We start from the raw sequence: 123,409 nt of genomic DNA, 5'->3' as shown, positions 1-123,409 counted from the left end.
CATTTTCAACATACCTTTGCTTTCGGTTAGTTTCCTTACGGATTTATCAGCGGCCTTCGACAAAATAAATCATCAAATCGCTGTATCGAACCTCCGGAGGCTTGAATTAAGCGGCAATATCCATAACTGGTTTTAATCATACCTTACCGGTAGAACTATGTCCCTCAACACTGGAAATACTATTTCTTTGCTCTTTTCTGTCACATCCGGCGTGCCACAAGGAAGTCATTTAGATCCATACATTTTCTTGCTGTACCTTAATGACATTCATCTTACCCTTAAGTCTAAATGCGTCAAATAATTGTATGCCGATGATTTTAAACTCTTCTCCAGAATTAAGAATATCTCGGACACCCAATTGTTACAATCGCAACTGAAGATTTTTGCTGATTGGTGCAACACCAACAGGATGGTGTTAAATGCTTCAAAATGCGATTATACGCAAGCGATCAGCCATATCATTTGTTTATATAATCTCGAAAATTGTCTTACGTGGAAAAATGTCGTAAAAAAAGGATTTCTATTAGATTCAAAATTGACAATTAAGAATCATATAACTTTTATCTGTTCTAAATCTTCTGAGAAACTTGGCTTCTTATTCAGAATCACTAAACAGTTTACGAGTATCCCATGTTTAAAAATTTTTTACTGTTACGGACAGACGTTACGCATAATGGACGTTAGAAGTAATGGACGACAGGCATAATGAAGAGGCGAACCAGCCGCAAGCTAAAAACATCTGTAATAAAGAATAAAAAACAGACATAATGGGCAATAGGCACAGTGGACGATAGGCATAATGGACGGTAGGTATAATGCGTGGTAGGCATAATGGAAGCTAGGTAATCTGCCATTAGTTTGCAAAAGGTCGACTGCAATCGACTCAGTTTAAAAAAGTATTGCCATAGGGTGAATCCGAATACCTACTAATGGCCGAAATACAAGTACCCGAATCACAAAAGGCCGAATCTTAATTGGATGAAATAACAAATGACCGAAACGCAAATTGCTGAATTTGTTCGGTCATTTGACTTTCGGCTGTTTGTTATTCGGTATCAGCCCGATAAGTCGATGCGTGGGCTAGAGAAAACTAACAAGAGTCGTTAGACCTAGCAACGCAAATAAACCTAGATCGAGGTGCTTACGCGGGAAAGGGTTGCTCCCGCAGTGGCTGGTACGCCCGCGCTGCCTTCTTGCCCTGAATCGTTTATAAAACGTCATAAAATATTACTTACAGAATTATGCCAAAAAGTCGTTATGCCGAGTGACTCCTTCTAGATGTTTCCTTATGTTTATGCCAGTGCTTTTATGGTAAACGACACTATGCTAAACCGCATTAAGCGATATAAATTTATGTTAAATGGGCGGCACAGGTTCTTATTGTATTTTGAAAGAGCAATGGTTGGCTGAAAAGCGTGTTCATAGAAAAGCGAAGTTTTGTAAATTATGCCTAACGTCCATTATGCCTATCGTGCATCATGCCTATCGTCCATCATGCCTGTCGTCCATTGTGCCTAATGCCGATTATGCTTAATGTCCGTATGCCTAAAGTCCGTATGTCTACCGTCCAATTTCTAACTTCCTAAATTTTGAATTTTGAACGTTTTTGACTTTCGCGTTTCTAATTTTTGACATTCTGACTTCTTGTCATCTTGATGTTTTGACTTCTCTGTCTCCTTGACATCTTGACTTCTTCATTTGTTGACTTCTTGGTTGACGTATTGACTTCGTGATTCAACGATTTTGCTGATTTATTAACTTTTTGATTTGTTACTGCTTGATTACTTGCTTGATTTTTTACTTTTACTTGATCTTTTGACGTTTTAACTTTTAAATTTTTTGCACTTTTAGAAATTTTAACATTTTAACTTGTTCGCCTTCTAGCTGTTTAGCCTTTAAACTTTCCGTTTATGGCTTTTTCGACTTTTTGGCGGGTGCGCGACGATAGGCATACGGACATTAGGCACAATGGACGTTAGGCATAATGCACGATAGGTATAATGGATGATAGGCATAATGGACGGTAGATATAGAGTAAGGAGAGGCAAAAGTGCAATGAGGGTAAAAGTGCGATTCAATAATTTATCAGTGCAGATTCCGAGTAAATTGACTACATTGGCATGGATGGATGAAAACTTTGACAGCTTGAATCTATCGTAAACATGTGTTGTTTACAAAGCATAGTTGCTGAGTTATGGGTACATGTTATTTCAGAACGGTTTTGATGTAATATTTCGTTATACGGCAAATACGATATCAACAGGAAGATATAACTTGTTGAAAAATTGTAACAGCGTTTTACATCACTCAGCCATGTCTTTTGAAATTGCGGTGTGAAGAATTTACAAAATATATTTCGCTTTTCCGTAATTTGATCAAACCGCGTCAAGTGCCTAGCGGGGCAAAAGTGCGATTCACGGACGGGGCAAAAGTGCGAAGTGGACCAAGAATCTAATTCGTTTTACTGACGAGACGGCGACACTATGCAGGCGCTTGCGACTTATAAGGTACTGCGCGTGACGCTGTTCGTCTGTCAGCGTGTTAGCCGCGATTCTCAACGTGGGTGTTCGGGGAAAGGCTCCCCCGGTTCTTATGGAATAGACCGTCGGTGGTTTCTACAGTAGATGGACGAAGAGGCACAATTTGTGTCTGCCAAGGTGAGAGGAGTGGGTTCAAATCCGGCTGTAATGCTCCGATTACAGCTTGGTTCGATTCATGGAATCCCCCAGCTTAGATAAATGATTACGGTAAACAACTTCTTAAGCATTGCTTCATATGACCCTCCCTTACCCTCTCATCTGCCGCTCTTTCCCCTCCACACTTGGTCTCAATCTGCGATTTTATCGACTCTTTGTTTCATTACTTTCTTCTAACGTTCCCTCCGTAAATTGTAAAATCTATGGTCATAAAAACTAAATTATGTACAGTTTTAGGTACTATATTACAAATACTAAAAATGGAAGATCAGCCGAAAACTGTGTGCTCTACAGTTGCTGGGCGAAGAAAAACAGTGTCGCTGGTGAAACAAAAAACGTTTCGTAAAGTTTCGATCTGAGGCTGCAGTACGCCAGCGAAAAACAGGAATGGTGCAAATTAAGAATATTCCTTACAAAAAACACATCGCAGATTCAAAATATTATGGTTTTGCTAGCTACTGTTGTGCTAATTCCATGGATTCAAACTTCGCACTTTTGCCCCGCGGTATTCGCGCTTTGCGATTCGGCACTTGATCAGAAACGTGGAGAATTTATGTTGCATAACACTATTACTCTAGATGATTTATAGTTTAATGTGAAGATATTGAGTTATTACATCAATATAAAATATTTTTTATTCCAATGCTTCATTATATCTCAAGAAAATTGATGACAACTTCAAACATCGCACTTATGCCCCGCTTTACTCTATTGGACGTTAGTCATAATTTACAAAATTTCGCTTTCCTTTGACTACGCGTTTGAGCGTAGTCACAATACAATGAAAACCGGGGAGTTCTTTTGGTATAATAGTGTTTGGTATAAGGTGGGTTGCTATAAAAACATTGGCATAAACATAAGCGACCATTTGTCAGAAAAACATGCACTCAAGTCTCTTTTTACACGGTTTATTTTTATGATACGCCGTAAAAATATTTTATGACATTACACAGATGATTCAGGGCTAGACGACAACAGCCCGCGAGTTTTGCCGGCGATCCGTTATCGGAAATGCCGGCCACTGCGGGGGGCTACCCGATTTGTCTAGGTTTATACGCTTTCCTATATCTATATCTATATCTGTATCTATATCTATATCTTTATCCCTATCCCTATCCCTATCCCTATCCCTATCCCTATCCCTATCCCTATCCCTATCCCTATCCCTATCCCTATCCCTATCCCTATCCCTATCCCTATCCCTATCCCTATCCCTATCCCTATCCCTATCCCTATCCCTATCCCTATCCCTATCCCTATCCCTATCCCTATCCCTATCCCTATCCCTATCCCTATCCCTATCCCTATCCCTATCCCTATCCCTATCCCTATCCCTATCCCTATCCCTATCCCTATCCCTATCCCTATCCCTATCCCTATCCCTATCCCTATCCCTATCCCTATCCCTATCCCTATCCCTATCCCTATCCCTATCCCTATCCCTATCCCTATCCCTATCCCTATCCCTATCCCTATCCCTATCCCTATCCCTATCTCTATCCCTATCCCTATCCGTATCCGATCCCTATCCCTATCCCTATCCCTATCTCTATCTCTATCCCTATCCCTAACCCTATCCCTATGCCTATGCCTATCCCTATCCCTATCCCTAATCTTAATCTAATCTAATCTTAATCTAATACTACAAACACCTTATTCCGTCTCTAACCAAAACCGGACCTCTGATATGTCATGTTTTCAAAGCAAGAACTGCATCTCGCTCCCTAAATACTTTACTGAAATAATACACGTGCAATTGAACTGCAGCTGGCACATGCACCTTGTGAACACTCGCTTATCCGGGGCAGGATTTGCTGTGGACGCAAAAAAAAATTAATATTACAAACGTGATAGAATGTTGTACAGGTTCAAACCTCAGCGCCATAGTTGACAGTGCCAATTCAGTACATAAATGTAACCGAAGACTCAAAAACATTATGCCAAATTGCAGTCAAGACAAGCACCAGTAACGTAGTTTCATTTCATAGGCACATGCTTTTTCCTTAGTTGAGTCCGACCGAGCGCAGCTAGTAACGACAGTATATATCCAACATTTGGGCAGGTCGATTCGGCCATTGTATTTTGGCCAAATTAGATCTACTATGACATTTGTTTCATTTATTTGAGTTTGTGATTCGGTCGCCCAGTTTGCTCCAGAGTTCGATGCTGGCCTAATAAGCCAGTCGTCGTATGTTAGAATCACGGCTGGGCGGTGCCACTAAAGAGTTAATAGGATCTTTGCACTAGCCCCGTAATTTTCCTGTACTCTAATAACCGGCTGCGAAGTCTGTTGATCAAGAAGGGTCAAGTTCTGAAGGACGCCAATACCCATGGCTTTTTTGATTCGGCCATTCGTGGGTAATCCGATGCCATGCCAAATAATACCTATCGTCCATTATGCCTAACGTCCGTTATGACTATCGTCTATTATGCCTAACGTCCATTATGCCTGACGTCCGTATGCCTAATATGGTACACTCCTTTTTGACTTAACGATATCTTGACTTGTTGGCTCTTTACCTTTTTTGATTTTTCAACGTTACCTACTTCCCTTTTACTTTTAATTTTGTTATAACTGTTTAACTAATAGACATTTTCACTTTTCACTAAACATTTGAGCTGTTAAAATTGGATGTACTAGACTATTTCGTATACTTACTTACTTAGTTGGCCTTACGTCTTATGACAAGGCCTACATAGCAGCACTTCTTGATCTAATTCGGTCCATAGCAGCTGGCCTCCAGTTGCGCGGACACCCAGTGCTCGCCAGATCTCGCTCCAGCTGATCTTGCCACCTCGCTCGCAGTACCCTTCTTCGTCTTATTTCTACGGGATTCGATACGAAAACCATTTTTGCAGGGTAGTTGTCCGGACGTATCCGTCCAGCTTTAAGTGGAGGGTCGTCAGAGTTTAGCTGCATTTTTTACAGATTTCAGTACTTTCACGACCCGCTGCCACTATCGTTTTGTTTATGCTAAGGTACAGAAAACAGAGTTGCTAGTAGTAGGTAATAATTAGTTATGAACAATTATGAAACGTAAAACGGTGTATCTGTTCTTGCTGTTGAACTAGATTCGACAGTAGCTCTATCACATAAGATGTTGATTACGGTGAATTTTATTATCAGTGAATTTTATAAGTATCGTTAATTCGACCGTTAATTTAATAGCGAAAATAATTGATCAATTTCATGCTCAAATCTTTACGTTGGCATCAGTCCATATATACGTTCGTTCCCTTGGTAACAGCAACGACGGTCGTGGATTCGGAATTGCAATTGAAACGAAGTGAAGTTTTTCCTATCAATTCAAGTAAACAGTTTGGGCAAAATCATTATAATATCTTACTAAATAACTGTTCGGGTGGTAAACTAAAGTTTTCTGTGCCTCAAGTTAAGTGTTGTGACGAATGTGACGTAAGTGATGTGACGAATGGAACAGCCGAAAAAAATTTATGAAAAATTGACGGCGGCGTAAAAGTGAAAATATAGTGATAAATTTTAATTGGGCAGAACTATCCATATTTAGTGTAATTTATGCCCCAAAAAGTAATAGAACTTATAGAATGCAATATTTAGTGCTTCGAGTTGCAAGATCTTATTGCGGCTAGCAGGTTAGTTGAACTAATTTTATTTTTTGTGATGGTTTCCTGAGTCTATGGGAGCATGTTGGTACACTGAGGCGTCAAAAACAATTGAATTGTTTGTTTGAAAACCCCCACATGTGCCATTCGGCACAATTGTAGAAAAACCTAAAAAAACTGATTGTCTCGAAATATTTCCAACCCCAATCAAAAGGGGGTTGTGGAACTTACTTTGAAATTTTGAGGATTCAAAACTGTTAGAAAGTCATGAAAATTTACTCATGTCAATGTCAAAATGGAGTTTCTCAAACCAACGATTCAATTAACTTTTTTTTTAAACCAAAATCATAAATATCTCAAGAACGGTTTAAGTAATTTGTTTTTTTTTCGACATTGCATTTTTTATATTTTTTAGAAAAGGTAAGTCAGTTCTTTAATGAAAAAACTGACTACTTTCTATGTTTGATTGTTCGCCATTTTGCTATGCATCCGAATTTTGCTAAAGAAAAGAGTTGAGTGAAACAATTTAGGTACAGTTGTATCAAAACAAAGAAGTCTCAAGCACTGATCTCATCATATCATATCATATCTGAGTCCATTAAAATATCACCAACCAGCCAACCCAACACCGAAAATAGCATCATAAAGGCAGCCAAATTTTTATCGTTAGCATAGAAACACCCGTCCAGAAACGAATCCAGCAGTATCTGCGCATCAGTCAAGGGGAGCGGAGCGACCATGGATGTGAACGTTGTTTATCTTGTGATAGTGCTAGCACTGTTTTGGCTCATCTATCGTTGGCTCACAAAAGATCACGGTTATTTTCACGACAAGCCAATACCGTCGCTGGCAGCGGTACCCATTTTTGGCAGCACCTGTGCTCTTACTTTGAGGAGAATATCTGCAAATGACTATGTTAAACAAATTTACGATAAATTTGCTGGTGTAAAGTACGTTGGACTGTTTATTATCCTCGAACCTGGATTAGAAACTTAAGCTGTGTGTTTTCATTATACTTGCAGAGTCTTTGGCATGTTTGATATCAACTGTCGCGTCTTTGTGATTCGCGATCCGGAACTCATCAAGCAAATTTCGGTGAAGGATTTTGAATTTTTCATCGATCGACGACCGATGTTTGGCAAAAACTATAACGACAATCCCAACATGTTATTTAATAAAGTTTTATTCTCGTTGAGGGGTCAAAAGTGGCGCGACATGCGATCTACACTGAGTCCGGCTTTTACGGGCAGTAAAATGCGTGCGATGTTTGAATTGATTACACAGTACAGCGGTGGAATGATTCCTGCTCTACGGTCGATAGCTGCTGATGCGGGATTTATAGATGGTGAAATAAAGGATTTATTTTCGCGAATTTCAACCGACGTTATAGCGAGTTGTGCCTTCGGATTGCAGGTGGACTCGATACAGAACACAAACAATGAGTTCTATACGATGGGTAGTTCTATCGTAAACGTTTTCCGAACTTCTCTTATACTTAGAGTTATCGGTTTTGCATTTTTCCCAAAACTGATGGAAAAACTTGGAATCGACGTCATCGATAGAAGCCAAATACACTTTTTTTCGAAGATTATCAAAGATACCATACAAACCAGAGAAGCCCACGGTATCGTTCGGCCGGATATGGTTCACCTGTTGATGATGGCAAAGAAAGGCATTTTGAAACACCAGCAAGAAAAACCAACTGAAAACGAAGGCTTCGCAACCGTTCAGGAATCAGACCTTGGCCCGTCTCACAGTAAATCTCTTACAGACCCGGAAATTGTAGCGCAGTGCCTGCTGTTCTTATTCGGAGGACTCGAGGGAGTATCCTCCGGATTGACGTTCATGGCGTACGAATTAGCGGTGAATCCTGACGTTCAAGAGAAACTCTTTGAGGAAATCACCGAAATCAACAACCAGTTAGAGGGCCAACCGCTAACGTACGATATTTTACAATCGATGAAGTACCTTGATATGGTTTTGTCTGAAAGCCTTAGAAAGTGGCCACAACCAATGGTTGATCGTTATTGCGTCAAGGACTACACGCTGGACACAGGAGATGGATTGAAATTCACCATTGACCAAGGTACCCTCGTCTGGTTCCCGATACACGCCATCCATTTCGATCCGAAATACTACGCCAACCCTAACAAATTCGATCCGGAACGGTTTAGCGAAGCTAATCGGGGCAACATCAACATGGCTGCGTACCTCCCGTTCGGAGTTGGTCCTAGAAACTGCATCGGTTCCCGCTTTGCCATGATGGAAATAAAGGCTATGATATACCAGCTGCTGCTTAATTTCAGCATCGAACCGACTGAACAAACGCAAATTCCGTTGAAGTTCGGTTATGGATTGTTACCGAATCTGAAGCAGCATCTAAGATTGAAGCTGAGAAATTGACGATAAGAGTTTTATGAATAGGCATAGGCATTATATTTTGAATTTTGCTGTATACGTTTTGTTCAAATATACAATACTCCACAATTAGTTTTGATTAATTAGCTCCAAAATTAGTTTTGGTAAATAAAGGAAAACAATAAATAAAAGTCAGTATTTTTTCGGAAAAGTTTACTTAAATTTGCTAATTTCCCAGAACCGTACAAAAATATAACACATTTCTTACTACCAGTAGAAGTATTCAACTTGAAAATTATCTATCAGTAATGAAAATTACTGTAACAAAACAACAAAACAAATTAAACATATGTGTTAATGCCCCGTCTCAAACAGCAAATTTACGACAGTTGCCACCGAACCAGACTTCTCCGACATATTGCTGTGCTCGCTTTGTTTTTTTTCTGACTAACCAATCTGTTTTCTGACAATCATTCGAGTCAGCCATGTCCGTGATCACTCAGAAGCAATTTGGCAGTTGAAATATTAATCAAGCTGCTGCCTTCATACGTGGATCTCAAAATTGAACCGTTTAACCTTCGGATCACGTTTTATTTCCCTGTGCTGTGCAGGCCGCGTTGGTTTAACTTTTATGTCATTTTCGTTGAATTTTCGCCTGCTTTTTTGATTCAATTTGTGAGACTGGAATATGTGAATATGAAAATGGGAAGTCAATTGGTATGTTAACTTTGCACACCCTGATAATGTGACTTCTGACCTAGGTCGCTAGACATGACGCGATCGCTAGAATTCCCCGCTAATATTTTTAGTGTGTCCACTTATTTCAGTTAAATTTGATTCAAATTGGAATTCCTGCTAATCAAATCAGTCGAATTGGATGTTTCTAAATTGCTACGAAAAGCATTTCGTCATTTGTATATAAATTACTAAATCAATTTTTTTTTTATTTTCAGGTAATGTGATCTAGAATCAATCTAGAAAAGAATGCGATAAAATGAATACACTTTATTTAATCCACTAGTAAGTACCAACCCAAAAAGCAATACCAATTGGAGCCAATATTCATAACCAATATTCATGTTAAACCTACAAAACGTCCTGGATTATGCAGGACACTACCGGGTTTAAATACTTATTCCCGAAGGACCAAGTGTCCCAGAAAGTGTCCCGGATTGACTGCTTATAGCGAAAAAATACTATCGCTCTGTTGGAAGATGGTAATATCACTGCAACGAAGTTTAATTTAAAAGATTTAAAGACATAAAAAAAATAGAGGGGTTGTGCACAAGACACGACTGCATAGGTGACGTAGGACTACGTAAGTCTCTTTGTAGTAATGTCAAAAGCACAAATACTTTCCACTCTTTTTTTCACGTAAAACTCTGAAGAATATCAGCAACGCTCGTCAATAGACTTTAAATTGGTCTAGGTTCAATCGTCGCAGACGTTTTCGACCTATTGCGACGGGGAGGTTATCACTTTTTTTTCTAAAAACACGTTCAAACTATGATGGCCTCTTTTACAACCAATCACGAAGCGAGGATTCCTAGTTGGACAATGCTTCATTATTTCCAATTTCTCAATAGTGCGCACTTAAAAATCAACAGTTTTCTTCATTGATGTGGATGCGTAGAAGATTTTCCTATCGATTGACGCAAAAATATTTAAAATCGATCGGGAAACCGCTAAGCTATTAGCGCTCAACATCTTTCATTTTATTCGTGACGCTCGCCTTTTTTGATTTTTTGGAACGACCCCCTTTCTCAAACCTTGCCGTAAGGCGTAGTCCAACGTCATAAAAAGATTTGATGAAAATTATTTAAAAGAATTAAAAAATTGAAAATAGAAAACAAAAATGGCCTTCGCTTCTATCTGTGAACTGTGCTTTAATTATTGCTGTTTTGCGCTTGGTAAAATGGCAGATATTCGCTTAAATTCACGTGACAATTTTACTAGCTGACTGCCGAAAACAGAGTACAACTATTGTTTATTGTCTCATAAAAGTCCGGAATAATGTCGAATACAGTAATATTTGATTTCATCAATCCCTTCATGAGTTTTGAGATAATGAATTGAAAGAACTTAGTAACTAACTTGACTTTGTATGAAATTATTTTTTATTTTTTATAAGCAAACCAAAGGAACTACCATGAGAAATCCTCTTTCAGCATTTGTATCTGAAATTTTTATGACAAACACAGAAACTAAATTAAAATATAAAAGTTTCTTCTCCTAATTCGCTGATAAAAACAAGAAGACGACACATTTTGTGTCAAAATTTCGCTAATTAACTCGGCTGTGGGTTCCCGCCTTCCAATTCTATGGACATCGTGTACCCACGAGTGTACCCCATTAGGCATAATGGACAATAGGCATAATAGACGATAGGCATAATTGACGAGAGATATAATGGACGATAGGTATAACCCATTTGGACGAATGGTAATAACATAGCAACAAATTGCATAGTAGAGCTAATGAAATCACGAATGGTCGAATGTGATAGAAAATATTCACGGTCTTCAACCTGCTCAAATGTTGAGCATATACTATCCTTACTCGCTGCCGTATGTATAACGTCGCGCACCCGTACCCTCTCCCAGATCTCATTACATCTCTGGTCGTCTTGTTCCTACCGGGTTTGGAGCACCAGTCACCAGTGATCCAAGACAGACAAATTCATCCTCTACTTCGAACTCATCGCCGTTGATCGTTACGCTACTGCCAAGCGGCGTCGCTCGGCCTCGGTTGCGCCGACCAGCATGTACCGTGTACGCAGGTAACGCCGATCTACTCCTAATTTCGATCACTCAACTGAAGTAGTCGATTTTTAGAAAACTCCGCCTTGTTTTGGACGTATTTACCTTTAGTCCAACCTTCTCTGTTTATCGCTATCGTATAGCAATGAGGTCTAACCGTGCACCAATCGAACTGTCAAATTGCGTACCTATCGAACAAAATGGCTGCCACGATATTTTGTCTCGAAAACTTATTAGATTTTATTGAAATATGCATATATTTTTGCAACGTTTGAGATGGATTTTAACTTTTCAATGCTCAACTTTAGGCCACAGTTTAGGTCTTAAAATAAAAACAAAACTTGTAATCAATAAGTCTTGCCTAAATTTACGGGCTGCTGGTTTAGTTATTGAGTGGCAGTGTTGCTGAAGCTGTGGAATTTTTCATTGCTATTGATGCTATTGATTCATTGCTAAGCTTTATTTTAGTCTGATGTACTGTTCAGCCATTGTCACAGATGTTCTGTCGGCAATGTCCACATCGTCGGCAAAGTAGACGAATTGACTAAATTTGTTGAAGATCATGCATCGCGTGTTGATATCCGCCCGGTTCATAACATCTTTCAGGGCTTTGTTAAGCAGCAAGCATGAGGGTCCATCACCAAACCATTCTCGTCCATGATTTTCCATAGTGCTCTTTTCGGCAGATAGTATCATACGCAGCTTTCAAGTCAACGAGAAAATAATGCGTGCAAACTCTGTATTCACGGCCTGCCACAGTGCAAATATTTGATCCGTCGTTGATCGTACTTCAACCAAACCGGCTTGATAAATTCCTACAAATCTGTTTGCATTTCGTGATAGTTGACGGAAAAAAGACTTAAGAAAGCACTTTTTATGCATACTATTACTTCTCCGGTAGCCGTTTAGTATCCTAAATTGTCACAGTCAGCCGGTACAGACAAGTGGCTAGCTTTTCCAGTTCCATATTAATAAGCTCTACTCCAATCTCCAATACCAATTTATCGTCTATCGTTGGGCACCTCCTCTCCTATTTGTCATACCGAAATTGCTTTCCCTGCCACCATGTCACATCGTGTCACATTTCGGCTCGCGGCACAAGAACGATGCAGCAGTTCCAGCTCCGCATACTCCTGCTCATCCAAGCAGCGCATTTTTCTCAGAAGATGTCAGTTCGCCACATTTTCTTCTTCAAAAATGTTGAAGTTGTGAAAAAAATTATGAAATTTGATTTCAAATTTAAAAAATCAAACACGAATACGGAAGCCGGTAATTCTTAGGCACTTCTGGATGCTCCTGGGAACCACAGAGGCACCCCTACTGAGCCGATCAGCGTGAAAATTTGCATGTAGGGGGCTTTGGGGCCAGGGAAGGTTCTTATAATGGCTAGAGACCCCTCCCCCTACTGAGAGGGGGGGGGGGCTCGCATACAAATCTAGACCTATAAAAATAGATTTCTGTCTGCCTGCCCGTATATTCCTTATAGAATCGAAAACTACTAAGCCGATCGGCGTAAAAATTTGCATGCAGAGGGTTTTGGGACCGAGGAAGGTTTCTATGATGGTTAAAGACCCCTCCCCCCACTAAGAAGGGAGGGAACGGGCTGCCATACAAATATAACGCAAATTTCAGTCTGTCTGTCCGTAAGCTCTTTATAGAATCGAAAACTACTGAACCGATCGGCATGAAAATTTGCATATGGGGGTTTTGGGGGCCGAGGAAGGTTCTTATGATGGTCAGAGACCCCTCACCCCACTAAGAGGGGTGGCTGCCATACAAATGAAACACAAATTTCTGTCTGTCTGTCCGTAAACTCCTTACAGAATCGAAAACTACAGAACCGATTAGCGTGAAAATTTGCATGTAGGAATTTTTGGGGCCAGGGAAGGTTCTTATAATGGCTAGAGACTCCCCCCCTACTAAGAAAGGGGAACTCCCATACAAATCTAAACATATAAAAATGGATTTCTGTCTGTCTGCCCGTATGTTTCTTATAGAATCGAAAACTACTGAACCGATCGGCGTGAAAATTTGCATGTAGGAGTTTTTGGGGCCAGGGAAGGTTCTTGATATGGTTCCCCACTAAGAGGGAGGGCTGCCATACAAATGAACCACAAAATTCTGCATAACTAGAGAACTAATCGAGCAAATGGAGTTAGATTTGGCATGTGGGTGTTTTTAGAGGCTGGATTTTTTTCTATAGTGAATTGAGACCCTTAACCTCTTTAGGAAGGGAATTATGACCACTCCCCTTTTAATAGGGGGGGCTTCCATACAAATGAAATACAAATTTCCTCATAACTCGAGAACTAATCAATCAAATGGAACCAAATTTGGCTTGCAGGTGTTTTTGGAGGCAAGAATTTTTTCTATGATGAATTAGGACCCCTCCTCTTTTTAGAAGAGTTCATTTTGACAGTTTCATTTTTGGCAATAAGAAGTTTGCCGGGTCAGCTAGTATCCTTATAAAATTCACTGATAACTCATCTGATAATTCACAACCGTATTCAACATTTTATGTTATAAAATTACTGTCGGATCTCGTTCAACAGCAAAAATAGATACGCGATTCATAATTCATAATTCAACAGATTATTACTTACTACTAGCAACTCTGTTCAACATGAAAGTGCTGAAATCAGTAAAAAATGCAGCGAGGCTCTGACGATCTTCAACTTAAATCAATTCAGGGTACTCCAAAATCGTGGATTTGAAACATTTCAACAGTTTAGCCGAGTCCGATATTGTTACTGTAAGCGTACCGGATCGATTCGCACTGCGCTTGTGATGAACAAATGCTATCAGTAAATGTAAACTGTAATTGTCCCAATTTTTTAAATTAATTTATTAATTTATTAAAATATTTAAAAAAAAATAAATTTTGAACGATTGTGACTAGACCACATAGTTGATGTGGGTCCACATTGAGCAGTTTTAAAACTTTGAATATTAACTCCTCTTATTACCTGTTTTGGTTGCCTGAAAAGGGCCGTTTGGCCTGAACGTGGTCATATTTCGGGTTGACTATTGTACACGTGTGAAAAATATACACCTTGTCACGACAAGGTTTCAATTTTTCTTCTACCGTAGCTTCTCTCGATAATTTTTGAATCATATTGACCCCAAACCCCATATTTCCCTGAGTCAGAGTGGACTCTGAGAAAAAAATACTTGAGTGGATGGGCCCACTTTAAAATGTTCACAAATTCTGGTAATGATCATCCACACAAAATCCCTTAGAAAAGGGCCCAATTTAAATGTGATCTGATTTTATAGAAACGTGGTGAGTTTGTTCTTTTTTGAAAAATCTTTAGTCAGTCAAATATCTTTTCTTAAAAGCTCATTATAATACCTTTCGTTTAGAACCAAAACTACTTAATCGGTTCAGTGTCTCAAGAGTAACGAATTTTTGAAGTAAGAAAGGTCATGCCGATTTTTCACCCTTACCCAGAAAAAGGTCACCGTAAGCGTTAGTTAAAAAAACACGAGTCGTAAATTTTTGGAAAAAGAATAAATTTCCCGAATTTCAATTCTTAACCGATATGCGATCTGTTTTTTGAGGTTAGGTTGGTAAACCTTGTCTTCCTAAGTGTCATTTTTTTAATTTTGGACAAAATGACGGCCAGAAAACGCTCAAATGCCGAATTCGACAAAGGGTCCAAACTCTTCTTCCGGGGTCAATACGCATCAAAAGATCATGATAAAAACCAGGACAAAAAATTGCATTTCATTTCATTTTTGAAATCATAACTTTTACCCAATTCCAAAATTTTGGTATGAAATGACCTGAATTAAAGAATAGCACTTTCTGTAATTGCAAATAAATTCAAAGTTTAAATTGATGTATTTTGTTTTTTTTTTAATAAATTTTTACTCGTTTTATTGTATAAACATGTATTAAAATTAGTATATTGTTATGTTTTTGTTCTCAAAGGTTAATCACAATTCACTCAAAACGACACCACAAAGGTTCCCGAGAATTCAGACTATTCTCTGAATACAATAATTTTTTAACAATAAATGTTAATATGCATATAAGTAATTCTATACTGAGTGTCAACGCGAATATAAGCAAGAAATTCATCAAACAATCTCCTTCACTTTCTAGGTTTCAGCTCAAGCCACACCCCATCCTTCGCCTTCACTACTACGATACTCTCCACCAATCGGAGAGGAATCACAGTCTTTTCGGTGCGCTCAAACGTAAAATTTTTCAACAAATTATAAACGACAGCCTTCAACTCCATCAGGGCGAACCGCGATCCGATGCAGTTCCGCGGACCAACCCCGAACGGCATGTAGGCTGCCGGATTAATGTTGGCTCTGTTCTCCTCGCTGAAACGTTCCGGATCGAACTTGTACGGGTTCGGGAAGTACTTCGGATCGTGGTGGAAGGCCGTTATCGGAAACCACAGCGTTTGCCCTTTATCGATCTTCACCGGGGTGCCCTCGCCATCATCGTACACGTAGCTCTTAACGCAATACCGGTCGATAACCGGCGCCGCGGGCCACATTCGGAGCGTTTCCGACACGACCATATCCATGTATTGCATCTTCTGCAGGGCTTCGAAAGTTAGCGGTTTTCCCGAGAGTTGCTTATCTGTTTCCATGATTTCTTCGTACAGCTTCTGCTGTACGTCCGGATTCGCTAGCAGTTCGTAGCATACGAATGTTAGACTGGTGGATATGCTTTCGAATCCGGCCAGGAAAAATAGGAAACACTGGGCTATCAGTTCGTTTTCGGTCCATACGCGGTTGTTTGACAATTTTTTCGGACTAGCCTCGTCGACAGCTGCAAAGCCAACGTTCTTCGTTTCGGGTTCCTCATTCTGATGCTGCAGAACACCCTTACGAACCTGCATCAGCATCTGGATAATATCATTTCGCACAATTCCGTGCGCTTCACGCTGTTGCATGTTGTCGATAATCATTTGTTTAAAATAAGCAAGCAGCTCCGGGCTCGAAATGTCAATCTTCAGCCACCTGGCCACCGAAGGGGCCATCCGAAACAAAACCACCTTCACCATCGTCATTGGTGTCGTGAAGTTCAACAGTTCTTTTCCTTTGACGTAGAAATCGTTCTCCCGCTCCCGTAGCGAGTCGACTTTAATACCGAATGCCACGGAAGCAATCACATCGTTACCAAAGCGCGTGAAGACATCCTTCATTTCGAACTCCAACCGCTTTCCGGCCTTGGCTTCCGCGAGGAAAAACTCCGCCGCCGACTCGGCACACGTGGACACCAGCTCGAACATTTGCCGTATCTTTGCACCGGTAAAGGCAGGGCTGAGCGTCGTCCGCATGTCCCGCCACTTTTGGCCTCGCATCGCAAACAGAGAATTACCGAACAGACTGTCGCCGCCGATGTCCTCAACATCGCCGCCGGTAAACAACGGCGTATGATCGGGGAAATGGTCGAAATCTTTCACCCCAACCTGTTTGATCGCATCCGGGTCGCGGATCATCATCACCGGCTTGAGGAAATCGAACATTCCGATGATTCTAGATGGATGATAAAAATTCGGTTAAAGTTTATTCAAAATAGGTTCAAATCACTTACTTGGATTCCGGGTACTCATCGTACATGTACTGAAGGTGTTGCATAAGATTGATTCGCTTGAATATCACTGGGCCCACATTGCCAAGCAGAAACGTTGGTTTTATGTATGGTATTTTACGGTCCTCGAAGAATCGGTAATTTCCGGCGAGGTACAGGTAGATAAGCACGACTATGCCCACTAGGGCCAACACTATGATGGGATCCATTTGACTTTGAAGGAAAAAAAATGCGAAAATGTGTCGTGTTGGTACAAATGCTCGATTGTCACTAATTAACACTAATCTGTGTTTGACTGGAAATAAAAGAAACGAGTAAATAAATCGATGATAAGCGACAGCTCTCTCACTTGAGTCAAGGGTTAACGAAGACGACACTAGGTATGGGGGCCTATTTCGGACTGAATTTCATTGAAACGATAACGATACGATAAGATAGCAAACAAATTATCTATTATCTTCTATTTATATAAGAGGCTTGTCTGTAGCCAAAACCAGGTCTCTGACAGGACGTCATAAAAGGCTTATCGGTAATTAAAAACAGGCCCCGGACAGGATGTCATGTTTTCGTAGCAATGAGTTCTTTTCTCAGTCACCTCCCTGGTCGACTGCTAGAACTGGTAGAGTAGACTGCTGGACTGGACTGCTCAACTATAATAATAATTCCCTTTCTAAAGAGGGGAGGGGTCTCCATGAACCATAGAAAAAATGCTTGTCTCCAGAAACACCCACATGCCAAATTTTGTTCCATTTGCTTGATTAGTTCTCGAGTTATGCAGTAAATTGGTATTTCGTTTGTATGGAGCCCCCACTCTTAGTGGGGGGAGGGGTCTCTAACCATCATAAGAACCTTTCCTGGCCCCAAAAACCCCTACATACAAATTTTCACGCCGATCGGTTCAGTAGTTTTATAGTTCTATTTTATTTCGATTCTACAAGGAACATACATACAGACAGGTAGACAGACAGAAATCCATTTTTGTAGGTATAGATTCTTTTCCGTGTCACCCTTACTGGTGGATCAAATATAATAATTTAGATGGGTGGCATCTTAAATAAATTGAAAAATAAAATTTTCAGTTGTTATAACTTTGAATAATTCATCACTTGTGGACAGCAACAATTTCATTATTCTTTTTTTATCGTCAACTTTAGTTCATTTTCGTTCCCAGTTTAAGCGTTTTTCTGGTTTCAGGTGGGTTGTTTGTCATGAACGTCGAGAGGTGATCAAGTTCTCTGGGTACATCATCTGGCTGTTTGTTGTCCTTAGTAGTATTACTGTAAAGTCGTACTCCTCTAAATCTCAACGTATTTTAGTCAATTTTGAAGTGGAATATTTCAGATACACTAACGGTCTGTGGTCTATTCTTACTATAAATTTTCTTCCATATAAGTATGGTTTAAAGCAATTAGCAAATAGCTACAAAAGGCTAGAAACCGTCTGACTTCGTCTGCGTTCGTAGGTCCTGGGTAATTCACAATTGCGCTACACTTGGAATCATTAGGCAACATACCTTGATCCTTAATTTTATGACCAAGATAAGTTATTACTGATGTACAGAAAAATTTTCATTTTTGAGCCTTTGAATTTCAAATTATAGTGTCTCAAACGAGTCCCAAGATCTGCTTTAAATTTGAAAGGCGGTGATTGACTGAACGTCCCATTACTACGCTGCCGTAAATGTAAATAAAAGCTAACTCTGAGGTTACACCTGCCATTGCAGTGGCCATCATTCTCTGAAAACTGTTTAGGCTAATATTTAAACCAAACGGTAATCTAGTAAATTGGTAATTGGTCATTTTTGGCGGAAAATGCGGTTAATTTTCTGGATTCCACATCCAGAGGAATTAAATGAAAGTCAAACATCAAATCTAAAGTTGTAAAAATTTTGCCCTGTCTAGTTGGTCTAAAATGTCGTCAATTCTAGGTAGCGGGAATTTGTCTGCAACAATTTTTTTGTTTAGCTGTCTAAAGTGTAGAGCTAATGAGCGTGTAGGGCACTTTTTCTCTACATATTTGTGTTGGTAAGAGGATGCTTATCAACTTCCCAAGTAGCACTTGTAACTAATCAATAAAATAAAAAAATACAAAAAGGTTGCACAGCAGTTACATTTAGGATACTTGTAACGAGTTAGGTTACATAAAATTAAAAATAGTTACTTTTTAGTTTTCTAGTGACAAAAATCTCAAAATGTTACCAGGTAGTTACCAAATGACCAAATTGAAACCTTTTTTTCGAACTGTCAACAACTTGGTCGTCGCAAAACAGTCACCTTTCAGTTACGAGTTACCAAATAGTTATCAAGTGACACAAATGAAACCTTTTTCCAAACTGTCATCAACTTGCTGGTCGCAAAACAGTTAATTTTCCGTTACGAGCAGTTACGAAGTCAAAAAAAGTCGGCTAGTAACATTTTCGCAACAATTTGTTCACTGTTCCTTGTAAACACAACGGATTAAGGAAAAACTAGACCTGAAGAATATTGCTAATGGTAAAGATAAAGAATTGGTACACGGGTTGTGAAATGCTCTTGTAAATGCGTTTATTTACTTAATTGATGGTACTTGGAATCTTCTCCGCCCAGACATTGATATTAAGTAAACAAATGATGATTATTCTCAAACGTCAAAACGATCAAGTTACATCGAAGCGAAACCGGCAATGAAAATAGGTTACAGTGTAACTTAGAAATGACGACATAAGAAATAAGTGACTACAACAGATTTAATATTGGTTACCGTATAACCGATACCGTAACCAGGTCGAAGGCTAAGGTTACGTACAACTAGAATGTAACTGAAATGTAACCTTCTATGATTAACACTGGTGGTAACTGTTTTATTCAAACTGAAACTATTCTTTGATATTAAATTAACACTTTCTTTTCACAACAATCACTAAAAAATACCTTTTCCCGATATCAACAATGTGAACAATGAACAATGGCTGCTTAAAATCATTTCATGCCATATGCCGAAAACGATACAAAACTTCAAGGACGATGGTGTAGTAGTTAGAACCAAAGGCAAAATGGCTATGAATTTTACTGTGATAGAAGTGATAGCGAAAACAACTTGATTTTTAATGGTTTCTAGGTGAATGCTCCACTAATTCATTATTGCTAAGAATAAATTTAAAAAATCAAAAAATTAATATTTAAATTTTTATATTTGATTTACAAAACATCAATTTTTCAAAGAAGTAAGTAACGAAAAGCTATATTAAATAAGAGCGCGTGAATTTTTCAAAGCTAGAATCATGCATTTCACCATAAATTTGAAACTGCATTAAAATTTGTGTTGAAATAATAATTTATACACTCTTCTATATTCAACAGTTAAATTTACTGCTTGACGTTGACAGCCATAGATTGAAATAATAAACCTGCTACATTTTCGCTATGCAATAAAAGTTACAAGATAACTAATTTGCCACCAATTGAAAGTCAATTTACAGTTTATGTGTAACTTCAATAGTAACCATTTTGTAACTATACATGTTACATATTGGTTATTGAGTAACTGTTAATGCAACCAGATTTAGTTACATAAGTTGCGCTATTTCGGTTACACAACTGTTATATTTTTGGTTACTGTAACCGAAGTTTTACATTTAAATTTGTCGCATATCAGCCGCTGCGACTCAATTGTTACAACGTGTGCTACTTGGGTTATGGGCTAGATGCTTCAAGCAATGCTTTATTGGTTTCACTATTTCCGGTTTTTGCTGTCAGGTATTATGAGACAACTAGCAATGTGTAATTATCTAGGTCTTCATAAAAACCGCCAAGAATTTGAAATTGTTTCGCAATGCTCAATGTTCTTCATTTAGTTGTAAAAACTTTGGCCACAAAATTTTTTCGATGCCGTGACAATTACGCGGATTTAAATTCGTGTCAACAGTTTAGAAAAGTGGTTTGTATTGTAATTTACAATAATATTTGACTCAGGCGAAGAGCAGAATATAGGAGTCCCTGGAGGTGGTGGCCGGACGCCCAGATACGTTAGTTGCATGATTTTTATTGTGACGGTAAAACGGTTACATACCCATTTCCCATTTTTGGGCTGTAAAACCCACAGACAATTACGTTTATACAAAAAGTTTGACTTGGGGTAATGTCGTTAGCGTCGGGCCACCATGATTTTTTCAGTTTTAGTAATTCGTGGTATCTAATACCAAGCATTGTAAAACTTTTTACTGTGACAGCTAACTTTTCACAGTATTGTGAGTTTCAATCGTGTATTCAAAATACGCGTACCGAATTCAGTGATTGAATCGTACAAAAAAAGTTTTCCAAGCACAATAAACTATTCTTCAAGAAATGATTCATGAAATGCAATTATCGAGATAAATATTGAAAATGTATGAAGTATGTTGTGCTCCATACGAAGGCTATTGAAAAATCCCCTCCAGTAAGATGTTTGCAGAGGTGGGCACAATTCCGCTAATCCGCTAACAGCTAATTAGCTCAGCTAACATTTTGGTTAGCGGTTAGCGTTTTCGCTAATTTTTATAACCGTTAGCGTTTTTGTTAGCTTCCGCTAAATTTGTGTACCGCTAAATAAACCGCTAACTTTTTTTGGCAGAAGGAAAATTTGTGAGAAATATCGCACAGGCTTCGGTCGAAGGATTCCAAATTCTAAACTTTTGTACGTACTTTACCAGCCAAGAGCCGGTGTGGCTCTTACCGTATCAAGAATTCCTCTCCATTGTACTTCTAGGTCCTAGGCTACTCGTTTACAATTTGTACAATTTACAATTTGTCGCGTCTCGGCACATGCAAGTCGGCTTCAACCTGGTCAAACCATCTAACTCGTTTGGCCCCTCTATTCTTGTTGCCGGTGGGGCTCTTGAAGAGAACGGATTTTACTGAACAGTCGTTCAGTATCCTTGCGATGTGGCCGGCCCACCGCCACCGTAGTCTCCCAACTTTTTCCAAATAGTGTCTACAACTCATGGCTCATACGCCTATGCCACTCTCCGCTGTCGGTTTGTACTCCGCCAAAAATAGTCCGCAACATCTTTCGTTCAAATACGGCAAGTGCACTTCCATAAACAAAGTTGCTGTCTCAAGTCCGTAGAGGACTACTTTTGTACGCGGACTCAAATAAATCGATATTTAAAAACTTCGAGGCCTCTTACATTCACTGAAAACATCAAGGGAGATTTTTCGATTTTCTCGGACATCACTAGTTTTATAAATTCATGAGTGTTGGGCCAAATTTCAACGCAATAAAGTTTTCACAACAACCAAGTAAAATTATTATCTACAAAATATTTTTTTACAAATTTTCTACCTTCTGATTCTTATTCCTTTTATTCTGATTTCATTGTATTTTTACTAAAAACTTGAAATTTTATTACTAGATACGCCTCTACTGGTACGCTTACCGGTAATGCTCAAGTGTAAACCAACAAAATGTAAGTAACTTTCTATAAAACAATCCAGAGAAAATATTATTTGGAAAGCATTTACATAAATTTTCACAGCGATGGAAAACTCCAATAAAAAATCGAGAAATCTATGTCATGGAACATGGAAATGTTTTGTACCCTTTTAATGTGATAATATGCTAAGCGATAATGTTCTTTAAACATTTTTCATGAATGCCTGCAATTCTTTGCACGGAATTATCTCAGGTATTTTTTCTTAGACCTTTGAAACAAAAATTTTCTTTTATTGCCGAAATCAGCGCTTATCAAAGTAATGCTGATTCTACAGTGGTTAGCGTTAGCTTCCGCTAAATTATTGGTTGATTTAGCGGTTAGCGGTTATCGAAGCTAACGTTTTGATTTAGCGGATTAGCTGTTAGCGAAGCTAAAATTTCGGTTAGCGGTGCCCACCTCTGGATGTTTGGGTAGGGTAAGGCGAAATACTGCAAAAGCGCTTATTGTAAAGGTCGGGCCACTTGTGTAGTCACGGTTGGGCCACCATAATTTTAAGCGCAGAAGCGCATTATTCGCTAGAGAACGTCAGTAATGTGAAATGTGATGAAATAATGCAAAACCAATGCGCTAAAAACCTAGATTGTTCTTGTTTTTTCATTGTAGTACTGTGGCCCCCGTTCGTTTGAACGATTCCTCATGCAAACTAACGGGGTTAGTTTTTAATTTGAACAACTGGTAACCCTAAATATGCTGAAACTTGTGTGAACTGGTGGCCCTGCTCTTTGTTATTGTTTTGGTGGTTTGATTCAGTTGGCAGTTGCAAGCAGCGAATATTTCAATCTCCGATCGGATTTCTACTATAATCGTTGGGAAAACGTAATATGAAACAGATTTAACACGCTAGATCAGCGTGTTTATGTGTATTGTCTGCATAAGCAAATGATGTCATATTGAGTATGACATTTGAACCATTTTTAATTTGCACGTCGTGCAAACCAACGGGGTTCAAATTAAAAAGTGTTCAGACTAAAAACGGTCAAAGGAACGGGGGTCCACGGTAGTACACTTCGGAAAAGGCGATTGTAGAAATATTTATTTTACAAGATCGTCAAAAATTCGCAAAAACGTAATTAAAAATAGGATTTTTGTACTTATATGGGTCGTTTTCCACAAAATTTATTTTTTTCATGTCCCTACATAGAATTTCAATACGTATTTCTTAAATTTTCGACGGTGGCCCAACCTATACAACATAGCCCGACTATGACAACATTATTTATCTTCACGTAAGTGCCAATAACTTGATTATTTTTCAAGCAATCAGACTTTCCAGCTATATTCCTTACTCTTAGACCTTTGCAACGATGTATTCAGATAACCGGAATTCCTTTTGAAACGAAAATTATGGGCGAATGCCAAAAGGTGGCCCAACCACGAGGACATTCCCCTATATTCGACAAATTATTTTTTTGCTCCCCGATTTTTCATGCCAATTTCAAAGGGCGCGGGATGACAAAAAGTTGGTGAAAAAAAATTTGCAAGGGCCTTACGTCAAACTGACAACCGGACAGCTTGATTCATCTGCTCGACTTAACTGCTCGTCTTAGCCACTCGACCCAACTGCTTGACCTAACTGTTCGTTTCGATTGCTCGACTCAACTGCGCGATTCTACTGCTCGACTGCTCGATTTCACTGCGAAACTTAACTACTCGACTGGACTACTCGACTGAACTGCTCGATTCTACTGCTTGATTCAACTGCTCGATTCTGCTGCTCGACTCAACTGCTCGATTTCACTGCGAAACTTAACTGCTCGACTAAACCAGTGAACTTGACCCGACTGCTTGACCAAACTGCATGATTCAACTGCTCGACTCAACGTTTCACTGGAGTACTCGACTCAAATGCACGATTAAACTGTTCGACTGGACAGCTGGATTCAACTGCTCGACTTGACTGCTCGGTTCAACTGCTCGACTGGGCTGCTAGATTTCACTGCTCGACTAAACTACTCGATTCAACTGCTCGACTGGACTACTCGACTCGACTACTCGTTTAAACTGTTCGTCTGGACTCCTCGATTAAACTGCTCGATCCAACTGCTTGACTCGGCTTAATGTTAATGAGTTGTTGACAGCAAACGAGTTAATGACAGCAAACGATTAAGAATTTTCTAAGCAGCATTTTACTCTAATCAGACTACATGAATATAGAATGCAAACAGCCAGAGTTAGGGCATCTTCCACGGTGATCCAAATCCTGGTTTTGGTCCAAATTTTTTACACCAAACAGAAAAACGTTTCCCCACCGGTGTTTAAAATCTAATTTTTTTAACCGGAGCGAAGTTGTAAATTTTTTACAAGTCGTATAACTTCTGGTCTATTTCTGACTCAATTTAGATCAGCGAGAAGATCGTTTTAAATTTTGCAGGTACGGGGAAGTGACATTTGGCAGGAAAAAACAACAACAAAAGTGATAAAGCTTATAAAGCTATCGCCATTTCTTCAGCAGACTGATAGTGAAATACATTCATCAATCCATCTTAAACTAAAGGCCATCTTAAAAAAAGGGCTTCGAATTCATCGCTAGGAGTTGAATATGCATTTAACATATCTAGCATAAACAAACGAAAAAGCGAAAGCGAACCATCCTTTGGTTTATTTACTCGCATTTGGGTGGTTGGGGATAAGCGGAACCCATACAAGTTTATAGTACTCGACTGAAGCTTTAAGACGAAGCACCGATTTCATAAACCCGCTTGGCCCATTGTACCCCATAGTCTCGTGAATCTACGGAAATTTAAAGCTTGAATATATGATAACTTAGAAAGTATAAATCCCAGAGATTTGCGGTCTTCTGCAATAACGTGTGTTTTGAGAGATTCGATAATTGCCTAGAACATTGTATTCTTGTAAAATGCAACTAACAAAATCTAAGAATGAAAAACTAGTTTTTAAAGAAATTTCAAAGAATATGCCCTATAGTGCAGCACTCGATAAAGATAGAATTTTTATTTCTTCAGCAAAGTTGCTTGTTTTTACAATATTTACAACTTTGCCGAAGAAACTTTGTCTATATTTCCTAACACAAAATAGTTATTTTTTTATTTTCTTTTTATTCAGTTAAATAAAATCAAATGCAAGCATAAAAACTATTTGTTGCCGTTTCCGGCTAAGACTCTTTTGCCAAGCAACAATGTGAGTTTTATTGTACTCTTATGATAGTCTTTATGACCAATTTTGGTCTCAAATGTCATCATAAGAGTGTAATAAAACCCAAATGGCTACTTCGGTTATGTACAACATCTTAGAGCTATATTATGAAATATAAGAACTCAAAGAACTAACACAAGGATTAAACATTTATACAAACATTTATATTTTCCGGATCGTACGATTCGAGCTCAACTAGTATTGTAATATCATCGATTGAAGTTTACATGAAGTTTAATTCCTGGGTTTCAGCGAAAGCCATACACCGCCTTCCACTACTGGTCCGATTATTGTCTTTACTAGCTTCAGTGGAATTCCACACTTCTCGGATGGTTCAAAAGCGCAATGTTTCATAAGATAAAACACCATCGATTTCATCATCAGCAAGGCAAGCCGTGAGCCCATGCAATTTCTTGGTCCCACTCCGAAGGGTAGATAAGCGGCTGGGTTGATTTTCGATCGGTTTGCCTCACTGAAACGTTCCGGATCGAATTTGTACGGATCCGGATAATACTGAGGATCGTGATGTAAAGCAATGATCGGAAACCAAACGAGTACGCCCTTTTCAATTGTAGCTCTTCCACCCTGACCGTCGTCATACACGTAGTCTTTCTCGCAATATCTGTCGACAAATGGATTCGGTGCCCATAGGCGAAGCGATTCGGAAACGACCATATCCAAGTATTGCATTTTCTGTAGCACCTCATAGGATAGTGGCTTTCCGTTTAGTGACTCCTCGGTAGAAACAATTTCTTCATACAGTCTCTGCTGTATTGCTGGATGCAACGCAAGTTCATAACTTAGAAACATCAACGCATTACCGATGGTTTCGAAGGCTCCGATGAAGAACAGAAAACACTGTGCTATCAATTCGTTATCGGTCCACAATCGACTGTGCGCTTTTTTACCAACCGAAGACTCTTCGACGGTTGCAAAGCCAGCATCCTTTACGTCCACTTCGTCAGTCCACTGCTGTTCAGTTGCCTTTCGAGCTTGCATCAGCATATGAATCATATCGTTACGAACAATGCCTTGCGCTTCCCGTTGATTCATGTTATCAGTTATCATCTTTTTAAAGGCCTCCAACAATTCCGTATTAAAAATCTCAACCTTCAACCGCCTCGCCGTTTCCGGAGAAAAACGAAACAACAACGCCTTAGCAATTGTCGTAAGCTTCCCAAAATCCAGCAGCCCTTTCCCTTTCACGAAAAACTCATTCTCCGGTTCGCGAAAAGAATCAACCTGCACTCCGAAAGCCACGGAAGCAATCACATCATTACTAAACCGAGCAAACACCTCCTTCATATCGTAATCAACCCTCACGCCAGCTTTCGTCTCATCCATCATGCAACGAACGGCCGACTCGGCACAGCCGAACACCATCGGGAACATTTGCCTCATCTTGCTACCGGTATAGGCCGGACTTAGGGTCGCTCGCATGTGACGCCACTTTTGACCGCGCAATGCAATCAGAACGTTCGGCAAGATGCTATCGCCACCAGGGTCCTTCACATCCGGACCGGTAAAAATCGGCATACGATCAGCGAAGTGGTCGAAATCCTTCACCGCTACCAGCTTGATCAGGTCCGGATCGCGAATCATCAGCACGGGCTGCAGAAACTCGAACATACCGACCACCCTGCGGAAGGGTTAATGTGTTATTTTTCAATTTGCCAAATCTTCGTTCAAAAGAGAAACTTACTTTGACTTTGGGTGGGCATTATAGATGTCCTTTAAATTTTCGAACAGATCACGTTTTTTCAGGAGGATGGGTCCACCGTTGCCGAGAAAAAATACGGGCTTTACGAACGGTATGTTTCGTTGTGCAAAATATTTGTATTTTCGATTAACGTAGATATAGACGAGCAATCCAATACAACCGATAAGGGTTGCTGCCACCGCGAACGAATTCATCCCGGTATCCTGCGAGAGAATTGAAGTTCTACTTTAAATTTTGGTATCGTCCGTTGCCGGGTAAATCTGTGCAAAGTTTTGTGCCGATATAGTTCAGTGCGAAAACTTAATGAAATTTTGGAATCTACCCAGGTTAAAATGTCCGATCCAATCCTTTTAATAGCACAAAAGCAAAAAAAACAACATGATATTCTTCCTAAACAATCAAAACAATTATCTAATGTTCATGCTTATGCTTATCATACAATCATGGGTTTTCGTTCCTTCAACAATCTCACAATTAAAAATGTGAGTTTTATTGCATAGTTATAACGGTTTTTATTGCCAAAATTGTAATAAAAACCATCATAAGCGTGTAATAAAACTTAAATTGTTATTTAGACCGTTCCATTGCATAACCGTTCTCTACCAAAAGCTTCTAATAAAATCAAATCTTGAAAAAAATCAAATATAAGTGATAACGCAAATTGAGATGTCGTGAAGAAAATTACTTAAAAGATTACAACTAAATCTGTAGTGATATTCATCACAAGCTGATAAACGAAAAAAAAAGAAAAGATGATAAAAAATCGACTAAGAGGCGGTAACATGACAACCAAAACAGTAACGAAAAAGGCAAAAGCCGCCGAAAACAAGCGATAAAAAAATGCCAGAACAAGTGTCAAAAAACGACAACAATACGATGGAAAAATGACGAAAAAATCATGGAAATACAACAAAAATACGACAGAGACGACAAAAAGACGAAGGAAAGGCAAAAAAAGAGATAACGAAAAGGCACCCTAAAGGCAACGATAATACGATGAATAGACTACGATAAGATGGAGAAAAGGCGTGAAAAGACAGTAAATATACGACAAAAGGACGACGAACAGTGAAAGTGAAAAGACAACGAGATGACGCAAATAAAAGCAACGTAAGAGTGAAGACAAGTAGGTGAAAAGTCGATAAAGAAAAGGTGAAAGAGGACAAAAATATGGTAAAAAGACGTTTTTTCGACAACAAAAATTTAAAAAACGGTACAAAACTACTAAAAGACTATAAAGCCCGAAAAGGCAATGAAGAGATAATAAAAAAGACAGCAAAATAACGATAAGAAATGGCAAAACAGACTGCAAATGATAACGCATTCAAACCAAAAACGTCACAAAAGACGATAAAAAATGACAAGAAAACGCAGAAAAGAAACAACAAGACGATGTAAAGATGTCAGAACAGCCAGATAAAAGTTAAAAGTGACGACAACAAAAGCAGACACAATAAGAGAAAGAACTGATAATACGAAAATGAACAACTGGATAGAAAACCGAAAAAAGACGAAAAGCGGGACCGAAAAAAAGACAAAAGTCGAAACGGCAGACAGAAAACATGAAAAAACGTGGCATTAAAAGAAGCAATACGGGTCTGAAAACGAGGAAAAAGGACGAAAAATGGAAAACATCAACACTCAGCAGAAAATGAAAAATGAGACAGAAAAATAAGAAAAGCAATTAACAAAGAGGCGTACAGAAAAAAAGAAAACTAGACGAGATGAAAGATGGAGAACGAGACAAGAAAGGGAGTATCGGAACAAAGAAGAAGGAAAACCAAATGGGAAAAGAAGAGAAACAAGATTAACGGACTAAAAAACAATTTAAAACGAAAGAGAAAAACACTCTAAACGGGAGTTAAAAAAAGTCGGACAGTAAAGAGTAGCCAAAAACAGAAAAGACGAATGAACAGGGCACCTAATAGAGGAAAAATTGAAGAGACGAAAACAAAAATCGAGAAGGCTGGAAACCAAAAAGAATCATAAAAGATCATAAAAAGGGAAAAAAGTAGAAAACGGGAGGAAAAGAAGCAGAGCCGACGTTACAACGCGCGAGACCCTGCGCAGATTCAGTAGCGAGGCTCTTTTTGTATGCAACAAAGGAATTGGGTTAAACGTCCATTGTGACTGTCTTAATGATCGTCGTTTGAGGCAGGCTCCTACACAGTTCTTGAGGCAGGTTCCTGCAGGTTCTACACAGTTTACGGACTCAACTATCATTTCTCAAGACTTGTCCTGCGTTCATACCGGAAATATTCAACTCCACAGCGCGTAGGAGAAGTCATGACTAAATTGTAAATTGGTTCCCATTCCGTTATTGAAAAATTCCCGGACGGACCGAGCGAATTACGTCGAAGAGCCGCATGTAGGACGTGGGCTATTATAGTTACAGAGGGCCAAACAAAATCATCATTTTCATATTTACATCCTAGGACTTAACTAACTACTTAATTAACTACTGTACATACTTTTTAACTACCGTAGGATTTGAGTCAATGTTGCGAAACTAGCGAGAAATCAACCATACCAACCTACTCACATGACAAAGAGTATGAGAAACATAGCATTTAACACTTACGCCGCACACGCAGGCGTAAAAGAAACAGTCCCGATGCTGCGTGCAGACATTCTGCTATCCACAAACTCGCGCACGCGCATCCTCACATCGTCTTCCTGCATAGCTTATTCCCGAGTCAAAAAATTCGTGGGGAATCAGCTGCCCGTGAGGCTGGTGGGAGTACGAGCCGTTGGGAGTAATCGGTATCAGCAGATCGGGCTGCAACGACAAACGACGAGCGACAACTGTAACTGTTAACTAAACACACGCTCGCAAAAACGCGTTGCAGCATATGAAGAAATAAGAGCGGGAGTTTTAAAGGGATGCCGATGCCGGCGTGTTCGTCAGAATGAGTACGGTACGCGATGGGATTCGCAACACTGATTTGAGTAGATACACAGTAGATTTAACTGTTTAGTCTATTAGCTCCCACCAGTGACCAAAGTAAGGGGAAAGAAACTCCTTCTTGTGGACACCCTTTGACCACCGAAATCGTGACCGATGTATTTATCAATTATGATGGGCTTTCTCTACTCGAAAGCATTGCTTAAATCCAGCACATTGTAGTGTGGTCAATTCTATTTTGAAAGAGAACTGTAATCATTGAAACGAAAGACGTGTAATCGAAAGCTCCTAAAATATCAGGGGAAGCAAAAAGTGCCGTTTTTTTGAAATTTGAGCGTTTTCTCAATTAACGATTTACCGTGTTGGTATCTATGTTAATCCTCATCTATGTTAATCCGAATCCCCATCTATGTTAATCCTCCAAACTTTAAAAACTCATTGCGAGTATAGTTGTCTGATATTTTTTGCATCAACCCGGCTATGAAAGGAGGGAGGTCGTGGAAAAGAACTTAGAGACTGGACAGAAAAAGACGAAGAACGAAAAAAGTAGACAAATAAGAAAAAAGAAAAAAAAGCTATAAAAAGCGTAGAAAACGAGAAAAATCGAGCATAAGCTATGGGTAGAAAAGAAGGATAAACGGGACAAAATAATAGAAAAATACGGGAAAGAAAAAAAAAGAAAATACGGGAACAGGAAAATCGAGACGCGGGTGCAGAAAATGAAGAAAAACGAAATATGAAGGCCAGCCGGTGAAGTACAAGACAATTGTGGAGCTCCTTCAGTCGAAATATGTACATGCGACGAGTAGCTTGTTAGTATCGTACATCGGGACCAACTAAAAGGCTCAAAAGGGATAAAACGGAAAAGAAGAACAGAACGTAACAGAAAGTGGAAAAAGCAGGACATAGTAAGAGGAAGAGCGTATAATCCGAAAATGAACAATTGGATAGAAAAACGAAAAAAATGAAAAGCCGGACCGGAAAAAAGAAAAAAGTTAAAACGTCAGACAGAAAAAGAAAAAAAAAACGGATCTGAAAAGGATGAAAAATGGAATAAAAAAGACGCAAAATGGTACAGGAATAGAAAAAGAAAAGGAATAAAGAAAGATGCAGACAGAAAAACAGGAAAACGAAAGGGAAAAAGAGCGAGAACGAGGCCAGAAAGAGAATAGGAAACAGAAAACAAGAGAAACCAAAAGGAAATAGAAAAATGGCGGGAGACAAAACCGATATAGCAAACGAGGAACAGGGAAAAAAGTTCAAACGGACTGAAGATTTAAATTAACGGACTAAAGAATAATTTTAAAAGTCAAAGAGAAAAACACCTAAAACGAGAGTTGAAAAAGGAAAACCAAAGAGGAAAGTCGAAGACAAAAAACGAGAAGAAATTGAGACAAAAAAGGGAAAAAGAGAAGACAAAAGACGAAAAACAGGAAAGAAAACATAATAAAAACTAGTACTGAAAATACGGAACTATGAAGAAGCGACAGGAGAGAGAAAAAAAAGAAAACGAAGAAGACAAGAACGCAAGAGTGAAAACCAGCAAAACGGTACAGAAACGAAGAAAAAACGGAACAAAAAGTGAAAAAGACAGAACAGAAAAAGTATGAGAGAATAGTACCGTAGACGGAAAATGTCAATGTCTAATTTCGTGTCCATATCCGGCTTGAGCAAAAGCTTCAACTTCAAATTAGTCCAAATTCATGTCTAATTTAATGTCCTAAATCAAGCTCAATTTCAAATTCAATTACATGCCCAATTTTAAGCCCAATTTCAAGTCTCAATTAATTCCAAGGTTCAAATTTAAATCAAATATAACTTAGATTTCAAGTCGTATTTTAAGTCGATTTTCAAGTCTAATTTCTACCTCTGGGCCAATTTAAATCCAATTTATGTCGTCCGCCCAGTTAACTTCGAGGTACGATGCTGGTCTAACGCAGCAAATGCCGTCTTTTTGACAATGATCATATAAAACCATTTTATTTATCAAGCATTTTCATTCGTCTATGGTTTTACCGATCCATATCTTTTCATTTACTTAACTATGTTCGTACCAAACCATACACTTCATTCAACAATTCATCTATGGTCGTACCGAACCATATAGATCATTCAACAACGATCTTATCGCATCATTTAACCCTAGAGCGGTCGCGCTAGTGTACTGAGTACACGCGTTTTCGAAAAACGCGATAAAATCATCCAAATTTTAATTAAATCACACCAGGTTTTGGTTGTATTCGAAGATCTACTCTTCCTCTTTCTAATGATGCCAAAATATAGCAAAAAGAAATAAAAATAGTGGTCGAAAATTGTTTGTAAAAATAGTGTGTCTGCGCACGTGTACTCAGTACACCAGCGCGACCACTAACGTAACTTTTTTGAAATGAAAAAAGTTACACAAGCGGTCGCGTCGTGTACTGAGTACACGGCGGGTAATAGCTCAAGTTTGTGAAGAGATAGAAGGTTGCGACTTTCGACAAAGTTGCTTATTAAGTTAATACACATCTGGTGACATACAATAAAGTTCGGAACTGATTCGCTAGATGGCGCTAATAATGAAGAAATTAAATTCATTTAGGAATATTTTATAACCGTAATGAGCTAGAAGGTTGCTATTTACTACAAAGTTGTTTGTAAAGCCAATACGCATTTGGTAACGAACATTGAAGTTTGGAACTAGTCCGCTAGATGGAGTATACGGTGAAATTCAATTCATTTGGCGATATTTCCGAACCATGACGAGATAGAAGGTTGATGTCTTCGACAAAGTTGTTTATTAGGCCAAGATACTTCCGATGATGGTGAATAAAATTTGAAATTAAGTCAGTAATAGGTGGAGATGATGAGAAAATCAAATTATTTTCGGAATATTGCGAAACCATGATGACATAGTAACACTGCTGTTCGCTACAAAGTGGTTTCTGTAGTCAAAACACGTTACATAACGCATGGCTGTCTTTTTCATCATTGATTGTCAATTCCAGTCAATCAACAGCTATTTTTATGGTTTCCTGACAGAAGAAATTGATACGTATTGCTTCAACTTTTATCAAAAGACAAGATAAAGAGCACAGATTGATCAAAATGCTTTTGACGAAACAATTTCGTCGTCTACATCGTCTAGCCAGAAAGATCACCAGGAAAGGATTCCTGGGAACCCGTGCTGCGTTTCCATCACATTGTTCAAGAATATTTTAGAGAGTGTTTGAGTCCCTATTCTTCCCAGGGTTGCTAATAGGTTTAATCGAATATCTGGCAAACAAGAATAAATGTCTGGCCAAAATCTGGCTATCAATTTGCCCGAAACGTTCGGTGGGGAAACGTCTTGCCAGTTTTGTTCAACGCAGATACAAAATGTTGTCTGAAATTAGGAGTGATGACTCTTTTGCAGAACGGAGAAACAGAAATCTGGCAAAAATCTGGGACATTACCAAATATCTGGAAGATTTTGAACTTTGTCTGGCATGCAATAAAAAATCTGGTAAAATTTAGATTTATCAGCAAAGCAAAACCATGGGTATATAAACGTACTTCAGAACTTGACCCTTCTTTATCGATAGACTTCGCTGCCGGTTATTAGAGTACAGGAAAATCACGGGGCTAGTGCAAAGATCCTATTAACTCTGTAGCGGCACCGCCCAGTCTAGACTCGAACATACGACGACTGGCTTGTTGGGCCAGCATCGTACCCCGGAGCTAACTTGGCGGGCAGGCTTAATGACAACGTTGATGCTTGCAATTATTAACGTGTTCGTGATGATAAAACTAAAACTATTTGTTTTGCTAACGCGACAACACGACTGAAGTGCACTATGGATACTCATTTGTATACAGCTAGCTTTTTTTTGGGCTCGAATACTTTACTCTTTCCTTGTATTACGTGTGTGTTATGTCCTGTATGATATAAGTAACCGTAATAAGAATATTATAGGATTGTTTGGAATCTAATGCACATTTTTCATTCTCATTATCATAGAAGGAAATAAAACAAACAAATGCTCGTTTTGTATTGTTTTATGGTAAGTGTCAACATAATTCTAACCTTCTAATGTTTAAAGCATTACCTCAACATACCATAGCAAACTTGCCTAATAACATACTCATTATAAAACTGTACACCTGATTGTTATATAACTAATGTGAGTAATTAATAAATTGATATAAATAAAAGTATCGTAAGTGTGCTACTTGGGTAAGTTAAATCAGTGTCATGTATCTCTAGGTGAGATATGTGCATTATTCAGTTCGTCAACATTGTCGATGATTCATAAACTCTGTTTTGGGAAAATCGCCAAGAGAATACTATTTGCAAACATTTTGGTGTTCTTTTCCAGACCAGATAAGCCATTTTACCGTTTATTCGACATAAGCTGAGATATCGCAAAAAGAAATATGATTTTACCAACTGCGACATCTAATGGGACAGTTCCGAATTTAACCGATCATTTTCAAATTCGTCTTGTCTAGACACATAACTTTGTCAAAAACCACAACCTTCGATCGTATCATGATCATGATCATGATACGTATCATGATGTCATGAGACATCATCATAAGATTATAATTTGACCACGTGCGCCAACTAGTGAGACAGTGAGACTAGCACCATCTATCGTATCAGTTCCGAATTTTGTTGTCCACAGTCAGATTGATCTTGTTCAGATAAACAACTTTGCCAAAGACAGCAACCTTCTATCTCTTCTCAGTCCCGAGATATTAGAGATTCTAGTATCGATATTCTAGAATCATTTATTTTGGTAGCCATTTGCGCCATCTAGCGAATCAGTTCTCAAACTTTATTGTTCGTTTCCAGATGCGTCTTAAATAGATAAACAACTTTGTCGAAAACCGCAACCTTCTATCATGCCAGTCCTGAGATATAGGAAGTATTATTCGCCGTGTACTCAGTACACGACGCGACCGCTTACGTAACTTTTTTTAACGCGACCGCTCTAGGGTTAATTCATATATGGTCGTACTGAACCATATAGATCATTCAACAATGATATCGCAATCATATCGCCCATGTCTTGAATGTTTGGCCCACCGAATGCGTCTGGCTACTCAGCAGTCAGGTCTTTAAACGTAGTCGGAATCTAGACGACACCGACGATTGCCGATACGATGATTCACCGAACCGAACAGACAGTTCGTTGCATCGGTCGCACAGTGTGTCGCTGCCGAGATGGTGTATTGCGCGAGATAAGCGATATTCTGTACCGGGGGCATTCAACCCCCACAATACATGTCATCAAGGCAGGACTACGCAACCGCCGCAAGTTTTTTTTTGGCTTATCTGTCTTGAAGCAGCAGTGGCAGCCACAACCCCAAGCTTGGTGGATATAATCGTCGTCCGACAACACTCTTTTCAAAAAAGCCATACAATTGCTGTATCTTTTATGAATTGAATGATACGCGGACGATCAAAATCCGTTCTAAATTGGAAGAGCTATAAGTGTTCAAAATCTTTCATTCGATCGTGACGGTGGCTTGAATCCAAATTTTGGATTGACACCCTGCGGTAAGACGTTATTCTACTTGATTTTTCCAGGGTAAAACATGCTTTTAAGTGGTTAATGTCCCACTTTCCATTTATGTCTTGGCACACCAAGTGCTAATGATCCACTGTTTGTCATGAACTGTACAGATCATCTGCTCTGTGCATTCGGCGACAACTCACAGATTGGATAAAATTAATTGACTGGTCAACTATGAATCAACTTTTGTGCTTTTGTGAAGGTTACATTTTATACATGCTACCAGCCACTAATTGCTTAAGAATAATTGTAAATCACATAAGATCATAAATCCCATCCCAGAAAGCAGATCTTTTTGCTTCAAAGCAGTCGCATATAAAATTGTTCACGAATTCATTCTATTTTTTTGGGACTCCCCTTATATTTGCAATGTCTCTTTGGATTGTTCTAAGCAGTTTTGCATTTTCCTATTTTATGTGAGTGAATGTACCTATAAATCTGTGTAAATTGATTTTATTTCATTGATTTAGATTACATTGGGTTTTTCATTTCCTTCGTACCTAACCCTACATTTCTCTAGGTCGTACCACTTAACAGGTTGGTTTTAGATTAACCACGATTAATGCCGGTTTTGCTCGTAATTGACGCAGTTGACGAGTAAGTTTGAAAAAAAAAATCTCAGGAAATCGAACTTCTGTTTCGCTTTATAGTAATTATTCATTTTCGCAACTGTAACTGAACAAACATTTCTATTTCAATCGTAAGCCCGATGAATCCCTTCTTAAGCTCAATCGGAATCTTGGTTTTGCCGCTCCGTTGGAAGGAGAAATTCAGCAACAAATGATAGATGAACGCTTTGAGCTCCATCAGGGCAAACCGCAGTCCAATGCAATGTCTCGGACCTATACCGAACGGTAGATAGGCATCCAAATTGATTTCGGCTTTTTTGGCATCGCTGAATCTCTCCGGATCGAAGCGTTCGGGATCGGGAAAGTACTGCGGATCGTGATGCAATCCTTGAGCAGGAAGCCAAATGCACGTTCCCTTGTCTATGGTGAACCGGGGACCTACGCCGTCATCCACCACGTAATCTTGAACACAGATCCGATCGATTGCCGGTGCTAACGGCCACATGCGAAGTGATTCTGATACGACCATGTCCATGTATTTCATACTTTGCAGCGTTTCATACGTTAGAGGTTTGCCATTCAGAGACTTTTCCGTTTCCAAGATTTCTTCGTACAGTTTTTCTTGAATTTCGGGATTCCGAATCAGTTCATAAATAAGAAAAGTGCTAGCCGTTGCCACCGTATCGAATCCACCGAACAAAAACATCATACATTCGGCAATCATTTCAGTTTCGGTTATCATTTTCGGCAGTTGAACTTTACCCTTCTCCGAGTTCTCTCGAACTTCCCTGTCCTGATGTTGTTGCAACGCTTCTCTTCTGACTCGCAGCAGCAAATCGATCATATCGTGTCGGACAATCCCTTTACTCTCACGTGTTTTTACCATATCTTTAATGAGTTCGGAAAAGTACCTCGCCTGTTCCTTATCGATCATATCGATACCCAACAGTCGGGCAAAAGTAGGAAACCACCGGAAGATCATCATTTTCAACAAAACAATCGGCCTACCGAAAACCATCATTTTACTGGCATGCCGCAAAAATTCATTCTCAGGATCTTCAAAACAATTCACTTTAACCCCAAAGGCACAGGAAGCAATCACGTCCATTGCTAGCCGCGACAGAACGTCCTTCACTTCCACCTCTATGGAACCCGTCCGTTTCAGCTCCGTTCTCAAGTGTCGAACCATCGCCTCGATGCACTCCTCCATCAGTGGAAGCATCCATCGCAGCTTACTACCGGTAAAAGCTGGACTAACCGTTGCTCGCATATGGCGCCAACGCTGTCCTTTCAGGACGAACAGGGAATTTGTGAAAAGCCCTTGCGGATTGGCGATCTCATCGCTGTTCCCGAACGCCGGTCGGTGATCCACGAAATGGTCAAAATCTTTCACACAGATTCGCTTAATCAGTTCCGGATCACGAATGACGTATATTGGGGTTGTGGTGTCGAACATTCCAAAGACCCTGTTATCGGTGGTTAAAACGTAATTGAGTTTTTTTTTGTCCGAAATTAGTACTCGATACTGGTACTTACTTTGCATTGGGAAATTTATTGTATATGGAGTGAATGAAATCCTGAAAAGTGACCTGCTTGAGCAGCAGCGGCGCTGTTGATCCCACAATTGGTTTTACGTCGAGCGAAGGAATTGGTTTGTCGCGGAAATAGTTTTTGTTTTCCGTTATACAACGATAAACATAGGCAAGAATTGAAATCAGCACTGTCAGATAGAGCAAATTTACTTCCATTTCAGTCGAGTTATGAGTTCTAACTGAACTGTGGTGGTTGCGCATCTGTACATACGGTCAACCGTATAAACGTAATTGCCATTCGTTCTCCAGTTTGACCTTTGATACTCTTTGTGGACAAACCGGGGATGATCAAATCATATAATCTAAATTTATAATAACTTAATCGTCTAAGACTGAATCTGAAAAGTTAGCCTAACGTTCCAAATTTTCCTACCAAATTTTGTCTTAAAATGATAAAAATGTTAAAAAATCGCACGCTGCTCTTAACATCAACCACACAAACACAATATCGTTGGAACACTGATTCCAAAAGCTCATCAATGATCTCATCCCGCGCCCGAGTGCAGAAATTTCACACATTTGTTTGTTTTGTTTCACTAAATATGTACTGGCCGGTCGAAGAAACCGAACAAACAAATATGCTCTAGACTAGATAATATGTTTATCAATAACCTCTGTGAATGATATGACACATACCTCACCGTTCTTCTTCTGCAGATTTAAACTGTTGATATTTTAACCAACTTCAAGCACAAATTTACACGACACTCTGATGCTGAAACGACAAAGCGTGGCGTTAGACTAACGTCGTCATCGTCATGTCCGGTACGCAGAACGTATACAGAATTCCACCCAAAATCAAGAAACGTAGTTTCTGGTTTTTAGAGGGTGATTGTGTTGAATATCATACAAACACTGAGCTAGCCAATGCGTGTGTTTACAAACAAAGAAATCCACAACAAACAGCGAGATAAATCGATAGGGCGGTTGCGTACTCTCCGCCGCGCCGGTCCAGCCACGACGGTACTCGTTAGTGCGTGTGAGGCAGTCAGTTCCGACCAACCAGCTGCTTGCTAAGTATTCATGTTAAACCGTGAATGGAGCATTAAACATGTGTTGGGTTGGGTGTGTGGGATGAAGCCATCACCGCCCGTTAACGAATATTGTCCGTCATACATGATGAGCATTCCAGTAAAAAGGTAGAAGATAGCAATTATTTCTAATGATAATTGCGTACTACGGAAGGAGAGGAAATTGATTGAAAGTACAACGATTCAAGCCCCCGTATGGCATTTAAGTACACTTTGTCTAAATTTATGGCAAAAATGTTTCTAATCCATATTCAGTAGTGCCGTTTCTTATCAACTTCATTGCAAAATGCAAATAAAATTGAAAACTCAACATAGTAAATGATACCAACCTGGTCCCACCATAATCTTTCGCAATGTGAATATTTGACCATTACCTTCGTTTCTTTGGTTTCCTGTAATAAATGCATTTTTCATCACCCGTCAAGGCCAAAACAAAGAAATCATTTCCATGGTTTGGCCCCTAAAGCAATTGTTCACAGATGAAAAATCGATACTCTTTGTCTCTCGGCTGCAAACCATCAGGAACCCAAGTTCCTTGCGTTTGAATCATTTCGTGGTCAATTCACATTAGTAGTAATACCGATATTATCCAAACGCTAAAAGGTGACATATTTTCTTTGCTATTTCTTTTGACAGTTCCAAATATGATTTTTGTAGTCCGATAGAACTTTAAATTCTTCTACTACTGTCGTGCGAATAAGGTTGCTCTCTATAACCAAGCAGATGAAAACCTTGTTCCATTTGCAAATAATTAATAATTAATTAGCTTCTGTTATTATGCGACAACACAAAGATTACTGACCAACAAAGATTACTGAAATACAAAAAAAAACAACGATAATACAGCGAAAACACTGCGTAATTATGATAAAAATGCGTTGAAAGATGACAAAAATATGCCGAAAATAACACGACATGGCATAAAAACAGCGACAAAATGTTTGAAAAGTGTTAAAAAACCGACGAAACTTGTTAAGAAAAAGACGAAAAGATTCAAATTACGGACGACTTCATCCTTCGGGCACTTTAGACACATTCCAGCGTAACGCGACACCACGAGGAGCCGACTATGATTGATATTTTGCTCCAGCTTTCGAAAATTTCGTTTATAACTAAAGTCTTTAAATAGGCGTTAATTTATCTATCTATATATATAAAAATGAAATGCTGTTCGTGTGTCCGGTATAGACGCGCAAACTGCTCGACATATTTTGATGAAACTTGGCATATACATTGCGTTTGATGTGAGGAATGTTGTTAGAATGGTTTGAGACCCCTCCCCCCTCTAGAAGGGGGGGCTCCCATACAAATGGAACACAAATTTCTTTATAACTCGGGAACTAATCAAGCAAATGGAACCAAATTTGGCATGTGAAAGTGTTTGGAGGCAAAAATTTTTTCTATGGTAGATTGAGAACCCTCCTTCCTCTAAGAGGGGGGGCTCCCATACAAATAAAACCAAAATTTCTTCATAACTTGACTATTAATCAAGCAAATGGAACCAGATTTGGCATGTGAAGGTTTTTGGAGGCAGAATTTTTTTCTATGGTAGATTGAGAACCCTCCTTCCTGTAAGAGGGGGGCTCCCATGCAAAAAATACCAAAATTTCTTCATAACTTGACAGTTAATCAAGCAAATGGAACCAAATTTGGCATGTGGGGGTTTCTAGAGACAGGATTTTTTTCTATGGTTGTTTGAGACCCCTCCCCCTCTAGAAGGGAGGGAAATGAAACACAAATTTCTTTATAACTCGGGAACTAATCAAGCAAATGGAACCAAATGTGGCATGTGAAGATTTTTGGAGGTAGAATTTTTTTTCTATGGTAGATTGAGAAACCTTCTCAATCCAGGGGGCTTCCATTCAAATAAAACACAAATTTCCCCATAAGTCGACTATTAATCAAGCAATTGGGGGTTACTGAAGACAAATTTTTTTCTATGGCGTATTGAGATTCCTCTCCCGTCTGGAAGGGAGGAGGGCTCTCATACAAATTAAACAATGCAATATTCAAAAAATAATCGAACTCGCGAGTGTTGCCATCCGTACTAAAATATAAGAGAAATTTGGAACAAAATTTTTAAGAATAAATCGGTGAAGCCTGGATAATGGGTCATATTAAATAAGAGTAAGATAATATAATACTTATTTTTAAAACAAAATTGAAGAGAAAATACATTGTTGAAATGAAAATATGAAGAAAATAATGTTGAGATTACACTTAGTTTATGGTTTCTGACCAGTTTTCAACTGATTTCAATCGAACTGCACTGATATTTTATTACGATTTTGTCAACATTACCATTTTAAGGGTTGGTAATCGCAAATCGTTACGTTGGACTTGCTGCTCGAGTCACAAATGCTGATGCGTTGGATTAGAAATTTACGGCATGATTGAGGAATATCTTGGGTTGTCAAAAAGAAAGCTCTTGGTTGCAAGATTACAATTAATCAAATCTTCAGGATTATGCATGTACCCCCTTTTTAGAATGGCGTAGCAACGCGCGCCGGGTCCTCTAGTGCTTATTAAATGTACTTTCTGACGTGGTACTTTTTGATTTGGAGTGTTATTTAGGTAAGTATCACAAGTTAAATTTCGTAACGCGACACCATTGTAGAAAAGCCGTTTTTCGATTATTAATAATTCAATTACATATTTCTGCTCTATTAATAGTTTTTGAGCCCTAGCTTGTTCTAAAAACTTCATCTAAATACCTGTATACTGTATACTTCAATACTCGAAAAATTAAAAGAGATAAGAAATATTCTTTTTTTTTACTAATGTTATTTATTTATTTACAAGTCTTCGAATTAATCGTACAGACTGGTCCTACTACTTAATCTACGCTTAAAAATTGTTTTACTTATGTTAAAGTCATAGCACTCAGATACATTTTCGAAATTTCGGCAACACATATCAAATGGATTATTTCGGCCATATGTAGTACGGTACACTGGAAGTCTCAGGAAGTTAGTCCGCCGGGTAAACCTTGAGGGCACGTTGAAACGAACTCGGCTGAGCAACTCGGGGCAATCAATATTGTTATCCAGAAGATCAAATTCGAAAAGCCGTTGTAGCAGTATCCTCCTACTTGTAAGCGTGGGCAAGCGAAGAAGCGCGCATCTGTTTTCGTAAGGAGGTAGACGGATTGGATCACGCCAGGTCAGCGATCGTAGGGCGTATCGAATAAAGTGGCGTTGGATTCGTTCGATGCGATTGATTTGCAAAGCCTGGTAGGGAGCCCACACCAATACACCATATTCGAGTACGCTGCGAACAAGTGCACAATACAATGACTTTAAGCAGTAAGCATCTTCGAATTGCTTTGTGTTTCTTTTGATGAATCCTAAAACAGTAAAAGCTTTTGCGGTACAAGCTGTTATGTGTTGGGTGAAGGTCAATTTAGTGTCCAATAGAATGCCTAAATCTTTAACCGTATTCACCCGACTGATGTTTGCTGTTGACATTTTATAATCGAAGAAAGTAACGTGTCTTTTTCTACAGAAAGATATGGTATTGCATTTCTGCACGTTCACCTTCATCCCGTTCAACAAGCACCAATCCATTAATGAATTGATGTCTGCCTGGATTGCACTGCAGTCAGCTGCCAACTCTACTACCCGGAAGAATTTAAGATCATCTGCAAACATGTATTTGGAAGATTGTAGGGTAGAGCACAAATCGTTCACAAACAGAATAAACAGTAGTGGGCCAAGGTGGCTACCTTGAGGCACACCTGATTCTATCTTGAAGGGTGTCGAATTAGTTCCATTTATGCGTACATACGCAGTACGTTGAGTGAGGTATGAAAATAGCCATCGTAATTCTATTTCGTAACGGGACACCATGGCTTTTACTGGAAACAGTTTCTTGTAAATGGTGTCCCGTTACGAAAACACAAATTTTGTGAAAATGATCATAATTTTCAATAGAATGATTATGAACTAGTAAAAAGGATATCAAACGTTGTTTCAAGTCTAAAAGAGATTAAATGGGTGGCCCACAGCTCTTTTTTGACTTTTTTATTACTAAAGTTTCTTCGTTGAGTGTACAAACAGAATTTTAAAATAAAGGAAGCTAAATCAGATATTGATTAAGCCTACAACTCGCAAAATGTATATCTGTGGGAATAATAAAATAACTAGCGGTATTGAATGGAAAAAAGTTCCTTCTTGCTTTCTTTAGTTTTTGACTTTAATAGGGTGGCATATTATGTAAGAAAATTTGATAGTGCACGAAAAAATGAAAGATTTTGAACGCTAATAACTCAGTCAATTCTGATATATTTTTATGGTTTGTATACCGTTCGAATAATAAAAGATGTAACAATTGTGTTGATTCTATCAAAAGATTGTATTTTGCAAGTAACTCTTGGAATTACCACTTAGAGTTGAACAATTTTTACAAATTTACAACACTTTCCAGTCAATCACATCATTTAAAAAAACCGGTAGCAACAATTATTCTTGTTAGGCGGTTGTGGAAAAAAAACAATGTTTGCACTACTTTCGGAGCTAATCATTACCATTTTAGTGGTACCAAAATGTATTGCAGCAAGACTTCCTTCATCAATATGCAGCGGAAACTAATAATATTACGATGCCTGGAAGTAGCGAAGCAAAAAGCAAAGTCCCGTTCTAACCATGGTGTTCTTCAACAGCAGGCACCGTCTGCCAAGACTTGCTGGTTCCATTCCCAAACACACTTGATAAGTACATTTGAAGTTATTAGACTTGTACTCTCGCGTTCAAAATCATGCGTTGAAATCAGTTAGTTATGAAATAACCATCATTACTTTATCTGGACGCTGATGCTGGAATTACCGAAACTTTTGTTTGAAAATTGTAGTATCAATTGTAGTTGGGCAACATCTAATTGATGGACAACAGCTTGCCCAAAACCGGTCTGTGAAAGGTAAATATTTTAAATATTTGTAAGAACAATGTGTTATATCATACGATAACGGTTGCGGTTTCTTATTATAAAATAATAACTCTGACACCAAGAAACTAACAGATGATCCATTTAGTCGATAATTTGCTGATGAATTAATTATATTGAGAGATTGAGAAGTTATGTGGAATTATTAATTGGAGTTCATTGGCAACGATGAAGGAAGTCTTGTTGTATCACATTTTGGGTTATTACTATTCAATTATGCTTTCTTTTCTGTTGTTTTGGGTAACATACTTGCCTAAATATTTAATGAAAGTGCAATGATTAGGTCCGGAAGCAGTGCACACCCACCTATCAAGTATAATCGTAGCATTGGTTTTTTTTTTTTTTTTTTTTTTGAAAATACTGGAACGTATTTGGTGTTATAAATTTGCAAAAATCGTTCAAATTTACGTGATAATTTCAGGAGTTACTTGCAAAATGCAATATTTTGATGGAAACTACACAATTGGTAAACCTTTAATAATTCGAATGATATGCAAACTAAAGAAATATATTCAAAAATTGACTGATTCAGACTGATTAATTGATCGGTGTTAAATGAGACCGGACCAAATCGCAAATTTAAAAAAAAATAAGTTAATGATAGCAAACGATTAAGAATTTCCTAAGCTATATTTTACTCTAATCAGATTACAGAAATATTGCAAACAGTCAGAGATATAAAATGATTTCGAACGATTAGCTTTGAACTACACAACAGCAGCAAACTTTGACTTCGTTTTTCTCGAAATCAGATTTTTGTCACTTGGTTCGGTCTGACTAACACCGACCAATTAGCGTTCAATTTTTTTTTATTTTTTCAAGTCACGAATAAATTTTCTTACATAGCACGCCACCCTAACAATGCAAGACATAGTTCTACGTCAAAAAACTGAGATATTTGTTTAATTATGTAAATGTCAATGATTGTAGTAAAATCGAAACCAATATAGGCGATAGGATTAATAGTAATGGCGTGTCCACCTACATCATTTCAAAACGTTCCTTCAAACTAGGGCTGTTCTATTCTTTGTGCGAGTATTTTACCTATATGGAAATACCACCTTAGCCAAGCAATATTTCAAAAAGTTATGTTTGGAACAATAATAGATTTATTTATTTTCTATTATATTGCTTAATAACGTATTGTTGGAAATTAAATAAAAAGAAAACTTATCCAATTTACAGTGTGACACATATATTCGAAAAAAATCATTTTCATTGCTTGCAACGGCATATACAATTAATACTATCAAACTAATACCATCATGACTCTTACGTGACATAGACATTTTCGAATTGTGTCTCGTTCGGTGTACACGTACCAATATTCGGGTTTTGGTCGTTGATAATAAATAAATTCCGAAACGGTGTTGCGTGCGGCACTATTTTTCGTGACCTCAAACCTCGACATAAAAAGAGGAATTGTATACTATACAGTAAAAAGATTTGTCGCGACGGGATCTGTTGAAAACCGTAAAAAACGGAAGAAAACGAAGTGTTAGAGCTGCACAGGTTAAAAAGGCTGTCCGAGAGCGAACTCGTCGGTCCGCACAGAAAATGGCAGTTGAGCTGAATATCAACAGGGAATCTCTTCATCGAATTTTGAAAACAGATCTGGATGTGGAAGCATTCAAAAAATGTAAAATCCATGGATTAACGGAAGCAACAAAATAAAAACGACAGGAAAGATGCAAACTGCTGCTCCGTCGGCACGGTGATTCCGAAGCGATCTATTCTGATGACAAGTTGTTTGTTCTTCAAACCCCGCATAATGCTCAAAATAATCGGTTATGATCGGTTTCGATCATCGACGTTCCAAAGCACAAACGGAAACCACGATACCAAAATTCATCAGCGGTCATGGTGTGAAGAGGCATTTCAAAGAAAGGGAAACTTCCTTTTGTATTTATTGAAAAGGGTGTGAATGTGAAATTTAATGCAAAATACTATCTAGAAATGGTCTTACAACAAAATATGATGGCTTACGCTCGGGGAATGTATGGTGAAGAATATTACTGCTTTTAACAGGATGGATCTCCTGCCCACACTGCAAATCTTGTGCAGACGTGGGGCAACGTCAATCTGATTAGGGATGGGAACTATCATTAAAAATCGTTACTGATAACTATCAGTAATTTCAATTCGTTACTGATAACTATTAGTAAATATCAGTAATTTTACTCATCAGGGCATTGAAGCAAAAAATAGGAAATTGTGATATTATAACTGCGTTCTTCATTGTAAGTTTACTTTGTAATTTACCAAGCGGGCTTTATGGAGGCTCGCGCAATTACGGACCAGATTTTTACCACCCAGCAAATATGTTGGGAGCCCATCGTGCCTACGGATGACAAGAACCAGTCGATCAAGACCAGCAATTGCACTTATTGGTTGAACACGGCTTCCCAGATTTTTTTTTTTTTCCTGTATGGACTCATCACTGCGACCATTATGGTTAGATCTATTGTGATATCGCCCGGGTGTTTGTTGTATAACCCGCACTGCATTTATTTTGGCTATAGTCGCTATTGAGTGAGCGATATGCTTATTGAATTTTTTTATGCGTGCTTGTGTGTAATTGGGTACCCTTCTATCAATACTTTACTCTACTTTACCCACCTCGTTCCACATGACAGCGCACAGTCCCCAATTATAGTCATCCCTGGCGTAGCAAACCAGTGCATTTTTACTATAAGGGTCTCATTTTTGCACTGTCAATAGGCCATATCGGGATAATATAGAACTCAGCATGAAGGAAGGGCGATGAGGGGCCTGAGAATAAACCCATGCTAAAGTCACTTTGACATCGAATGGCCTGATTCTACTAAGATTCGAACCCATGACCATTCGCTTGTCAAAGCAGACTCGGCTTCCCAGATAAACTGACGCTACTGATCAGAGCTATTGGATTGGACACCCTTCGATACGCGGCAAGGGCTGAGACAAGGTTAAAAGATGACTGATATCATAGCTAGGAACCTTGCGATGGTGGAGGCAACCTATGCCAGGTTGAAAGCAGTAGTCTAGGAAGATCAGATTAATAATAAATACGTCAAAGATCACATACATGAAAGGAAGAGACTCCAAGGAACCAAACGCGTGCCTCTCACGGATGGTAACCCTTGACGGCGACGAACTAGAAATGGTAGATGAATTCGTGTATTTTGGATTGCTGGTGACCGCGGACAACATTAGTAAGGAAATCCAGCGGCGCATTCAAGCGGAAAATCGAGCCTACTTTGCCCTTCGCTATACGCTACGATCAAGAAGCACACGCTACCGTACGAATCTGATAATGCACAAATCTTTTATTAGGTCAGTAGTTTCTTATGGACTCGTTAGGTCGCTCACGGAGGATATATGCGCCCTTGCCGTATCCGAACGAAAGGGTACTGCGGATATTTGGCGAAGTACTGAAAGCGAAGAGTGGTGGAGACGTATGAATCACGAGCTACAGGCATTGTTTGGAGTTAATCCCATCGTACATTTGGCGAAAGTCAGTAGGCTATGGTGGGCCATACACGTCGTAAGAATGCCGGATGATACTGTGACGGAAACAGTTGTCTTCAACAACCTCACTGGCACCAGGAGCACGGGGCTCAACGTGCAAGATGGCACGATCACGTCGAAAGTGATTTGTGACTTTTGAGACGACTAGAAAACTGGCGACGGGTGGTCAAAGGTCGAGTTAAATGGAGGCGCCTGCCTGAATCAGCACGAGCTACCCCGGCTTTAGGCTACTAACGTTGACTACGATATATTGTGTCATCCACGTTTATCGTACGCAACTACTAACCAATAAGTTTAATCTAACTAATTTTTCTAACGGGACAACGTAACTATATCAGTAAATATCAATAATAGGGAAAACTTACTGATACTTAGTGATATTATTGCTTACTGATAACTATCAGTAGTTAATGATAGTTTTCCCATCCCTCTGATGGATTTCATATCAAAAAAGGAATGGCCTATAAGTTCTGCTAATTTGAACCTCTAGATTTTTGTATATTTGGGGGTTCATGCAGCAGCAGCTCAAGGATTATAAATATCATAATTTGGATGAATTTAAGTTAGTTATCAACAAGATATGGGATGACATTCCGATGGAAGTAGTGTGTGCCGCATGCAACGACTTCAAAAAGCCTTCGAAGCGTGTTATCTAGGCAAAAGGCGATTCAATGGAGCAATGATTGTTTGTTGCGTTCTGTATCTATGGGTAAATAACTTCTAAAACTGAAATTCGAAATAAAGCCTTTGTTTACAAAAATATATGACTTTATTTTTGTTCGAATACATATGTGTCACACTGTAATTCTACTATGTATATTTTATTCTTTACAGATATATTTTTTCGCCTACGACTTACAGGCTTCCTCAGTGTCTGTTTTCGGATTCGAAGGTCAAGTTTCGATAACGGAATGTAGCACCTAGGCTTTGCTTTAAGAGTTATAAGCGTTGTATCTTGTCCGCGATTATGTTTAGTAGTTAAAGCGATTGTCTTTGCTTGTTATAATTATTAAGTACGTGGAAGGTATTTTTATTAACTAAAATAAAATTGAGATACAGTGTTAAATGCATTATTTTATAGATATTGAGCAAATTCAAGCGTCCGACCACTCAAAAAAATCGACATGTCGCATCCACGTGAAAAATCATGTAAACTTCTGTACAGCAACTTACGTGAACGTCATGTACTAGTTAACGGGAAAATTGATAAAATTTACCGGGATCGTACGTAAACTGGTTAGTATGAGTGCGAGTTACCAACAATTCACGTGAATATTACATGAAAACTGTGATGGATGTTTTCATATATATGTTTTCACGTAAACTTGGCGTGCTGATTTTTTTGAGTGACCTAAATTTGAATCACATTTTACACAAGTGATTCAAACTTCGGACAGCCACGCTGTCTTCGGATTCGAACTTCGGTTTTCGGACAGCCTTCGGTTTATCAGATTTTTCAGATTCTTATTTTACGAAAATAAATTGTACTGATTATAAAACTGCTTTAAATGCCGTTCATGCAGTTTGAAAATGTTTATCAACTAACTATCTAACTATCGATTAAAACGTAAAAACGTGTGAAAAGCCAAATCTTACTGCTAGGCGGATAGAAATGGCAAGTGTCCAGGAAAATATATAAATTCACTTAATTAGGTTAAGTTGCATGATAAACGTTAATTTTCATCAATATATGACGCGTGACAGGTATGTTCGTAGTTTGAATGGAGACCGCAAAAGTGTCCGAAATTATAAAACACGATTTCATATAAAACACGATTTTATGGTCATTTTCAACGTGTTTCAGAGGAAAAAAAATTCATGCTGCTGAACTGCTTAATAAGATGAAATTATAATACTTTCGAACGTATTGCTTGGAACAAAGTTACAGCACATTACAGCAAAGTTACAGTTACAACAAAAAGACAACATTATCATTTTCAGCCTCTCTCTCTCTCATTCTCTCTCTCTCATTCTCTCTCTCTTATTCTCTCCTCTTCTATTTCTCTCTTTCTCTTTCTCTCTCATTCTCTCCCCTTCTATCTCTCTCATTCTCTCCTCTTCTATCTCTCTCTCTTATTCTCTCCTCTTCTATTTCTCTCTTTCTCTTTCTCTCTCATTCTCTCCTCTTCTATCTCTCTCATTCTCTCCTTTTCTATCTCTCTTATTCTCTCATTCTCTCCTTTTCTATCTCTTTCATTCTTTCCTTTTCTATCTCTCTTATTCTCTCCACTCTCTCCATTCTCTCGTGGTCTCTCTCATTCACCGAATTCACCGAACGCTCGGCTATCCAAATCTCGGCAAATTTTGCCGAGTTTTTTTAAGTGTGTATATATTCTACTACATTAGTTCATTCGCTTGGAGTTTTGAGGAAATAGTAGATTTTGTATTATTTTAAAGCATTTGTTGTCGGGATACAAAATTCCATGCAATTATGGTCACCCTGGGCCCACACCCATACCCAACTTTTACTTAACAGGAGACCTCATATGCTAACAAAATTTCCAAAATACCAAGTTTTGAGCAGACCGAATATTTTAAAGAACCGTTTCCGGAATCCGCCACATTCACTGGCACCTCTGTAAAACATTTCCTATCATCTTGCTTAGCTTTACGTGAAAGTTTGTGGTCATTTGTTGATAGATTTATGAAATTCTTTTGGTATTAGATATAAAAACACAATCAACTTATAGTTGAATAGTATATTGGATTTAATTTTACTTCTAGTTTGTGGATAGATGTATTTTAAACTTTTAAACCTTTATCTTATATTAATACTGTATCAAAAAATATTAAAACCCGTATTCATGTTACGAAATGAACGTGGCAGTTCTTTTGGAGGTTTTCGTTTTGACCAATTCAAAATAAATTTTAAAGTTTTTTAAATTCGATTATAGGAACGCGTGCCTCGTGTATCACTGAAGATTACACTTAGCTTGAAGCTCTCGGTTTGAGCTCCACCCAGATTCTTTCTCCGGCTTCAATCGGGTGGGGGATTTTTCAAACTTGAGAGGAATTTGAGTCTTTTCATGTACTTCGAAGGTGAAATTCAACAGCAAATAGTATACGATCGCCTTCATTTCCATCAAAGCGAAGCGAGAGCCTGTAAAATAAATTAACTTTCAGCCATCTGCATTTGCAGCTCAAGTAAAAAAAGATACTTACCGATACAGTTTCTAGGACCGATACCGAAGGGCAAGTAGGCATTCATGTTAATCTTACTACGGTTCTCATCGCTAAATCGCTCCGGATCAAACTTCTCCGGCTCCGGATAATACTGTGGATCACGATGAAGTCCGATGACACTTACGAAAATACTCCTTCCCTTCTCGATCGTAAAGCGGCATCCCTGTCCATCGTCATAAACGTAATCTTTAACGCACTTCCGATCGACTAGCGTCCCAATTGGCCACAAGCGTAGTGTTTCGGAAATCACCATATCCAGATACTTCATCCCCTGCATCACTTCATAGGTCAACGGCTTACCGGCAAGGTCCCGCTCGGTTCGAACTATTTCCTCGTACAACTTTGCCTGTACATCGGGGTTTCTCGTTATCTCATACGCCACCAGCGAGAGAGTCATCGAAACCGTTTCGAAACCAGCGAAGAAAAATATAAACGCTTGCGCTATCAATTCGTTATCGGACCAAACACGATTGTGGCTTCCTTTGCCCACCTGCGACTCTTCGACGGTGGCAAACCCTTCCGCTGTCGTCTCATCTTCCTGATGACTCAAGCTGCCTTTCCTGGCCTGCATCAACAGTTCGATCATATCGGGCCGGAAGATCTTCTTTTCCTCTCTTATTTTCATAGTTTCCGTAACGGTTCCTCGGAAAAACTTGTCATGTTCCGGACTCAAAAAGTCGATGTTGAATTTAAACATCAATTTCGGGAATAATGTGTAACCTAACATTTTGAGGGCCTGCAGCAGACCGGTCGGGTTGGTGACGGTTTTCCCCAGCGTGTAGAAAACATTGTCCTGATCTTTGAACGAATCCACTTTAATACCGAAGGCAGAAGTGGCGATAACGTCGTTCGCGAAGCGAGAAAACACTTCCTTCATTTCCAGCACCGGCGGACCCTGCTGGGAACTCTGCTCCCGATAGTAACGCACCATGCTTTGTCCGCATTCCGCCACCAGGGTAAACATTTGCCTCATCTTGCTGCCGGTGAAGGCCGGACTGAGGGTGGCACGCATATCGCGCCATTTGTTGCCCCGCAGCGCCACGAGCGTGTTTGCGATCAGCATGTGCGAATTGTCCAGCTCCTCGCCGTCCGCCATGCTGGTATGATCGACAAAGTGGTCGAAGTCCTTTACGGTCAGCTTTTTGACGATGTCCGGATCGCGCACCATATAGAACGGATCCATCAAGCTGAAGAAGCCGAAAACTCTGTTTGGGAAAATTAAGCGTGGTTTAATTGTTAGACCCTTTTTTTTTGTCTTACGCCAATGAGTCATTCACAAAAGTACTGATAGAATACTTTTAGTGGCAGACAATGGCTTTGTTTTGATGGAATCGTTATCTCAACCAATAACATACTCACTTCGCGTCAGGAAAACTCCTATAAAGTGTGATAAAGTGGTCGAGAAAATCCTTCTTTTTGAGCAGCAATGGTCCGGCATTACCAAGTCCGAAAATTGGTTTTAGGAATGGAATCGGTTTATCGGCGAAATAAAAGTAGTTCCTGGTCACATAGCGGTAAATCAATACGGCCAGTGTGAGGCACACCGCCACCGTTGGCAAGCTAACTTCCAGCATAGCTGTGGTTTACGATTTTTTTTTCGTTTCGCGATTTCTAATTTCGCTGTCTGTTCGGTCGCTACAGGTTTTCACAGGTCTGAATCATCACCACAACTGAGCGTAGCCGATTGACCGGTGAGATGTTTTATACCGGGCCAACTGTTGAATCTCTCCGCCGCACAGTGCTACACTCAGAGCGTACGTATTTCATATCATTGTTGTGAAATATTCGCACTATCGCTATGTTCCGCCTTTCCTGGTAGTGATTATACTGATGCAAAGTACGTTATATTGGATCCATATATGGATACAACAGTTTTGTAAACATATGATGGACACACAAAAATGTACATCAAAAATATTTCTCACTTTAAGAACAATAAGCATCGCCGCACCGATCGTACTTCTGGTTTGTCAATATTTCCTAGAATTTCGGTTTGGGAACAGTTCCGTACGATCAAGATTTTACATGAAACACACGACACAACTGTTGCTTAGCAACATATGACAAACAATTTTGTCCACCTACTAATAGCAAGAATGAACCTTTCAAAACTTTGTTAGTTTCCATTGATAAATTATTACTCTGAAAAAATGCTTTACTTATTCTATTTCAAATTGTTTCCTTTCAGAACCGGATTCATCTGCAAGCACCGATCGGCGACCAGGGCCACGTCGCACCTCCACGTGGCTTCGCAATTCCATGCGCAAAACCCGTCCCATCGCACTACCCGAACAGATTATAAAGCCAGTGCAATCAACGGTCGATAATTCCACATTCGATCGGCCCGAATCTCCAATCGCTCGACATTCGCCAAAACCACCCTCGATAAATGGCGACCAAACCGCTCTGGAAGACTATAACGAACTCAGTTCGATTACCACCCTTCCAGTGTCTGAGCTGGAAATTACTAACGAACCTCCGATTGTCCCGGACGCCATCAACAGCAGCACTCCCGTGGAATATGATTTCCATTCCACAATCGGTCGTGCTTCCGAGGAACTGATTCCCTACCTAGCAACGGCCACGCTATGCGAACGTGCCCCACCGCTGGAGGTAATTCTTCACAGTCCCGCTCAAACTCATCGACCCCGTCAGACGGGACGTCGCTCGGAAGAACGGCCACGGGTTGTGTCCATCACTGCCGAACGGGATGCCGTAACGAATCAGCTAATCATTCGAACTAACAGCGTCCCAGCCGGGACGGCAAACTCACATCACCACCGACAACCGTCACCGACATCACGCCGCGGGGAGGCATCATCCCACAGTCAACCGCAGCTTAACAGTCTTCATCATCACCATCATCATCATCAGCATCAACATCAACATCACCAGCAACGATATCGAGAGATGGGCTCCGAAACTAGCTCGATCGGTTCGTCCCGAAATCCCAGCCCAGTGTCGCTGCTTTCGACGACCACCTTCAGCTCGACTGCGTCCGCTGCAGAGCCACAGAGGTAAGTTTAATTTTAAAAGTGTTCCGATTTTGTTCTAATCTCACGTTCCTATTTCCATTTGTATGAGTCAATCCTAGGTCGAGTCCTTTGGGTTCAAATCCCAGGGATTTCCTAGTTTGGCAAAATACAACAAACTGCGAAAGCAATAAGCTTGTGCTACAAATGACCCTGCTACCATCCGCTAATTTTTAGCTCTTTTCCCTTCACGTCTTGTCCTATCCTAAGGATACTAAGGATACACGTTTTTATTTCATTACTTCCTTCAACACAAAAACACGAACTTCTAATTAAAAAACCAGAATGAAGCCACCTAGCGGTGTGATCTGACCTTTCTACTGCAACAATAATTTTTAACGTAGAACTACGTTTTTGTTTTCTATATTGGGGTGCACTTTAGAAGTTCGAGAAATGAGCATGTAACGAAAAGTGGTTATGATTTGCACGCTTATAACTCAGTCATTTTTCAATGCATTTTAGAGATATTTGCATCAATCGATCAGAAATTTTTCTAAAAATTGATTAATATAGCAAATATAGAAATAATTTCTCAAATCACATTGTCGTCAGGCATTGTCAAAAACGAACGAATCAACCAATCACATGGAAGTACTCTTTTGCTTCCCAGACCCGGTACAACAATCTTATACAACTGCGGTTTCGTTTACTTCGATTCTAAAAAAAAAGTAACCGAACCCTTGCTTTCCAACAGGACAGGAATTATTCATTACCAGCAAACCTGGACAAAAATGAAGTCCTGAAGGTAAACAAGTTTTGTGAAAATTCGACACTACCCTCGCTCTTTGATCGATGTTATTATTTAAACATTGAACCTAGATGAATTCGATGTCCTGAAAGTAAACAAGCGTGTAAAAGTGTAAAACTGCCCTTTCAATGATCCCTACCCTTGAACGATCTTATCATTTGAACATTAAATCTAGACAAAGTTAATGACCTGAAAGTAAATCGTTAAAGAAAAGAACGCACATACCTCTCCACTTCAACCAATTAAATCGATATACTATAAAAATATATTCTAAACTGAAGTCTTGAATAAACAAAAGCAAAACGTGGTAGATGAAATATTCTAGCATGTGACATTAGGCACAAATTTTAAGTGTTTATTTAAAGACTAGTTATGAAATTCTTTACAAGCTTCTGATTTAATTGCTGAAAGTATAAAAATAACTGAAAAGCAGAGTACCAAGAAAACCTCATATATCAAAGCGATATACCATAATATATGGTGTTTTTACCTATTTTCGAATAAATTGATAAGAGTAAATTAGTTTTGTGAATGATAACCTAGATCAATTGATTGTTATTTACTGATTAGCCAAAAGTTTTGCGTTTAATGGCAAATATTTTATGTTTTGAACAAGTTTTTTAAAACAATAAACGTACACTGAAGTCGCTTTTTAAGCGGTTCGCTTTTAACGCGACTATTTTTGCGAGAATTTCGGAATTTACGCGGATGTGCTCAAAACGTGTATTTGTTGAAATCCACAAAGTTTTTTTCACGCGAAATTTTGGTTTTTTACTCGAAATTTGGAATTTACGCGTTTTTTACGCGAATTTCGGAATTTACGCGGTTTTGGCTTACGCGGGACGCATCCATCGCGTAAAAAGCGACTTGAGTGTATATCGATTGTCAACTGATGTGCAGTTTCCTGGTTCACTGGCTAAAGTTACCTGGTGCTACAAGCCACTCGAAAATTTCCAAAGGATGCGTGATTGTGATTTGGTGGTTTAATTCTTTATAGAACTACAAATTAGAAGAAACTGAAAAACAAGATGCAGGCATTTGGAAAGTAAAGTCTCGACCAAAAGTTATAAATTTGCGTAACAAACTGTAGAACATTTGAAAAATGTCCAGCGTTATCGAATTTCATCAACATTTGTAGTTCTACATTAGCGCAGCGTACATGCCCTTAGGCACAGACATTTATATATTTTTTTAAAATTTTCTCATCCTCAATCTTATTCTTATTCCTATTTCTATTCCTATTCCTATTCTTATTCTTGTTCTTGTTCTTACTCTTGCTCTCGCTCTTGCTCTTGCTCTTGCTCTTGCTCTTACTCTTGCTCTTGCTCTTGCTCTTGCTCTTGCTCTTGCTCTTGCTCTTGCTCTTGCTCTTGCTCTTGCTCTTGCTCTTGCTCTTGCTCTTGCTCTTGCTCTTGCTCTTGCTCTTGCTCTTGCTCTTGCTCTTGCTCTTGCTCTTGCTCTTGCTCTTGCTCTTGCTCTTGCTCTTGCTTATTCTTATTCTGGTCGATTAGACTGCTCGATTTGATTGCTCGACTGGACTGCTTGACTGAATAGCTCGATTTAACTGATCGATTCAACTGCTTGACACATTTGCTTGATTTACTACTCTACCCGACTGCTCGACTTAACTGCACGATTAAACTGCTCGACTGGACTGTTCGATTCGACTCCTCGACTGGACCGCTTGACTGGACAGCATGATTTATCTGCTCGACTAGACTGCTCGACTCAACTGTTCGATTCGACGCTCGACTCAACTGCATAATTCCACTGCTCGGCTGGACTACTCGACTCAACTGCTCTGCTCGACTGCTCGAATGAACTGCTTGACTCAACTACTCGATTGGACTACTCGAACCGGCTGCTCGACTCAACTGCTCAACCCGATTGCTCGATTCAACTGCTCGACTAGACTACTCGATTTGATTGCTCGACTCAACTGACAGCTTGATTCAACAGCTCGACTAGACTGCTCGACTTAGCCACTCAACCCGACTGCACGATTCAACTGCTTGACTTAACTGTTTAATTCGACAGCTCGACTTAACTGCTCGATTAAACTGTCCGACTGGACTGGTCGATTAAACTGCCCAACTCGACTGCTCGACTTAACTGCTCGGCTGGACTTGACTGAACAGCTTGATTTAGCTGCTCGACTAGACTGCTCGATTTCACTGCTAGACTCAACAGCTTGACTTCTGTTTGATTCGACAGCTCGACTTAACTGCTCGATTTAACTGCTCGATTCAACTGCTCGACTGGACTACTCTACTCAACTGCTAGACTGGACTACTCGACTCAGCTGATCAACTGGATTACTCGACTCAACTGCTCGAATAAACTATTCGACTGGACTATTCGACTCGACTGCTCGAATGAGCTGCTCGACTTAACCGCTTGACCCGACTGCTTGACTAAATCATTCAATTCGACTGCTCGACTCAGGTGCTTGATTAGACTACTCGATTCAACCGCTCGACTGAACTACTCGATTTAACTGCTCGACTTGACTGTTCGACTCGATTGCTTGTCGCGATATCAAATGGTCGGTGGTAAATCAGACCGGACCAAGTCGCAAAATTTTAAAAAACGAGTTAATGATAGCAAACAATCAAGAATTTTCTAAGCAATATTTTACTCTTATCAGACTACACAAATGTTGCAAACAGCCAGATCTGGAAATTAAATAAAAAGAAAACTTATCCAATTTAATTCTACTATGTATATTTTATCCTTGACAGATACGTATTTCGCCTACGACTTGCAGGCTTCCTCCGTGTCCTTTGGCTTATTTAGTTCGAAAACAGACACTATTTTCAGTGCCAGATGTTTTTATTCAGTTGAACAAAATCCAATACGATCATAAAAACCCGAATTAATCCACCTAGCGGCGTGACCTAGCCTTTCTACTGTCACAATAATCATCATTTAATTTCTCAGGAACATCTATGTATAATTAACTTGACTATATTTTTAAATATCCGTTCCGTATTCCTCAAAATCCTTATTTGCCAGTAAAACTCACAACGTATTGCGTAGAATAATTAAATTTTCTTTCCTTGTGTGCGTAAATACTTGTAAGCGTCATTTATGTTATTTGATGAACACCTTATTTAGTTTTATAATCGGTCGGCCTAAACTTTCGGGCTTCAGATCCACATAGGAAACTTGTTTTGAATTGACAATATGAAATATGTGTTCAGAACAGATTTTTTGATAATTAATTAATACCATGTGTTCAAAAGTTAGCATCTTTGAAAAACAAGAGTTCAGATAAATTATTATTATACTTCGCCTTTGAAGACAAAGAAATCGACAACAAAATGATAAATCTCAAAATTTTACTATTAGTTTGCTTGGCTTCAATTTTGCAGTATATCTGAATTAGAAAAAATAACTGAATAGAGCATTAGATATGAAAAAGAGAAATTGAACTTTTTCTTAGCTGGCGCTCCTTCAGATAATTATTTTTGCATGAAAATCAAAACTTATGCTTTTTTTGAATGTACTTTCATGAAAAGATAGTCATTAGCTTGATCGCATCGTTTTTACAATGTTGGAGGGTTAGGAAAACAAGAGGGTTGCAAAAACTGCGCCTTAAACATGCTTGAGAATGGGAAATATGATCGATATGATTTTCAGTGCTTGTCATTTTTGATTTATTTGTTGAAACATGATACATGACATAAGACATCTGTCCTTTAAAATGTCATTAACGAAAACAAATCTTACAAAATTACTACCGTGCAACGTTTACTTCCTATTTTTCATATAACATTTCTAAGCTCTAGTATCTATTGATTGAAAAGAGCATCTATTGATGCGCAAAATTTGTTTGAAATTTGTATAAATTTATTTGGAAAAATCAACTCATTTTTAATCCTATACACCACTATACCTTCATGCTTAAATTAACTGCTTTTCTTCGCTGTTTGCTTTTCGTGTACAATTGTGAGTAACAGCAAGTGAACAAAATGACAATTGAAATCTGAAATAAAAGAAAAGAAAAAGCTTTTCGATTGAATCCCATTATTTAATATTTATTTGCGACAGATACGTAGTTCGCCTACGACGTGCAGGCTTCAACAGCGTCTTATTTCAAAGCATATACGTATCTGTTGCGAATAAATATTAAATAGTGGGATTTAGTCGGTAAAAGTTTTTTCTTTTCTTTAATTTCAAATTTCGTATACCACTAAGAGGCTTCAAAAATTTCAGAAAATTGATTCAGAAAAGTGAGAAACATCTTTTCTTGAATTTCAATGCAAATTTAAAAATTGCAAATTGTCATCCCAAGTAACAATTTGAGTTTTATTACACTCTTATGATGACATTCAAGACCAAAATTGATCAAGAAAACCACCATAAGAGTACAATCAAACTCACATTGTTGCTTGGGATCACATACACACACATACATACATACATACATACATACATACATACATATATACATACATACATACATACATACATACATACATACATACATACATACATACATACATACATACATACATACATACATACATACATACATACATACATACATACATACATACATACATACATACATACACACATACATCACACACATTGAATACAATGAACATTTGTTTTGAATTCACACGTTTTAACGGTTTAATATACGGTGCTTAAGTGTTAAAGTTTAAATAACTTTTGAATGAACTGTCCGATTTTAAATAACTCGGTTTCGTTTGATAGATCTCAGTAGTAATTTTCAAATAATAATAAAATGTGTGATGTTTTTCATTGAATTAATGCTTATATGTTACAAAAATATGTTTTAAATACTATTTTTTCACATTTCTTTACGTAACTTTCAAACTACAAGCCCAATCGTCATGAAATTTGGAAGTTAAGGGTTTGCAAGGCTCCTCTTTCATATGCAATCAATTTTGTTCAAATCGGTTAAGGGACCTATGAGATAATGAAGTCCCATATTTTTCATATTTTTATACATAACTTTTGAACCAAAAGTCCGATCAGTATGAAATTCAATAGCGACCAATGGGACACCTAGACCTTTAATTTGACACTAAGAACATTAAAATCGGTCCAGCCATCTCCGAGAAAAGTGAGTGAGATTAAAAGCGTCACATACACACACACACACACACATACACACACACACACACACACACACACACACACACACACACACACACACACACACACACACACACACACACATACATACACACACACAGAAAATGCTCAGTTTTCGAAACTGAGTCGAATGGTATATGACATTCGGCCCGCAGGACCTTCTTTCCATTTCCGGTTTTCCAAGTGATTTCTATACCTTTATACTATATATTTATATAGTAGAAAGGCAAAACTATTTATTTCAATTTCCGGCTATGACTCTTTTATGTACAACATCTTAGAGCTATATTATGCAATATAAGAACTCAAAGAACTAATACAAAGATTAAACATCTGCGCCAACACTGGCCAATGGAATGTATCCGCAGTTTTCTGAATTCTGAACAGACATTTATATTTTCCGGATCATAAGATTCGGGCTCAACTAGTACAGTTATATTTGCGTTGATATTGAGTCTTAACCTTAAGGTTTCCGTCTTTACCGCCCTTCCGCTACTTTTTGTTTTCTGCTTGTGGTGTTCGTTTTTCTCGTATTGAATTTGCTAACCGCATAACCCAATGCAATTTTGACATTGTGTTATAGAAGTTCGTAAGCAATATCTTATACATGGTGATGTTTTATGCATGAGTGAAATAACACTGATTGTTTTGGTGGCTTAATTTTTTTCTCTCCCCCATCTATTCACCATCAGAGAAACATAGAGTGTAGTTCAACCTATCTCCTTTCAACGCTGTGAGATTTACTGAATGATTTTATTATTTTTAGTTATAGAGTATTTTTCTTTTGTTTTATCCTACAACAGTTTGATAAAATGAATTTACTTTATGCGTTAAAACACATGTTCGATGAAACCAGGGCGTATGAACAGAGTTTTATCTGTTTCTATTTTTGTTAATAATAGCGTTAAGGGGACATGAACTACTAAAAATTCTGAAAAAAACCATACCGAGCAATTTCCAACAATTAATTATCGAATTCATACAACAATCGCGTTCACCAAATCATTTTATTCAATAGAAATACCAGGCAGTATTGATAAAATGGGTGTTCCAGACAACTGGTTCTTATACTCATTTTCTTCTAATAATATTAAGGGGACATGAACGACTAAAAATTTTGAAAAAATATTTTCTATTTCAGATTTTGATTCTGCAGTCTTTTCCGCTTATTTTGATACTAATTTTGCAATGATCCGACCACGGGAAGTGGCCGAAAAACGATCATACACATAAGCATTCCAGTGCGGCGTGGAACAACTTCGGCGGAATAAAACGCCGCTCCTGGAGAACTACGATTTTCAAACTTTATGTACCTTTTTCTCAGAAACTGTCAATGTGCCTACTAAAGGAAAGCGAGCGATCGAGTGTTACTCCCAAGTCACGAACATATTCAACTCGCGGCACAACATTTCCTCGGTATGTCTAATCAAAGATAACAGGGTTGTCTTTTCTGGTAATGGTCATAACTGAGCAGTTATTCGTATTTACTTTCAATCCACGGATTTCGCAGTATCTTCCCACATGACCTGAATCATGCAATCACCAATGGATGTGATGGCGTTTGTTGCTACTGTCTGTCGAATTTAATCTATTTTGAAGTGCATGGTGCCCCAAAGGCAGTCATTTTTCAACAATTGATACATAAACACGTAGCACAATAACTGAGCATGCTCATTTACTACAGATTTTGGCTCAATTTTCCAAAAATTGACTATTTAGGCTGTTCGCAATTATATGCGATCACGGTAGTTGCATGGGAGATAGCACCAGGCAATTTGTTAATCAAAAACACGAATAGCAACGATCCTACATGACTGCCTTGTGGTACTCCTGAGTGCACAGTAAACGAACGAGATTTGTAGCCACGCATTTTTACAAATTGTACTCTATACTTGAGGTATGATTTAACCCAGCATACTTCCGACACTCTCCGCTTTGAGTTTGTACTCCACCAAATATCGTCCGCAACACCTTCTACTCGAACACGGCAAGATGTCCTCCATGAGCAGCGTTACAGCTTGATAGCGAAAAAGAAATACCGGTCTAATATGGGTTTTGTACATTGTCAATTTCGTACGGCGGTGATGCTTCTTGATTGTTGCGGGGAGTGGCTGAAGCTTATGAATCACGGGCTTCAGGCACTGCTTGGAGACATTCTTCCTCCATTGTATAAAGTCAGTAGGCAAAAGTTAGTAGGCTGCGGTGGGCCGGACACGTTTTAAGGATGCCGGACGACAGTGCGCCGAAAACAGTTCTTCTCAACAACCCCACCGGCACCAAGAACAGCCGGGCTCAACATGCAAGATGGCTCGACCAGGTTGAGAGCGTTTTGCGACTCCTGAGATGACTGGGAAGTCAGCGACGAGTGGCGCAAGATCGAGTTAAATGAGACGACGGCTTGAAACAGCACGAGCCACCCCGGCTCTAGGCTGCTGACGACGACAACATTTAAATTTAAACTTTTGACTTTTCTGTTGACAGATTTTGGTTAAGAGTTTGACATTTAAACGTTAACTTTTGGCTAATGATTACTGATGAACCCAGACTAGAGCACGTACTTGCTTTTAGTGCTGTACTTTTTGGCTAAGGTTGGGCTCGACGTACACTTAAATACGGTGGCTTTTTGATTTTGATTGACCAACAAAAAATTCGCCAGAATAATTAAATTACTCAAACTCAAGAACAGCTAAAAATAGAACTGCCCGCAACGGAAGCCAATGTTATGCAAATTTTTATTATACTAAATGTGCTTCAGTCCCACTAAAAGATGAAATACTAACAAACAAACTTTGGTTCAAATACGGTTCTAATCCCACAGATCTCTTAGCTTGTAAAAGGTGACGAACTACGCACCTAGTGTTGCTTCAATGATTATCTTTTATCGAATGTTCCACTCCTTCTCTTTCCCATCTTGTCCCACTCTAGGGAGACTATAAAACACCTATGGTTTAATTACTTTTTTTTCTACCCTTCCCTCCGCCGTGATTTTCTTTTGCTTTGTCTATCGAAAAAAAAATGAAAATTATTGCAAACATCATATAACTACAAACATCCCTCTAAAAGTCTAAAATGATTTATTGCAGTAAGTGTGCTGCTATAATAACAATGCGATGCATTGCAGCTGACCAGCTAAACCCCAATCGCCACAATAATGCGGTTCCAATGCCATACTCCATAGTCGCATATTATGACACCTTGCCGTTGCCAAGCAACCTCCACGTTTGTTATTACCATCATTTTTTTGTTCACCCTCAATTTTTTTTAAATCGTAATAAGTTAGTTTTGCTCATCCTTTTCTTCAATCTAGAGTTAAAATAAAAGTTCTCTCGCCTAGTATGGCACTGTTCAGTTACAACATGTTTGTGATCACGGCCAAGGACTATCCGGTTTTGTACCAGTACCACACTGCATTCCAGTTCAGATTTTCAGTAATTGATTTTCCGTTTTTTTTTTTCCTTCCCACAGGTCACGTTCAAGGCCTGACGATGAATCGCGTGACGTAACCAGTTTGGCAGCGGGCGTCGAAGCGGCAACGGCGGCAAGCACCAATGCTACCACCACCCGGACCGGTTCCCTGCACTCGACAACGGGCGGCGGCGACGGCAGTCAGGAGGATGACGACCTGTCCGATTCATCGGATGAGGAATCCGAACCGGAAATGGATCGCAACGGGCGACCGAAACCGAAGTGGCCTCACCTGATGTCTCGCTCGATGGCCGCCAGCTTCTGCACGCTGGGACTGTTCAACATATCCCGGTTCGCCATCTTTAGCATACATTTTGGGGCGAATTTTATCGTGCAGTTTTTGATTTTTACGTTCCTATTCGGAATTCCGATGCTCTGGCTGCAGATGGTGCTGGGAGCTCGCATCAAGGGAGGACCGGTGACCATGTGGCGGATCAGTCCCATCTGTAAAGGTATCGGGATTGCTTTGATTTTGGCGCAAGGACTAGTCTCCCTTTACTCGGCCATTTCGCTGAGCTGGGTTTTGGTTTATTTTCGGGATTCGTTTGTTTCGCGCAGCGAAAAGTATCGTTGGCAGGAAATTTTCGAACTATACCGAGGGTCTGGCAATCAGTCGTTCCGACTGTCCGATACGGTGGCCGATTATTTTAATGGAGTGGTTCTGCAGCGTTATCAACTTGGACCGGGTGTTCGGGGACTCAGTGGAATCGGTGCCGTGCGCTTTCAGTTGGCTTTCAATCTGGCTATTATTTGGACGCTCGTGTTTGTTGTGCTTTGCAAAGGAATTCGATCGTTTGGGAAGATTGTGCTCGGCTTGTTTAGCGCGGCAATGGTTGGGCTCATCGCAATCTGTTCCAAGTTTCTGTCGATGGTCAATTACGACAGTGTGCAAAGCATTTTTCCCGCCACGGAATGGCCGGACTTTTTCCTCAACTCTCGCAGCTGGATGAGTGCCGCGCAGGAAACGTTTCTAACCTGGGGCCTCCTGGGGGTGTCGATCTATTCCATCAACTGTCGGACGAACAAGGGCGGTGGACCGCGAAAGACCAGGCGTGAACTGCGTCGGGATGCACTGCTGATAGTGCTGTTTACCCTTACCGGGTTGATGCTGGCCGCCATCTTCGGCAGTGCTTGCGTGCAGATTCTGAACAGCAGAGGTTATTACTACTTTCCAGGATCGTACGGTAAGTTGAAATTCTGAAGTTGGAGAAAATAACGCGCGTCTCCATCGGATAAACCGATGGAGACGCATGGTTTACCACAACTTTCACCTGTTGAAGTAACAATTTTAATTTGCCAAACAGAAAGCATCAACACGGACATCTTTCTGCTACCAGCAGATCAGCCTCTTCCACCTCAGCACGCCACCATGCCCACGAAATGGCTTATCCGATACTCGATGGTACTGGGCGAAAGTTTTAAGCGCCCGTATGCCAATCCGCACCAGGAAAGCGGCTACCAGGTGCTTCGTCTGATAACCGAGCTCTTCCCCTCGACGTTGGCGGCTGCCACTCAGGAACGTATCGCTCCGATCTGGAGTCTGATCGGGTTCCTGACGTTGTTGCTTTTCGGACTCGGTCAGCTGTGTGCCATGTGGAAACCGATTGCCGGGGCGATTGGCGATTCTCCTTCGTCGATTGTGCTCAGCTGTGTGACGGGCCTGTTCATGGGCATTCCCCTTGCGACCGAAAGTGGTATCACCATCATTCACTACCTGGATATGGTTCTCGGAGGAGCCTGGTGGCTGCTGCTGCTTTGGATCGGACACATTATGGCCATCTTTTTGGTTCGCGGTAGACCATTTACCAGTGAGTATTGTGCGGGATCGATTAAATTTCCTAACTAAAATACTCTCTCGATTCAGGTGATCTATTGGTCAACGACCTTCGGCTTACCCAAACTCTGTCGGCGTTTGTAGCATTTGCTTGGAACTTCCTACTACCGATCGGCATGATATTTTTGTGTATCCTAGAGTATCGAGTATCGAACGCTAATGCGTTTTTCAACTGGAAACACGGTGGTTACTGGCCCCTGTGGTCTCGCCAACTCGGTGGCTTCATTCAGGTCGCCTTCCTACTGCTTGTGCCGATTGTGACAGTTGTGCAAATCTACCGATATCTTAGCCGAGGACCGCCGGATATTCTTGAGGTAAGCTAATCTGAGTAACGAAACTTTCCAAACGGTCAGTTTAAATAATGATCATTTTACATTTAGCGCTTCGACCGGCTACTGAGACCTTCGATGGGAACTTACGATTCACCGGCCCAAAACGCCCGCATTCAGTACACCCGCCGTCCCGCGCCTCCTTTGCCGGTTCGAACCATCAATTCCGGCTCTACGGTTATATCGGTTGAATCGCGACCTCCGCAGGATGATGCACCACCGAAATACACACCTCCTCCTTCGTACACAACGGCCACTGGAGCCAGGATCGCTAAGATGCTGCGAAACAGCATTCGACGAAGCGTCAGAAGGTATATTTAAAAAAAATCTGTGAATTTTTATGGCAAACTTTAACCATTTACGTTCTTTTAGGATAATGGGCGAACCGAGCGGTAACCGTCAGCGAAGTGCTCTGCCTCAACAGCAGCAGCAGGGCTCCGCTAATCCAGCCGGCGACGAGCTGCCCCCGCCAGATTATTCTTCGATCTTAACCGATCCAGCGAACCAAATGTTTCAGCCAACTGGCGGCATCGAAATGGGACCTAGGGTGCTGTACAACAGCGAAACACTAAGCGGCCGTCGACGGCACCGTTCGTTGACTACCGCCCAGCAGCAGCAGCAGCCGCCGCAAGCAAACCTAACAGCAAACGATGTTCTGCAAATTCTACGCCCCGCTACTATTTCCGTCCCGCAAATTGTCCAACAGGGAGCTTCGGCACCGATTAGCCTAGCCAGGAACCCTTCTTTTGTCACGGCTACCGCCTCCTCGGCCATCGGCTACGGCAATATAGATCTGGTGGTACGCAATAGTCTCACCCGGCGGCACTCGATTGGCAGTTCGGTGGAAAACCTGATACTGGGCGCAGCGCCGATTGGTGATTCCAGCATCATCACGCTAGCGGTCGAAGAAGACGACCGCTGCGAACGACGACAGAATGGTAATGATTCTGTGATATAAAAGCAGCACAGGTTGGTGCAAAGTGTTTTTTTTTTCTCTTCTTCTACATAATACTATAACTAGTAGCGACTCAACTGCAACTAATAACGATTGCAGAGCACATACGCTTCCTTTTTCCTATTGCGTGCTCTTCCGCGTGCAAATTTTGTGCACTCCAACACAGTTAGGAATAGAACAGGCGAAACTATTTTTTTCATTAGGTAAGACTATTTAAACGACACTATCTATAGATGTGTAGATCACTACAATACAGCAAACAAACACGAAACAAGCTTTGTATAAACGATTAGCTTAGTGCAGCGAATTGTTTCAGCTCCTTTCAGACGTTGGAACTATTACTTTTTGATATTTGTGTAGCATAAGAGATCGAGCTGACTCCGTCCGTCCGTCCGTTATAATAGCAGAACGTAATAAATGAAACTGCACACGTGTGCCCAAAGCTGACAAATGCTTAGAATTGGAAAGAATCGTCCGTATCAAGACTTAGATCGAGTTTAAGACTAGTTAAAATCATATTCATTTATATTTACATTACATTCAATACAAAAATACCTCCGCAGTAACTTACACGGTTCTCGGTTTCATCTCCAGCCAGACACCTTTGTCCGCTTTGAGGGCAAAAACATTTTTCGACATCTGCAGCGGAATTTGCGTCTGCTCGGTCGGCTCTAGGCTAAAGTCCTTCAGCAAGTAATACACCATCAGCTTAACCTCCATCAGTGCCAAACGGGATCCAATGCAGTTCCGTGGACCAACGCCGAATGGAAGATACGCTCCGGCATCGATCTGCGACCGATTTTCCTCGTTGAAACGCTCCGGATCAAATTTATCCGGCTTCGGATAGTGCTTCGGGTCCCTATGAATTGCAACCGTTGGAATCCAAATTGTTTGGGCTTTTTCAATTACAAAACGCGTTCCAGCTCCGTCATCGAAAACGTAATCTTTCACACAAAATCGGTCGGAAACCAGCGCCGGAGGCCACATTCGAAGAGCTTCCGATAAAACCATATCCATGTAAGTCATTTTCTGCAGCACTTCATAGCACAAGGGCTTGCCATTGAGAGATTGTTCCGTTTCTTTGATTTCTTCATAAAGACGATTCTGGATGTCAGGATTGATTGTTAGTTCATAGGTCAAGAAAGCCAAGCATGTGGAGACGGTATCGAATCCGGCTAAGAAAAACAGAAAACACTGTGCAATCAATTCGTTCTCTGTCCACACCCTAGAATGTGTCGATATCCCAACAGTGGACTCTTCAACCGTGGCGAATCCCGCATCTTTCGGATCTTGCTCCTCCTTCGAATGTTTCAAGGCACCTTTCCGAACTTCCATCAGCATATGTATCATGTCATTACGCACAATTCCATGTACCTCCCTCTGCTTCATATTATCGGTGATCATTTTCTTGAAGTATTCTGAGTGTGCCGAATCGAAAAAGTCAAGTCCCAATTTCTGCGACAAACGAGGCATACTTCTCAACAGCAGGGCCTTCACCAAACCCTTCACCGATTGAAAATTCAGTATTTCTTTGCCTTTCCGATAAAATTCATTGTCCGGCTCCTTCAGCGAATCCACCTGAATACCAAACGCAACCGTAGCAATAACGTCATTACCCAACCGGGAGAAAGTATCCTTCATTTCATACTCCAACCGCTTTCCAGCCTGCGCTTCCGCAAGGAAGAAACCATTCATAGACTGGGCACAATGCGCCACCAGCTCGAACATGTGTCTCATCTTGCTGCCGGTAAAAGCCGGACTCAAGCTAGCCCTCATGTCGCGCCACTTTTGACCACGCAGAGCGAACAGCGAATTGGCAAACAAACTATTGCCGTTAACTTCCGCATCATCCATGCTACCGGTCATAATAGGTGAGTGGTCCATGAAGTGATCAAAATCCTTTACGGAAATCTTCTTAATCACCTCCGGATCACGCAGCATAAAAATCGGCTTCATAAAGTCATAGAAACCAATCACCCTGGAAGCAGTTCCGTTAATTAAATTTGCAAATCGATTCCAGTGCAGTTGGCACTAACTTACTTGGCATCCGGAAAAGTGTTGTACATCATCCTGATATGGGTGGGCAGATCGCGTTTGCGAGCCATCAGCGGACCGCTGCTGCCGAAAAAGAAGCTCGGCTTCACACAGGGTATCGGCTTCGACAGGAAGTATTGATACTTTTTCGACGCGTAGTGAAAAAGTAGCAAAATTATCACTCCAGCGGCGAGTGCCGTGAATAAATCCACCTCCATCGTTGTTGGTACAATCTGATTCTGAACTGAACACGGTTTAAAGTCACTCACCACCGTGCCGTGCTTATGCAGCTTTTCAGTCTTGAATTGATAACGATATCAGCCACTTTAGGCAAATGACAATGCAATAAAGACTGCCAAGCTAAGCGTTAGAGATGGTCGGGTTTCATATTCTCCAAGCCCGAACCCGACCCGAACCCGAATTTTTTTTCGGCCAGGAAATCACAGCAACTGAAATAATTGATGGGTCTCAAATTTATGCATGCACAAATATCTGTATTTGTGGCAGCTCTGCTTCACGGTATGTTTAGTGTTAAAGACAGCTAAACTTACAACTATTCCGAGGCACGAAACTTTAATTTATGATAGCAGACAATTCTAGTATTCTGTCAGTCCGCCTAATCACTAGTTTGGGAGCAGTTATGGCATGATCCAACTAACGAATTCTGGAATATATAACTTTTGGTCTAAACTCGTTCTAAATCTGAAAACACTAAACCGTCTAAAATACAACCAGTCCAGTTTAGTTGATATCTGAGTAATACTAAATATCATTAAAGTACTGCTTATTTTATTATGTTAAAATAATACTTTTACAAAAACTCAATGTGGAGATGGTTCGGTTTCTCATTACCCAAACCCGAAACCCGGATTTATTTTTTTCGCTAAGCCCGAACCCGAACATTTTTTTTCGGCCAAACCCGAACCCGACCCGAACCCGACACATGGTAAAAGTGTCAAGTCCGAACCCGACCCGAACCCGACGGGTTCGGGTTTTTTTCGGGTTTCGGGTCTGAAAACCCGAGACCCGACCATCTCTACTAAGCATGAAAGGAGTGAGCCATTTCATTGACTTAGATTACTGGCAGACGCATAAAGAATAGGCGGAGGAAAACACTATCTGAATGCAGCACATTCAGGTGACTGACCAAACGGTATTGCTTTCCGGGAGTTTGGTAACCCCAATCCCAATAGTTATTGGTCTCTATCTGCCATTCAATTGTGGCTCCCCGTGTGTGTAACTCCGGTTGGCGACTTTTTATCCGCCAATATCACCAGCTCCCCATTTACGCCGCCGGTTATCGGCATGCACCGATTCCAGCATTACGGCTACTCCTTATGCGCTGAAAAGTTTGATAGCGTGCTTTGCCATGAAAGTTTAACCACCGACGAAGTCGACAGCGCCGCAAGTAATGTCCCATCATACGGTTAAGCTCCAGAATGACATCGTTGAGTGTCGTCTCGAAATTGTTCGAGCTAAACTCGAACGACTTATAATAAGCGGATAAGCGGAACTCATTTGCAGATTGCAGATTGCAGATACAGTACATTCTGTGCCATTTCATGTATTCCGCAGAGCAGCCATCTCGAACCGCTCATACTTACTTACTTACTTATCCTTGGTGCGATATCTTTTAGAATTTAACCTGCAAAACGATGTTCCGCAAACAAACTTCGTCCGTGGCTGTCTGTCTCCAATTTTTCGATTGTCCCACATTTTCCAGGTCTTGCACTACTTGGTCTAACCATTGAGCACACTGCGCACCTCTACATCTGGTATCAACCGGATTCGAGTCGAACAACATTTTTGCGAATTTCTCACATGTCCCGCCCATTGTACTCGTTCAACTTTAGCAACTTTAGCAATTGGATTCGCCGAAGAGCTGCAACAAAAGATGCAAAGATGGTCCAGAATACACGACGTTCAAAAACGGCCGGTGCTTTCAAGTTCCCATCGGGTATTGTTCATGTTTCATGCCCGTAGAGGACTACCGGTCTTATTAGCGTTTTGTACACGGTACATCTGGTACGGGGTTGAAGCTTACCAGACAGACCTAAGGATCTTGTGAAGTCCGTAGTATGCACGACTTCCGGTAATAATGCATCTGCGTATTTCTCTGCTGCAGCTGTTATCCGACGTCATCAACGACCCCAGGTATACAAATTCGTCCACTACCTCGAACTCGTCCTCGTCACCTACCACACTATTGCCTATGCGCGCTCGATCGCACTCGGCTCCTCCTGTTAACAGTTACTTAGACGTATTCACCACTAACCCAACCTATGCTTCACGTTTCAGTTTGGTATACTGTTCGGCAACCACCTGGAACGTCCTTCCGACAACGTCCACGTCGTCAGCGAAACACAGTAATTAGTAAGATTTATTGAAGATCGTGACCCGCATGTTAAAATCGGCACGTTTCATTAATTACACGTTCTAGAGCGATTTTGCACAGAAGGCTGGAAATACCATCACCTTGTCGAAATTCCCTGCACGTTTTAAACGGGCTTGATAACGCACCCGATCACACAGCACTGCTGTACACAGTCCATAGTGGCCCTATAGGATGACCACATGATTTTTAAGTCCTGTTTCCGTATGATATTGTCAATCCCCCACGAAATAGGTTATCGTGCCTTAATAGATATCTTGAAACCCAATTTACATAATTCAGTTTCGGAATTGTAGCATACTTCCAACTGTCTCACGGAGGTAGAACCTATGACGAGAAGGTAGCCTTCTACGCGCAGTTGAAGGTGACGTACAAGTTGTTCGCCATGGGACATCAAGATCGTCATTGGGGATATGAAGGTCCAGACCCGCAGGGAAGCGATGTATAGCCCGGTGATCGGGTCCATAGTGTGCACACCAAAACGATCGATAACTTTAAAGATTCTCGAGGCCTGATGATCAGAATCACTTTCTTTCAGTGCAAAACTACCAACGTTCCTCCTTGATTAAACAATTAGACAACCCGCAAGTAGCGTGCGTTTGCTGGACGAGGCTCTACCTTCTTCTGTGGAGCGAGGTGATTCGACACTCGAAGACGGATGGCGCGGAATAGGATTAACCGTCGATTAAGCCACATCTGCGGTGCTAGGTGAAGAAACCTCAAGTGCACGAAATGACTGGTTTGGCGAGTAATGCCAACATTGGATGGAGAGGAAAAAAGCAAGAAAGTCTGTGCCTAGGGTAGGGGCACGAGCGAGAGTTTTACCTTTTGCAAACGTTTATCACGCAAATTTTTAATTTAGTGTATTGTAATACAAGGAGACCTAGATATAAGACAATTTATAATTTCAAAAAGTTGTTTTATATCGAAACGGTCTTATATCGAAACGTGATTTTTTCAAAAAAAAATTTGCGTTAGCAGTCGCCAATTTCGCCCTGTGTTGTGTGTTTACGTTTTTTGAACTATATTTGTTATTGTTTGAGCCATTAGTTTTTTACAAATTTTAGGATTATTTTGAAATAATGAACTTCTTTATGGTACCGCTTTTGGAATGGTAATCCTTCAATTCTAGCTCATTTTTTTAACATTTTCTTCCATGAAGACTGCCTTCTAGCATTTCATTTTCCTGAAAGTAAACGTTGGTTTGAATTTGTTTCGAATAGTTCTCCACTTTTTTCCTTCTAGAAAAAGAAAAGTCGAAGTCGAAGAGTCCTTTCAACACACATGTTCAAGAAAATGGATCATCTTTTTCATTGAAGCATGTCCCGCCGTCATGGTAAAATTGGAAGTCTTTACGAAGTTACATCTCAACAGTTCCGGTTACCGCGGATGCTGGCCTGGTAAATGAATAAGCACTACCGATTGGTTCTAATCCCTGCAGCTTTAACGGCAGAAACGTTAAAGCATCATAGTAAACGATTCCGTCCGGGACAGCGTGCGGCTATTTCCAAAAAATAATTCCGGCACAACGTGTAGAACTTTCCGATCGGTCCAGAGTGCTTCTTTTCAAAGTAGAAATAGACGGTATTTTTTACATCCAGTGGAATTTTGAGTGGATTTGATGTTTGAACTCTGCAAATGATTATCACCAAAGCAAACGTTATGACGAAATTCTCAACCGCTTTGATTGCTTTTTTTCCTGTATGGACTCATCACTGCGACCGTTGATCTTTTATGATAATCTATTATGACCAGTATCGTTGATTGCTTTTCTTGTACAGATTTGAAGCACTTATTCTTGCTGCCACCGTAAGAGCACCACAATACGAAAATTGATGGACAAGACACAAACACGTATCACTCTTACAACATTTAAGGATAAAAACAATATTAACAAAAACTATTTTTACCTACGCGTCGACCGGTTTCAGGCATTCTAATATAATCTATAATATAATCTAATATAATTCTAATATTTTCACCGAAAATATCAAGAAACTCAGATTATAAAGCAAACGGTGACTAACTCAAACAATCAGGCATTCTAAGCCTATCATCATTGACGTAGCTAGGTAATTTCCCTAGAGGGAACCTAGGGGGTGCCTCCCAAAAAAGATTCATTATGATCCAGTTACGCCGGCTGTCACCGATAGAACAGGGTTTTGTTGGGAAATACCAGACGGGCTTCATGAGAGCCCGCGCATTTACGGACCAGATGTTAACCATCCGACAGATCTTAAATAACGGGAGTACAACGTGCCCATGCACCACATCTTTATGAATTTCAAAGCAGCATACGATGCACTCGATCGGGGCAAGCTATGACAGATAATGCACGAACACGGTTTTCCGGATTAACCAGGGCAAATGATCAGAGCTACATTGGATCGAGGGATGTATTTCGTGTGTAACTCGGGGACACATTCGAATCCTTCTTGCTTACTATTCAACATCGCTCTTGAGGGGGTGATCCGATGAAAGCGAAGTCTTCGAGGATTGGGTTAAACATAAGTGCGTCGAAGCCCAAATACATAAAAGAAAGAGGCTCAATAAATCAAACACGTGCCTCACACGGACGGTAACTGTTCACGGCGACGCTTGCCGGAAGCGGAAGGCACTGCGGACAAGATTTGGCGGAATACAAACTGCAAGCGGAGAGTGGCAGAGACGAATGAATCACGAGCTACAGAAACTGTTTGTAGAGATTCCCATTGTCATCTGGCGAAAGTCAGTAGGCTACCGTGGGTCGGAGATGTAAAGATACCGGACGGCAGTTTGACGAAAACAGCTCTTTTCAACAGCTACACCAGGAACAGGGAGGCTTAATGTGCGAAGATGGCTCGACCAAGTCGAAAGTGATTTTAGACTTCTGTGACTGGGAAATTGGCGACGAGTGGCCGAAGATCGAGTTGAATGGAGACGACTGTGTATAACAGCATGAGCCGGGATGGCTACTAGGCTGCTGACGGCTACTGACGATGACAAAAACTACGCGTTTGCGATACCTAGTAGAAAAGGAAAACATCAACGCAGTGGAAATATATATACACTGAATTTTTTTCCGGTTTTTAAATTACAATGGGGAAAATTTCTAGAGGGGACCTGCAGAATTCTGGCGGGGGCCTGGTACCCCAGGCACCCCCTCTAGCTACGCCAATGCCTATCATCAGGACGATGCCGATGTCCAACTGATTACGTGTTGTTTATCTGATTGTATCCACGTCGAAGAGCGGGAGAAATTGTTAACTTGATCTCACTTTTTTGCCAGTCCAAAGAGAGGGGAAATTATTGGTGGATCATCTCCATTCATAAGAGGTTTCTCTGCATTGGCGATATACATTGATTTTGATTCCAAAGCATTTAGCAGTGAAACCTTCTTAATGGTTTTGATTAATTTCGCACTCTCCCAATTTTCTTTATGCCGTAATTCTTCACTGTGTGCTGCTACACTAGAGTCACATGATCGACTGTGCTGCACGGCCTTCCTATGTTCCCTCAGTCTAATTTTGAATTTGCGACGTGTTTGTCCAATGTAGATAGCGAGACAATCTTCCCAAGTAACAATTTGGGTTTTATTATACTCTTATAATGGTATTTAAGACCACAATTGCTCTTCAAGACCACCATAAGAGTACAATAAAACTCACATTGCTGCTTGGGTTGGCATGGAATTTGATATATTCTGGATTGTTCCTCAAGCGGGGTTTCGTCTTTGAGGTTGCACAACATTTCCCGTAGAGTGCAGCTGCTTTTGAAGGCTGTCGCAAATCCATGTTGGTGTAGGATGTTTTTGATCGAGTTTGTAATAATTGGATAAAACGGTAGGCTGATCCTAACTTTCTCATCGCTCTCTGGTTGAAGAGTTGTTGCATTCTGTCGGTGTCTTTTCCGTTCATGTTTCCGCAGGATTTTGTTCACAAAGTTGCTGTCGTATCCATTCTGTTCGGCGATTTTGTGCATTTTCTCCCTTTCCGCATCAAACTCTTCTTTTCAGGGGCTTGCGACGGGTGCCATGTTTTTATAGCCAACATCTCAGCACATCTCGACAAGGTTGGCAGCAAATTTACCTGTCAGACGGGCGCTTTTCTTGCAATAGCAAATAGAATAGCGCCCTTCGTTAAGTCGACTGTCAAACACCGTTCGTTAAGATAGGGATAGCACCCCGCTGCTTCTTTTTCCAATGGTATATTGAAAAGACGGTGGGCCATCGAGTGGAATGCTGCTTGCTTTTGGACTCCAAAATGGTTGGAGTCGGATGTTATGAAACGGTCTGTTGAAGTTGGTGTACGGTAGATGCCAAATTTCAAAGTTTGGTCTTCTTTTATTGCGATTAGAAGATCTAAAAACGGGAGTGTACCGTCTTGTTATTTTTCAACCGTAAATCTGATCGAGTCGTGTTTCGAGTTCAGTAGGTTGAGCGTTTGTGACAAATAGCGTTCCTTCACCAATGCAAACACATCGTCGACGTACCGTTTCCAAACCCGGGGGAACATTTTGTCTTTTTGTGCCTGAAACCGGTCGACGCGTAGGTAAAAATAATTTTTGTTAATATTGTTTTTATCCTTAAACGTTGTAAGAGTGATAGGTGCTTGTGTCTTGTCCATCAATTTTCGTATGCTTCAAGCACGTGCTACTTTTCTACATTTTCTCCAACACTAAACAATCATCTGCCTAACCTGTGCTTTATTATAATTGGTGGATAGACAGCACCATTAATTGTGACAGGTTGATTTGAATTATAATTGCCTTTCAACCAACATACAAACATCGAGTTAAAATTAATTAAATTATATCACATGCACATGCATATGCACATTAATGGTTCTTTTTGACATACTGTTTATCAGTTGTTTCATACTTGACAGCAATACAATCGAAAGTATTAAACGTTCAAACCCTATTTTCGAATCAGACAGTCGCTAATTCTTCCTAACTTTTAAAATGGCTGCATCATGCCATAAGCATGAATATTCTGTCAACCCCTTTTTCATATATGTATAAGACATCAGGTACACTTTTGAATAAATTCTTGCAGTAGGTACCTATGTAGGTATATACAATCGGACGAAAGATAGGGCTGTTCGGTCACTTTTTTATAACTGTTCACTTTGAGGACAGCAAATTGGATAAGGTTTGTCGCGGTCCTAAGAAATCTTATTTGGACGAGATGACTTTATCACTTTTTCTGGCGTACTTCCCAAGCACATATATCAATTTAGTATAAGTTTGGCCGTCGTAACTCGTAATGAAGCTTCGACCTGTTGGGACGAAGGGGTTTTGTCGTTTTTTTTTTCTTCTAAAAATAATGTAATCGAAATCACAGTTAACAGATGGTGGTATTTAACTGTTGTCCTGTGAAACAAGGCGATCACGTAGAAAACGTATAAGGATATTTCATTTTGAAACTTTTCGTCAATTTTCACTAATTAGCGATTGGGAAAGAAAGTCATAATAGAAATGGCAAGGTTTGGAATGACACCTAATTCCAAACCTTGCGACATACGTAAGACGTAGTCCTACGTCAAAATATCTTAGCTTAGCTTAGTTAGGAACGGGATTGACCTTGATAAGTGATGTGATCGTACATGCAATGAAGAGGAAAAAGAGCTTGAAAACACTAGGGTGAATTTGGGCAAGTATCGTCGAGCGCGGAGTGAGTTGACCATGATCCTAAGGAGAAAAAAGCATCAGAAGCAGGACAGGGAACATGGAGAACTAGAACAGTTATTCACATGGTGAAACCTGACATGAGTGGGGACGAGGAGAGAACCTTACCAGTCAATGAACAGCTCAATGGCGATATAAGTGGAGCAAGCAAAATGAAAGTTAACGTGGGAGTACCCAGAAAGGAACGATTTCCGACAGAACTCCACAAAAATTATAAGAAACTGCCAGCACGATGACAATGACGAGCCATCGTTATTGAATAATTTCCATGATTTGGTCCTCCTCCTCCTCCTCCTCCTGGTCCTCTGCTACAGGAGTTGACGGAAGTTATGGTTTGTCCCGATCCCGTCTACAAAAAGAACGATCGGCTCTATTGCCGTAATTATCACGGTATTACGCGGTTCAACGTCGCCTCCAAAATGCTGTCCCAGGTTAGGTTACGTCGCCTATCCCTAATAGCAAGAGGGATCGTAGGGCAGTATGTCGGGAGTACAATCCCTATTGGCACAGTTGATATGAACTAGTTGTGGTAACCGATTAATGACTGATTTCATTCATAAATAGGTTGCAGCAACCAGAAGTGACAAAAGTGTGCTACTAGAGATACACCCAAGTATCATATTTGCGTGGATTTCAAGGCAGCATACGATACAGCTGAGCGCGAAGAGCTATGACAGTTAGTGCACAAGAACGGATATCTGGACAAATCAATACGGCTGATCGCGGCCCTGAAACGAATGATGCTCTACGCGCGTGTTTCGGTAGCACTCTCGACTTCTATCGAAACGCTTGATGGACGGTCTCGTATGCTATTGAACATCGCATCAAATCGGCATCAAAACAAGGATCGATCGCGGAACTATTTTCAGCAAAAGTAGCCAACTTCTAGCAGATGACCTTGACATAATTATTAGAAACCTTGGGTCGACGGAGGAAATCTACGCCAATCTAAAAACGGAGTTTCGTACACCTGCTGAAAGTCGGAGTATAGGGTGGTCTAACCATGTCGCAAGGGTGTTCTACCGATACCAAGAATGGAGAGGTCCTACGTACTGGATAGCTCAACCAGATTGAAGCCGACTTACGAGTGTCGAGATGCTCAATGAATTAGCGGCGAGTAACCCAGAACGAATACAATGGAGACAAATTCTTGATAGCACAAGCACGAGCACGAGACTCCATACGAACGTTAAATAAACATTTAATAAGCGAACATAAAAAAATTTGCCGTTTTTTGAGCAACGAGGGTGGGTAACGCAAACTTAACTCACGTTTGTCAAGTTAGAATTGGAAACATACACAATATTTCAATCACATTGCACGTGTTTTTGGTGTTTCAGTTCAGAATTCTTAAACATAGGAATTGGAATTGTTATTGGAATTACTAGCATTGTTAAATCGGCCTTTTGGCGGAAAGACCGGCCATCGATCTCATGAAATACAATTCTGCAAGTTTCTTGAAGCATGGATCGACAGCCTATTTGGAAAGAAAAACTTATTACAAACAACTCCACTGAAAAGAGAAAAGCTCTGTATATCTTTATTCTTTAATGATTTAAAACGTAACGCAAACCTCCGAAAAACACAAAACTCGCTCGTTTACAGTAAAATCAAACGGAATTCACATAGGTATAAAACAAGTTTATCATCATACACACTAAAAGCAGGAGCCGCACAAAACCCACACGTCCTTACTTGCCTGTAGTGGATGATGACTGTTGACCGAATGACTGCCGCTTATTTGCGTACTATCTTGCGACGCAATCAGGCGGTTTGTGTGTTGCCTCCCACAGACTGTTTTCAATTCGTGGATTCATTATTTCAGACTAAAACAGACTGTCTGTGTTTCAGAACATATCAATCCCATCGTAATTTCTAGCTTTCGATCAAGCAAACCGCTCAATATAATAATAAACAAATAGATAAGCAGCCGATATCGCTATCAGTTTAAGCTACTCGACGAGAAGATACGCTTAAAGGATAGGTGACTTATAGTGTCGTGCAAGGCGTTGAAAGGCGGTTAGTCAATCGGATCGCATCAACGATGGAGGTGGACTTATTCACGGCGCTCGCCATCGGAGCCATAATTTTGCTGCTTTTTCACTACGTGTCGAAAAAGTACCATTATTTTCTCGCAAAGCCGGTACCTTGTGTGAAGCCGAGTTTCTTTTTCGGCAGCGGCAAACCGCTGATGTTTCGCAAACTGGATCTAACTTCTCACATTAAGATCCTATACGATACGTTTCCGGATTCTAAGTAAGTCCGTCCGAATTGATTTGTCAAATGTTATGATTTTTTTTAAACTTTCCAGGATCGTTGGTTTCTATGACTTTATGAAACCGATCTTTATGCTGCGTGATCCGGAGGTGGTCAAGAAGATTGGTGTAAAGGATTTCGATTACTTCATGGATCACACTCCTATTATGACCGGAAGTCAAGATGAGGGAATCGACACCGATAGCCTGTTCGGAAACTCACTGTTTGCACTACGAGGCCAGAAGTGGCGCGACATGAGGGCTACCTTGAGTCCGGCCTTTACCGGCAGCAAGATGAGGCACATGTTCGATCTGGTGGCGCAATGTGCCCAGTCTATGAATAGTTTCTTCCTTGCGGAAGCGAAAGCCGGAAAGCGGTTGGAGTATGAAATGAAGGATATTTTTTCACGGTTCGGCAATGATGTTATTGGTACGGTTGCGTTTGGCATCCAGGTGGATTCGTTGAAGGATCAAGACAATGAATTTTATACGAAAGGCAAAGAAATGCTGAATTTTCAATCGGTGAAGGGTTTGGTGAAGGCCCTGATGTTGAGAAGCATGCCTCGTTTGTCGCAGAAATTGGGGATTGACTTTTTCGATACGAGTCTAACAGATTACTTTAAGAAAATGATCATTGATAATATGAAGCAGAGAGATGTCCATGGAATTGTGCGCAATGATATGATACACATGCTGATGGAAGTTCGGAAAGGTGCTTTGAAACATTCGAAAGACGAGCAGGATCAGAAAGATGCGGGATTCGCCACGGTTGAAGAATCCAGTGTTGGAAAATCGGTACATTCTAGGGTGTGGACGGAAAACGAATTGATTGCGCAGTGTTTTCTGTTTTTCTTAGCTGGATTCGATACCGTCTCCACATGCATGACTTTTTTGACCTACGAACTGGCAATCAACCCTGACATTCAGAAACGTCTGTATGAAGAAATTAAGGAAACGGAACAATCTCTCAATGGCAAACCCCTGTGTTATGAAGTGCTGCAGAAAATGACGTACATGGATATGGTGGTATCGGAAGCACTTCGAATGTGGCCTCCAGCAGTAGTTTCCGACCGATTTTGCGTCAAAGATTACGTTTTCGATGACGGAGCTGGAACACGTTTCATAATTGAAAAAAATCAAACAATTTGGATTCCAACGATCGCCATCCACAGTGATCCCAAGTACTACTCGAACCCGGCTAAATTTGATCCGGAGCGTTTCAACGAGGAAAACCGGTCGAAAATCGATGCCGGGGCATATCTTCCGTTCGGCGTTGGCCCACGGAACTGCATCGGATCCCGATTGGCCCTGATGGAGGTTAAATTGATGTTGTACTGCCTGCTGAAAGACTTCAACCTGGAACCGACTGAGCAGACGCAAATTCCGCTGCAACTGTCGAAAAGTGTGTTTGCCCTTAAAGCAGAGAAGGGTGTGTGGTTGGAGATGAAACCGAGGAACATGTGAAGTACTGGGAAGGGAGGTATTTTTATATTGGCAGTACAGTTAATATAGCCGGCAGGCAGTTAAAGGTTGAAGATTGATGCTTAGCTTCAGATTAGTTGTTATGTTTTCATGTAATTTGATGTAAATCGTGCAATGCTGTGTTGTTCGAATAAGTAGTTTTAGTCTTGAACTCTAGCCGTCGTTTAAATATTAGTTCGTGGCACAGGCTCTGTTCACGAGATTGATGACGTCCAGCGTGACCTTAATGGCCAACCTTTACGTAGCTTCCTAGAAAGGACTTGAGCCACCGGTAGATTTGACAAACTGCTGGAAATCACCCATCACCATAAAGGATTGCATACTTGCCAAATGTCGCACAAAACTTTATGGCAACTAGAAAGAAAAAGTATGTCCTCACTTTGCGATTCGTCGGAAACGACTGATCGCTAGTTTGTTCGTAAGCTTACTTGGGCTTTACCGAAATCTGCCACGTATAGTCACTTCACAATGCAATTATTGACATTACTTTTCGAATAAACCCGGAACTCGTTGAAAAAGGGGTGTTCATAAATATTAACCATTGATTAGGTCGTCCCAAACCAACACTATGTCATAATTCCTGATGGTGGCTTACCGCTCAAATGATAGCTAAGGGTGTCACAACAAAACTTTTCTATGGCGGACGCATTTTAAGGGGTCGTACATTTGAGTTTTGTGTAAAAAAGTAAGTAAAGCAAAGGTAAGCTGACGATGTACAAAACGCTAACCAGACCGGTAGTCCTCTACGGACTTGAGGCAGTAACTTTGCTTACGGAAGACGTACGCGCACTTGCCGTATTTGAACGAAAGGTGTTGAGGACTATTGTTGGCGGAGCACAAATGGATAGCGAAGAGCGTATGAACCATGAGCCTATCATGTCAAAAAGAGTTGAACATATTCAACGATTGGTCATGCTTCCCAACTCTTGTATGAAGGGCCAAAAGGGAATTGGTCGATAAGCAACATCACTTACACGTACCAGGGATTTAGAGAATCTCCTTTCAAGGGCTAAGTCACCTGAGTCAATCGTTGAATAAACCGTCTTAATGCAGAATGACTCCAGCAGGTGGGGAGAAGAACCCGCTCATTATCCACGATGTGTTGTTAATCGGGCCAAGATTAATCCTAGAAAGTTGACTGTTTCACTCTCCCTAGGCACACCGCTTCAAACAAGTGCTCTGATGGTCCCTCCCTCTTCCCGATTCTAGTTTATTTATGAAATGTGGTATATATGGGTAAAAATAGAACAATCTCACCAGCAGTCCTTCGAATGGAATAGAGTCGCGTCCTTTTAGTTTCCATAAATGCTTCTAATAATTAATTTAATTTTTCTTCTGGTATCCAATATCCATGTGCAGTATTAACACTCGTATTGGCCAAAGTTTTCACTATAAAGCAGTAAATGCTTCATAAGCTAAAACGAAAAAAATAATTAAAATAACTTATATTATGCTTACCAGATCGTGTGGCTCCACCGTCTGCCAAAAACCTCGATTATGAGATCAGGCAGCCGGGAACCACACAGTATCGCATCTCCTAGCTTGGCTACTCAATAGCGCATTACCGGGTATGGCCACGTGGAGGCGCTAGGTAGGGGCTTGGGATAGCTAGAGCTATATTGGACGCTCATTTGCCTTCCCCATTTCATACCCATCAAGATTTATCCTGCTTATAGGCAATAATGTCGCGTAAAGGCAGCTAGTAGAAAAATGAGGCAGCCAGCTCTACATTAGCATGGCTGATGCGTCTGCTGGATAAATATAAACGATAAAAAGTGTATTAGGCCAATTTTAGCAGCGAAACTCGCGTTTTTTTTTTCTAAACACATAGATGTATAAATGTGCATCTGTACGATTTACGATATACAATCTTCACCTTTCTAGAAAACTGATAATTTATTTCTCCTCATATACGGGAACTTGACTGTCTCTTTGAATGTGTAGTTGCATTTCGCCCGATCTCTTGCACTCTCACAAACCGATCTCTTGTACTCTCATGGAAATGCCATATGTAAAGATTGTGGAAATTTGTGTAAAGTGCTGTCTATCTTCTGTACTCTTTAATAAATCTCTGTTCTGCTTCACAAATAGAACAAACTTTCGCAGGTAGCAGCATTATTTCCCACACATAGCGAATTAGAAATCAATGTTGTCTCAGTCCATAATGTTAACTTACTTACTTACTTATTCAGCCGAGAGCCGGGGTGGCTCTTGCCGTATCAAGAATTCCTCTCCATTGTACTCGGTCCTGGGCAACTCGTCGCCAATTCGTTGCGCGTCTCGACACACGCAAGTCGGCTTCAACCTGGTCGAGCCATCGTGCACGTTGAGCCCCTCTATTCCTGGTGCCGGTGGGGTTCTTGAAGAGAACGGATTTCACTACACAGTCGTCCGGCATCCTTGCGACGTGGCCGGCCCACCGTAGTCTCCCAACTTTCGCCAGGTATACGATGGGAATCTCTCCAAGCAGTGCCTGTAGCTCGTGGTTCATACGTGTCCGCCACTCTCCGCTTTCCGTTTGTACTCCGCCAAAAATAGTCCGCAACACCTTTCGTTCAAAAACGGTAAGTGCACGTATGTCTTCCGTAAGCAAAGTTACTGTTTCAAGTCCGTAGAGGACTACTGGTATTATTAGCATTTTGTACACCGTCAGCTGTGCGGTGTGCGGTGGCGTATGCTCCTAGATCGAAACGTCTTGCGGAGGGAAAAGTAGGCTCGATTTCCAGCTTGAATGCGTCGTTGGATCTCCTTACTCGTATTATTGTCGGCGGTGACCAGAGATCCCAAATATACGTACTCATCAACCACTTCCAGTTCATCGCTGTCAATATAGTCACAGTCCATGGAAGGCAAACGTTGCTTTCTCAGCAGCCTCTTCGTACCATATATTTGGTTTTCAACGCATTGATTTGTAACGCTATCCTCCTAGCCTCCGTTTTTAGGATGGCGTAGATTGCCTCCGCCGTCCCAAGGTTTCTAATAATGTTGTCGAGGTCGTCTGCGATGGCTAGGAGTTGGCTACTCTTGCTGAAGGTCGTTCCTCATACCATACATAACATACAGAACAATCCATCCCCTTGCCGCAACCCTCTGCACGATTCGAAGGGACTCGAGAGTGTCTCCGAAACGCGCACGTGGCACTTCACTCACTCAAGGGTAGCTTTGATCAGCCGCGTCAGTTTGTCCGGAAAACCGTACTCGTGCATTATCTGCCATAGCTGTTCGCGTTCAACGGTATCGTATGCTGCTCTGAAATCCACGAAAATATGATGCGAAAATATGATATGATGAATTCTCGACATTTCTGAAGGATTTGTCGGAGAGTAAAAATTTGATCCGTAGTAGCAGGGCCCATAAAGCCCGCCTGATACTGCCCTACGAATTCTCTTGCTATTGTGGATAGACGATGCAACAAAATCTGAAAGAGCACCTTGTAGGCGGCGTTGACCAGCGTAATGCCGCGTTAGTTACAGCAGTCTAGCCGGTCGCCCTTTTTGTAGATGGGACAGACTACGCCTTCCATCCACTCCTCCGGTAGTTTCTCTTCTTCCCAAATCCTTGAAATCAGCCAGTGAAGTGCCGTTACTAGCGGTTCTTGGCCGTTTTTAAAGAGTTCTGCCGGAAGTCGGTCCTTCCTGGCGGCTCTATTGTTCTTCAGCAGACCGATTTCTTGCCGGATCTCTTCGAGATCGGGAGCCGGTACGCTGTTGTCGTTCCATTGCGTCTCCTGCTGCTATATCGCCGTTGAGGTGTTCATCGAAGAACTGCTTCCACCTGTCGACCACATCGCGCTCGTTTGTGATAAGATCCCCTCCCTCGTCCCTACACATGTCAGGATTTGGTGTGTGGGCCTTGCGAGTTTGGTTCACCTTCTCGTAAAACTTGCGGGTATCATTAGCCCGGAATAGTTGTTCTAGCTCCTCACGATCTCTGTCCTCCTTCTGGCGCTTTTTCCTTCTCAGGATCGAGGTCAACTCATTCTTCGCTCGTCGATACTTGGCCAAATTCTCTCTCGTGGGTATGCTCAGATAGTTTTCCCAAGCTCTTTTTTTCCTCTCTATCACTTCTTGGCATTCTTCGTCAAACCAATCATTTCGTGCACTCGAGGTTTCCAGCACCGCGGTTGCGGCCTCGTTGACGGCCGAGCGTATTCTACTCCATCCGTTTTCGAGGGTCGAAGCATCTAGCTCCACAGAAGTAGGCAGAGCTTCATCCAGCACGCGCGCGTAGTTTTCGGCAGTTCGCGGGTTGTCTAGTTGCCGAATGTTTAGCCGAGGAGGGCGACTTTGTCGCGAGGTATAAACCGTCGATAGTTTTGAGCGCACATGTACTGCTACTAGGTAGTGATCCGAGTCAATATTCGCACTCCGTAGGGAGCGTACGTTGGTCATGTTCGAGACAAACCGTCCCTCGATGAGAATATGGTCGATTCGGTTCGAGATTCGTTGGTCAGGTGATCTCCAGGTGGCCTTGTGGATATCTTTGTGGGGAAAGGTGCTTTTGATCACCAAACCTCGGGAAGCCGCAAAGTTGATGCATCGCTGGCCGTTATCGTTCGTGTCGGTGTGCAGGCTATGGGGCCCGATCACCGGTCTATACATTGCTTCCCTGCCGATTTGGGCGTTCATATCCCCGATGACGATCTTGATGTCCCGTGGTGAGCAGCTGTCGTACGTTGCCTCCAACTGCGCATAGAACCCTTCCTTCTCGTCGTCGGTGTAGTGAATAGCAATGACATGGTTGAATGTAAGCAAATGTTTATGATCAAATCAAGAGTAATCATAGCTAGCTTAGTTATGAACTTAAATATAAAACAATAATGTCACTTTCAAAATGTTAGCACTTCCCAAACTTTGAGTCGATATTGTTTCTGGCAGCCATGTATATAATCCTATTGAGTGGGACAACGTTTCCTGTAAGGTCGAGGTACGCGAGAATAACGAGCGAAGTCATTCTGTGTGCTATTTTCGAGAACCAAGGATGTGTTTTGGATTCGGATACGACAGTCGGGTCTACCTTCGTGTGGATAATGCACGTTTATGAAGGGGTAGTTGAAGAAACGGCCTTTTATCCTCAACACGCACATCCTCTCGTTGATCGCTTTCCAATCCATTACGCGATCCTGCATTTTGCCCAGCACTACGAAGCCCGTTCCCAGCTTGTTGGTCGCTCCACCACTCTGGAAAAATCGGGCTCTGCCGCCACGGATCCTCCACAACTTCTCGCCCTTGCGACAGATCTCCTGCAGTGCCACGATGCCAAACTTTCGGGGTTCTAGCTGATCGAGCAGCACCCTGTCGCCGCCAACTGCAGTTCCAGGTACCAAGTCTCCATTCCATGTCCTTATTTCGTCGCCTTGGTCCATGCCGAATATTCCGAGAAGATATTTCTTGACTCTTGTTGTAAGTTGTTTTTTGGTTTAGATAGGACGCCGTACTAGGGCTTACGCTACCGAGTCTCGTGATGCGGCTGCCATCTTGCAGTGTCGAGACACACTGTGCCTCCTCCCCTGTTGGTATACGACCTTAGTTTCCACCGGGGTTGGTTACCCGATCTCCGCTAAGGTTGCTCGTATTCCAGCTGCTACCACGTGGTAGGGTTGCCAAGTCTGAAAATTACAAAAACCGGCCGGTTGTTCCTGCCTTCAAAAAATGGGGGGGCAGCATATTAGATAATGTGCGTTAGACAGTCGCCCTTAGCATGTAACCGGCATAGAGAGAAAGTGGGAGTCGGTTGGCAGTTTCCCGTGTAAATTATTGAAGGTAGCTAGTTTTTGAGTGACAACTACTTGCTTCTGGCGCTAGTGGACAATTTAATGTATATTTACGCCAGAAGCAAGGTATTATCACTGCACAACTAGCTATCTTCAATGATCCACTGTTCAGGATTGCTAATAAATTTATCAGAAAATTTAACAAACCAGGCAAAAAGTACAAATTCGGCTTCATACGTCGGAAAACCGGCCTTTTTGACGGATTGGCCGGCCACCGGCTTTGCAAGTGAAAAACCGGTCGGGCCGGCGAAAAACCGGCCACTTGGCAACCCTACCACGTGGAGGTAGGGGTAGGAGTGGCTAGATAAGAGGCTAAGGACCATAATGGGGTCTATTTTACGCGTTATCCAACCATTTGCCAACCATAATGTTAACAATCATTTTATTTTTTAAAAGGTTCAATTAAACGAATTCTATCGCATTATTTTATTCATGGAAACTATCAAAGCACAGCCAGATAAGAGAACCGAATTAGTTCTATTCAAACTTCCTTCCGCAACGAAATTTGCGTTAACGAAAAAGAGTTTTATCAGACATGTTGAAAATCGCGATTCAATCAAAATAGTGAATTTAAAAAAATTAAGCCATTTACAATCTAAGTGACAATCTTTGTATGAATGGGAGCATATTCAGCTTTATAAATCAGCAAAAACGCAGAATAATGAGTTTTTCGTTCGTTGGTTCACGGTGATCAATTTCACCCGACTGAACAATTTCGCCCGAATCGACGGTATAAATTTATTTATTTAAACTATATTTCTCACTAATAATCAATTAGCTGTACTATCAAACTCGCCTTCGTACTACAGTGGTAACCCGATTTTGTCACTCCCCGATTTTGTCACCCCCGATTTTGTCACGTTTTTGACCCGATTTTGTCACGCTTTTGATTTATCAAAAGCTTAGTTTGAAAATCATTTTGAAACATGTCAAATGTGTTAAGAGACTGTGAAAAGAGCTGTGTTGATTATCGTGGAGTTTTCACAAAATTTGTTTCTTATCTCCACAACTATAATAGCTAGAAGGTCATTTTCTTTGGCAAAGTTTTTTATAATAATCTTCTTAAAAATTTTGTAGAACATTGTTTTGCTCTATCTCTTACTGCTTGAAAAATAAATTTTCTATCTTACTTTTAGGAGGATTAATCAAAAAATGGTTCATACCGTAAGAAAGAGCTTTTCACGCTATGAAATTTCTATGAACATAGTTAACCAGTATAATCAACCATTTCGGCGCAATTAAGACACGCGCGATTTCATACCTGTGGGACTGCTGTGAACAGGTGACAAATGTCCACAGAGAGGTAGATGGAAGTGCGAAATGTCCTAAAAGTGATCAGAAAGAAATATATGTAGTTCGTTCTGCAATTTATCTGCAAAAAAATAAAAATTGAAAAAATACCCGATTTTGTCACTGTCCCGTTTTTGTCACCCCTAAATTCATCATGGGGGTGACAAAATCGGGTCATTACTGTATTAGTTGAAGAACTAATGAATCTAAAAATGACGAAACCACGATTGATTATCAGATGTGCACGCGAATATTTCACTACTTTACCTTTCGAAAACTTGAGCAAATACAGACGACTTACAGCAAATCCTCCTTCGTGTACAAGCGATAAAATATACTACTAAATACGGCTATCAGCTTCACTTCAACTTTCAATTTACAATCTTCTAATTTGCAACTCATCCATCTACACTTGTTTATTTCTTGTTACTGTCATATCATTTCCCTGCCGCTTTGTCATTCTTCGCCTACTACGCTGCGCTCGTTCGATGAACGCTAGTCGCGGTGTTCAAAATACCGTTATTAAAAAATAAAATAGGCCATTTAAATGGCAAATGCCATTTGGTTTGTATTGCCATCCTACACCTCTGAGTTAATTCTCAAAAAAAGCGTTCGACGATTTTTTGAGTTACGCCCTTTTGAAGTGTTAAAGGTCAGATAGCTCACATAAAGTAAATAAAAATCTTCAATGACACTTCCAAAATAAACGTAAATCACAGCTGGTGTTGATTTTTTATGCAGCATATTTCCATTGGCGACCATTTTGGGGGTTTTACGCTGTATTGAGACTAACCGGAAATATTCCGGATTAAGTTATCGTTGTGGGAAATGGCCAGTATCGAACATGAACAAATACTGCTCATGCGACACCTCAATTTACGCCAGAATTCAAGCACTAGTTCAATTGAAGTCAGATCAACTACCTAGAACCACGTTGGTTATGTCTGGACAAATTCCGCAGACTTCTGGGAACACCCAGACATGTGGCCAGTTTCTTCCATGAACAAAAATTTATTGAGCGACACCTTAAATCACACTAGAATTCAATAACTAGATCAATGAAAGCCAAATCAGCTATCTAGAGTCCGGTTTAGTCCAGGAACCCTTTAGGATATGACTAGTTTCGAACATGAACGAAAACTCATCATACGACACCTTAAATCTCACTAAAACTTTTAAAATAGATCCATGTAAGCCAAATTGAGTACCTAGAATCACAATGGCTAATTCCGGACATGGTTTATTATCAAAAATATACCACATTGTGTTATTGACTTTCCTAGGGGTTACCGGAGTCACCCAAGCATGTCCAGATATGACCAAACCGGACTACATGATTCCGAGGCTTCGCGCAGTAGTGAAAACCGTCTCCCGAATGTGTCAGTATAGCAAGCTCCGAAGTAAACCAGAAACGTCTAGCTCATCATGTCCGCCCGTTTAGCTACGCCGGAGTGAAAAATTGGATCCCACTGGTCACCTGCCTCATTATACGTGCGGTACACCTGGAAGTCGCTAATGACTTATTCACAACTTCCTGCATTAGGTGCGTTAGGAGATTTGTTGGCTGTTGCGGTCCACCAGTAGAGTTTTTTAGTGACAACGGAACGAATTTTCAGGGAGCAAAAGGAAAATGCGTATTCCGATGAGAAGTTAGACGATGAAGGGCTACAGACTTTGGTCGTGGGGGCGGGGAGCATGATAAATTCGAGGCCTCTGACATATTTATTGCTAGATTCAGAAGAATCTGACGCACTTACTTTAAACCACTTTCTATTAGGAAGGTTCTCTGCGGGGTTGAGGCACCAGTTTCGTTCGACCCCCAAGATCCAGTTTTCCCTACCCCCAGAAGCAACATTTACCTCTTGCTCTAGTCTGGAAATTTCATTTATATTTTTATTTTATTTAAAAAGTAAAACCAATTTTCAGTTCAATAGTGAAAAGAGAAAGGAAATCCGTTGAGAAACAAGGATTCGATGTTCGATGAGTTGAATTTCGTAGTTCAAAATGGACAATTTTATTCTTTCAAATCAGTTCATTGTGCGATTAGTTTGGGTCCGGTTGAAGTAATCAACTGTTCAACGGAGGTCCTAAATTCATTGAATTTATCAAAATTGAAACCACATAGTTTATGACTGACTGCAAAAGCAAAGCCATGGGTTTATACCGTCTTTAGACATTACCCTTCTTTATGGACAGACTTCGCAGCCGACTGTTAGAGTACAGGAAAATTACGGGGCCAGTGCAACAATCCTACTGACTCTAACTAGCAAGCACCGCCTAGCCGAGATTCGAACATACGACGACTGGCTTGTTAGACCAGCATCGTACCTCGAAGCTAGGCTGATGACTGACTGAAATATGCTATCATCATGCTTCTGAGTATGAAATGGGGAAGGCAACTAGGAAAAAGCGCACAGCTCATAGCTCTAGCCATCCTAAGCCCCTACCTAGCGCTTCCACGTGACCATACCCGGAAATACTTCAGTTTGTATGATTAAGTAGCCAAGCTAGGAGGTTTCGGGGTCGTGTGGTCTTCAGTTCCTAACCTTACAACCATTGCCTAAACTATTGAACCACACGATTATTTCAAGTGCTATTTTCAAGTGCTATATTATTTAAACTAATATTTTTGGTAGACTAATTTATTTTCAGAGAGCGAAATAAGGCGCTATATCCTTGGCCAACTGCAGCCTGGCTTCTGGTCTAAATGCTATTGACATTTATTAGCAAAGGCACTCCCAACGTTTGTAAATAAATCATTATCTATAGGGGAAGCGTTTGATACGGGAGGTCCACGCATTCATCCTTCCACTTGATTTAAAGGAGTTTAATGGAATTAGGTATTATTTTTGGTTCCACTTGATTCCTTGGAATTCTTTCTGCGGTACATGCTGCGCAGTTGGCCTGGACGTTGCCAGGAAAAATGATTGATTCAAGTAATCGTCATTTTCCAGGATGCTTTCAAGAATTGGCTGGTTTAGTGTGATTAGATTAGATTAGATTAGAAAACCATGTTATCATTATGCTTCAACGTCAAACAATCGAAACAAGAATCTCAAAAAATCGAGCTGTTCGAGCTTTGCACAAAAGGCTTCCAAGCATTCTTCGATTTTCGCGGACTTCGTATTTTGTAAAGTTCCTACCATGGGAAGCGGATGAAAAAAAATCACGCACCGAAGAATTTCAATGCTTCGAGGAACACGCTCGACCCTCCAAATCAAATAATTTTTTTTAAACTTTATGTTCTGTAGGAGAAATAGTAGGCATAGCATAGAATACAAGAATATAAAAAAGGTGACATTGATTGTAAAAGGGATCATTAGCCTTTCAGAAGCGCACGAATAAACACTGATTTTAGTAATTTCCCAGAATTTGGATATTCGCCTTCAATTTTCAGAAGTGGGATGATTCTTCGTGAGCGCCCGAAACGGTCGATAATGCAGCAAAATTTTTCAACAAGCGAAGGATTATTGGCAACAGAAAATTCGTCGAATCATTCAACCATCGATGAAGCTTTGGAATCGGAACAAGGTCGTCAACATGGAATTAGAACTACAAGCAGTTTTTGTGAGGAAACCAGGGCCGTTGGTGCAGCTGCTGGTATGACTGTTGGAGCAGTCAGAGGTGGAACTGGCGTTGTAGGAGCAGCAAATTATGAAATTGACGCAACTGTGGGAGCAGTAAGATACGAAAAGTCGAATAAAATAACGAATTCTGGAGCTTCCAGTATATCAGGAAGAATTGGTGGTGCAGTAACTGAAGAAAGACCAATTGAAATGTTTGAGCCAAGAAGGAGAATTTCACGTGTTTTTCTTCACCCCGAGGACGTCCGAAACCTGATTCCTGAGTTCGATCCGGCAAAGATAACAACGACGAAATGGATCCAGAAAATCGAGCGAATGCAAGAAATTTATAATTGGGAATCCAAAGAAGTTTTTCACTACGCCACAATGCGACTGGGATCAGTGCCAAAATTGTGGTTTGAAGGAGTAGAAGAAGCAATTGAAGATTGGACCGACTTCAAATTAAAGATTGGACAAGCGTTTCCAGCCAGATTGGATGAAGCCGATGTTCATTGTCTCCTGATAAATAGGTACAAACTTTCAAGCGAATCTTACGAAAATTTTGCCTACGATGTCATCACGAAAGCAAGATTGGTGGACTTAAGTGAAACTGCAATTATGAAGTACATAATAAATGGCATTCCTGATCGTCAATTACAACTTGCCGTGAGTACTGCAGGACATAAAACTGTTGGTGAACTACTGTCAGCCCTGTGTCGCTATGAAAGTCAATTGAAAATGAGACAAAATGAGATTTGGAAATCGTCGAAAAACCCGCAACCTCGTGAACAAGTCAGCAGAATCGTCTGTTTCAATTGTGGTGAAAGTGGACATGTGGCTAGAAGATGCCCAGCAGGATATAATGGCAATCAACAAACTATTAACCGGCCATACCGTGAAAATCAACAGAGTGTAAGATATACTTCAAACTCGAGCAGAAACATGATGTCAGCTGTCGAGCCAGAGGAATCCACACGTCATCCCGGAGGACAAACTGGAGCATACGGAAATGAAGATTATTCGAGAGGTAGAGTAGACTATCAAGGTAGGGTTAGCTTAGAAACAGTTTACTTTAATATTTTAGTTAGATTTTCAAACGTTTTTAAAAGTTGCAATACTCTTTTCGATACCGGTAGTCCAATTTGTTTAATTAAGAGTTCCTTTGTTCCATCTAATTATCACGTTACTGTTTTTAATAATTTCGATTATGTAGATCTCAATAAGTCAAAAATTACCATTCTAGGATGTTTTGAAACTGAAATTGTAATTGACAATTTTATTTATGTTTTACAGTTTAAGATAGTTCCTGACTCTACAATGCGTCCTATGTGCATATTGGGATCTGATTTTATTAAGGGAAATGATTTAATGGTGGAATACGATGGATCATCGGCTCAATTTGGAGTAAAACGAAATCAATTTACCAGAAAACCTTTGAATTTCAATGCAGTCGAAGATGACTTTTGTCCTGAAATTTATAATATAGAGGTGAGCACAGATACCTTTTTGGAAACTGAGTCAGATAAACTTAATATAGGTGAAAATGATATTGATATCAAAGACATTTCGAAAATTAAATCTCTCTTTGAAAATGTTTATTGTAATGGCCCTATCCAAGGAAAACCGCATAATATTTATATAATGAAAATAGAAGTATCGCATCAACAACCATTCAATTTTACACCCCGTCGTTTATCTTACAGTCAGAAAAAAGAGGTAGAATTGCAGATTGAAAATCTTTTAAAAGAAGGAATTATAAAAGAAAGTAGTTCTCCGTATGCCAGCCGAATTGTTTTGGTAAAGAAAAACAACAATACATGGAGAATGTGTGTTGATTATCGAGAGCTTAACAAAGTTACAATTAAAGATCGTTATCCGATACCTTTAATTGAAGATCTTTTGGATTCCTTGAGAGACAGAAATTATTTTACTACATTAGATTTGAAAAGTGGATACCACCATTTACATATTGATAAAAATTCTCAAAAATACACAGCTTTTGTCACGCATCTCGGACAATTCGAATATACTCGTGTTCCGTTTGGTTTATGCAATGCACCTTCTGCGTTTATTAATTCCATTTTTCGAGAATTAATACAAGAAGGTAATATTAAAATTTATATGGATGATATATTGATTGCTACACGAACAATTGAAGAACATTTCACAGTTCTTGAACAAGTTTTCATTGTACTAAGGAACAATCAATTGCAATTACAACTGCAAAAATGTTCATTTCTCAAAACTAAAATCGAATACCTTGGTTACATGATATCTTCAAATGGAATCAACCCTAGTGAGAAACATGTAGAATGTATGAATCATTTTCCAGTACCAAAAAATATTAACGAAGTAAACAAATTTTTAGGACTTACAAGTTACTTTAGAAAATTTATTCGAAATTTTTCATTGATTGCTAAACCGTTGTATGATATAATTAAAAATGATAAGAAAGATTTTTGTTTAACAGAAAAGGAAATAAATGCTTTTGAAACATTGCGTAATAAATTAGTTTCGGAACCAGTTTTGAAAATATATTCTCCGTTTGCGAAAACTGAACTTCATACAGATGCAAGTTCAGTAGGATTTGGTGGTGTTTTAATGCAGCAACAGTCTGATGGAACATTACATCCAATCATGTACTTCAGTAAAAGAACGAACGCTAGTGAAGCTAAATTACATTCTTTTGAATTAGAAACTCTAGCTGTTGTCAATGCTATAAAACGCTTTCATATATATCTACAAGGAATTGAATTTACAATTGTTACAGACTGTGTAGCTTTGAAGGAAACATTGAAAAAGAAAGATATAAATGCCAAAATTGCACGCTGGGAAATATTTTTATCAGAATATAACTATGAAATAGTTCACAGAAGTTCTACTGATATGAAACATGTTGATGCTTTATCACGAATGTCGACTATTTATTCAATAGAAGTAGAAAATGACGATTTTGAAAGAGCACTGATGGCATGCCAGTTACAGGATCAAGAAATAAGTTGTATTAAAACTAAACTAGGTCTACAAGAAGATAAACATTTTGAGTTAAGAAATGGAATTGTCTACAGAAAAGCAAAAAATAAGCACCTTCTATTTGTTGTTCCCAGAAACATGATTAATCAAATTTTAAAAATATACCATGATGATTTTGGACACTTTGGAACAGAGAAAGTATACGAACTAATAAATAATTCTTATTGGTTTCCTAGTATGAAGGAACAAATTTCCAATTATATCAAAAATTGTTTGAAATGTATAGTTTTTAATAAAAAAAATTTTAACAAAGATGGGTTTTTAAATATTGTTGAAAAAGGAGACGTTCCGTTTCATACTATTCACATAGATCATTTTGGACCGTTAACATTAGCGAATTGTAAATATAAATATATTTTTGTAGTAGTGGATGCCTTTTCAAAATTTATTAAACTGTTTGCTTGTAAAACGACCAATACAAGTGAAGTTTTGAAATGCTTACGAATTTATTTCAATAATTACTCGGCACCTTCACAGATAGTGTCAGATAGAGGAAGCTGCTTTACGTCTAGAAGTTTCAAGGATTTTATAAATGAATTTTCAGTAAAACATATATTAACAGCATCTGCTTGTCCACAAGCAAATGGACAAGTTGAAAGATTCAATAGAGTGCTTAGACCCATATTAGCTAAAATAATTGATGGTAATCCTTCCAGGGGATTTGGTCCAATATTATTAGATACAGAGCATTTTATAAATAACACTTATTGTCGCTCGATTGCCAACACACCTTCTCTAGTTTTATTCGGGGTACGACAAAGAAACCGTAACACAGTAGAAAATATTTTCCAAAGAAATCCTGAGATAAGAGATTTAATAAAAATTAGAGAAAAAGCCATTGCAATAAACAAAGCCATTCAAAACTATAATAAAAAGCAATATGATGCGAAATGTAAATTGAATACAGTTTACCAAGAAGGAGATTTGGTTTATATTCCTCACCATGCTATTCCTGGAGGATCAACTAAATTACAAGCACAATTTAAAGGTCCATATATAATTAAAAAAGTACTTCCAAACAATCGTTATGTGATTAGTGATGTGGAAGGATGCCAGATTACTCGTATTCCATTCACTGGCATATTCGATCCAACAAATATGAAATTATGGAAACCACCAGATTTACAATAATGCACATCGAGGACGATGTATTTCGTCAGGATAGCCGAGCTGTAGGAGAAATAGTAGGCATAGCATAGAATACAAGAATATAAAAAAGGTGACATTGATTGTAAAACGGATCATTAGCCTTTCAGAAGCGCACGAATAAACACTGATTTTAGTAATTTCCCAGAATTTGGATATTCGCCTTCAGTTCCTTTCTTTCCGAACCTGAACAACGTATTCTTATTATTCTTCTTATTAATACCAACACAGCCACAATAAAGGATTCCTGGAAATAATTTTAAATCATTTCTAATTAAAGAAATATTTCAAATTATTTTCTTGTCTGTATTCACATTTGCAAAAAATCAGAGATATATTGCAAATGTTTAATCGGCCAGGTCAACTGTGAAGCATTGCCGCAAAGACGATTATAAGAAATAAATCTTGTGTGAATAAGTTATTCATACATAGATGCATTTCAAAATCAACAGGGGAAGAAGAAATGGGGACGTCTCGTACCAACCGTTTCTGATTAACTGTAAATTTGTTTCGTTGGGAGTATCTTTGCTAATAAAGGTTAGGTGATACTCCGGACCCTCGCTTTCCGAACCTGAACAACGTATTGGAACAAACCTCAAACACAAAACACAGTCTGGAAAGGAAGAAAAAATGTGATGTGAAAAAAACTAGATCCTGAAACAAACGAGGATACTACATTCAACTGTACTGAAGTTAATTAATTAACATTATCTGTAAATTTCTCCAAAAGATTGCAAGTAGTATTAGAAATACGGCTAAATTTGAAAGGATTTAACAAACTTATCACTTTGCAGTTGAATCAACTGGATTTGTTTCTTATCGTAGATATGCTTGAGTGTTACTCAACCATCAAGCAATGTTTCATTATTCGGCATGTTAGTTTCATCATTCTTAATCAACTTCGGACAGGTCGCTCAGCGGTGTCAGCACCAGGTCACTTTCCCTGTATTAATTTGCAAATACCCCCTATCCCCTCTTTTTTTTTTTAGATTGACCGATTCATTACGCTTTGTGGGGAAAAAATCCCCACTTCTCGCTTCGTCCATTGCGAATGATAAATAATAAGATGATGTTGGTAGAATGGCGGAATACTCACTTGAATCTCTCTGAAATAACATAAAACAAAATTGCCACCCGTACACATAAGGCGGACACAGTAGACAACAGTTCAAACCCCACACTTCCCTACTCGGTAGCAATTGGTGATGAGTTGACCGAGTGACCGTCCGTCGTTCATTAGCGTTCTATCTCGCACCGCAATCGGGCGGTTCGCGTGTTGACTCTCGCAGCCTCAGAGTGTATTCAAATAATTAATCCATTCGTTTCAACACCGTGTCAACCCAGACGGAACTTCAACTTATCGATAAATCAAACTATAGATAAGTGACAGTCCTTGAGAAGATACGCTAAAACAAAGTGTGATTTAAAAGTTGTGCAAATCGTTAGTTCGGTTTGTCGGTTAAACAGTACCCTATCCGTAATGGAGGTGGATTTATTCACGGTGACCGCCATCGGGGTCATAATTATGGTGCTTTTTCACTACGCGTCGAAGAAGTACCAATACTTCCTGTCGAAGCCGATACCCTGTGTGAAGCCGACATTCTTTTTCGGCAGCACCGGTCCGATCATGTTCCGCCGACGCGATGTGACCTCTCACATCAGGATGCTGTACAATACGTTTCCGGAGTTCAAGTAAGTCCAACCAACAGAATCCGTTTGCCAAAAAAGACGTGAACAAATATTAACTAACTTGTTTCCAGGGTGGTTGGTTTCTATGACTTTATGAAACCGATCTTCATGCTGCGGGATCCGGAGGTGATCAAGAAGATTGGGGTAAAGGATTTCGATTATTTTATGGATCACACACCGACCATGACCGCTGGCAGCCTGGACGATCAAGCCACCAACGACAGTCTGTTCGGAAATTCGCTGTTTGCTCTGCGTGGTCAAAAGTGGCGCGACATGAGAGCTACCCTGAGTCCGGCCTTTACCGGCAGCAAGATGAGGCACATGTTCGATCTGGTGGCGCAATGTGCCCAGTCTATGAATAGTTTCTTCCTTGCGGAAGCGAAAGCTGGGAAGCGGTTGGAGTATGAAATGAAGGATACTTTCTCGCGGTTCGGTAATGACGTTATTGCTACGGTTGCGTTCGGTATTCAGGTGGATTCGCTAAAGGATCGAGACAATGAATTTTACTTGAAAGGCAAACAGATGATCAACTTTCAAACGATTATGGTCTTAGTCAAGTTCTTACTGCTGAGAAGTATGCCACGGTTGATGCAAAAATTAAAAATTGACTTTTTGGATTCCAATCTTACGGAATATTTCAAAACAATGATCACTGACAATATGAAGCAGAGGGAGGTCCATGGAATTGTGCGTAATGACATGATACACATGCTGATGGAAGTTCGGAAAGGTGCCTTAAAACATTCGAAAGACGAGCAAGACCAGAAAGATGCGGGATTCGCCACGGTTGAAGAATCTAGTGTTGGAAAATTGGCCCATTCCAGGGTGTGGACAGAGAACGAATTGATTGCACAGTGCTTTCTGTTTTTCCTAGCCGGATTCGACACTGTCTCCACATGTATGGCTTTCTTGACCTACGAACTAACAATCAATCCGGACATTCAAAATCGTCTGTACGAAGAAATCAAAGAAACGGAACAATCTCTCAATGGCAAGCCCCTATGCTATGAAGTGCTGCAGAAAATGACGTACATGGATATGGTAGTATCGGAAGCCCTTCGAATGTGGCCTCCAGCGGTAGTTTCCGACCGATTTTGCGTCAAGGATTACGTTTACGATGACGGAGCTGGAACGCGTTTCAAAATCGAAAAAAATCAAACAATTTGGATTCCGACCATCGCCATCCACAGTGATCCGAAGTACTATCCGAACCCGGCTAAATTTGATCCGGAGCGTTTCAACGAGGAAAACCGATCGAAAATAAATGCCGGAGCGTATCTTCCGTTCGGCGTTGGTCCACGGAACTGCATCGGATCCCGTTTGGCGCTGATGGAGGTTAAACTGATTCTGTACTTTCTGCTGAAAGACTTCAGCCTGGAACCGACCGAAAAGACGCAAATTCCGCTGCAGATGTCGAAGAATTTGTTTGCTCTCCAGGCGGACAAGGGTGTGTGGCTGGAGATCAAACCGAGAAACGTGTGAAGCACTGAGAATACTTTACTGTAATGAGAGTATTGTAATAATGGATGAATATATTATTCAACGGTTTCAAATAACACTGAATCACCGTTGATTAATCGATGGTAATTACTAGTCGAAAGTCATTTCCATAATCATTCACCCTGTGACCGTTGGCAGTGGAAGATGGGCTTTTGTTTTACACTTCAGACTGGTGCTTCGTTTGTATTTACATTTACAAACATGCAAACTACAACAATTTTATCAGACTTTTATGGGATGATAAAGAACAATCCTCTATCAGTTTGCGTCCCTAATATTGTAGCGGCGTAGATAAAAAATACGAAAACTGTTTGATTTTTCCGGCATTCTGCAATTACGAGCATTACATTAATTTACAGCAAACATTCAAAGAAGTTAAATGAAATGTTTTTTCATTGCTGAACTTTTTTCTTTTGCCAAAGTATGCTACAGCCCCGTTCAATAAATGGCAGTTTCCGGCTTAACTTTTCGGCTACCTTGATGGCTGCCCAGTAATGCTCAATTCCAAGCGGGCGGAACTCTGGATGATTTGGTGGATTATACGCTTTTACGACGAATTTGATGTTTCATACTTCTGCTATACACAGCAACAAGATGGTTTGGAAGGCACTCCCCTTTTGCTAATTGGGTTCCTGCCCGAACTTGCCCATTTCAATCGACCGCTTGGCATCTGATACTGCCTTGCCAACAGTTGTATTTGAAACAGACCAGACATCACAAAAGGTGAGGAACCCGACCTTGCAGAAGAATGGAAAAACGGAGTAAACGAAGGATAGCGAATCTATTTCCATTACTACTTATCACACAAATACCAGCCGATTAGGCTAAAAACTCCGAACGTTCGGGTGCTACTGGATTCAAAATCAAGGTTGAAATTGGCCATCTGTACCGTGTTTCCTGTTTCACTGTTCCGTTTTTCTTCGTTTCCTGTTCCATGCTTTGCTTATTTTCAAATCTATTTATCCTAATGCTTTTCACACATTTTTTTGTTATTTTCTTCCCCGTTTTCAGACTTTTCTCTTCTCTTTTTCCCTTTCTCTTGCTTTCAGTTTTCGTATTTTTCGAACTCTTTTTATCTCCATTAGTCTTCGTCTGTGTCATTTTCTTCTTTTTGATGCTCCATTTTCCGTTTTTTTTGTCGTTTTTGAGTTTTCTTCATCGGTTTTCTTTACTCTCTTTCATTATTTTTCTTTTTTGGGGTCTCATGGTTTCTGTTCCCCATTCCTTTTCTTGTCTTGTTTTCCTTGTTGTTCTTTTTTTCTTTTTTGCTTTCGTTTTTCGTTTTCTGCTCGCTGTTTCCTCTTACACTTTTCCTTTTCTCTCCTCTTTTCTGTCCCGTACTTCACTCTTGTCCATGTTCCACATTTCTGCTCCCTTTTTTTCGTATTTCCAGGACCGTAGTTCCCCTTTGTCTGTTTCGTTTTTTGTCATTTTCTACGCTATTCGACTTTTTTCTGTTTTCGATCCCCGTTTCCACCATTTCACTTCTTTTTGCGCCCATTTTTGGTTCGTTCGTCATTCGTTTTTTTTGTTCATCTGTTCCGGTCATTTTCTCATTATGTCCTGCTTTTCTTCCTTTTCTGTCACGTTTTATATTGTTTTCCATTTTATCCCTTTTGTCTTCTGTTTTCAATTGTTTCCCTCCATTTTATTTTATTTGACCAGTTTTTCCCCTTTTTCTGTTCGTTTCTCCATTGTCTTGCTCCCGTATTTTCTATTCTTCTTTTCCTCTTTTTCTATTCTTCTCCTTTTTCTCCCGTGTTTGCTTGTTTTCTGTAGAATTATTCCTCGTTTTCTTTAGTTTCTTCCTTTTTTCTCATTTTTCTTCTTTTCTCTTCCGTTCTTCATCCTTTTCGGTCCAGTTTCCTCGTTTTCTTTGCTTTTCTCTGCCATTTCCTTTTTTTCTACTTTATTCTCCTTGTATGTGCACCGTCAGTGCCAGTGCGCCCGCACGGTTAACATTGACAGAAGCTTCCGCGACCGCGAAAATTTTACTTCTCGGTGCCGGTACTTTTTTTTCTTCCCATTTCATGGACAAGCAAAAACCAAGGGTAAGTCGCTGAGAACATTCCGTTCACCTCTTTCATGGAAATTTTGTTCAGTCTGTGCCTACTGTGCTGCCGAGGTGCTGATCATGTGAAACCTGTCAAATTCGCCTGCGCTCAGATTGACCGTTTGATCCTTTTGACATTAACAAACATTGGCAGGGCTGCCAATTTCTAACATTTCAAAATTTAAATGTCAAAAAAGTGGGCCACAGTGTGCCATAAACTGAAATGAATGTACCGCAATTGCAATCAATGAGGTCAGCTGTTCCCTAAATTGAGCCTGCCTCAATGTTCTAAGCGACTTACCCTTGGCAAAAACGTTTGCGCATGGACCATAACAAACATCGTACGTCGAATCGTGTGCGATGTGAGTTACCGTGGTACATGTGTAAGAGGTTTCGCGCGCCACCTGAAACTCGCATAGAATTAAAATAGGTCTCGCTCTATTCTAGCATTGGGCGATACTGTATCTGTATCGAAAAAATCGATACTTTTGAGCCGATACATCGATATTTTGGATCGATACTGAGCGTCCCGATACCGGCCAGTATCGATGCTAAAACGACGATATTTGTATCGATACCTTTATAGTAAATGCTAGAGAAACTAAAATACTTTATTGCGCTCTTCACACTCAATTGGACTGCACAGTTATTAAGTGCAACCTTCAAAACTGTGATGAAAAGTGTGCTACTGATAATATCGCTAGTAATCTTATATCGATAATACCATCAAACTTTATCGTCATGGAAGAATATCGAAAATTGGAGGGTTTAAAGTGAAATCTTCTTCTTGGTTTGTTATTATTTTAACATTTTTGTTCTATTTCTTACGTATTTTTGCTTATATTGCCATATTATCGTTATTAATTATTAACGATAACAAAACTTTATCAATAATCGTTATAGATTTTGACCGACATTTCCCATCATTACAACTCTCCCATCTGAGCTGACATTTGAATTAGCAGTGGCGCCAGTACCAGTTGTAGGGAAAGCAAATAGTATTTGATTTTTCATTTATTTCATATATGCTGCATATTTATTCAAGTTATGAATTATGCGTGGAATTATGTATTTAGAAGCTATTTTTATATTATTCTTTGCGTCGATAACAACCCTACGTAAGCATTAGAATTTAAATAGAAATCAACCAAGATTTTTCCCACGAAATTTTGGCAACTTTTATCACCTACAAAATGTGTGACTGGACAAGTGTGTTCAAAATCCAACTTTCAATGCAAAGAGCAATACTTATCCTAATGCGATGTCCATTAGGATTTCACCTGCATAATACCAGAGACAGACATACAATTGTACCAGCGTTGTACCTGTACAATTGTATGTCTGTCACCGTGTACAACGATCGAATCACGCAAGCAAAGTGGTACAACCAAGGGGTCGGTCACTCGGCACAGCCGTTTTTATGTTAGGCGACTTGAAACGAACCGAACTGTGCCGATGCTGTACCGAAAGTGCCGAACTGCAAGATTTGTTAAATTCGTTTAAATATGATAGATCTGGCAACCGTGCGAGATGATTTTGACAACTGGCAGTGCTCCCATTTCATATGTAAAATTGAACCGGGGGTGTGTAAAGCCCTATAAATGTTATTTTTATAAGGCTTTAGAGGTGTGCCGTTTGATATCTCTGCAGTGCCGGGGCACTATGTGCTGAGTGTCCGACCCCTTGGGTACAACGGTGGTTTCTGTACCTACCTCTTTCACCGTTGTACGAAGCTACAACTGCTCGATTTTTACTGCGCGCAGCGCCAATGACTACTAGTTGTAATGTTCCGCCAACAAACTCGATCCATGGCTGTCCGCCTCCAATTTCTCGAATGTCCCACACTTTCCAGGACTTGCTCCATATGGTCTAACCGTCAAGCACGCTGCGTACCTCTGCGCCTGGTACCAACCGAATTCGAGGCAAACATCATTTTTACGGGATTGTTTTCTGGCATTCTCACAACATGTCCCGGCCATTGTACTCTTCCAGCCTCAGCAACTTTCTGAATGCTGGGTTGGCCGAAAAGCTGCGCCAGCTTGTGGTTCATGTTTTTCCTCCATAGACCGTACTCACATACACCACCAAAGATGATCCTAAGCACACGACGCACAGAGGAGTAACTAGGGCTAAAAGCTGGCCAAAATTATTTTCTTATGTATTAGGTAATATTTTGCTCGAATATGAAGTGAAACGTAAAAATAGTTAATTTTGTAACCAACTGGTGCCATTACTAGTCATTTCAATTCACTTATCAGTGCAAATTATACTTTTCTTCTAGTCACTATTTTGCAGAATTCTCCAAAACCTACAAATGCATGAGCAAATCAATGAGTATCTTGTTTGTTCTTGAATCATATAAGAAAATGATATTGGTTAATACCAAATTGTTGATAGTGGAGTAGACTGATTAGAATCTAAATCAACGCAGATGTCTTCTCTGTGATATATAGCCTCTGTTATATAATTTATCAAATTACAACCACGCCACACATACTAGTCGCGTTGACGGCATTAAACGATCTCTTGCACACTCATAGAAATGCCCGTATGTACGTGTGGGTGAAAATCTGCCAAAATTTTTCAATCTCTTGCGCTCTTTAAGAAATTCCTATTTCGCTTCACCCCTACAGTAAACTTATGGAGGTAGCAGCAGCTTCCGTTCGTCAACGCGAATAACATACTTTACCGTCATCCAACTAACATTTTTCCTACTATTTTTGTCAGCGAGTTATGTTGAATGGGAATGTTGATTCAAATAGTGACACATCTGGAGAACAGATCTCATAATCCCTAGACATGTAGTATAGCTAGTGTGCCCATTGTATTCAAGGTGAATTATCTTGCACAAAAGAGTACGCAACTAGATGCGAATTGTCGATATTTCCTTGAAAACGATGTGAAACATACAATTTTCAAAGGGGTCGCAAATGCCAGTCCGGACGTTTCCGGATGAGCTTTACGTACCGATTTGTTCAGAATACCACAAAGATTCATTCCTCCATAGAATATATGACCAGATTCTGCAAGATTTGATAACTTTTTAACCATTGAAAAAGCACAAAATTGCAAAAAAATAGTTGTTTGACAAAACTATTTAAAACAAGTCATATTTTCAAAATTTTAAATTTTCTTCCTACAAACCAGTTAGAATTACTTATGATGAACCTATGTTTTGATAAATATCCTTTGTTAATCGTTTTGTTTACTTCTGATGAAATCCGTTTCCTGATGCTTGATGATTTTTAAAAAAAATGTTTCAAATATTGTCAATGTTTGTACACCTGCCATAACTTACAGGTATATTTCTACGTGTTTTGACTAAGAGTACTTTGTGCAGCATCTATTTAAGCATACAAAAAATATATATTATATTAAAAGACCGAAAAAAATGTTTTTCTTATTTTGGCCAGCTTTTTGCCCTAGTTACTCCTCTGTGCGACGTCCAAAAGTGATCAGTCTCCGTCGAGCATTGTTCACGTTTCGTGCCCGTAGACTATCGGTCTTATTTGCGCTTTGTACATGGTACATTTGGTCAGGGATGAAGCTTGCCAGATTTTAGGGTCTTGTAGAATCCGTAGTAAGCACGACTTCCGGCAAGAATACCTCTGCGTATTTCTCTGCTGCAGATGTTATCCGACCACCTTGAACTCGTAGAAATTAAAATAAGAGGTGTACCTAATTAATGCGACAGCTAATTTTTTTTTCGATAAATTAACTCTGCAAAAATAGATGCATTCCCAGTTCCAGTCTTAATCAAATTTTAAGTAAAACTTCAATTTCAATTTGAAATCTAATTTAAAGTCGGATTTCTTGGGTGATGTAAAAAAATCAAATTCAATTTCAAATCCTCTTTCAAGTTCAAGTATAAGTCCAATTTAACTCCAATTTCTGGCAAAGTTGTAAGTATAATTTCTAGTCAAATTTTACATCCAATTCACTATTAGTTACTAGTAAAATTTTAAGTTCTTTATTATGTCCTATTTCATGTGTAATTTCAAGTCCAATTTATATATTCTAGTCTGAATTGGTCCGAACTTGAGTTTAACTTCGCGTCCAATTTTAAGTGTGATTTGAAGTCCAAATTCAAGTTCCACTTCAAGTTTAATTTTAAGTTAAATTTAAAGTCTTACTTCCAGCTCAATTTAAAGTAAAGATTCAAGTTGAAATTGATTCAAACTGAAGTCCAATATCATTTGTTCATCAACATCAATTTGAAGTTCAATTTTAAGCATAATGCCATGCTCAATTCTAAGTTAAATTTCAGTTCCCATTTCAAGTTCAATATCAAGTTTAATTTCAGGTTCAATTTTAAGTAAAATTTCAAGTGCAATTCCAGCTCCGATTTTAAAATTAATTTCAAATGCAATTAGACAACTCACAAGTTGCTGAGTGAAGCTCTGCTTTCCTCAATGGAGGTACAGTCAACCAAAGTACCGGGATGTTGAAACTAAACATACTGTCGATAATTGTAAGCGGTAGGCACTATACAATTGTCCTAGAGCTATCGAAACATCAGCATTCAGTCTAGATTTGAACCCCTTTGAACATCTTTTTAGATAATTTTATTTCTAAATGAGAAATCATTCGATTTCTTATCACAATGACTTAAACCGAGCTCTTGTAAAAAAATGGTCAGCAATTCACAGAGGGATATTTGAAAAATTGTTAATTTTATCCCAAACAGATTAAAACAGGTCATCAAGATTGTAAATGGTCCTACGAGGTAGTAGATGAACGAGAAAGGACATTTGTTTCAACTAATAGTTAACTGTCCGAATACTTTTTTGGCTGCATTTTTGAGGAATTCAAACTATATGTACCCTATCTTCAAAACGGAAAGCTTTTCCCCGAATTTTTGTTGTGCATCTAAATATGCTTTAGTTAAACATTGTTTTAAAAAATATGTGTTACCATTCTTTGCAAAAATACTGTGCAAAATTACTAAAAGAAAATTTTATGTGCTGCTGTCCGAATACTTTTTTGGTTGACTGTAGCTGTCTTGGCACTCGAAGATGGATGTGGTTGGATACGCTAGACCGTCAATGAAGCCGCAACTGCGTTGTTAAGTGAAGAAACCCTGAGTGCATGAAATAACTTTTGACGGAGATGAACTGGAAGGGGTTGATGAATTCATAAATTAGGGATCTCTGGCAACCGCCGTCAATCATACGAGTAAGCAGATTCAACGACACATTCTAGCTAAGTCAGGTCTACTTTTCCCTTCGTAAGTCATTTCGATCAAGGAGCATAAACCGTATGCAAAATATAAAAGCATTTGCTAGCGCTTGGCTGAGTGGTCGATTTCTGGTCGGCCCGGCCGGTTTTTCACTTGCAAAGCCGGTGACCGATCAATCTGGCAAAAAGTCGGTTTATAAACTTAAAAAAACGGATTTGTACTTTTTGTCCGAATTTTAAAATTTATTTTTCATTTCCATCATTCCACTAGATTTTCTAATAAATTTTGTAGCAATCCTGAGCAATTCGTTGCAGTTTCCGGTCAAAAGAGTTTAAAACCGCAGGCCTGACCAGTCCGACTCAGCTATTATTTCGTTCCTAACGAGATTTCATATGAGAACGAATGAGAATCAACAGTAGTAAAAGCACACGCATATAATTTTCTAAAAAATTAAGCTTAATAATAAACAAAAGTGTGGTTTTCGTTGCACCCTGTCAGTGTATCGATACCGATATCGATACCACTGGTATCGATACTTGCCGCCCGATATTTCAACGGGATCGATACCTTTACAAAAATTGTATCGATATTCGAATATCGATGCTTTTCGCAGTATCGCCCAATGCTACTCTATTCTCGTTTTTCTCAACAGCTAAGTAGGAATGTTCTAGTACTTCTTACTAAGAACAATTAAGAAGTGATATAAAAAACCGGCGGCAACACCGCGGGCAGGATAGTAATATTAGATTCATGTTAGGGGATTAAGTTCTATTCGTGTAAAAGAGTTAAAATTGGATTCAATTGATAGTTAAGTTAGATTTAGTGTGAAAAGGGTGATCCGCCTATTAATGGATTTAGTAGTTAAATAAAGATTCTGAATTTAACATTAAGCTACAATTGTTCTGTTTTTCTTCGTTTCCTGTTCAATGTTTGCTTATTTTCAAACTTGTTTTTTCTCGTGCTTTTCACTCGTTTTTTGTTATTTTCTTTCCCGTTTTCAGTCTTTTCTCTCTTCTCTTTTCTTTTCTCGTTTCCAGTTTTCGTATTTCTCCTTTCCCTTCCTATATCTCTTTTCCTTCTCGTTCCCCATTTTCCGTCTTATTTTTCTTTATATTCTGTTTTTGGCACCTACCGTGTTTTTCTCTTTTTCTGTCCCATTTCCTCGTTTTTTGTGTCATATTTCTCCTTTAGAATATAAAACCTCCTTCCCGTTTTTCGAGTTTTCTCTATCGGTTTTCTTTTCATTCTCTCATTATTCTTCTCCTTTGGTTTCTCTTGGTTTCTGTTCCGTATTCCCTTTCTTGTCTTGTTTGGCATCTTTTTCACTCTTGTTTTTTCTTTTTATGCTCGCTGTTTCCTCTTCCACTTTTCCTTTTATCTTCCTTTTTTGTCCGGTACTCCACTATTTACATGAGTCGAAAATTTCCTTTGTTCCTCTTTTCTTCTTCCGTTTTCCCTTATTTCCAGGACCGTTTTTTCCCTTTTCCTGTTTCGTTCTTTTTTCATTTTCTAATCTTTTCGACTTATTTCTTTTTTCGCTCCTGGTTTTCTTCTTTCCACACCTTTTTACTCCTTTTTTATCTTCGTTCGTTCGTTTTTTGTGCATCTGTTCCGATCATTCTCGTGGATATGGGGAAATGGGGAAGACAAATGAGGAAGCGTCCAACATAGCTCCAGCCATCCCAAGTCCCTACCTATCCCCTCCACATGGCCTTACACGGTAAATGCTCTATTGAGTAGCCAAGCTAGGAGGTGCGATGACGGGTGGTTCCCGGCTGCCTGATCTCAAAACTGCGGGTTTGGATGACGGCTGAGCCACACGACCTTGCTAGTAGGTAAGCTTAACATAAGTTATTTTAATTATTTGTTTTATTTTAGCTCATGAAGCAAGCACCTCCTACTGTACAGTGGAAACTCGGGCCGAAGAAAGTGTAAATAATGGTCATGGACAGTAGAGATGGTCGGGTAGCGGAAAATTTGCCCGACACCCGCACCCGTACCCGTACCCGCCGGGTTCGGGTCGGGTTCGGGTATTGAAAAAAAATAATTTGCGGGTTCGGGTCGGGTACGGGTTCTTAATTTTTGTTTTTGAAACCGGGTACGGGTCGGGTCGGGTATCTCTATTGACCACATTTAACACTAAAGATGGTCGGGTACCCGGGCCCGTCCCGTACCCGACGGGTTGCGGTCGGGTTCGGGTATCAAAAATAATAAACTTGCGGGAAGGGTCGGGTACGGGTTTTTAATTTTTTTCTTAATCGGGTACGGGTCGGGTTCGGGTATTCAAATTTTCATACCCGACCATCTCTAATGGACTGCAGAAGAAAAAATTAAATTAATAATGGAAGCGCTCATGTAAACTCAAATGATACAACTCTGTTCCATTCGAAGGACTGCTGGTGAGATTGTTCTATTTTTGTCCATATATCTTCATATACCCATATACCATATACCATCATTCTCGTACAGGGGAAGGAGCATCAGGTTATCGAACGAATCGAAGACTGGATGAGGGATGTGGTAACCAGCCCAAGTCATATAAGATCGGAGTGGATTTTGACGCGCCCTTCTAGCACACAAATAATCTAGAAACCGGAGATTTGTGCTGGAAGCAGTTATATTATATTATCTTATATTCCCGTGGAATCATGTAAGCGACAATGCTTATAGATCCACCTTACCCCTTTTGGTCCTTCACGAACAGCATTGACATGAAAGTTACTAGGTAGATAAATACGATTCTGCAGTAATCCTACTTGCATACAATGGGAAACTCTTAAGGTGATGGTGGCTTCCCCCATACATACATAGATACATACATACATCTGTTCCGGACATTCTCGCATTACGTCCTGGTTTTCTTCCTTTTCGATCATGTTCTGTTTTTCTTTTCCGGTTTATCCTTTTTGTCTTCTGTTTTCATTTTTTTCTCCCTATTTGGTTTTCTGGGCCATAACATTTTTCCTCTTTTCCTGTTCTCGTTTCTCCATTCTCTTGCTGCCGTATTTTCTCCCATTCTTTTCCTCTTTTTCTGTCCCTCTTCTTTTTTGTCCCGAGTGTCGTTTTGTGTAGGGTTCTTCTTTCTCGTTTTCTTTAGGGTTCTTCCTTCTTTTCTCTAATTTTTCTTCTATTTTCGTCCGTTCTTCATTCTTTTCTGTCCATGTTCCTTGTTTTCCCTGTTTTTCTCTTTAGTTTTCTTCTTTTCCACTTTTTTCTCATTTTGTGTCCCGTTTTCCCTCACGTCACGATTTCTCATTCGTTTTTCTTTTTTTTTTTTTCATAATAGTTTTTATGTATTTCTCTCGCACATTTTCGTTCGTTTTTCCTCCTTTTGCCGTTGCTACACTCCTTTCGTCTTATTTTTCCTCTTTTGCTTCTTTTCCTGGAGAGCTGACTGAAGAGGAGACTGATTACTTCCCTCGGTAATCCATCTTTCAAAATCCATCCATCTTCAAAATTTACTAACATTTTCGTGAGAAACTATTTGCGTCGTTTAGTTCATGAGAAATGTATTTTTGAATCAGGAAAATCAGGTAAACCAAGTTTTTCAACTAAAACTCAAGAACAACAACAAAATTTCTTGTGTTACATGACTTAGTATAAATATAGTAATTAATTGGAAAGAAAATCCTGTAACATAAATAAATTGGTTGAACAAATGATTTTCGGTATAATAGCTTGTCCTCCCCCTAGGAGCAAATGAACCTCTTTGGTTTAAGGGGGGGACCCTATTCTGGAAAGTCGGAAAAATCGAATTTTTTTGTTTTGCATTTTCGAGACGCTTACACCTTCAGAAATGTCATTTCAAAATGATTTTTTAATATCTGATCTCGCTGAAAACTTACGGCAAATATTGTGGAGTCATCTCAAGGGAAGTCCATTGCTGTGCGAAACTTTGAACGCGTTTTCCCCGAAACCATGTTTCTTTAGCTGGCGGTACGTGTTGCTCAGAATCTAGTGAACCGATTGGGCTGAATTTTTTTTTCAGCATGTAAAAATGAATTATCTAAATTGTTAAGTAGCCGTTTTTTGATATCACAATTTTTCAATTTTTAATGAGCTTTTATTTGGCGATTTTTGATGAAAAAACACTAATAAACAAAAAAAAAAGCTTGGCCCCAAAAAGAAAATCCGGACTACGTTACTGTCCGCAACGGATCAGATGTTTACCCTGCAACCCAGTTACTATACAAGTTCCGAATGTACAACATGCAGACTCATCATCTGTTTGTGGACTTTAAGACGGCGTACGATTCAGTCAAACGAAATAAACTTTGCCAAATAATGAACAAGGTTTCCGATGAAACTAATTACGCTGATTCGTGCATCGCTGGATGGATCAAAATTAAGCCCAATTTTAAGTTAACTGATGGTGGTAAACTCCAAACAAAAAAGTCGAACAATTATGTTCTGTCACACGGAAAATTTTTGTACAATTTTTTGACGTAGGACTACGTCTTACGGTAAGTTTTAAGATAGGGTGTCATTCCAAAAAATCGAAAAATGCGAGCGTCACGAAAAATGAAAGGTTTTGAGCGCTAATAGCTCAGCGGTTTTCCGATCGATTTTCAATATTCTTACACCAATCGATCGGAAAATCTTCTAAGAATTAACCCAAATGAAGAAAAGTATGGATTCTTGATGTTGAACTATTGAAAAATAGAAAATAATGAACCTATGTTTTACCAGAATTCTGGTTTCGTGATTGGTTGGAAGATTCTTTACGATGATCTAAACCTATACCAATTTGATATCTGTGCTTAGAAAGTAAGCCAAAACAAGTGACAAAGTTTCCTCATTTCAACAAGATTTCTTAATACCGCGGTTCAACTTAGACCATTTTGATGTCCTTGCTTGGGAAGTACGTCAGAGAGAGTAACAAAGCCTCCTCGTGCCAACAGATTTCTTACGAACGCGATTAAACCTAGTCCAATTTGATGTCTGTGTTAGGGAAGTGTGCCAGAAAAAATGACACTAGTTCGTTGTCCCAACAGATCGCAAATTCTTTACTGCGAGACGACTAAACCTCGGAGAACTTGATATCTGTGTTGGAAAAATGTGCTACAGCTGTACTGTTCGGTTATAATACGACTCTTTCTGAATACGCATGCTTGCCGTTTCATTAGAAGTGTAGTGAAAAGATGTGCTGTTGATAAAATAGGATTGAATTGGTAAGGGGCCGTGCAATAATTACGTAAGGGCTTTTTCCTCATTTTTGAACCCCCCCTCCCCCCTATATAAAATTTTGTAAGATTTTGGCCAATCCCCCCTCCCCCCATAAAAAAATCTTAGTAAGATTTTTTGAAACATCAAAACTTAAGTTTTATTTAAAAAGTTATACATTGAAAGAATATTGAAGCAGTTAACAAAGTTTAAACAAGTTTATAAAAACCAAAGTTCAAAAAAATTAATAAAAAAACAATATCCATTATCTGTTGTAAATCCCTTTATGGGCCACTCACAAACAGAACGTATTTCAGCATTGAGGTTGTCAATAAATGTTGGTGTATGCTCAAAAACTTACTAGCGTTCACTTAATTCGCATTGATCCACTCTAAATCGTCTAAACACGTGTCCTCGTCAAGTAGCGTACAAAGAACTTCTTTGCCTCTTCTAGATGATACGCGGCATGGTCTTATGTTGGAATTGGCACTCCGTTGCGTCTAATGTACAGATCTGTAATGATCACCCGCGGTTTCCTTTGAAGCAAAATACTGACCCCACTCTGGTCACATGCGGCATTCAAGATCTATAGGAACAGAAGAACAATACATCCCAAGAAACATTTTTGTTGTATAGTAGCTTAGCACTAGTTCCATTGGTACAGCTATACATTAGTTGAATAAGCTACTTTTAAACAAAAATGTTTCTCGTGATAGCATAAGGGATTTTGCGGCTGCCTTGCGGGATTGAGATAAGCAATTGCAACGAAATATGTTGGAATAATCCAGCTTTCCACGAGCGATAATGGCGGCTACAACTTTCTGAAGGGCGAAGTTAGGTTATGACATTCAATGCAGGAGCGGTTACTGCGGTTACTATGGAAGCCACTACGGTTGTTTGGTGAATGGTAAACATTGTTTAGTTTTCGCAGACCAGCCGAAAAAGAATTTAGTTGAAGAGAATCGAATTTTTGTACTTTCTTGGCTATCATTTTGTGAAATAGTCTTTGTATTCAATGTGACAATATTTCAGCAAAGAATAGTTACAAAACTGCGCTTCCGTATAACTAAATTCCTTTTCGGCTGGTCTGCGAAAACTAAACAATGTTTACATTTTTCCACTCAACCAGCAAACAACCGTAGTGGTTTCCATAGTAACCGCAGTAACCGCTCCTGCATTGAATGTCAAAACCGAGCTGTGCCCTTCAGAAAGTTGTACCCATCAGCCACCCTCATCGCTCGTGGAAAGCTGGATAGCGTAAACCGATGACATCAGATGGCTCAAGAACAAGTAGCCCAACTGTTGTTTCCTTGAGTGGGCAAGGCTAAAATACTCAGCAGGTTGCTGTGCCTTTCCTTGCAGTATGAAGGATTTCGACACTTCAAAACTTATCTATTTGAAATTTTTAGCAACAAGTAATGTGGGTTGCTATTGAAAATGTGAATTTTTCATAAGTCAATTTTTCGAGTGTGAAAATCTTACGTAAGAAATGATTAAGCCCCCCTCCCCCCAAATAAGATTTTGTAAGATTTAGCGGAACACCCCCTCCCCACATTATGCCTTACGTAATTAGTGCACGGCCCCTAAAATCCCTTCAACGTGAGAAACCATAGATAATAAAAACAATCTTTAATTTCAGTAAGGTAGCAGGAAAGCAATAGTTTTTGTTCTTGATTTTGTTAAATTGTTTTCAAATGCACAATCTTTTGAGAACGTATGCAATGTTACTACTTTGATAAATGTTACATACAACGCATGTAGCATGTATATATGTTGCATATAGCATGTATACATGAAGAATCGAATGATTACAAGCATGAATACATGCCACTATCACTACAAAGAGACTTACGTAGTCCTGCGTCACCTATATATGCGGTCGTGTCTTGTACACAACCCCTCTGATTTTTTCTTGTTAATCAATTTTTACACTTTAATCCTAACTTGACTGACCGAAAATCCGAGCAACCGAAGCACCCGGTTGTAAATACAAAAGTCGTTTCAATTTACGAAAAAATAAGTAAATAACAAATAGCTGGAGCCTTCTGACGATGTTGCAAAAGGAACAGTACGAAACTGGAACTCGAAAATCTCAACATGGGTACAGGTGTACCCGGTTGATCAATTAAGGATTAAATAATAAAATTTTCATGGTTTTGTAGTTCCTGAGCCCATGGCTGAAAACTCAGATTTCCTGAATATTTACCTAACTCAAAAATTCTATCATGAACCAAACAACGAAGAGCAAACAGTTTCTTATGACAATTTGAGTAAATTTTATTAGAACATTCACAGATCGATTACCGATGGGTCCAGAGCTAATCCGTCTCCTGCTGTTCCAGGAGAAAACAAAACGGAAAGAGCACGGGGAAAAACGTGACCAAAACTGAACACACGGGATAGAAAAAAAAAAGAAAAATTCGACAAAAGGAAGAAAAACTGGCAAGAAAAAAAAGAAAAACAAAAGAAAGATCGAAAACTGCACACTAAACTAAAAGGGGAAGATAATATGTGGAAAACTGGGAAAAAATACAGAGAATATGAGTGAAAAACAAGAGCAAAAGCAAGTCTGAAAATAACTAAAATAAGGAGAGCAAACGAAGAAGAACTGAACAATGAAATAGAAAACACGGGCAACGGAAGCAAGTCCAATTGCATGTCCGATTTTAGGCCCAATTTCAAGTCCAATTTACTTCCTATTTGAAGTACAATTTCAACTCTGGTTTCAACTCAAATTTCTAGTACAATTTGAATTTTAAATTTAAGTCTAATTTCAGATGTAATTCCAAGTCTATTCTCAAGTATAATTTAAACCCAATTCACGTCCAGTTTCAACTCTAATTTCAAGTTTAATTTCGAGTTTAATCATCAACTTTAAAATCAAATTCCAACAACAATCCAATTGCACCTGAAAGTCGGAAGTTTTCAACCTAACCGGGCCGGTATTTTTGTAATATGTAATAACAGATTAACCAAGCCATGATTACTCGGTTTTCCAGGACAAAACATTCTTCTGAAAGGTCCGGTGCCCCACATTTTATTTGTGTCTGGGAACGCTAGTGAACATGCACATAGGGTAATTGATCTTGAATGGACCTATTTAGCGTTTTTTAACACCACTACTCGCACTCCTGCTCAATTTACTCGTCATTTATAAATAATATGTGGTGATGTTACTATTTGTTGGAAAGTACCACCTTTTTTCTACATTATCAGTACTTTAAAAATGTATAATTGATGAAACTTTTATTAAATATATCGTTTTTTGCCAAAGCCTTTTTTGATCTTGAATGGACCCAACATGATCTTGAATTGGACCTATTTTTGATTTTGAAATTGACCTAAATTAGGATTGTCATAGTTTCTTCCATGTAAATGAACAAAATAATAACAAAGAATTTTTTTTAATAGTACAACTATACTACTGTTATTTATTAATAGGACACAAGGTTGAACAGCTTTTACCTTTCTTATACTCTGTTAGAAAGGTATGAAAGTCGGTTAAAAAATTTGAAATCAGTCACAGTCGCCGAGGGTCTTGTTTTTATGTCAGCCCAACAATTGAACACTGTTTCAGTGACTTGATATGCGTTGTGTATGTATCTGTGTGTGACATTTGTATATTGGGAATTTATTATTACCTGTTGTTCAGATATGGTTGAAACGATTTCCATGTCATAAAAAAATTATGTCGCCTATTAGTTTCAAAAAATTGAAACCATTCATTAAAAATATGTAATATAACTTGTATTAAACGTAGTTTATCAAGTACAGTGGGGTTCGAGTTTTTATTTAGTGACTACATATTTCGAAAGGTCAGACTTTTACTGACGTAGGACTACGTCTTGCTGCAAAGCATCTAAAGGTTTGCGACAGCCCCTGTCGAACATTTTGAATATAAAACCGTTGCAATCGTGAAAAATTGGTTAATTGGTGGTAATTATTCAATTTTTGACACATTATATGCAATATGCAATTTTTTCAGTTGAAAAATGGTCTAGATTTTGCCACGGTTTCGATTTTGGCAACATAGGCGACACGCATTTGTTGTCAAATTCGAAATCATACTGTAAATGGTGCTTGAAAAAATTAGACTTGGTAATTCCACTAGGTTTAAAGGTAAGCTTAGATACTAGGTTTTAATTTTAAATGATAGTCGATGAAGAACTGTACCAGATACAAAATAGGAAGTTTCAAAAATGAATACTTTAGATCTCAGAGTCACTCAATTTCGGTGGACAAGGAGGTATTAATTTTGTCACAAGTCAGAGGGGAGAGGTGCTTAAAGAAAACTTTACATCCCCCAAGAAAAAAAATCAGAGGCGTTGTGTATAAGATACGACCACGGATGACGTAGTACAACGTTAGTCCGGTTGCATGATTTTGAATATTTTACTAAACTGATTTTTAATTTATCTGTCAATCGACCAAAAGGTGATGTGAAGTCAACCTGCTTACTTATCGGCGGAATATAAGGCCTTTGCAAAATATTTTTTAAGTTCTTGTCACTACCCCCCCTTTGGAAATTGGCTTGAAAAATCGGGGGGCTAAAAAAATTTGGAGGATATGAGTATAAAATCAATTGTCCGTGGGCTCTACAGTCTGAAAAACTCGAAAAATGAGTGTACTTAACACTTCTAGCACGAAACAGAAATGGAAATTCGAATTCGGAGTTTCCGAAAATCGCCCAAAAAAAATTCTCTCGTTTTTGTCTTCTTTTCGTACATTTTTGCATGGAAAATAATAACGTATATATTAAAAGCAAGAACAGATTTGGTTTTCACGCTTAAACTTTAAATAAAAATGCTTCAAACCCCTGTTTTTTGCTCGATTAAAAAATGGTCCAGATATTGATCCAAATTTTATATTTTTTGCACCATATCATTATCCAGGCCTTTACCTAATTTCTAAATCCTCCATTGACGCACAGATTATTTTATTTCCAAACCGGGTAATTTTGTAGGGCGGTTGGGCATCACAAAGTTTCACGAGGGTAAGGAAGTTGGCGTTCTTAACCATCAGAAGTGGCTGCTTCTTTTTACTCAGACGAGTCTGATTTTGTGACAACAGGATCCGGTTAAATTTTATTGGCCTTAGGGTTTTCGGTCAGCGCGCTAAAGGTGTTTTGAAGCTTTGGTATATGCTTGATTAACGTGTTTAAACTATTTCTAATCTGAGTTTTGTCAAAACTTAAACTTACAGCAAAACTTTTTGCTGTATTTATATGGAAAATACAGGACGTTATTTGTCCATGAAAAAAATTTTGATTCCAACCATTTTTACGATGTTGCCTGTAGATAGTTAAGCAGGGATAACCACTTTAAATAGAGTTTGGAATATTAGCTTCGTAACTCAATTCGAAGTTCCAATATTAGAGTTTCCTATACAATAAAGCTATATATAAATCTTCAGAATTGTATTCTCAAATAACTTGTTTCATTCTTCTGTGCATTACTTTTGATGATACAAGAATTGTCCCGTTTAGCATAATTTGGGAATTTTTTTACATAGGGCGAACAAATTGGGAAAATTTTGCTCTACTTATATAGATTACTTATATAGATTATATAGATTACACTTTTGCTTCGTGCTAAAACAAATACGTAAAATCCAATTGAAAAATTTAAGTGTAACTGGTTTTGTGCTAATGCAAATGAAGCAAAAATAGCTCTTTTTTAAGGGGCATAGTACCTTTTACACCATATTTTTTGCCTAATTTCAAATAATTTTTTCTCGATAACGCGAAAGGCAAATTGAATCGGGTTTTTTGCATTTTGCGCGAAACATTGCATTTTATACTAATATTTGCAATTTTGTTTTCATAAAGGAACCTCTTCCCCTTGCCCCTACGGCTTCTCGAAGATAGTCGTTCAAAAAAACCATGAATTGCGGTACCATGGATTGGCGCTGGGGGGCTTATCCGAATTGAAAAATTCCAAAACGACATGAAAGAACATTAAATTATCTCGTGTTTGATCCATCCTTTTTTAGAATTCGAACACATAACAAAATGGCGGACATTGAAACATAAAAGTCTGGTTTTTAAACGAAAAAATTGACTTTAAACATTTCTAAAAAATTCAAAAATTACAATATCAAGAAAAGGATGGGCCAAACACTAGATAATTTTGTTGGCTTTCAAACAAAAAAAGAATCATAAGAATTGCTTGAGCCGTTCTTGAGATATTTATGGTACCGACATTCAAAACCTGGTTTTGAGAAAAACGACGATGAAGTTTTTATTCGCTGTGTAATCGCTCCAGACATGCGCGGTGCAAATAGCTGTAACTTTGTCAATATTTGGAATTCATGCAAACGACTTCAAACACATATGGTCAAAATGTTAATCTTTCGAAATAATCAACAAAAAAATTTAGGTTTTAAAAAATTGAAAAGGTACTATGCCCCCTTAACAGAAGGCAGTTAGTATCCCTCTTATCTTTTGATCCATCTTATCTTTTAATCAATGATGGTTAAAATTTTTGTACAATACTGAGAATAAATTAAGTTTATATTGTTTTAAGCATAAAATGACATATGTTAGCTAACTAATTAGGAAGACTTTTTAGTTTCAAAACTAGAGGCTAAAATGTACAAACACTATGAAGCAACTACGAAAAAGGATGAGTGATAGTTAGTTTTATCAATATAATTAAGTTTTTTTAGGCTATAAATCAAGCCTACTTTCAATATCCCGCGCTTATAGATTAATTATAAACAGAGATACTATAGCGACAACAAGCAGTTTCAATGAATATACAACGACGAGTTCGTTAGTGGTAGGCAATGATAGCTACCGTCAGTGATGTCTCGGAGCGCAAAACTAGGTCCATTCTAAAATCAATACTAGGTCCATTCAAGATCAAAAAAGGGGGTTAACATTTTTAAGGAATTTGAAGATTTTACTGGTTTTACTGAACTTTTAAATACCTAAATTGAAATTACACATATTTTAGCATCATTTTAAGAGTGTTGTTTTATTTCAAACCAGAAGGGTTCCGGGTAGTAACAGTTTGAAAATACTCTATGGTGACTGCCAAAACGCTGAAAAACAACTACTTTTAAATAAGCGGCAATAAAGTGGTTTTGGCTATAATTTTAATTTAATTTTAGTATATTTACGTTCAGAAATGATTAAAGTTAAACATAAAAGCTAAATACAGTACAAAGACTTGATAATTATATCCTAAAATTCTTATTTAAAAATAGGTCCATTCAAGATCAGAATTCGACTAGGTCCATTTCAAAATCATTTACCCTACTGTTGAACAGCAAAATATTTCCGCTTGGCTTCACCATAATTTCGGATAAATATACCATTGACTAGCATGAAACCAAACGTGTTCTTCCTAATGCGTACATAATTACGTGTTTCATAGCGTACGATTCAGTATGGAACTAGCTCACCGATCCGTAGCACGCAATACTACCGAAGGTTATCGAAACATCTCAAAGGTCCACCAAACCGTTAGCATCCAACTCCATTTCAAACTATAGGTACTATAGTTTACCCGTGTGCCGCGGTTCAAACCCAATTGCCGTAATGGTTGAAATTCAAATATTCAATTAAGTAATAATTCGAGCAGTGTCGCCAAAAATAGACTGCCTCGCTAGCAGCACAGAGCTCTAAGCCACTTGAGCGTCTCTGCTTGGTTCGCAATCACGCCCAAAATTCCAGATATGTTTCTTGCCGCGAGTGACGCTGTTATTATTTCGACCGAATCGTTCAACGCGTTCGGACGCCTTCCGTGAGTATCGCGTTCCCGATTATTATCAGTTTGTGCGTTACCTTTTGTGATTGACCTTGATATCTTCTCTCGATAGGTTAGGCGATACCGACCGCGAAAAAACGTTAATCGTCTCAAAGCAAGACAAGTGATAACATGGTGCAAGTGGATCTGCTCGCAGCCATAGCCATCGGTGCTGTGGCGCTATTTATCTACCATTATATATCGAAAAAATATCATTACTTCCTACCGATGGCGATACCGTGTTTGAAGCCAACGTTTCTGCTGGGAAGTTCTGGACCGATGATGTTTCGTAAAAGAAATGTAACGGAACACACGCAAGCACTGTACAATGCCTTTCCCGAGGCCAAGTATTACCTTTTTTCGAAAATCATTAGAAAGAACCAATAACGAAAAGAAAACCCTTTTCAGAATCGTCGGTTTGTACGATCTACTGACGCCGATGTTTTTGGCTCGCGATCCGGAGGTCATCAAACGTATCTCGATCAGAGACTTTGACCACTTCGTGGACCACACACCGTCGATGAGCAATGCCAGTCCGGACGAGGAAATCGGCGGAGAAAACCTGTTCGGAAATTCACTGTTTGCCCTGCGTGGACAGAAGTGGCGAGACATGCGATCGACGTTAAGTCCGGCGTTTACCGGCAGTAAAATGCGGCACATGTTCGGGCTGGTAGCCGAATGCTGTCAGTCTACGAGCAATTTTCTCCTAGCCGAGGCACAGGCGGGCAAAACCCTAGAGCTGGAGATGAAAGACCTTTTTTCGAAATTTTGCAACGACGTCATTGCGATCGTTGCGTTCGGCGTCAAAGTGGATTCGATGCGTGATTCGGAAAATGAATTCTACCGAAAGGGAAAACAGATGCTGAATTTTCAATCAATTTGGCTGATGGTTAAAGTGATGCTTATTAAATTTCTCCCCAAGCTAGCGGAGAAAATGGAGCTGGGTTTTATTGATCGCGATGTGGAAAATTATTTCCGAAGGATGATCGTCGACAATATGAGACAACGAAAAACGCATGGAATTGTACATAATGATATGATCCAGATGCTTCTGGAGGTTCAAAACGGTACACTGCGACATTCGAAGGAAGAACAAGACTCTGAGGACACTGGTTTTGCAACAGTTCAAGAATCAAGTGTTGGACGAGCTGTACACTCAAGAGAATGGACGGAGACGGAACTCATTGCCCAGTGTTTCGCATTTTTCTTTGCCGGATTCGATACAGTATCAACAGGCGCGGCATTCTTGACTTACGAATTAACGATCAACCCAGACATACAGAACCGTCTCTACGAGGAAATACTTCAGACGGAACAAAAGCTTGACGGAACGCCCCTAACGTATGAAGCTCTTCAGAAGATGCAGTATATGGATATGGTCGTGTCGGAAATGCTTCGCAAATGGCCGCCAGCCGTGGTTACCGAGCGGTACTGCAACAAGGACTATCACTGCGACAACGGTGCCGGAGCTCGGTTTGTTATAAAGAAGGGCCAAACCGTTCTGCTGCCAACCATCGCCGTACAGAATGATCCGAAATATTTCCCGAACCCGGAGCGGTTCGATCCGGAACGGTTCAACCAGACTAACCGATCGAAAATCAACACCGGTGCTTACGCGCCCTTCGGTGTAGGGCCCAGGAATTGCATTGGATCCCGTTTGGCACTGATGGAGATTAAACTGATCGTCTACTATCTGCTGCTGCGGTTCAGTTTTGAACCGACCGACAAGACGCAAGTGCCTTTACAAATTGCGAAAAATTTGTTTACGCTTGAGGCGGAGAAGGGAATTTGGATGGAGTTGAAAGCGAGATAACTCTACAGAAACAATATTACTACTTGTAGAACAATCGAAGTAAAAAAATGATGAAAAATAAAATGGTCAAACCGAAGCGAAGATGTATTTTTAATAAAATTATGATAACCAGTGAAATACCTAATACAGAATGTGTCAACTAAATTAGACTTTATTTCGACTAATTTTGACTTGAAGCTTTACTTCAAATTGAAGCGGAAATTGGACTTGAAATTGGACTTGAAATTGGATTTGAAATTTGAATTAAATTAGGACTAATCTGGACTGGAAGTTTTACCTGAAATTAAACATAGAATCGGGCTTAAAACAGAATTTGACTTGAAACTAGGACTAGTGAAAATTGGACATAACATTGAACTTGAAATGTTGCTCGAAATTGAATTTAAAATTTGAATTGATTTTTTTTTGTGGGGTGTTGAGTTGGAGCTGCCTGGCAGCTTGATTTTTCAAGGCTCAACCCAAAAACTAAATTTTAACTTCTATCTTGCAGAGCAGTACTCCAGACGGACTAGCCTATGTTGGCCGGTTGAACACTGCTTGGCCAGTACAGTCTTTAGATAGGTTTCGAAAATAAAATGAATTTACTGTAGTGGGATGACTCTTCCTTCGTGTTTAAGAGTCGGAAACACATTTGGGCTTTAAGTTGGTGATACTGATTTTACCATAATTTCCTTCTTTTTAGAATTATTGCACTTCTTTATAATTCTAGCGTTTGTTTGAACTCTTGCATATATTGCTGCTACGATCTCGCTGAAGTACTTTACCTTCTCTTACCTTTAACCTTGTAGGGTTTACATTGGCGTAGCTAGAGGGGGTGCCTGGGGTACCAGGCCCCCTCCAGAATTCTGCAGGCCCCTCCAGAAATTTTCCTCATTGGAATTAGAAACCGGGAAAAAACTCAGTGTATATGTTCCCGCTGTGTAGATATTTTCTTTTTCACTGGGCATCGCAAAAGCGTAGTTGTCGTCGTCGTCACTAGCTTAGTAGCCACCCCGGTTCATGCTGTTTCAAGCATTCGTCTCCATTCAACTACATCTTGGGCCACTCGTCGCAAATGTCCCACTCGCAGAAGTCGCAAATCACTGGTCGAGCCATCACGTTGAGCCTTCCTGTTCCTGGTGCTGGTGCAGTTGTTAAAGAGAACTATTTTCGTTGCACTGTAGCCTATTGACTTTCGCCAGATGACGATGGCAATCTCTCCAAACAGTGCTTGTAGCTCATGATTTATACGTCTCCGTTACTCTCCGCTTTCAGTTTGTACTCCGCCAAATAACGTCAGCAGTATCTTCCGCTCGAAAATCACGTATGGCTAGCGTTTTGCGAAGGGCTAAAGAAGCCTAATTTCCCGCTTGAATGCGCAACTAGATCTTCTTACTAGTGTTGTTGTCCGTGTGTACCAGCAATACCAAATACACGAACCCGTCTGCCACTTCTAGTTCGTCGCCATCAAGAGTTACCGTCCGCGAGAGGCACGCATTTGTTTCCTTTGAGTATTTGGTCTTGGCCGCATTTACGTTTAGAACACTTGTCCCAGATTCCAATTTCGTCGAATCACCCCTTCAAGTGCAATGTTGAATAGCATGCAAAACAAGCCGTCACCTTGTCCCAACTTTCGCCGCGTCTCAAAGTAACTCGAAAGTATCCCCGAGATGCACACGAAACACAACACTCTCTCCAATGTAGCTCTGCTCAGTTGCGTCAGTTTATTCAGAAACCCGTTTTCGTGCATTATCTGCCATAGCTGGTCTCAACCGACTGTATCGTATCTTGCTTTGAAATCAATAAAGATGTGATGCGCGGACAGGTTGTATTCACGACATGTCTGGTAATTGCGCGGATCCTCATCAAGTCCGCCTAGTATTTTCCTACAAAACCTTGTGCTATCGGTGACAGCCAGAGTAACAAGATCATAATCAAAATTCAAATTTTTGGAAGGCACCCCCTAGGCCCCCTCCAGGGAAAGTTCCTAGCTACGCCAATGAGGGTTTACCTGATACTCCTGTGCTTCCTCACCTCACCTGAATTTGTCGTTGTTCTTCAGTTTCTCTTCTGATGTAGGTCATACTCCTTCGTTCCTCCCCGGATAGATATGGGATATATGTAAAGAAAGAGAAAATAAAATGTAAGTGAGATGTTATTTTTACGTATTTATTTTAAGATTATGCATTCTTTTGGAATTAATATAAATCGCGAAGTAATTCGTTTAACCACGTTATTTATTAATGATAATGTAAACATTGAGAATGTCAAAAAACAGGTAGTGTTGCCAGGAATCGGGAAACCAGTGCGCGCAGATATATTAAATTGCGCAGCAAAACATAACAATATTTCTCTCCTTCAGCGACCATCGGGTGAGAAGATTATTCGTGGCTGCCTTGTTCTCGTCGATCTTCGTGGGGCTGCAGGTGTCGCCATCGCACCAGTGTCTTGGCTAACAGGTGGGGTGATGGCCCGTTCGCCACCGTTACTGCCTGAGATCGGAGTTGAAGTTGACTGTTCCTGACTGCTGGATCCAATGGTAACGCCGGTTGGTGTAGACTCCGATGAAAACTGAAAGCGGTAGGGATCAGGCTTGTCACCCATACATGGACTTTTCTCTGACTCGCTGACTGATTCGCTCGCGTTGTTTTGCAGTTGATCAACATGTCGCTTGCATTTCTTACCCTTATAATCAACCTCATAATGTAAGTCTCCTAAGCGAGCCGAGATAATGCCGGGAACCCACTTAGCCATTCTTGGATTATAGGAACGAAAATAAACTGGTTGGGAGACTTTAAACTCACGAAAAGACGAATCCATTTTACTTTTCTGTTGTTGATCGATATTTGTTGATGGATCCGCTGGTAATACTAAGTCTAAGCATGTTCGAATATTTCGACCCAAAAATAGTTGACACGGTGGTGGTAGTAGAATGAGGGGCTCTTCTGTATCGACGAAGGAACTCGTTCAGGTTACGCTGTATGTTATTCCTCGTTGAGTTTATCGCTTTTAATGCATTCTTCACTGTCTGTACACTTCGTTCTGCCTGTCCGTTGGTGGATGGATGGTATGGAGCAGTTAACTTATGATATTTAACGCCTGCCATTCGAAGAAATGTTTTGAATTCAGTAGATGTAAAGTTGGTTCCGTTATCAGAGACTACAGTTGTAGGATCTCCGTACGCTGAGAAAAGTTCGTCAAGCAGAGTAATCGTCGCACTAGCTGTCATGCTAACTGTAACCTTCACCTCGATCCACTTACTGTATGCATCCGTGATTATTAGCAACATTACTCCCAAAAGTGGCCCGGCAAAATCGATGTGAATGCGCTCCCACGGCGCCTTAGGGTATTCCCAAACGTGATCACGAAACTTTGGGGGATCATTAGCATTTTTTGCACACTCGTAACACATCTTTGCAGTCCTTTCGATATCTGAATCTATTCCAGGCCAATATACAAACGATCGCGCTAACCCTTTCATCTTTACTATTCCCAGATGTCCAACATGTACATCCTTCAGAATAGTTGCTTGTAAAGAACGAGGTATAATCACTCTATGTTCGTTAACTAGGCATCCAGCGGCAGTTTTGTAGTTGATTTGGGGAGATC

At 39.8% G+C, this 123,409-nt stretch overlaps 9 protein-coding genes and 1 pseudogene across 9 annotated transcripts; 5 read left to right on the top strand and 5 right to left on the bottom strand.

The window, feature by feature from the left end:
- Nucleotides 1-7,016: 7,016 nt before the first annotated feature.
- On the top strand, nucleotides 7,017-8,681 carry LOC128735383 (cytochrome P450 9e2-like). The gene is made up of 2 exons (XM_053829869.1): nucleotides 7,017-7,228; nucleotides 7,301-8,681. The coding sequence occupies exons 1-2, from the start codon at nucleotides 7,017-7,019 to the stop codon at nucleotides 8,679-8,681; spliced, it is 1,593 nt and encodes a 530-aa protein (XP_053685844.1).
- A 6,750-nt stretch (nucleotides 8,682-15,431) lies between these two features.
- On the bottom strand, nucleotides 15,432-38,539 carry LOC128733727 (probable cytochrome P450 9f2). The gene is made up of 3 exons (XM_053827494.1): nucleotides 38,522-38,539; nucleotides 16,956-17,165; nucleotides 15,432-16,897 (listed from the first exon to the last, which is right to left on the bottom strand). The coding sequence occupies exons 2-3, from the start codon at nucleotides 17,159-17,161 to the stop codon at nucleotides 15,493-15,495; spliced, it is 1,611 nt and encodes a 536-aa protein (XP_053683469.1). The 5' UTR covers nucleotides 17,162-17,165; nucleotides 38,522-38,539; the 3' UTR covers nucleotides 15,432-15,492.
- LOC128735382 (probable cytochrome P450 9f2) lies at nucleotides 25,789-27,468 on the bottom strand. The gene is made up of 2 exons (XM_053829868.1): nucleotides 27,257-27,468; nucleotides 25,789-27,193 (listed from the first exon to the last, which is right to left on the bottom strand). Exons 1-2 carry the CDS (start codon nucleotides 27,466-27,468, stop codon nucleotides 25,789-25,791), a joined length of 1,617 nt encoding a protein of 538 aa, XP_053685843.1.
- On the bottom strand, nucleotides 36,377-38,036 carry LOC128735381 (probable cytochrome P450 9f2). Its single transcript, XM_053829867.1, has 2 exons — nucleotides 37,825-38,036; nucleotides 36,377-37,754 (listed from the first exon to the last, which is right to left on the bottom strand). The coding sequence occupies exons 1-2, from the start codon at nucleotides 38,034-38,036 to the stop codon at nucleotides 36,377-36,379; spliced, it is 1,590 nt and encodes a 529-aa protein (XP_053685842.1).
- An 11,751-nt stretch (nucleotides 38,540-50,290) lies between the features above and the next one.
- Nucleotides 50,291-52,167, bottom strand: LOC128735379 (probable cytochrome P450 9f2; annotated as a pseudogene).
- Nucleotides 52,168-52,446: 279 nt separating this feature from the next.
- LOC128735378 (sodium-dependent transporter bedraggled) lies at nucleotides 52,447-66,041 on the top strand. Its single transcript, XM_053829866.1, has 7 exons — nucleotides 52,447-52,510; nucleotides 52,734-53,562; nucleotides 62,921-64,104; nucleotides 64,225-64,728; nucleotides 64,785-65,068; nucleotides 65,135-65,394; nucleotides 65,456-66,041. The coding sequence occupies exons 1-7, from the start codon at nucleotides 52,447-52,449 to the stop codon at nucleotides 66,039-66,041; spliced, it is 3,711 nt and encodes a 1,236-aa protein (XP_053685841.1).
- A 564-nt stretch (nucleotides 66,042-66,605) lies between these two features.
- LOC128733728 (probable cytochrome P450 9f2) lies at nucleotides 66,606-68,290 on the bottom strand. The gene is made up of 2 exons (XM_053827495.1): nucleotides 68,079-68,290; nucleotides 66,606-68,016 (listed from the first exon to the last, which is right to left on the bottom strand). Exons 1-2 carry the CDS (start codon nucleotides 68,288-68,290, stop codon nucleotides 66,606-66,608), a joined length of 1,623 nt encoding a protein of 540 aa, XP_053683470.1.
- Nucleotides 68,291-78,028: 9,738 nt separating this feature from the next.
- LOC128733722 (probable cytochrome P450 9f2) lies at nucleotides 78,029-79,910 on the top strand. Its single transcript, XM_053827490.1, has 2 exons — nucleotides 78,029-78,387; nucleotides 78,443-79,910. The coding sequence occupies exons 1-2, from the start codon at nucleotides 78,176-78,178 to the stop codon at nucleotides 79,848-79,850; spliced, it is 1,620 nt and encodes a 539-aa protein (XP_053683465.1). The 5' UTR covers nucleotides 78,029-78,175; the 3' UTR covers nucleotides 79,851-79,910.
- Nucleotides 79,911-95,957: 16,047 nt separating this feature from the next.
- LOC128733721 (probable cytochrome P450 9f2) lies at nucleotides 95,958-97,949 on the top strand. The gene is made up of 2 exons (XM_053827489.1): nucleotides 95,958-96,365; nucleotides 96,434-97,949. The coding sequence occupies exons 1-2, from the start codon at nucleotides 96,154-96,156 to the stop codon at nucleotides 97,842-97,844; spliced, it is 1,623 nt and encodes a 540-aa protein (XP_053683464.1). The 5' UTR covers nucleotides 95,958-96,153; the 3' UTR covers nucleotides 97,845-97,949.
- Nucleotides 97,950-118,140: 20,191 nt separating this feature from the next.
- On the top strand, nucleotides 118,141-119,821 carry LOC128735377 (probable cytochrome P450 9f2). Its single transcript, XM_053829865.1, has 2 exons — nucleotides 118,141-118,355; nucleotides 118,417-119,821. The coding sequence occupies exons 1-2, from the start codon at nucleotides 118,141-118,143 to the stop codon at nucleotides 119,819-119,821; spliced, it is 1,620 nt and encodes a 539-aa protein (XP_053685840.1).
- Nucleotides 119,822-123,409: the final 3,588 nt, after the last annotated feature.

This window comes from Sabethes cyaneus, chromosome 2 (assembly GCF_943734655.1).
Source record: "Sabethes cyaneus chromosome 2, idSabCyanKW18_F2, whole genome shotgun sequence".
NCBI lineage: Eukaryota > Metazoa > Arthropoda > Insecta > Diptera > Culicidae > Sabethes > Sabethes cyaneus.
This window is presented reverse-complemented; position numbering and strand designations above follow the sequence as displayed.

Coding starts and splice junctions, on each gene's coding strand:
- LOC128735378 (XM_053829866.1), top strand. CDS start 52,447: ATGTACATCAAAAATATTTCTCACTTTAAGAACAATAAGCATCGCCGC. Junction 64,105..64,224: donor CTACTTTCCAGGATCGTACG/GTAAGTTGAAAT, acceptor TTTGCCAAACAG/AAAGCATCAACACGGACATC. Junction 65,395..65,455: donor ATTCGACGAAGCGTCAGAAG/GTATATTTAAAA, acceptor ACGTTCTTTTAG/GATAATGGGCGAACCGAGCG.
- LOC128733727 (XM_053827494.1), bottom strand. CDS start 17,161: ATGGATCCCATCATAGTGTTGGCCCTAGTGGGCATAGTCGTGCTTATC. Junction 16,898..16,955: donor GATGAGTACCCGGAATCCAA/GTAAGTGATTTG, acceptor TCATCCATCTAG/AATCATCGGAATGTTCGATT.
- LOC128735382 (XM_053829868.1), bottom strand. CDS start 27,468: ATGAATTCGTTCGCGGTGGCAGCAACCCTTATCGGTTGTATTGGATTG. Junction 27,194..27,256: donor AATGCCCACCCAAAGTCAAA/GTAAGTTTCTCT, acceptor ACCCTTCCGCAG/GGTGGTCGGTATGTTCGAGT.
- LOC128735383 (XM_053829869.1), top strand. CDS start 7,017: ATGGATGTGAACGTTGTTTATCTTGTGATAGTGCTAGCACTGTTTTGG. Junction 7,229..7,300: donor GATAAATTTGCTGGTGTAAA/GTACGTTGGACT, acceptor TTATACTTGCAG/AGTCTTTGGCATGTTTGATA.
- LOC128733728 (XM_053827495.1), bottom strand. CDS start 68,290: ATGGAGGTGGATTTATTCACGGCACTCGCCGCTGGAGTGATAATTTTG. Junction 68,017..68,078: donor AACACTTTTCCGGATGCCAA/GTAAGTTAGTGC, acceptor AACTGCTTCCAG/GGTGATTGGTTTCTATGACT.
- LOC128735381 (XM_053829867.1), bottom strand. CDS start 38,036: ATGGAAGTAAATTTGCTCTATCTGACAGTGCTGATTTCAATTCTTGCC. Junction 37,755..37,824: donor AATAAATTTCCCAATGCAAA/GTAAGTACCAGT, acceptor CACCGATAACAG/GGTCTTTGGAATGTTCGACA.
- LOC128733721 (XM_053827489.1), top strand. CDS start 96,154: ATGGAGGTGGATTTATTCACGGTGACCGCCATCGGGGTCATAATTATG. Junction 96,366..96,433: donor AATACGTTTCCGGAGTTCAA/GTAAGTCCAACC, acceptor ACTTGTTTCCAG/GGTGGTTGGTTTCTATGACT.
- LOC128733722 (XM_053827490.1), top strand. CDS start 78,176: ATGGAGGTGGACTTATTCACGGCGCTCGCCATCGGAGCCATAATTTTG. Junction 78,388..78,442: donor GATACGTTTCCGGATTCTAA/GTAAGTCCGTCC, acceptor TAAACTTTCCAG/GATCGTTGGTTTCTATGACT.
- LOC128735377 (XM_053829865.1), top strand. CDS start 118,141: ATGGTGCAAGTGGATCTGCTCGCAGCCATAGCCATCGGTGCTGTGGCG. Junction 118,356..118,416: donor AATGCCTTTCCCGAGGCCAA/GTATTACCTTTT, acceptor AACCCTTTTCAG/AATCGTCGGTTTGTACGATC.